We start from the raw sequence: 144179 nt of genomic DNA, 5'->3' as shown, positions 1-144179 counted from the left end.
ACGTGGCATTAGAGTTTAAGTTAAATTGATTTAGCTATTTATTCATTAACAAAATTAACTATATTACCGTATTTATCGGGGTATTGCGTGCTCCGGCGTATAGCGCACACCCCTAATGTGGAACCGCATTCCTGTAAAAAAAAACATTTTAGTACTTACAGTTTTGGTGTCTTGCGCGGCGTCCATCGGCGGCCTCGTCGGGTCCGGCGTCTGTCTGCGGCTTCGGTGGTGTCCTCCACGTCGGGTCCGTCTGCGGCTTTGGTGGTGTCCTCCTCGTCGGGTCCGTCTGCGGCTTCGGTGGTGTTCTCCCGCGCTGTCTCCCCGTCGAATCACCGCTTCCCGCGCTCAGTTTGAACGCCTCCGCCGACGTATACCGAGTGCAGTACCCTCGGCTACATTCGGCCAGGCTCGGCTTCGCTCGTGCTCACGCTCTGTGACGTTTATGCATGAGCACGAGCGAAGCCAAGCCTGGCCGAATGTAGCCGAGTGTACTGCACTCGGTATATGTTGGCGCAGGCATTCAAACTGAGCGTGGGAAGCGGGTATCGGCGTATATCGCGCACCCACGATTTTCCCCTTGTTTTAAGGGAAAAAAGTGCGCGGTATACGCCGATAAATACGGTAATTTAAGTAAACCCAGATAAAACAGAATCTGCCTTTACATGAACCTCTACTACAGCCTCATTCACACTGAGCAGAGCAATGGGCTAAAGCTAGCTATAGACGGATCAAAATTTGTTTGGTTCAGCAGGGACCATACAAATTTCAATCTTTTTCGTTGGCAAATATTTTTTTTTATGTGTTTCAGCTGTACACTTGGCTGTACAACACATGCTTGCAGTCCAGTATCAGGAAACACGTGTACAGAAACACAAATTAAAAAAAGTAGAAAAGGCATTCTAAGGCCCCGTACACACGGTCGGACCGAACCGATGAGAATGAACCAAAGTTCAGTTTCATCGGACCAAACCGACCGTGTGTATAGGCCATCGGTCTGTTTTCCTTCGGTCCAAAATTTTAAAACATGCTTCAAAACCGAACCAATGGACCGCTGCCCGATCGGTCCAAACCGATGGTTAGTACAGAAAGGCATCGGTTCAAAACCCGCGCATGCTCAGAATCAAGTCGACGCATGCTTGGTAGCATTGAACTTCGTTTTATTCAGCACGTCGTGTGTTTGACGTCACCGCGTTCTGACCCGATCGGATTTTGGACTGACGGTGTGTACACATATCAGGCCGTACGGCCACTTCAGAGGTGAACCGATGAAAACGGTCCAACGGACCAGTCACATCGGTTTGGTCCGACCGTGTGTATGGGGCCTTAGGAGCTCTTTAGCTAAGAACACTCCATGTGAACTCATCTAGTCAACTGTGAGCATACAGTTACAAGCATACATGTCTGATAGGACCCTAGGATGCCTTATTTGAATTATTGGGGTTGATTTACTAAAGGCACATATACTGTCCACTTTTCAAGGGAATTTTCCCTTAACTTTGTGAACCTCTGCTGACTTTCATCATCCAATCCAATGCAAGTAAATATATATGTATTTTCCTCACATGTGATTGGGTAGTCTTTCCCAATTGAATTTCAACCACCTTCACTAAGGCCAGCCATACACTGACTGAAGGTGGTTAAAATTCAATTTGCAAAGAATACCCAATCACATGTGAGGTTCAGCAGGGACCGATCGAGATTCCAACCATTAATGAGCAGGCTGAATGTACCAAGTTGACTGATTGATCAACTTTGGTACAACCAGCCTGCCGGATTCTCTTTCGACTATCGCTAGCGGCTGCTATAGCCACTAGCGATAATCACTGTCTTTCCCCACCCCCATGCCGTGAGCAGACAATTGCTCGACAGAAGGGATTCCCCTTTCAGCACTGTCTGTGTTGATGGGGGAATCGCGTGAATTTCTTTTCTGCAACCCGTGATTGCAGGAAAGAAATCCCCGCAGTGTATGGCTGGCCTAAACTAAATGAAAATGTTCTTGCAAACTGAACAGCCCATTTCCCATTTTTAAATCAACCCCCACTTGCAGAAGTCAGAAAGTTCCCGGAAGACAGCAGGAGGGCTTAAAGTAAACAAAAGGAAATTTGAACTGACCTGGATCCAGCTTTTGGATGATAGGAAAATAAAATGAAAAGGTAAAGGATTATATCTGCAAACAGGCTTTTCTGCCTGGATATATTAAAGGAACAAATGTGCTTTAAAAGCCCATTTATCCTGTAAATGGCGGAAACAGAAATCCAACCTTCCAAAAAGGCTTTTATATATATATATATATATATATATATATATATATATATATATATATATAAAAATGTATCTTCACATTCAAATTCTAAAAGTCCCATATCAAAGTAAACATTTTCAAAGATTGACTGGAGGATTTGTCACTTCCGCACTGCTCATATCCCTTTAATAATGTTAAACCTTAAAACGCTTTTGTCACCAGAACGCTGATATCAGCTATTGTGCACATTTCATTCTCTTTTCAATCTCAAATGTTTTCATTACAACCTCATTATTTCATTCCAGACAGGGTGTAATTATAATTAGATCTATTTTGTTTTTCTGAAAGACAATCAGAGGTATATCACTGTAAGAAAACCTACTTAGAGCTGAATTGCTGTCTGACAGCGTTCATTAGAAGAGCTTTGTCGGTTTTATTGCAGGTACGTGTTAAATTGTAACTGTTGCCTAAATATGTACCTGTCAGCCACTGGCAAAAGAACAGGGGTCCTCAGCAGTTACATCTGAACCAGTAGTGATGGCATTAGGAGGCCCATACTAGAATCTTTTTTTTTTTTCCGCTACCTTCCAAGACGCTAAAAGCAACCTACCTGCTTAGTTATAGGAAAACTTTCCTGAGAGAAAGTGGCTGCCACTGCTGATTTCTTATTTTGCACATGCGAATACTTTGACCTTACTCTTGCTTTGCTGATCTACATAAGCATTTGTGTCACTGACTCATATAGTATTAAAGCCAGAGGGTCAGCATAATAACAAGGCAACTAGCACTTGTAGAAAAAGGTCAGCAATAGCAGCCTTTAGGATTCTGACAGAACAGTTTACTTTAAGCTCTGTTGACCACCCCATTACCTTCACCTTTTAAGCATATCTGGCAAAAGTCCATCCATTTTATCTCTTCTCTGCTCTTTTCAAGTTCCTAAATCCTTAGGCCCAGATTCTCAAAGGATATACGACGGCGTATCTCCAGATACGGTGTCGTATCTCTGAGTCTGAGCCGTTGTATCTATGCGCCTGATTCATAGAATCAGTTACGCATAGATTTGTATTAGATCCGACCGGCGTAAGTCTCTTACGCCGTCGGATCTTAACTGCATATTTACGCTGGCCCCTAGGGCGTGTACGCTGATTTACGCCTAGAAATATGTAAATCAGCTAGATACGCGAATTCACAAACGTACGCCCAGCCGACGCAGTACAGATACGCCATTTACGTTAGGCTTTTCCCGGCGTAAAGTTACCCCTGCTATATGAGGCGTACATGCGGCGTACCAATGTAAATTATGGACGTCGTTCCCGCATCGAATTTTGAAAATTTTGCGTTGTTTGCGTAAGTCGTCCGTGAATGGGGCTGGATGTCATTTACGTTCACGTCGAAACCAATACGTCCTTGCGGCGTAATTTGGAGCAATGCACACTGGGATATGTCCACGGACGGTGCATGCGCCGTTCGTAAAAAGCGTCATTTACGTGGGGTCACATAACATTTACATAACACACGCCCACATCTTCCAAATTTGAATTAGGCGGGCTTATGGCAGTCTTTTTACCCTACGCCGCCGCAACTTACGGAGCAAGTGCTTTGAGAATACTGCACTTGCCCGTCTAAGTTGCGGAGGCGTAGCGTAAATAGGATATGTTGCGCCCGCACAAAGATACGCCGATCTACGAGAATCTGGGCCTTAGTGTTCTAAGTTACCTATTGTGAGGGTGGGACTCTGTGCTATGTGGAAAATTGCTGGTTTACGCCAAATTCTGGAGAGAAAGACACATTTATTGCGCAGCTGTGTCTGCGGCTTTTTAAGCCTGACCTGACATAGCTCAGGGCCCCACTCTACAGACAGGAAGTCTGTCCTGGAAATCAGGCGAATTCCCAATCTCTCTGAGAGAAGTCAGGGGCTGTGTGGATGCCTGCAGGAGGCAGATGTCCTTAATGGAAGTAAGCTAGGTTTGTGCTTAACTCTGGTAAACTGTTAGTTCTGAGGAACAGAACTGGGCCTAGGCTAAAGGCCTGAAACAGCCGGATGGCAAGTGTGACAGCCAGGAGGCTAAACTGTTAAGTTGACAAGATACATGAATGGTGGAACCCCCTGCAAGGGCTGCTGTTGTATTTGTAAACTTTTATGCTTTTAAATAAAAGTGGGCTACCAGGCCCTTTAAAAACACAGTTCTGGATTGGCGTACTCACTGGAAAACGCATCTATCACTGGAGTCTAATAACCCCAATCTTACACTATAGATACTGTATATTCCCAAAAATAAAACCTACTCTGAAAATAAGACCTACTGATCTCCTACCAGGAGGGCTGCAATATAAGCCCTGCCCTGAAAATAATTCCCAGTTTAAAGTGGTTGTAAAACCCTATAGTCCACTCTATTACAGTATTATATAATATACAATATGTGTGTTTCTGTAATATAATTGTGCCAAATACCTTCGTTCAGCGCCGCTCGGCTGACCTCCCGCTGCTCTCCTCCTCTTCTCCCAGCTGTCAGCGGGGATCTCGGCCCCTCTCTCTACAGTGCTCAGAGCGGGGAAGAGAGCTCCGGCGGGTCACAAAAGCACCAAGAAGCGCTGTAACAAAGGTATTTGGCATAATTGTACATTATATACTACTGTAATAGAGTGGATTATAGGATTTTACAACCACTTTAACTCGGTTCACCAAGGGAATTCCTGACAGGCAGGGAGGGAGAGGGGGAGAGAAGCCAGCACATTACATGATAAGACCCACCCCAAAAACAAGCCCTACTGTGTCTTTTTTTTTTGCCAAAATTAATATAACACTGGGTCTTATTTGCGGGGAAGCATGGTATATATCAGTTATAACATGAGAAGACAAGACCATGGCTTTGAACACTTGAGGCCTAATGGCATGTTGTGTACAGCCTTGGCAAAGCCAATCTCAGCTTAAAAAAATGAGTGCTTCCACTTGTGGAGGTTTGGCTAGATGAAGGCATCAGCAACACAACACTTTTACAATAAAAAACCCTACTGGTACACAAGTCTGCTCTCTGTTCTCCTTGATCCTCCTGCAACATATGTATTGTTCTGCTTATTTTATCACCACATGAACTTTTAAGCTGAATAATTGTATATGTGGGATAGAATTTTCAAAGGGGTTTATGGGGCAAAGGGCATTTTGGTAGTGTGCAGTGACAGTCAGGGAGGTGTCAAAGTCCTCAGAAGTATTGAATAGACATTTATCATTTGCACATGCTTTGTGATAACATCACCGATTAGAAGGCTGACAAGCTCTGCTGGGAGCAGGGAGCACAATGCCTGCAGCTACATCCGTGGCCAAAAGTTTTGAGAATGACACAAATATTAATTTCCACAAAGTATACTGCCTCAGTTTTTATGATGGCAATTTGCATATACTCCACAATATTATGAAGAAGGATCAGATGAATTAACTTTAAATCTATAAAAAAAAAACATTTCCACTGCATTTGTGAAGTCCAGAAAGCACCAGGACCGTCTCCTACAGTTGATTCAGCTGCAGGATCGGGGCACCACCAGTGCAGGGCTTGCTCAGGAATGGCAGCATACAGGTGTGAGTATATTGGCACACACAGTGAGGAGAAGTCTTTTTGAGGATGGCCTGGAGTCAAGAAGAGCAGCAAAGAAGTAACTTCTCTCTAGGAAAAACATCAGGAACAGACTGATATTCTGCAATGGGTACAAGGATTGGACTGCTGAGGACTGGGGTAAAGTCATTTTCTCTGATGAATCCCATTTCCCATTGTTTGGGGCATCCAGAAAAAAACCTTGTCCGGAGAAGAAAAGGTGAGATCTACCATCATTCCTGTGTCATGCAAACAGTAATGCATCCTGAGACCATTCATGTGTGGGGTTGCTTTTTCAGCCAAGGGAGTGGGGGGCTCACTCACAATTTTACTCACTCACAAAAGAACACAACCATGAATAAATAAAGGTACAAAAACATCCTCCGAGAGCAACTTATTCCAACCATCCAAGAACAGTTTGGTGACGAACAATGCCTTTTCCAGCATGATTGAGCACAATGCCTTAAGGAAAAAGTGATAACTAAGTGGCTTTGGGAACAAAACATCGACATTTTGGGTCCATGGCCAGAAAATTCCCCAGACCTTAATCCCATTGAGAACTTGTGGTCAGTCCTCAAACGGCAGGTGAACAAAAAAAAACACACACATTTTGACAAACTCAAAGCATTGATTATATAAGAATGGGCTGCAATCAGTCAGGATGTGGCCCAGAAGTTGATTGACAGCAAGTAGAGGTTTTGAAAAAGAAGGGTCAACACTGAAGATAGTGGCCCAGATTCACGTAGAGCGGCGTAACTTTGTGCGGGCGTAGCGAATCTTATTTACGCTACACCGCCGCAACTTAGAGAGGCAAGTGCAGTATTCACAAAGCACTTGCGTCCTAAGTTACGGCGACGTTGCGTAAATGGGCCGGCGTAAGCGCGCGTATTTCAAAGTAGGCAGGTCGTGGGCGTGTTGTATTTAAATTAAGCGTGACCCCATGTAGATGCATGGCCAAACGAACGGCGCATGTGCGTGCATGCTCAGTATCACGTCGAATTTATGCCCTAAGATACGCCAGCTCAATGCCTGTGACGTGAACGTAACCTACGCACAGCCCCATTCACGTACGACTTACGTAAACGACGTAAAAAGATACACTTGTTCCGACGTCCATACCTTGCATGGGCTGCGCCACCTAGAGAGCAGCTTTATCTTTACGCCGGCGTATGTCTTGCGTAAACGGCGTAACTAATTGCGACGGGCGTACCTACGTTCGTGAATCGGCGTATCTTGCTCATTTACATATTTGACACGGAAATCAACGGAAGCGGCCAGCATAAATATGCACCCAAGATACGACGGCGTATGAGACTTACGCCGCTCGTATCTTGGCCTGAATTTATGCGTAACTGATTCTATGAATCAGGCGCATAGATACGACGGCGCACATTTGGACTTACGACGGTGTATCTGGAGATACTCCATCGTACAGTAAGTCTTTGAGAATCTGGGCCAGTGACTCTTTGCATAAACTTAATGTAATTGTCAATAAAAGCCTTTGACACTTATAAAATGCTTGTAATTATACTTCAGTATACCATAGTAACATCTAACAAATAGATCTAAAAATACTGAACAGCAGACTTTTGTGAAAATGTATATTTCTGTCATTCCACGGCTGTACATAGATTAGTGAAGGCTTGTTGTAAAGAATATGTAATTATTTCATTGTACATAGGAAGGCCACAACTTTACTTTGCACATTTATTAGCTGACATCTCTCAGAAAGAACAGTTAACCTGTAGCAATACCCATTGGAATAACTAGCACTAATATCTGATGGCTTGTGTGCACATCCAACCATCCTGTGAAAACTATTGGCACCTTAATTATATATGGTTAGGAGTGCCAAGGCAACATGTACATCTTGAGCAGTGACATGGGAGCAGAAGGTCAATGTTTAGGTCCTCTTCTATACTTAGGGTCCGGTCTAATTGCAAAGTCTATGGGCCAGATTCACAAAGAGATACGACGGTGTATCTACAGATACACCATCGTATCTCTGATTTTTACTGGTCCTATCTATGCACCTGATTCATAGAACCAGTTACGCATAGATAGGGCTGAGATCCGACAGTGTCACACTGTGTTACACTGTCGGATCTTTTTTTGGATTTAAAAATGGCGCCGGGGGCGTTCCCGCTGATTTACACTGAATAATATGTAAATCAGCGAGATACGCGAAATTCATGAACGTACGCGGACCCGACGCTGTGTTCTTACGTCGTTTCCGTAGCGCGGTACCCGTCGTATACTTACCCCTGCTAAAAGCAGGGGTAAGTATTGTTAAGTATGGCCGTCGTTCCCGCGTCGATTTTGAAATTTCCTACGTCGTTTGCGTACGCCGATTCACAAACACGCGCGTCGCAAGTCCCGCTCACGTCGCAACCACTGACGTCCTATTGACGTCAGTGGGAGCAATGCACGCCGGGAAATTCCCCGGACGGCGCATGCGTATTTAAATCGGCGCGGGAGTGCGCCTGATTTAAATAGTACACTCCCCCAGCCGCGGAATTAGAATTCCGCCGGGGGAGTTAGGATCCGCCGTCGCAAGTTTGGAGGTAAGTGTGTTGTGAATTTGACACTTTCCTCACAAACTTGCGAGGGCGGATCTTAAAACACATAGGTTACACGGATCTAAAGATCCGCTAACCTTTGTGAATCTGGCCCTACAACTTGTACGTATAACACTCAAACTGAAAATATGGGCCATTCACTGAGCACACAACTTTTTTATTTGATGATAAATTGGAGAGTAGATAAAGCTAGGTCTCTGAATAATTCCAAGCACAAACAGCTTATTTATAAACAATGAAGACAAAAATGTGTGAATAAAATGTCTTCTTACAGTCTCTGAATAAAAAAATGACAATAAGCAATCAAAGAGGAAAAGTACAGTTGGGTTGACTTTCAAAACCCTGCACCGGCTTTGAAAACGAGAGAATATTACTGCAAATCTATTTTCCGGAGAAAAATTATTCAATATACACTTCCAGGTTCTTGGTACAATTCTGCAAATTACAGGTATAAAAAAAAAAACGAGAGAAAACTGACAGCAGAAGTAAAAAGTTGTGGATGACAGGTGCTTCTCAGTTTGGAATGAGCTGTCTGCAAACTTCTAACGAGTTGTAGAGTGAAGTTACCCAAGCACAGAGAATGTTCTCAGAACTTTATCAGCCGTAAAGTTCATAAGGGCAGACCTTGTCTGGCAACTGTGGCATTTGCAAAGAGGGCTGCTTTGTCTGACATTCTAACCTGTCTGAATTTAAAGCTAAACTGCAGGAAAACAGCTAAATATACTGATGTAATGCATTTATAAGAGCTGTTTTACCCTTCAAAGGATTTGTCTTTCCATCCATCCAGTCCTGAGATATACATTCCTGTCACACAAAACAGGCAGGTGGATGACACCACTTATGCCACGTACACACGATCGGTTCATCCGATGAAAACGGACCGATGGGTATCCGATGAAGCTGACTTTCATCAGTCTTGCCTACACACCATCAGTTAAAAATCAGTTTGTGTCAGAACGTGGTGACGTAAAACACAACGACGTGCTGAGAAAAATGAAGTTCAATGCTTCCGAGCATGCGTCGATTTGATTCTGAGCATGCGTGGATTTTTGACCGATGGATTTCCCCTCAGACGATCGTTTTTTTTCTATCGTTTTTTTTAACCATCAGAGAATTTTAAAACAGGTTCTAAGTTTTTTCACCGATGGGGCCCACACACGATCGGTTTGTCCGATGAAAACGGTCCATCGGACCGTTTTCATCAGACGAACCGATCATCTGTACAGGGCATTACAGTAAAGGAGTAGATTAGTATACTCTCTTCACCCCTAGCCTGCTGACATGTAGCTAGGGTTGCCACCTCATCCCTTTAAACCCCAAACACATATGAATTACACAGGTTCTGAGGCTAATTTAATGCAGATAAGGCACCAAGTGAGTTTAGTTACCACCTTAATCAGCCACAGAACATTAATGTAATTAATATGTGTTCAGTTTTAAAGGGATGAGGTGGCAACCCTGCATGCATCATGTTCCTTGTCGGCGCATTTGCATGCAACACACCGGACTGGCTCCCTGTCCCAGTCTTAGTGCTGGTTTATAGTTTCTTGTAAAAGGATGGAAGCAATTACAATTCAGATACATACAGTAGCTGCCATTTAAAAAAATAAATACATTTTACGCTTTACTTCCAGACCATTTCTGGTGATACATTAACCACTTAAGGACCCCTTCATGCTGATATACGTCGGCAGAATGGCATGGCTGGGCACATCCACGTACATGTACGTGGCTCTTTAAGCCCAGCCGCGGGGTCGCGTGCGCGCCGCCGGCGCGCTCCTGCGACCCGGTCCGAAGCCCCGTGACCGTGGGACTCGCGGAAAATGACAATGCTCCCAAAAATGTGTCAAAATTGTCCGAAGTGTCCGCCATAATGTCGCAGTCACGAAGGAAAAAAAATGTTTTTTTATATATTTTTGGGGGATATTTATTATAGCTAAAAGTAAAAAATATTGCATTTTTTTTTCAAAATTGTCACTCTATTTTTGTTTAAAGCGCAAAAAATAAAAACCGCAGAGGTGATCAAATACCACCAAAAGAAAGCTCTATTTGTGGGAAAAAAAGGACGCCAATTTTGTTTGGGAGCCACGTCGCACGACCGCGCAATTGTCTGTTAAAGCGATGCAGTCCCGAATCGCAAAAAGTACTCTGGTCTTTGGGCAGCAATATGGTCCGGGGGGTAAGTGGTTAAATATTGCCAGAGGCATTTTTTTTTTAATTAAACACATACATGTAATATTTTTCTTCTAATTTCCCCTACTATTACTATTTCTCCTTTATAAACCATGTTAACACACCTTTAGTCTCCCTCGTTGATAGTATGGTATCATATATGCCCATCATTAGATAACACTTGAGTTTGTGTATGCCTCTTGTGTAGCATTGCATATCTGACATTTCCTGAATAAATGTACTATATGACCTAAAGGGGGGGGGGGCTCCTACTTCATCTGTATAGATACCCAATCTCCCCCTTAAATGTAAATGACACAAATCCCGTGATAGAGATTACACTTTCACATTCTGACTCTTCTTACTGACAGTGTAGACTGTAGAAGATTGTGTAAAAAAAAACCTCAATAATTAAAATGTTATCTCTTGCTATCGAACAATAAATCGAGATTAATGGTCGGTGTATGGGACTTTTGTAGTTTTAGAAAAGCTGATACAAGGGAAGATAGATGGGAAGATAACAATGACAAACGAATGCCTAGAATGTTGTTGATTTTTATTTCTCTTTATAGCGTCCTTGTATAGCAAACTATATACTGCAAAGTAGTTTTTCTGGTGCTTTTGTGTTGTTTGAAATATTGGTATAAGTCTCAATTTCCCTTTTAAAGCAAACCTTTGTCTTCCTTCAGGAAATTCTAGTTGCCTGTTTGATGTAATGAAATCAATAACTTTTGAGAACCGCTATGCATATTATGAGTTCTGAGTCTGCTTACTGTAGGTCAGGGAGTCAGAAAGTATTGAACGAACGTGTGTAAAGCTGGGGCACTGGATTTGGTGTAAGCGGAGTGCAATGAATCTGATAGGCTGATTACAGAAATGAAGAAGGCCTCCAGGGATATTTCAAAGGGGATACAACCACTCCACACTAATACTTTAACTCTTTTGAGTCCAGTACTCTTCCGACCAAGGTCTTACAGTACACAGAGTCCTGATACAGGGGGGCCCTGAAGCCCCTTGAAATGTGTTGGACTATCTCTTATGCTGAATGTACCTTACTGGAAATGCGGTCAGTTAAGCCCTGTACACACAATCGGAATTTCCGATGGAAAAAGTCAGACAGACTTTTTCCATCAGAAAATCTGACCGTGTGTATGCCCCATTGGAAATTCCTATGAATTCCATCGGAGTTTAGATAGTGAACATGTTCTCTTTTGCTCCGATGGAATTCCAATGTGATTTTGGTCGGACAATAGGCCGATCGTGTGTACGGGGGCTTAATTCAAACTATTTGTGCTTCGTCTGGCACTGCTCTCTTCCCAGTTAGAAAGTAGTAAGTGAAGTAAAAGAACAATCATCGCAGCTTAACAGCTGGCAGTATCAGAAAGATATCAGCAATAGGCCACATATTTCCCTTACAACATATTTCCTTTATTCCTAGATTTTAGTTTTTGTAAAGCAAAGCCATCTACATAATATAATATCAGTGGTGGCTGGTGGTATATTTTTTTTTGGGGGGGGTTGTCACACAAATGGGTGGGCTCGGGGGCCCAGTGTTCTGTTCCCTCTTTTGAAGCCAATTAAAGCCTCAGGCTCTAATCACGTGGTCCTAAAAAAAACAAAAAAACATTGGAATCCAAGCTTCCGGCGCCCCGCATGTAGATTCGGGTGCTGAGTGCTGCCAGCATTGCTGCAGAGGTTGAAGGGGTGGGGGGTCAGCCTGTTGGAATGGCCAAGCATGTCTCCAGACCTAAACCCTATTGATCATCTGTGGGACATCCTCAAATGTAAGGTAGAGGAGCGCAAGGTCTCTAACATCCACCAGTTCCGTGATGTCGTCATGGAGGAGAGGAAGAGGACTCCAATGGCAACCTGTGATGCTCTGGTGAACTCCATACCCAAGAGGGTTAGGGCAGTGCTGGAAAATAATGGTGGCCACACAAAATATTGACACTTTGGGCCCAATTTGTACATTTTCACTTAGGGGTGTACGCACTTTTGTTGCCAGCTGTTTAGACATTAATGGCTGTGTATTTTGAGGGGACAGCAAATTTACACTGTTATACAAGCTGTACACTCACTACTTTACATTGTAGCAAAGTGTCAATTCTTCAGTGTTGTCACATGAAAAGATATAATAAAATATTTACAAAAATGTGAGGGGTGTACTCACTTTTGTGAGATACTGTGTATAGGCTTGGTGTGTTTGTATGGTTAGCGCAACCTGTTGTTTTGTCTATATGTTTAGAGCAACATGTGGTGATATAGTGTTAATTATCATAAGCTCAGCTGGCTAGCACCTCTCCCCCAAATTGTATGAGGCTAAGGCCCCATGCACACGAGACGCTGGTAAACTCGAGTTCAGAGGCATTTGGGCATTTTGTTCAACTGCCCCTGAACACATTTAATGTTATCCTATGTGTCCATGCACACATTCACGTTTTTTTGCGTTTTAAAGCAGTTGGGTTTAGGCTTGTTTTTTCAGACGCAAAATTTTGGGTTCAGACGCAAACGTTTTTGTGTTTCAAAGCTTTGGGAGGATCTGCAATGTCTTTGTTATGAACACTGATAGCCGCAAACGCAGAAAACGCAGATAAACGCGGCATAACGCCGCAAAATTTGCGGCAAAAACGGGCGTTTTAAACGCTGGTTTTTGCCTTTGAAAACTTGAGTTTACATGTGTTTGCATTTGCTTCTCGTGTGCATGGGGCCTAAGATTCCCTGCTATTGAAAGTGCATACGAGTTTATTTAACATGTATAAGTTAGAAATGCATCCTTTATACTGTAATATTGCTTGATTAAGCTATTAATATGGGAAAGAACTTTGCAATAAGTATACAGTATATTGGTATATGTAATATTTGATTCAGATGATAAAGTTATATTGTACTGTGTGTGCAGTTACTTCACCCAGCTTTTCCAGAACATTCCAAATATATTCTAGGAATGGATCCGTTTTCTTGGTAACTGGGCTGAAAAGAGAAGGTGGGGGCTTGAAGCTGCTCATTTGTGAAAACAAAAGATACTGCAGTTTGCCTTAAAACTTGGACATGAGGAGCATTTGGACACCGGAAAATACATATGAATACACATGCACAAATTTTTTATCTCAAGAGCAATAACTGTACTTTTTGATATAGCTTTATATTTAGTATTATAATTTACCGTTATCCTGTAACCACACGCTATTTTGTTGTTAAACCGATTTTTGATTTTTGCACAAGAATGGAAGGACTTTTCAAATTGAGCCTCTTTTACCAATAAAAGATACTTCTGTAAGTTCACAGAATACCAAAAAAAAACACATTTTAACAAGCACAGCATAGGTGGATGTAAAATTAAGTCAGCAAATATTTTGCACCAAGTGATCTAGAAATCACTCAGTGGGTTCTTCGAACATAAAAACCCGCTCAGCATCTCCTTATTACTTAGCAGATTCCGCCATAATAGAAAAACGATTATTTATGACTTGTCGGAATGTAAACACTAGCACAGAAAACAAGGCTGGGAGTGCTAGGAGAGAGTTTGAGGTTCTATGAAATGAAATCAGGAGCAAGCACCGCTGTGGGAATTTTATTAAAACTGAACCTGGGCAGGTCATTGTATTGTGCTATAAAACACCATCTAAGCACAGTGCTGGGAGGTGTAAATTATCGTGACCTGTAATTCAAGAATGCCAAATGCCCCTGTAGGTGAAAAGAGAATAATTCCACCGCGGTGTGAAAACTACAGTGAGCACTAGAACTCTAAAGCGGGCAATTATTGAGGTCAGTTTCGTTCCTTAGCAAGATGCAGCTCCAAAGGGTTGCTTGGATCTTGATTTAATTGTGGAAGAGTAAAGTACAGACTCTTGTGTGTTTCTATAAATAAACCATAGCGTAAAGTATATGTAAACCTTAACAATTAACTTATCTTTTTTTACTCCATTTTGATCTGATATATATATCTTTAAAAGCATTTTGCTATATGTGTTTAATAAGTGCAAAATATTCTTAAAGTAAGTATAGACCCAGTTACTAAAATCTCAAATGATCTTTATCATGGTTATGCAATTATGACATTTTTAGTAAATACAAATACAAATACATTTTCAATCTTTTGAATTTGCAACTTTGATTAAAATAACATTTGAAACACCTGCCATGTGGGTCATTATTCAGGTGGTTTCCTGTCATAGCGGTACCCCATCGGAGCCGCTGAATAGTATAGGTCCTTCTGGTCTTTGCCTCAACTTTCCCAAGAACTTCAGCCCCTCTGACCCACCAGGTGGAGTGTACAAATGTACAATATCACAGGAAATCACCAAGGTTAAAACTTAGTACCAAATAGTAGTGCTATATAAAAAAAAAAACAGGCACCAAACCAGGTGGTAAAGGCAAATTAACATATTGTCACTCATTATGTTGGTTAACAAGGCAAGCATAAAATGGATTAACAACGGTAATAACACAATTTTGCAAACAAAGTGATTAACAGTAGGGACTAGGTATATGGTGACATTTGATGTCCAGAGCAGCATACACAGTAGAAAGGCCATCTCAAGTGCAGAAGTGAGCAGTAGTCTAAGTGCTGGAACTATACTACTAGAGGGAAAGGAGTAAGGGCGCTTCTGTAGGAATAATTCCTCTGGTACCAACAGCAGATTTCCAATCAATGTAGCAGCAACAGATAGTAGTGGGAATGTCATTTGCACAAGCACTTTATAGAGGAGAAGCAACTCTGAGGCCCCGTACACACGACTGAGTTTCTCGGCAGAATTCAGCCAGAAACTCGATCAGAGCTGTATTCTGCCGAGAAACCCGGTCGTGTGTACACTTTTGGCCGAGGAAACCGACGAGGATCTCGTCGGGCCAAATAGAGAACATGTTCTCTATTTCCTCGTTAGTCAATGAGGAAACTTGGCTCGCCGAGATCCTCGGCGGCTTCACAAGGAACACGACGAGCAAAACTATGTGTTTTGCTCGTTGAGTTTCTCGGACGTGTGTACGGGGCCTGATAGAAAACAAGTGCAGCATTCCACAGTGTTTATTATAAGCAATGGTTAAAAACACTTAGGATACATGATAAAATTGGGCATCTCAGTATAATAGCATCCTTGCTCAGTCCTTCGCCTCTAGGCGGAGAAAAGCCAGTCAGCAGCTGTATCAAGGGAGGGGAAGAGAAATGGGATGCACGGGACCAGAAGTGACATCCAGTGGGGCGGTAACACGTTTCAGAACATGCGCAGATTGCTTCTTCATCGGACATCTGACGAAGGTGTAATCTGCACATGCTTCAAAATGCGCTACTGCCGCCTGCCTGACGTTGCTTCTGGTTCCGTGCATTCCAGCATGGTTCAGGAAGCCAGGCGGTTATGTTGCTTCTTCTCTTCCCCTCCCTGGATAAAGCTGCTGGCTTGCTTTTCTCCCTCTAGAGGCTGCAGATCAGACAGAAAAGTCCATGTGCAGCTGAGGTGTTTAAATAGGAAGTCTTTGGCGCCAGTCTCACTGGGGTGCCAGCACACTGCTGCGTGCATTCGCACACCCTTGCACTGGGAAGATCCCTGACACTTGCAGTGACTGTTGTTTATCTGGTGTAGAAAACCACGAGGCTCTGCACATAGTGTGAACGAGCTTTTTAGCTTACATTTCCCCAGGACCGCTGTTAGAAATCATGGGGGCCCCGTACAGCCTATCTGGCAGGACCACCTCTTGGGCACCCAATAGAGGATCATGAGGTGACCAATGGTTGTGACAAAATTGTGTAAACAGTAGTACGAACTTAAAACTTAAGCCTACGTATAGAGTGTGGGTGTCCGGTGCATGTAATGTACATAGTGCAGAAGCATATAATACATAGGGTGCAGGGCTCATGAGTAAGTAACACACATAGTTCAAGGGCAGTGGCGGCCCGTCCATAGGGGGCGCCCGGGCGCCGCCCCCCCTCCCCCAGCCAGTAAAAAAAAAAAAAAAAAAAAACTTTTTTTTTTTTTTTTTTTAAACATGTCCCTTTAAAAAAACGAAAAAAAAAAAAATCCTTATGTGCACTGTGTCCCGGCACCGGGCGCCGGGCATAGTGCGGTTTGGGTAGAGCTACGTCTGTGCAATTGCAGACGTGGCGCTACACTGGCAGCTAAAATATGCCTTTGTGGCGCAAACCGACGCGCCACTATTTCCGGAGCGATGGCCGGGCGGGTGCAGTGAGTGCACACAGTGCATAGAACTATTTCACATCCCCAGTGGGCGGTGCTTTCTTTCACAGTCTCCAAGCACAGGAAGTGACCTCAGCGCTGCAGCTCAATAGAACACGCACGGCCTGAGTGAGAGGATCTGCTGCAAAGAGGTAGGGAACTAACTGAAGCCATGCCTTCCCCCCCAGTCCCCCATGTGAGAAATATATTTTCGGGCAAAATCGCGGCACCCTCCAGCACTAACCCCCCCACTTATTAAAACTTTTTTAATGTACCATCTGGCCGAATAGGCGGCCGTCAGGACCCCCCCCCCCCCTGCTTATTGAAAGTTTCTGGGCGGTTGTCACTGATAATGATTTTTAATGTTCAATGCAATGCATATTATGGGTGAAATGCCAGCTGTCAGCAGCCTGAGCCCAGGAGAAGATGGGGAACTACAAGTCCCAGCAGGTTATAATATAAGGCTCCTAGGTGGATGGGTGTCTTATATTATAACCTGCTGGGACTTGTAGTTCCCCATCTTCTCCTGGGCTCAGGTGCATGCAATCCACCATCTATGAGACTACAAGTCCCAGCAGTGAGAAAAACTAGACAAAGATGATGGATTGCATGCACCTGAGCCCCAGGAGACGATGGAGAACTACAAGTCCCAGCAGGTTATATAAAGCTCCGAGGTGGATGGATGACTGGACAGTGACACAGTGGGGACAATTGGCACAGCGACAATTAAAGGGCACAGTGGTGACAATTGGCACAGTGACCACAATTGATGGCATGGCGCAGTGGCTGCATTTGATGGCATGGTACAGTGGCTGCATTTGATGGCATGGCACAGTGGTGACAATTGATGGCACAGTGACCACAATTGATGGCATGGCACAGTGGTGACAATTGATGGCACAGTGACCACAATTGATGGCATGGCACAGTGGCGACAATTGATGGCATGGTACAGTGGCTGCATTTGATGGCATGGCACAGTGGTGACAATTGATGGCACAGTGACCACAATTGATGGCATGGCACAGTGGTGACAATTGATGGCACAGTGACCACAATTGATGGCATGGCACAGTGGCTGCATTTGATGGCATGGTACAGTGGCTGCATTTGATGGCATGGCACAGTGGTGACAATTGATGGCACAGTGACCACAATTGATGGCATGGCACAGTGGTGACAATTGATGGCACAGTGACCACAATTGATGGCATGGCACAGTGGCTGCATTTGATGGCATGGTACAGTGGCTGCATTTGATGGCATGGCACAGTGGTGACAATTGATGGCACAGTGACCACAATTGATGGCATGGCACAGTGGCTGCATTTGATGGCATGGTACAGTGGCTGCATTTGATGGCATGGTACAGTGGCTGCATTTGATGGCATGGCACAGTGGTGACAATTGATGGCACAGTGACCACAATTGATGGCATGGTACAGTGGCTGCATTTGATGGCATGGCACAGTGGTGACAATTGATGGCACAGTGACCACAATTGATGGCATGGTACAGTGGCTGCATTTGATGGCATGGCACAGTGGTGACAATTGATGGCACAGTGACCACAATTGATGGCATGGCACAGTGGTTGCATTTGATGGCATGGCACAGTGGTGCGAATTGATGGAACAGTGGCTGCATTTGATGGGCACAGTGAGGCTGCGATTTTTTTTTCTTCGTTTGCGCCCCCCCAAAAATTTTGAGCACCAGCCGCCACTGTTCAAGGGTCAGGAATGTGTAATGTACAAAGTGCATGGTCATCTACTGGTCTTTAAAGGGTCAGTTCAGACAGATCATTTTGTGCCCCTTTAAGACCTTTTTTCTCATGAGCAGTCAAGGGGTGGTAAAAACAGGCAGCCTCTTCACCACCCATCCTAAGTCTGGAATACAGCTGGAGTAGGCCATTCACATGTGCCACAGCTGCAATGGCTTGTGTCATGACCAGGTAAAATGTGTCCATTGAGGTCAATGGGGCGGAGGCACAACCGTAAGCCAAACACTTGGTTTTCTGGTTGCAGCCCTATAATAAACTGCTTCTCGGCAAAAAAAATAAAAAAACAGGATTCAGGGAGTGAGGGGGTTCAGGAGGACTATCAATAATTTTATAAATAAAGTCATTGTAATGCTACCCATATTCATGTCCTTTTAACATGGTGACAGTAAACTGATTAAGGTCACTGTCACTTTGTTAAAAAGGGCAGGAATGTGGGTGGCATTCCAATGACTTATTAAAGGGGGCACAATTATTGATAAGGAGCATAGGCCACGTGGGAACAGGCACTTCTATCAGCTCCCCAGTTTTCCATTATTACTACTTGGGCAAAAGGCAGAACCCTCTCTCACGTCATTGCAGGCATCCTAGGAACTCCATCCAGAGCTGCTTCATCCTGCATCTGCACCAAGATAGGAAGACCGTGGGAGGAAGATTAAAGGCATGTGATGGACAGCGCTCCCTGTGCACCCATTGGCTAAGGAAGCAGTGCAGCCTCTAAGCATTAGTGTAGTCTGCTGCTTCATCCTTAGCCAAAGGGTATTTGAGGTCCTCTCAGTAGTCCCCCTCTCATGACATCACCCAGGATCTTCTGAGTCCTGGCCTGCTAGTTCGGTCTGTGGGCCGGCCGGGAGGACATGTAGTAGGACACAGGATGATGTCCTAAGGGGGATAGTGAAAACCCTCACAGACATGCTCCCTACCGGGCCCCTTTGCTGACTCTATGGTACCCAGGCCTGGTACAGGAGTGCTGCCTTTAACCCCTTATCAGCATCCCTGACTTCCAAGGCCTAGAGGCCATTCTCAAACAGAGTAAGCTCAGCTTTATAAGAGAGTAAATATACATCTTCTATACACAAGCCTGGAGAATTTATGATATTTTGAAACCGAATATTAATATATTTAACTTTTTTGTGCAGCCTGTTGTTCTCTCAGCTGTTCTTAAAAGTGTGAAGAATCTACAAAATAACAGTTGGTGGTTTTCTTACATTGGGCTTCTGGCTAGAACTTATGTTTGTTTTTTAAATTATTTATGAACTCCTTCCCAGAATATTTTTTTTTAATGTCTGCTATTGCAGACATTAAAGGAAAGTAAATACAGGACTTGGTGCCTAGGTGTAAAAGGTGCAGGGTAGATAAAAGTAAAATGATCATGTGCAGATTGCACTCACCTACTAGTATTGCTGATTATGACAATGGTAAAACAGGCTGATAATGCTCTAAGTAGATAGCAAAAAGAAAGGCATTGGATTACCGCGGTGAAGCAGTGATCTTTGTTGGAGCATCAAAGTAGGTTCCAACATGTTTTGAGCTAGCTTTATACCGTTAGAGTTATAATGGACGGGACCATACAAAACCGCTTTCAGGATTCTTTTCCAGCCATAGTTGACACAAGGCCAGTTTCACATTATTCCTCAAAGTCTTCATTAGTTTTCTACTGAATTGTAACTTGCCAAGGTGAGCCTGTAGCTATCACCCATAAAATATAATCATCTGTGTCTAGTTATACTACACTAAGAAAATGCCTTCACTTTTTTCTTATTTCTTGTTTCTGTTTCTTATCATAATTATTTAACAATTATGACATTTTGTATGATGATCGTTTCATGTAAAATATTTTAAGGCCAAAATTAAAAAAAAAACAGAATAGATCCTTTTCACTCCATCAATTCTTATAGATGCTCAAGAGAACCACTTGACAAGTGGCACGTGGTAATCGTATTAAAGTAAATTAACAGCAGTACTGTACTGGAACATTGCTGTATGTATAGACCAACCAAGCGTGTGCTGAAATAGGAGGCTTGTGTGACATACTACCATGGTCTATCACAGCTGACATGATATATAAAATAAAAGTCTTTACACGTGTATCTTGTACAAAGAGGCTTTAAACAACTCAGTTCACTGACAAATGAACCCAGGCTTTCCACCAGGCAGGGGCGGACTGACAGCAGTGCCCGAGTGCCCAAATGGTCAGTTCGCCCCTGCCACCAGGACTATATCACCCAAATTATTTGTATAGAAAACCTCCAAACCCTCCCCAAACTTCATCAAAAATCCGTATGGGTGGGAGATTCAGGAAGCTCCAGTCTAACCCAAAATGTTGAGTTGTCACCTGAACATAAGGAGAGAGATTATTTTCCCAAAAGAACACTTGTTATGTTGACATTTGTCAAAAAAGAGATTTCCCTCATTTTGGAACGAATTGTTCTCATTATCTTTTGTGTCTCCAGGACAGGGAGTAAAGGGAAATCTCTCCAATGGAACACAATTAGGAAATCAAATTGACAAATTGATTCCCTGCCTTCTCCAAAAAAAGAAAAAAAATTGGTGGCTCCATTCACACTTGTGTGACTTGTCATGCAACTTTGATGTCCAAAGTTGTTCCCCATGTTTTCCAATGATAACCATTCACATATGCGCAATTTAAAGCCTAAAGCCTTGTACACACAATCAGATTTTTCAATGGGAAAATCCGACCGTTGGTACGCTCCATCGGACAATTGTTGTCGGATTTTCCGCGGACAAAGGTTGGATGGCAGGCTTTAACATTTTCTGCGGACAGCGGTCTGTTTTAGGAGAAGGTGCCCAAAGGGTGGCGCTGAAGAGCTGAAAAAACATGTAGTACGTCTATTACGTCACTACATTCGTGAGTAACTTGTATAGCGCTACAAATGCGAACAAAATCCCCTCAAGGCGCTGTTTGTGCCTGTTGTGTTTGTTGGCCGACAATTGTGTGCCGTTTGAATGCAAGACAAAATCCAGGCACATGCCCTTCGGAGAAAAGTCAGACGCTTTGTCTGCAGAAAATCCGATCATGTGTACGAGGCTTTAGGCTCCATTCACACTTGTACGACTCCAAAGTTCCACTGACTTTGGAGTGCAACTTTGGTTCAGTGCAACTTGGATCAGAATTTTTGGCTTTGAGTAGTGATAATAGACAACTGTTGCACACAAGTTGCATTGTATAACATTCAGGTACGACTTTTATGCAACTTCTGAGGGTTAACATTGACGTTTAAGGCCCTCAAGTTGCATGAAAGTCAGACCAAAGTAGTGCATTAACTACTTTAAAGTTGCTGCAACTTTTAGGCCCCTTTCACAATTGTGCGACTTGTCCTGCGACTTGGGACTGCAAAGTCGCATGACAAGTCAGACGCCATGATTTCCAATGAGTACCATTCATGAGTACCTGCACTACTTTGGTCTGACTTTGATGCAATTTGAGGCCCATACACCTCAAGATTACACAGGCATTGCTTCAAGTTGCATCAAAGTCACTGCAAAATCGTGGAAAAATCAGGTTGCACAAGTATGAAAGGAGCCTAAGTCACGCATATATGAATGGGTATCTTTGGAAAAAGTGTAATTCACAAAGCACTTGCCTCCTAAGTTACGGCGGCGTAGCGTGAATGGGCCGGCGTAAGTGCGCCTAATTCGGGTGAGGGGGCGTGTTTTATGTAAATTACTTGTGACCCGACGTTATTCACGTTTTTTACGAACGGCGCATGCGCCGTCCATGGACATATCCCAGTGTGCATTGCTCCAAAGTACGCCGCAAGGACGTATTGGTTTCGACGTGAACGTAAATTACGTCCAGCCCCATTCACGGACGACTTACGCAAACAACGTAAAATTTTAAAATTTCGACGCGGGAACGACGGCCATACTTAACATTGACTAGGCCAGCTATTTGTTCGACTAACTTTACGCTGGAAAAAGCCATACGTAAACGACGTAAAAAAATGCGCCGGGCGCACGTACGTTTCTGAATCGCCGTATCTAGTTATTTACATATTCTACGTCAAACTCAACGGAAGCGCCACCTAGCGGCCAGTGTAAAAAATTCAAATTTCAACGCGGGAACGACGGCCATACTTAACATGACCAGCTTTAACTATACGCCGGAAAAAGCCGACTAGAGACGACGTAAGAGAATGCGACGGCCGCGCATACGTTCGTGGATCGACGGAAATAGCTAATTTGCATACCCGACGCGGAAAACGATGAGAACTCCACCCAGTGGACGCCGAAGTATTGCATCTATGATCCGAAGGCGTACGAAGCCGTACGCCTGTCGGATCGAACCCAGATGTCGTCGTATCTTGGTTTGAGGATTCAAACTAAAGATACGACGCAGGTAATTTAAAAGTACGCCGGCGTATCAGTAGATAGGCCGGCGTACTCGCTCGGAGGATCTGGCCCATAGACTTTGCAATATTTGCCCACTCTTCTTTGCAAAACTGCCAAGGGCAGCTGGTGGTATATTTTTTTTTTTGGGGGGGGCAAACAATGCACCCACAGACACCTCCACCCCAGTAGGTCGCCAGGTTTACTGGCAAGCAGGGACGGACTGACCACTCATGGGGCCCCTGGGCAATAAATGACTATGGGGCCCCTGGGCTTACAAATGGCCACTACGCCAGGAGGCAGTGCAGAGGTGGGGCAGCTAAAATCTTGGGATTTTCACATCAGAAGCATGTTGGTTTCAGATATATCAGGGACAGATGTAAAAAAAACATAGATTTTTACATACAGTACTGTCCCTGGTTTTACTGAGCCTGGCAACCCTGATGGGGCCCCCTAGTGACATGGGGCCCTTGGGCAGTGCCCGAGTGACTCAATGGTCAGTCCGCCCCTGCTGGCAAGTTAACAAAGACCTGTCTAACTTGGCTTTAGAATACGTGTGTCTCTATGCTATATTTCAGCCAGATGTTGCTTGTGTTACCCGCTCATCAATTTTGCATGCAAGATCCAAGAGCATATATTTCTTCTTCTAGGCATATTTGAAAAGCCAGGTCACCCCAGGGGAAAGGTTTGGGTATTCATTTAAAATGCTTCCTGATCTATTTGTAAAACAAACGAGGCCAAGTGTAATGGGCCCTTCCTCCTGCTAGGGCTGAACCGTTCCTGGGCGTACAATCTCTGCTCCGCTGCTTCTTCCTTCCGATCCCAGAAACTTTATTCTGCAGGCTTTGCATTAACAGAGCTTAGCACAGATCGAGATAACTGAAACCCATCCAAGCGTGTTAATCGCTCAACAAAATCCCTGCTCAGCTCACAGCTATGTTCTAAAGTTTGCTATCTGCAAAAAAAATAAAAAATTCAGACAGGCAGCAGGCAGTTTTACTGTATGTTATTGTATTGTGGAATATTACATTGAGACCAACAGAGGGATAAGACAAGGAATTGTTCTGTCTGGCTATGGACCTTACTTTGCGCACTGGTGTGCAGTCATGTTGGTCCCCAAACTTTTCCCACAAGGTTGGGAGCATGAAATTGTCCAAAATATCTTGGTATGCTGATGCCTTAAGTGTTCTCTTCACTGGAACTAAGGGGCCAACCCAAACCCCTGAAAAACAACCCCACACCATAATCCCCCCTCCATCAAATGATTTGCACCAAAGCAAGGTCCATAAAGACACGGATGAGCAAGTTTGAGGGTAATGGCACACTCATTGAAGCAATGGCACATGCCATTGCTTCAGTGCGCATGTCTCAGTGACATTGGTACATGCAGGGGACAGGGGATATCTCCTAAACCGTGTAGGTTTAGGAGATATCCTGGGTAGCTATAGGTAAGCCTTATTATAGGCCAAGCCCAACCCCTGAAAAACAACCCCACGTCATAATCCCCTCTCCATCAAATGATTTGGACCAGTGCACAAAGCAAGGTCCATAAAGACATGGATGAGTGAGTTTAGGGTGAAGGAACTTGACTGTTCTGCACAGAGTCCTGACCTCAACACGATAGAAAACCTTTGGGATGAATTAGAGCGGAGACTGCGAGCCAGGCCTTTTCATCCAACATCAGTGCCTGACCGTGCAAAAATTATGTTTTTTATTTTCCTTGCATGTCCCTCTTGGATCTACACTTTCAGTGCAATTTGAAGTGCACTTTGCACTTGTATTTTGCACTTGTAGTGCAAAGTGGATTTGCCTTTCATATATAGCCCCCCATAGTGTAGCTTTAAAGCTAAACTTTGGGCACTGCATGGGTTAACTGCTCATTTTGTCAAGGTTCCCCCAGAAAGCTAAATACTCACCCGATCCTTGACTTCAGCGACAAGTGGTGTTCCCCCACAATTCAGCAGTGGACTCTTCCTGATGTCTTCGGATGTGATGACGTCAAGAACAGTCTACCACACAAGACAGCTAGCCTTCAGGGGGGCAGGAGCCACAGGGACTGATCTTTTGCTGGGAAGATTGTGGGATTAGGTAAATACATTTATGCTCTCCAATCCCCTAGACAAGAACAAGCAGTAAACGTGGGCAAATCCCCACTGCATGGGAAAAAAAATAATTGGCAAGAGTTCAGCTTTAAAGCCTAACTTCCACGTTAAAAGTAATTCAAATTCCCCCCCTTCGCTAAGCAATGCTCACTTTACTCCGCGGTCCATCAATTTTTCTACCTGGCTGTGACATCCACTCTGTTGTAGCTGTTTTATAGCTTGCAGAGTAATAACTGAAACTTTGTTAGATTTGCTTTATGTGTATGTTTATAGCAACAAATCGGTCAAAGTTGGTGCTACCCAAGCATATTATGCCCTGTACACACGATCGGATATCCGATGAAGCTGACTTTCATCAGTCTTGCCTACACACCAGTCAAAAATCCGTGCCGAAACGCGGTGACGTAAAACACTACGACGTGCTGAAAAAAATGAATTTCAATGCTTCCGAGCATGCGTCCACTTGATTCCGAGCATGCGTGGATTTTTTACTGATGGACTTCAACACAGACGTTCGTTTTCTTCTATCGTTTTTTTATTCATAGGAAAAATGTAAAACGTTCTATTTTTTTTCACCGATGGAAAACAAACCGATGGGGCCCACACACAATCGGTTTTGTCCGATGAAAACGGTCCATCGGTCTGTTTTTATCGGACAAACCGATCGTGTGTACAGGGCTTTAGTGAAAATAAGAACGTAAAACCTGAAAGTGAATTTTTTTTATCAATAACAGTTTTATTGGTCATTGGTTCAAGTTTACAAGACTTACAGCCGTTCGGTACAGTTGACAGGCATCAAACAAAACAGGAAAAAGTCCAATAACCATAGAGTGGGGAATGTCCAATATCTGTGGATGATATACATCACTATGCCTGGGTCTTTTGCATTCTGTGGCTAACTTGAACAACAGTTCTAATTCTTAAGTATTATAGAAGCCGGAGACACTAGGGGTCTCCAGGGGGAGGAAAGGAGGGAGTGAGAGGAAAGGAAAGAGAGAGTAGAGCAGAGAGAAAGTGTCATCAAGTCGGTCCACGTACCTTCTCAGGGTGGGTCCTCCCGGTGAAAGTGAATTTTTTTGATGCCCCAGTCTGGAAATAATTTATAACTCATGGGGTAAATTTCACATAGTAATAACTGTAACATAAACATGATTATAAAAGTTGCTACCCAACCGATTCAGGAACACTCGGTCGGGAGCAAGATGAAAGCCCAAAAGAGGCTTTCAGTGAACGACCACCAGTTGAAGGCACTGACGTATGTGCACAATAGTCTTTGCAGTGAGGCAAACATTAATGAAAATGTGGCCTCTAATGTAGCAAAACAAGACCGCTTCTCCCATTACGCCTTCTGCCACGACCATCATACATCTTACTTTTAAGAGGACAAGCGTGGCCAACTTCTACAATGTAAAGTCTGAAGCTTCCAGCCTGGGTAAACACATTCCATTCCCTCTGACAACTGAATTTAAAGTTTTAATGAAAAACAATCTCAGTTGAGTAATTACACAATATTACCTTTCTTTAGTTTGCAAACCTTGCAAGCCACTAGAGCACTAAATTAAATGCAGCTTCTGCGGATCGCTCCCAAATGACTTACCCCACAAAATTAAAAATAACACGTTATTGCTCCCTGCTAGTTCCAGAAAACGCAGACTTTTTTTTTTTTCTTGTTCATTACATTGTATTTCTCCGAGGAAAATTAGTTGTATGATAAGATTTGATGAATGCATAGCTAATTCAATCTGCATGCCCTTTTACCTCTCTCATTATGACAGCAGGTAAAGCTGATTTTTTTTTCTTTTTTTAAGCATTTCTGCTGATATTGGCTAAAAACTTTACCAAGCAAGTTGCTTGTATAGATGTCCCTTATATCAATGCAATTTTATGCCTACTGCTTCTGTATTTTAAAATGTAATAATATGTATGTGTGGGGTGGGGGTGGATGCTTCTGAGTATAAATTAAAGCGGAGGTTCACCCAAATAACATTTATATCAGACCAACTTCTTTATACTTCTAACATGTACAGTCCGCAATTTTTTTTTTTTTTAGGCTGTACAGTACATACCTTATAATCTATATTTGCAATCCGGCTTCCGGGTACTTCTCCCCGCGGGAGTAAGCATTTCTATGCTGAGGAGGCATGTCATCTGGGAGGTCACCCAGATGATTGACGTCCTTTCAGAAAAAGTTCTCCCCGGCGGATAAGGCCCCGCCCCCCATATTGCGTAGGCGCGTCACGAGTCACAGCGTTTCCGAAAGAAGCCGAACATGCAGAGCTGTGGGTCGGGTCTATACGGCGCCTGCTCACCAACTAGGAGCCGTGTAGAGCTGACTGTGCAGGCGCCGTATAGAGCTTCTTCATGTTCGGCTTCTTTCGGAAACGCTGTGACTTGTGACGCGCCTACGCAATATGGGGGGCGGGGCCTTATCCCCCGGGGAGAACTTTTTCTGAAAGGATGTCAATCATCTGGGCGACCTCCCAGATGACATGCCTCCTCAGCATAGAAATGCCTACTCCCGCAGGGAGAAGTACCCGGAAGCCGGATTGCAAATATAGGTTAGAAGGTATGTACAGCCTAAAAAAAAAAAAAAAATTTGCAGACTGTACATGTTAGAAGTATAAAGAAGTTGGTCTGATATAAATGTTATTTGGGTGAACCTCCGCTTTAAGTAAGTATTAAGCCTCGTACACACAATCGGATTTCCATCGGACAAATCCGTGGAATTTTGTGTGAAGGGAGTTGGTCGTGAACTTGATTGATTGATTTAATGGATTTATAATGCGCCAAATACTGACCCGTCAGGGCAGTGTCTAAGCTTGGTATGCATACAGACTGCAGAACTTTTTCAGCCAGCTTAAAGCCTCGTACACATGATTGGATTTTCCTACAACAAATGTGTGATGGGGTTTTGTCGCATAATCCGACCGTCTGTATGCTCCATCGGACAATTGTTGTCGGAATTTCCGACAACACATGTTTTATAGCATGCTTCCAAATTTTCCAACAACAAATGTGTTCCGTCGGATTATCCAATCGTGCGTACACAATCCAAAGTACAAACCCCTATTCTCCAACTCAATGCTAACCATAAGACAACATTAGTAGAAGTTGCCCAAAGGGTGGCGCTAAAAAAATGAAAAAACACCTTTTCATGTATGTTGGCTGAAAAGGTTTGTATGCATATCAAGTTCACGGCCAACGCCCTTCGCACAAAATTCCAAGGATTTGTCCGATGGAAATCCGATCCTGTGTACGAGGCTTAAGCCTCGTACACATGATCAGTCCATCCGATGAGAACGGACCGATGGACCGTTTTAATCGGTTAACCGATGAAGCTGACTGATGGTCCGTCGTGCCTACACACCATCGGTTAAAAAACTATTGTGTCAGAACGAGGTGACATAAAACACTACGACGTGTTGAAAAAAACGAAGTTCAATGCTTCCAAGCATGCGTCGACTTGATTCTGAGCATGGTTGTGCCTACTAACGATCGTTTTTTCCCATCGGTTAAATTTAAAGCAAGTTGGCTTTTTTTTAACCAATGGTTAAATAACCTATGGGGCCCACACACGATCGGTTTTGACCGATAAAAACGGTTCATCAGACCGTGGTCCTCTGTTTAACCTATCGTGTGTACGAGGCCTTAAGGCCACTTTCATACTGAGGCGCTTAAAAATAGCGGTGCTTTGCCGCCGAAGCCCCAGTGTAAAAGTGCCCAAAGAAACTGCTTGCAGGACTTTTTTTATCATCCTGCCAGCGCAGCATCCCAGTGTGAAAACACTCAGGCTTTCACACCGGGACTGCAGGGGAGGCATTTTTCAGGCACTTTACAGGCACTATTTTTAGCCCAAAAGCGCCTCAAAAATGCCTCAGTGTGAAAAGGGGTCTTAGTGTAACTGCCCCAAATTGCTGTAACATTTATTTAAGCAGTGTAAAGGCCCATACACACAATAGGACTTTTTGACAACAATTTTCAGACGGACCTGTTTGATCGGACAATCCAATCGTTTGTACACTCTACCGGACAAATGTTTTTGCTTTTTCATCTGACAAATATTTGCTGTGAAAACAAACATTCCGGCAAGAAAATGTCATACGTCGGCTAATCCGATCGTGTGTACACAAGTCCATCAGACTAGTCCAAAGTACAAACACACATGCTCAGAACCAATGCTAAAGATCAGACAACAATAGCAGAACTTGCCCAAAGGGTGGTGGTAAAGAGCTGAAAAACCACGTGTTTTGGGGAAAGTTGGCTGAAAAAGTCCTGCCGTGTGTATGCAGATCAAGTTCACAGCCAACGCCCTTCGAACAAAAATCCACGGAAAAGTCAGATGAAAGTCCAATTGTGTGTATGAGGCTTTAGAACCTGAATGGGACCTGGTATGAGCCTCTTGCTGTCCTTGTATAGCAGGGCTGGGGCGTGAGAGCAAGAAGCAGTAAATGGGAACAATGTTCATGTTCTTATAAGTTAAATGAAGTGCCAAAATATTTAATACTAAACGAAAAAGGGTACCTTCGTCCTATATGAATATAGAATAAATTGGATCTGAGGCTAAGGTGGACTTTAATGGTACCATAATACTTGGGATACACACATTTAGATAAAACAAGATACATACAATTTTAAAACTCTGTCGAATCAGAAAAAAGGGGTACAACTGAGAGAAGTAGTAATATCAGTTCACCCTGTAGCAATCATATTAGCATGCTCGACATGTTTCGCGGACAAAATTCCGCTTCTTCAGGAGCTTTACTTGCATGTACAGTATATGATGTTTATAGGACAGAGGTCATATATAATACTACAAATAGAAAAAAGAGAAACATATTAAACATAATAACAACAAGAAAAACACATTTAAGGCCATTAGAATGGCAAGTCTGTCGTGGAGGAACTTGACTGGCCTACACAAAGTCCTGACCTATACCTGATAGAACACATTTGGGATGAATTAGAGGGGAGACTGCCAGCCAGGCCTTTTCATCCAACATTAGTGCCTGACCGAACAAATGTGCTTCTGGAAGAATGGTCAAACATTCCCATAGACACACTCCTAAACCTTGTGAACAGCCTTCCAAGAAGAGTTGAAGCTGTTATAGCTGCAAAGGGGGGGCCAACTCAATACTGAACCCTACAGACTAAGGCTGGGATGCCATTAAAGTTCATGTGCGTGTAAAGGCAGGCATTCCAATACCTTTGGTAATATAGTGCATGTTAGTTTTGTAAGATTCTACTTTGTATCACTACAAAGTATAAGAAAAGGGTTTAATCATATTACATTTTATACAGTTCCAATTGTCATTATAAAATGCATGTTCAGAGCTTCATACATATAGATAGGATCATAAATCCAGCACAAACACCTTGCAATTTGATTACTAGACATAAAACATAAATTAAAGTGTATCTAAACCCAAGAACAAAAATGTAATATGTTGTAGCTTACCAGTTCTCAGATGGTTGGATGTAGCTGCATTCGTTTTCTTTTGTACTTTGTTTTTAACTGGTGATGGATTGGTAAGCTGCAATATATTACATTTTTGGTTTGGGGTTTAATATCGCTTTGAGCTTATATTGAGATTTTAACAGTTGGGTTTACATATCATTTCTTATCATGTAGGTGACAGGTCCTCTTTAAACCACATACAAATGCAAACAGGGCTGGAAGTAAAGGTATGTTTTCTTTTCCTGTAAAGCCACATTTTACAGATCAAAATATACTCTGTGGACAGTTATTTTTTTTCAGGTGATACAAACTTCAATGTTTGATTACTCGACTGGCCGGCAATCTGCTGGAAATGTCAGAGTATTTCTTTCCTTAGTATAGTTTCCAGGAGACGGCATTCTGTGAGAAGAAACAAAAACCTTCTCACTGTGCATCTGTTCTATTTTGTGCGTTTAATCCGAGAAAGAGTTTAACTGTCTGAGTGCAAGGACTCTCCTTCACCTACTTTTATTCTAGGCTGCATAGGAACCGCATGGAATCAGATTAGATTGGAGACAGTTTAGGTAAATCAAACAACAGCTGATATGGTGCTTAGAATATGGACAAGTTATGGTGATTGAACGACTTATATATTCTTAACAAACTGTAAATAAGTGTTAGTAAACCCAGGATCCTGCATTCACTATATCTGGTCTCCCACAGTACACAGAACATGGAAATGCAATTAAATATTAAATATAAACTGCTAAATACCTTTTCTCATCAGCAGTTTATAGCAGTCTTGTGACTTCTATCAGTGTCCAGACAAGCACCGGTTAAAGCTTGTAGGAGGAGTTTTATGACTGCCGTATGAGACTGCAAGACCCCTGACTCTCTGTCTGGATAGTGCTGATTGGTCCTGTTCTGATCACATGCACTCTCCCAAGAAGAAAAAAAAAAAAACTCTAGCAATACACACCCAACTGAGCATGTGCAGACCGACTCCATAGACTCTGTTATCAGGAAATTATCAGGGCACAGTGGAGTGAGGGAAGGATGAGAGAGGACAGGATCAAACAACCCAATGCAGAGGATTAAACCCTTAGTTACCACCGTGAGTATAACAAGCATGCTTTACTGCATATGCAGACTGATTTTACTGTTGTAGGTTTAGGTTGTGGGACCTGATCACACCAGTGGCTGTGCTACAATGCAGTCACTAGCGAGTGGTGGGATTGCCCTGTTTAAAAGCAAACTTTTATCAAATGTTACAAAATTACATTTCATTAAAATAGAAGTTTAGGAATGCAGAAAAATGTAAAATCATACTCGCCATACTTATTCTAATCCCCACTGCATTTACCCCTCGCCGGCTCTACCCCAAGAGCTGAGCGATCAAAAAATTCTGATTTCTCAGTTTGCCCCCTCCGCTCTGACCAGAGAGTGATGACTGTCAGTCACTGGTTCTCTGCTCTGCCCATCCAGCACTTATTGGAGCACTGAGCTGTGAAGGGGGTGGCAATGGCTGTCAGTGACATGCTGAGAGGCTGAGCCAACTGCCGGTCCAGGCATCTGTGTTGATCCCGACATTAAAGTCTGGATCTTTCCAGAGCCTGGACTAGCCCGCTAACTGTGGAAAATGGGTCACAGTAGTGCAGAACGAATTTAGGGAAAGTATAGGGAAAAATATTTGGCTATAGTTCTCCCTCAACTTCTATTGCTCATAACATGGTGTTGGATTGCTTTGCACTGTGCTTACACTGAAAAAAAGTACTGCAAGCCATACTCTTTCTCAGCACGCACCACTGCAATATGGTGGTATGAACTGGCCTGGTAGGGGACAAAGTATTTTGCCTTGAGACTGCACTGGTATAGCTGCCCAGAGCAGACCCACTGCACCTGGTGTGAACATATCCCAATGCCAGGTAAACATGGTCAGCTGAAATCAGCCGGTAGAGTAGAAACCGGCCAACATTCGGCCCGTGTGTACAGCTCCCTGCATAACAGAAGCCGGTCTCATGCCAGCGCTGACCTGTGAAGGGAACTGAAAATAAATGTTTAAATCATAATGGGTAGCGTGGACAAGAAGGAGAAGGGAAAAAAAGAAAAAGGGGTAGGGGCAAAGGGGAGGAAAGTATGGGAGAATAGTTGGGTAGGGTAGGCTAGTCTCCACCTCACAAGAGCATTGTCCAACCTACTGTTGGGGGCTAGTGGTGTCTGCTCCTTATAAAATATTCATGGTGTCCATTTGTTGAATTTCTGCAATTCTGACAAGCCAATGTGATCTGGTGGGTGGTTGGGGGGGCGCCAGAATGCAGGCTTCAACTGTGGTAAGGAGATGTTTCAGTAAGGACTGTTTATATTTTTTATTGGATAAAGGAAAATCATGAAGTAGAAATCGTTTGTTCTACCACATCCAAAAAGTCACAGAGATTTTGACATTCCCAGAAGATATGCAGGAAGTTGCCTTCAGATTCAGGGCAGCATTTACACTTATTATAGACCTAAGGAAATATGCTGTACAGAAAGGCAGGGGTTTTCTGCCACCTAGTGAGGGGTTTGTAACCCCTTTCTTGATACAAACTTTCTATAGCTTTTTGTGCTAAAAAAATGTTGTCTTTCTGAGGCTGTGAGAAAGTAATGTTTAGATCTTGTTCCCAACACTATGGAAAGGGGAGTTTCTGTGGGGGCCCTCATCGTTATCACTGAGACATACAGCAATACATACTGTATTTATTGGCGTATAACACTCACTTTTTTACCCTGAAAATAAAGGGTAAACTGTGCGTGCGTGTTATACGCAGGGGGCTGTGGAAAGTTTTTTTCCTATAACTTCCCTCTTAAAGTTAGGGTGTGTGTTATACGCCTGTGCGTGTTATACACCGATAAATACGGTATTTGACAGTGCTCCATATGTAGGTAGCTCTGTCCGAAGGATGGGGAAGATCAGTGGGGAAGTTACAAAGAAGATTCAATTATTAGCATGAGTGGCTAGCTTGTGTTCCACCAGGACCCTGATATCCTCATCTAATCACTCTCAGAATAGGTTCCAGGGTGAGTATGAAAGTGATATGCCACCTACACACGATCGGTTTATCCGATGAAAATGGACTTTCATCAGTCTTGCCTACACACCATCAGTTAAAAATCTGTTTGTGTCAGAACGCGGTGACGTAAAACACTACGACGTGCTGAGAAAAATGAAGTTCAATGCTTCCGAGCATGCGTCAACTTGATTCTGAGCATGATGCGTGGATTTTTAACCGATGGACTTGCCCACAGACGATCGTTTTTTTCTATCGTTTTTTTAAGCATCAAATAATTTTAAAACAGGTTCCACATTTTTTCACCGATGGGAAAAAAAAACGATGGGTCACACACACGATCGGTTCATCAGACGAACCAATCGTGTGTACGCGGCAATAGGGGACACCCCTGGCACATCCCATTATCTATTGGAAAGGTCTTGGAGATGGCGTCGTTGGTTTTAACCTTGGCTGGCTTGTTAACATAGAGCACAGAGAGCGCCATGTCATTCTCACTTCAAGACCTATATGGTCCAGCGTGGTCCGTAGGAAGCTCCAATCAACCCTGTCAAAAGCTTATTCCACATCTATGGATAAAACCCCCAGTGGAATATGCTTCATATGTGAGTTGTCTATTGTGTGTCATTGTCTCTACCTTTCCTGTTGGGGGTGAAGCCAGACAGATCTGGATGAATGAGGATTGGGATATGTGGTAGCAGTCTGACAGAAAGGATCTTTGTGAATATTTTCAAATCCACATTAAACAGGCCAATAGGGTGGTAGCTGGGGCATAGGGCAGGATCTTTGCCCTCCTACAGTATGACTGTTATGTGCACCTGTAGTGTGGTTTCCGGGAGTGTGTGATGGTCCTAAAGCGAGTTATACAAGACTGTAAATCTGTGGGCCAGTTTATCATGAAAGGCTTTATAATATGTCAGGGTGTAGCCACCTGGCCTAGGTGCTTTTCCAGACTTCATACATTTAATTGCTCCCAGAAATTCCTCTGAGGTTATCAGAGTATCCACATCAAAGGCGTTTTCTGACAAATGTGTAGGCATGTCTAAAGCTTGAATATATTCTCTAGCTGCTGAATGTTTTGTTTCTTAGGGGAGAGGGAGCTTGCCTGTTAACCCAAATTGTAGAGTTGCGTTTAGCCATAGCTTTCTCCGTGTTTTCATCTGTGCGATGTAATTCCTTGCTCTTGTACATCTGAGAGCATTGGCCAACATTCTGCCTGGCTTGTTGCCAAACTCGTAAAATGCTCTTGGTTAAGCATTACTTTCATTTTATGGATAAGGAGGAAGATTAGCTACCCCCGAAGGTGTTGAAGCTGATCTCCTACCTGTGGGGACGGGGTTGTCTTTATATACTGTTGCTAAGTAAATGCAATTTAGTCTTGTTACTTACTTAGTCAGAATACTGCAGGTGTTTAACTATATTTCTCAGAGTTGTTGACAATGTTATTGTCTAAATGATTGTTTGCATAAGTACGTTTGGTAATCCTCTCTTTTTTTAGGCTATGCTTGGCCTAATAAATTCTTTGAAATATCTTAAGGTGAGTTGGTAAGTGCTGGTTGTGTGTCATCTTCAAGTGTGCAGAGAAATCACAAAACAATTCAGCAGCTCCTCTGGGGGTAGTGCCACATATGATATACATGCAGTGAAAAAAAAAGATCTCCTGTCCTGCCTTACAGGGATTTACTAGGTGGCAGAGTTGTGTAAAGCCTCGTACACACGATCAGTCCATCCGATGAGAACGGTCTGAAGGACCGTTGTCATAGGTTAACCGATGAAGCTGACTGATAGTCCGTCACGCCTACACAACATAGGTTAAATAACCGATCGTGTCAGAACGCGGTGACGTAAAACAAACACAACGACGTGCTGAAAAAAACGAAGTTCAATGCTTCCAAGCATGCGTCGACTTGATTCTGAGCATGCGTGGATTTTTAACCGATGGTTGTGCCTACTAACGATCGGTTTTGACCTATCAGTTAGGAATCCATATGCTAATTTAAAGCAAGTTGGCTTTTTTTTAACCTATGGGGCCCACACACGATCGGTTTTGACCGATGAAAACGGTCCATCAGACCGTTGTCCTCTGGTTAACCTATCGTGTGTACGAGGCCTAAATATCAGAACTGGAAGGACAAAAATACAAATCCTTTGTCATGTAAAACAAATAACCAATTTGTATTTCATCTGTTTGCCAAAAAGTCAGGATTGCCTTTTTTCAGGAAAACTTTTCAGTTTATTGATATCCCACCTCATGTAGAACTGATTGTAAAAAATGACAGTGGCTACACCAGTGGCAAAAAACAAAAGAGTCTATAGGCGCTAAAAACTGGCAATCCTTAAAACAGGTATGTCATTGAAAAATAGAAAAACTGGACCCCAGTAGAGCTGGTTACTTCTGGAGTGGACAACAAATAAACAAAAAAATCTAGCGCTCTAGTGAAAGTAGAACTATTGCAACATTAGTGGTAGCCTGTCCATTAGGGGTGCCCGGGCGGCCCCCAATCTCTCCATGCAGACCCCTATACCCAATGGATAGATTCATGCCATCCCTTTATTAATGCATCCGGCCCCTTTCAGGGCACCGGGCGCATGAATTGCAGTGGCCCGTTTTTTTTTAAAGCCCCAAAGGCTCTAATAGCAGTGGCGGCCCATCCATTAGGCACACCTGGGCTCCACCCCCTCTCTCCACACCACCCCCTATAAGCAATGGGTAGATTTATGGATAGATTCATGCATGTACACGGATGAACACTGTTGAAACACTTATCCTCAATCCAGCCAATCACAAGAGGGTGTGAGACATGTTTTCCGATTGGCTGAAAAGAGAAGACTCCCGACTGGCCGTCGAGAAGGAGGGAGGAAACGGAAGCCGCCGCAGCCATGATGACCCGTGGAGAGCAGGAGAAGGGGAGGCCACCACTGCTGAGCAGGGGAAGCCACCAGTGATGGGGTAAGTGCTACTGGCGGGGGGGTGGTGGGGTTGGCATACTGTTTGCCACCCTCCACAAAAAAATTCCACCGACAGCCACTGGGCTGCACACTTCACATTCGTCAATACCAGTTTGTTCAATATTGTTTTTTGACTCCAGATTACTCATTGCAGACAATTAGCAAAACAAAATTTTAAATTTGTTTAATAATTATTCATATTACTATAGAAACAGGACCCAAAACAAATAAATTACCTGTAATTTCCCCTATCAAAAATACTCTACCAGCCAGTATTATTATGTTGCCAGAGAAAAATATATAGCAATTATTTGACAGGTTATGTTTTTTTTCTTTTTTTTTTTCTTTTATAATTGCCTATAAACTATGCATCTGCAATCAAATAACTATATTTACTTTGTAACTGAACAAAACATCACCACGAACAATGGCCAGAACTGTGGCGTAATTGCTGCTATTTGATAACACAAAGCTGAGTTTTATATGTATTTAATGCCACTTCAAGAAAGTAGCACCGTCTGAGCACTTGTTAAATAGCACCTTATTTCCAGAACAAGAGAACTAGGTTTTTATGAATGAAATGCAGCATAAAAAAAAAATAAAAAATGGATGGCTGCTTAAATCTAAACTGAAAAATCCCATGGAATTGTAGAGTGGGATAGTAACTATGGAAACCATTACTGCGGAGTATTGATAAGCTTTGGACGATGACGGAAAAAAAAGAAGTCACAATGCAGTTGCCAGGTTTGAAAATAGCTATACCTGGGGGCTGGTGTATACTTAAAGTTCATACTGCCTTGGAAAGCAATGATATCTTTTCATAAAACTCCACCCTTCATTACAAAAAATAAAAAATAAAACCAGAATGTGTGCTCAAAGGTAGTGAGTTATCTGCTTTGTAGTTGTCAAGAACCTGCAGAGAAAGGAGATGAGTTCTAGTGCTGAGCTCCAGGCTAACAGCCAAATACACAGTGAAAATACAAGGGCCCGGATTCACATACAGCGGCGCATAGTTATGCCGGCGTAGCGTATCGAATATACGCTACGCCGAGGTAGCGCAGAGCGGCGAGCACAGTATTCACAAAGCACTTGCTCCCAAATCTACGCTGGGTTCCCTCGGCGTAACTCGTCGTAAGTGGCAATGGGCGTGAGCCATGCTAATGAGGCTTGACCCCATGTAAATGATGGACTGAGCGTCATAAAGATACCATTAACGTACGGCGCATGTGCCGTCCCGTGGACGCATCCAAGTGCGCATGCTCAGAATCACGTCGAAACAACTGCCTAAGTTACGTCGAATCACTGCCTTCGACTTGAACGTAACCTACGCCCAGCCCTATTCACGTACTACTACGTAAACTACGTAAAATTCGATGGCTGTTCCCTGGTCCATACCTTTGCATGAGTTGTGCCTCATAGATGGGGAATAACTTTACGCCGGACGAACGAGTTACGTAAACCGTGTATATTATTGCGCCTGGCGCAAGTACGTTCGTGAATCGGCGTATCTCACTCATTTGCATATTCGAATCGTAAATCAATCGGATGAAGCCTTTTTTCAGGCATATCTTGCTTTCAGAGTCAGGCGCATAGATACGACGGTGCATATGTGCACTTACGCCGATCCTGTCTTTGTCGGCTGTCTCAGAGCGCCGCCGACAAAGACCGGCAAAGACCGAGCCCAGCCGAGTGTACTGGGCACTCGGCTAGGCTCGGCCACGCTTGGCTCCGCCCACAGCCACGCGAGAGGAGCCGAGAGAAGCCGAACACACTGGAAATCCGGCTCGACCGAGGCGCCAAACTCAAACAGACGTACACCGGACAAGGCCGCCGATGGACGCCAGGCAAGACAGCAGACGGACACCGACAAGGCTGGACGGACCCCGCGCAAGGCTGCAGACGGACGCCGGACAAGGCCGCCGATGGACGCCGGGCAAGACAGCAGACGGACACCGACAATGCTGGACTGACCCCACGCAAGGCCGCAGATGGGCGCCAGACAAGGTCGCTGATGGACGCCGGGCAAGACATCCAAAATGTAAGTTTTTTCCTTAAACTTCCCTTCTAAACTTAGGGTGCGCGTTATACGCCGGCGTGCGGTATACCCCGATAAATACGGTACTTTTATAGGCAGTGCAAATGTGTCCCACCCCCCCCCCTTCCACTGCAATTTTATCAGGCTCTACCATATGATCAAGGAGCCTGTTGAGGATGCGACCAGCAGCATCCGGGTCCAAGGTCACAATGAGAGGAACCAATGTTGTTCCGCCCATCAGAAACCGTAAGCAAGGAACATTTAATCACTTCTGGTTTTGGTCTCATGTCAACAAGCTGTTACTAGCTTGAACAAGCATCTAATCAAATCAATCTTGGTTTGAGCAGATGCTTTGGAGGGAAGAGGAGTGATCTGGGGTCTAATAGACCCCATATCTCTCCATAAAGAGAACCTGTCACAGCCCATGCTATCACAAGGGATGTTGTTCAGCCCTTCTTATAGCAATAAAGTGTACATTTTCTTTAAATAGTATAAATGATAATAAAAATATCAAAGTTCTCTGTGCTTGCATGCAGAGGCGAACACATACATTAGTTCCCACACGCTTATGTAAATGGTGTTCGCACCACATATGTGAGGTATCACCGCAAACGTTATAGCAAGAGCAATAATTCTTGCACCAGACCTCCTGTGTAACTATAAACTGGTAACCTGTAACGGCTTGCATCGCCTATGAACATTTTACCATAGTTTGGTGTCGTTCCACGAGCATGCACAGTTTTAAAGTTTGACATGTTAGGTTTCTATTCTGTTTTTATTTTCTTATTTTGTATATCGTGATCATTTGAAGAACATTATCCACAAAAAAAATCTGCTCCCAGTCTACACCGGCGCCGCAGGATTGATGGACTTGTCTTCCTTCCCTTTTATTCTGTGCCTCTAGTAAATAAATCTGATCGATTAGGTGTTAATTGATATTTGCTACATTGCATTTCACAGCAGGACTTTGGGCTCAGATGCGAGAAGCCATTACATAGATCTTAAGCTGGAAGATAATTGGCCACAGTGGTGCAGCGTGGGTTAGTTAAACATACCGCCACCTACATTTTTTTTTCCGTAGTCTAGTACACAAAGCTTGTTTAATCTTTGCTATAAAAACTCTGCAGAGATTTCCACTCATGTTCTACTATTCTTCTACTGACAGTGGGGGGTGGGAGGGTAGTGTGGGGTGTGCAGAGGTAGGCAGAGAAGGAATTACAGTTTGGGTGCACAGGTGAGCAAGGAGGGGATGTATAGAGGTAAGGAAGGTGGTGCAAAGATGAGCAGAGAAGGCAGGTCGAGTTAAAGGTGTGGAGGGTTGGCGTGGGGACGATGAGAGAGGTTTTGAGGTGCAGAGGTTAGCAGGGATTTTAGGATGCAAAGGTGTACTGACATGGATAAAGATGTAGGTCGTGTGTGGGGCTGCTCTATGTGCTAGAAATGCGGATGAAAGTCCCTAACGCTTTTTCAAAATAGCACAGTTGCACAGCACATGGCAGCAGATGTGTGAGGGTGTCATTTACAATTAGAGGCACTGCTGTGTATCTGCTAAAGTGCAGCACATTCCTGTGGTGTCAAGAAAGCGATTTTGGATGTGTTCCCGACACACAAATGTGAACACGGGCTAAATGTCTGTTACATTGGTTGTCAGTGTAAATCGTCTCATTACATTGGGGCTTGGTGTAGAATCTTTTCATCCACAGTAGTGGCCAGCGTGAAGGTCCCCCTTACATTAGTGGTCAATGTAAACCCCTCCTTACATTGGTGGTTACTGTGAATGCTCTATTTACATTGGTGGTCATTGTAAGTCCCCATTACATTGGGCCTTGGTGTAGAATCATTTTACTCACACTAGTGACAGAAACCCTAGTTTAAACAAATATAATTCACATGACTTTTAGAGTAACCAAGACAATAAAAGATGGTTGCTGATTGGCTCTTGTTGGATACTATACTTTTTACAACACTTCACTGCAACATGCCAAGGTATAGATAAACCTACATAGAATAAAACAGGGTAAGCTAACACTGCATGTTACAAGCTTAACTGTTATTCACACTTTACACTTACTTAGCTATGGAATGCTGAAGAGGACTACACACAGGAGTGAGCACTTAAATTATTCTTGAGTAGATTCCAGCTTGCTACAGGCATGGAGATACCACTTAAAATCTTAAAACTCTTCTTTGCACACTCCATATAAACCATTCTCATCTTGGTGTCTGATTTTGCTGACTCCAGGACAACGTTTTGCCAACTACAATCCTTCGGTACAATAAAAAACCCATTGTTGGACCCCAAGAAAATCTCACAAAACAAAGAATGAGTGTGCATGGATTGTCCAATGATGCATTCTTATCAGACAGGGGATGGAAGATGATGCAACTCAGCTTGAACTTAGAAGTCAGTATAATAACAGAAGTGAATATGGGTATTTGAGAACTCCAAACAAAAAATGATTTCCTCCTTTTTTTTTTACATTTTTACACTGATGTTTAATGAAAGGCCCTAACGGAAGACACACTTCAACTGAACAGGTCATATGCAATCTTATCCTAGACCTGCTCATTACTGTGTGTCCTTTTGCTTACTCCTCTCTACAGCTTCTTATACATTTCTCAACCACTTATAACCTATCCTTGAACCTGTGATGTTAGATGGGCCAAAAAAAGTGACCTAGGTACAGGTAAATATATAAAGCTAAAAATATATTTATTTATTTTTTATTTCCTGACTATGTCGCCTTTAAATGAGTGAGTGAGGGAGTGAAAAACGAACTGAATCGCCTCTGGGCGCTTAGTATCCTTTCCCTACTGTACTTTTTCCCTCAGAAAAGATGGGTTTTGAGTTTTCTTCTGAAGGCCGGATGCTGGTTGGTAGAGCGTTCCATAGTCTAGGTCCTTGGATTCCAAATCTTCGTTCTCCTTTGGACTTGTATCTGGCTTTGGGTATCTGGAGTAGATTTTAGTTGGTGGATCGCAGAACGCGATTGGGATTGTGACATTTAAATTTTTCGCATAGATATTGGGGGGCATTTCCTTGAACACACTTATGTGTCAGACAGAGTGCCTTAAAAGTGATTCTGTCTTTTACTGGCAACCAATGAAGGGATCTCAGTGAAGGTGAGATTGATTCCCATGTTTTTTTCCCAGTCACGAATCGAGTGGTGGTATTTTAAACGACTTGCAGACAAGTGATTTGGTATTTTGGGAGTCCGAGGTAGAGGGCATTTGCATAGTCTAGTCTGGAGTTGATAATTGTACACACCACGACTGCTATGTCTTCTTTCGGGATAAAGGGAATCAGTCTACGTAGAAGGCGCAGCAGATGGTGGGATCCGCTGACTACTGACCCTATTTGTGCATCCATTGTCTATTAAAGTAAGGCATTTCTCTAGTCCGAGAAAATTATCCTGATTGTTGCAGATGCGAAAATATAGTTGCGTGTCATCCGCGTAGGAGTGGTAGAGTAACTACTGGTTACTGATGATTTCAAAAAGAGGGCAGAGATAGATATTGAATAGTACGGGCGACAAGGGGGATCCCTGAGGGGCTCTGCATTAAGAAGATTTACCCTCTCTGTTGGTTCTGGTGGCCATTTTTGCAGAGGCTGAAAGTGATGGAAAATTAAATGGGTGCGCTTGGCCCAGTGGCAACTGTCTAAGATGGCATTTGCCTCACTTTGGAAATGTTTCCTCTTACTTCCTATTGTATCTACACTGTAAAGGAAGCAAAGGGAAATCTCCCCAATTGAAGGCTAAAGGTATTCAAAAAAGACCTAACATGAATTTTTACCATTTGCTACTCTACCCAAATAAAAAATAAAAAAGTTTAAGATTTGTAAATGTATCTAGTCTTCACAGAAAAAAAGATAGGCTCTATTGGGTAGATATTTTCGCACTGCTTGAAAAATCTTTATTATGCATTCTCGCCTAATTAATGCAAACATTAAGGTTGTGTGATAAGTGATTAGCACATTTGGATACCTGGCTGGGTACTAATAAGTGAAACATGCATCCCTGACAATAACATTAACCTTGTAATATTTCCTGTAAGTGTCTTTTATTTTTCTTCTCTACAACCTTTTTACATGCCTGGTTGAATGCTACAATATGGCAATGTAGAATATAGAGGCCAGCTCTGGGTTATTTTTTTTTTCTGTGCCCTGACTCCTTCATTCTTGGCTTGTCCGCATTTTGTGACTTTCTCGGAGACCTGGCCTTTAAACAGGACCAGCTTAATGGCTGACAGTCAAGCAAAAACATTCTGTCACAGAAGCACAGTTCAGACCCATGTCTCCGAGTAAGAACTGGCTGCGCTCATTAATTTGTTCTCTTCCAGAGCCGGCTCAATTCACAGTTCACCGTTTTTTTTTTTCTCTCTTACAGTCCAATTCAAAGCCGCCAGTCGGAGGAAAAAAAAGGTTTCCCTTTGAAATCTTTTTCATCTTAGGATGCAGAGAGCAACACTTTTGCTGACACCCACACCATGGTGTTAGTCAGTAGTTTCCTCATGTGATCTCCAGATCCTGCCGAGACGCCTTTATTCGACTTGAATGTCCATCTGGTAACGAGGCAGATAAAGGCGCTGCTTCTTTTGTACCACCAGAAAAAAAAAAAAAAAAAAAAAATATATATATATATATATATATATATATATATATATAGAGAGATATATATATGTATAGATATATATGTATAGATATACATGTATAGATATATATATATAGATATATATATAGATTTATTTCTCCCCAGTTGAAAATAATGTGCAGGTATTTAAATTGATTTGGTCATCTTCATCTACTATAGGCTGCCATTCTTGAAATGACAAAAAGCAATATAGTTACGTTCAAGTTGTAGTACCACCAAGCAGAAAGTTTAGCATGTACAGTATCTGTAATAAGCAAACATGGCTGTTCCCATGTACATGTAGTATAACTACAAGCTATATAGATGTATTTAGAGAATATATATATATATATATATATATATATATATATATATATATATATATATTTTTTTTTTTTTTTAATTGTCCTTGTTCAGGGACTTCCTTTAATAGGCTGATAACGCTCTGTCCCTGTTTTCCATTGTCCTTACATTGTCATCCTATCACCCAGACCTTCAATGGAGACTACAAGATTTGCACTAGCATGACCCACTGTTGTCAACATCTGGAAGCCAACCCTGAGATATGCCACAAAGCCATCAATGGAGTACATGATTACTTGTAGTGACTGCAAAGATGTAACAAAGGGTGGGAAAAAAATGTGACAATTGTTGTATTATAATAAAAAAATATATATTGTTCGGTTAGGGTCTACATCCACTATATATACTGTTTTAATTTTCAAGGGATCTCTAATTCTATATAGCCAGTCTTATCATCTAGGTTGCCCTGCCATCCTTCCTATTCTGCCAGAAAAGAAAATCAGGATTTATTTTCCTGCCCCTCCAACTATCACACCTTTCTCCTTCCGAATCTCTCTAAACTGACACACTAACTTAGTCATGTGTCCTGCAGGCTCCTCCCTCACTGTTTTTCCAGTTTGGATTTGGTGATTTTTGGCTGTAGAGCAGCAGCCACAATCGTGCAGACCACGAAGAAAAGAAGAACCCATGGCAATTTATTGCATTTTTTTTTATCCACAAGGTATTAAAGCTTATAAAACTCCAAATATTATCTGTTAAGCCTTGATCTGGTTTTCACCTTTATCAGGGGAAACTGATCCATAATTAAGAGAAAAAGTAAATTTTCTTCTTAAAGTGATTGTAAACCTTTGTTGTTTTATTATATTTAAAATAACAAACATGTCATACTTACCTCCACTGTGCAGCTCGTCTTGCACAGAGTGGCCTTGATCAACCTCTACTGGGGTCCCTCGGCGGCTCTCACGGCTCCTCCTCACTTAAAGCGGGAGTTCACCCATTTATTTATTTTTTGACCTTTTCCCCTTAGATTCCTGCTCGTTTTGTCTAGGGGAATAGGCTAGTTGTTTTAAAATATGAGCAGTACTTACCCGTTTTCGAGATGCATCTTCTCCGTCGCTTCCGGGTATGGGTCTTCGGGAGCGGGCGTTCCTTCTTGATTGACAGTCTTCTGAGAGGCTTCCGACGGTCGCATCCATCGCGTCACTAGTAGCCGAAAGAAGCCGAACGTCGGTGCGGCTCTATACTGCGCCTGCGCACCGACGTTCGGCTTCTTTCGGAAAATCGTGACGCGATGGATGCGACCGTCGGAAGCCTCTCGGAAGACTGTCAATCAAAATGGGAATGCCCAGTCCCGCAGCCCATACCCGGAAGCGACGGAGAAGATGCATCTCGTAAACCGTAAGTACGGCTCATATTTTAAAACAACTAGCCGATTCCCCTAGACAAAACGAGCAGGAATCTAAGGGGAAAAAGTCATATATACGGGTGAACCTCCGCTTTAAGATAACGCCCTAGGAGAAGCGCTCTCCCGGGAGGTTACCTTGTGGGCCCGCTCCTGAGTCCAAAATTCAGCGTCCATAGACACAAATGCCGGACTCGGCCCCGCCCCCGGATCATTGGATTTGATCAACAGCACCGGGAGCCAATGACTGCGCTGCTATCAATCTATCAATTCAAGAGCCAGGACCCCATGCAGAGAGGGACAGCGTGTCTCCGCCGAGGGAAATACGGGGCTCAGGTAAGTAAAAAAGGGGGGGGGTTGGAGGGCCGGTGACTGACAGAAGTTTTTTCACGCATAGCATGTATTAAGGTGAAAAAACACAAGGGTTTACAACCCCTTTAACTGTCCTTCGTTTCTGAGGTGCCCTCAAACTCACTGTGCTCATTATGCACTTCCAGCTCCAGAATCAGGTTAAGCTGAAGGTTGCACATTGTGAGAGAGTTGTGGTACAGTAGCTGCAAGCCAGGTTTTGCATTTTGAGCACCCCATACAGCCAACAGAACTGAGTTGGACAGCAGTCTGCACATTACAATACTGATGTCTTACAATTAAATATATGTGCTTCTACAATTTGAAATGCGTGTGTGTCTAGAGTTGTCTTTCATCTGCAAATTATTTTGTATTCTAAGCAAGAAATATGCCATTTTTTTTACATGGTCCTTTTATTCCGAGCATAGCTGGTTGAAAACTGCTTTTTTATGACCACCTTAAATGCTAGATTGCAAAAGTATGCTTTGACACATGACCCGTGTAGGCACAAGCTTCAGGCAAACGGAACACCTCCATTTCTTATGAGAAGTCATTACTTTTGTGCTGCTGTTAGGCAAAGAGCGTGTGAATAAAGTTACTCACAAACACATGAATAATGTAAGACTCCCCACAGTTCTGTGGATCGCCCCATACATCAATTCCTTGTTATTGAAGAATTCCAGAACTTTAAGTTCTCTTTTGTTTATCCGCTTGAATGTTTCATACGAGGGACTTATCTCCCCGTTCTTGCCCATAGCAAGGTTTGCTTGTACTCGTTTGATGTTAAACTATAATAGGCTTCAGAGCCAAAACCCAGAATACCTCTGAGGTGCCGTGAAATCATGTTACCATGTAATCACAACTCTTTAGCTTCCTTAGGGAGTCGAAGGGTAAAAGGTCGCCGTAGGGTCGTATTAGAAAGTTATATTGATTATTCCAAAAGTACCATGTTCAAATATTAAAACCAGAGATAAAACATAACAATGAGATAAATACTGGAAGTGTGTACTTATTTAAAGAGCACATATATTTTAGTAATAAATCTGCTGAGTAGAGGAATCGGAGGAGAGGGACTGTAGCTGGGTATTTCAAAAAATACATTTTTCAATCCTCCAAAATTTATCAAATGGAAAATAATCAATATTTGCTAGGTTCAGTCAGCGCAATGAAAAGAGTAGAAGTTTTAAGTAAACAACTATTCGGAAAAGAGTTCTTTAGAAAAGTGAATGTGCAGGCCAAGGTATTGGCTCTTTGCTGTCTTTATGACTGACAGACGAGAAGGAGGCTATAAGAAACAGCCCAGCGCACAGTTTAAAGCGGAGGTTCACCCTCAAAATTAACTTTTTACCTAACCTATCTCCAGGCTTAATAAAGGCTTGTAGCGTTGTAATTTTTTTTTAAATGTGTACACTTACCTGTCTTCAGCCTCACTTCCGGGTCTTCTTCCTTGCAGGGAGTGGGCGTGTCGCTCCTTTTCCCCAACGGGGAGCTCTGCGCAATGTCTCCTGAGAGTGAGTGTTGATCCTCCCAGGAGACGATTGACGTGCGGGTAAAGCGCGTCATCGCCTTCCGAAAATATCCGACGGGGACTCGGCTCTTTACGGCACTATACGGCACCTGCAAAATAGGGGATAGATTTATGGCATTTCTATTAAAAAATGTTTTGCTAGTATTGGGATTTTTAGCGGGACTGCAACATTGTGGAGGACAGATCGGACACCTAACTGACATTTTTGTTACACTTTTTTGGGAACCAGTGGCATTAATACAGTGATCAGTGCTAAAGATATGCATTATTATTGCACTAATGACAAATTAAAATTATTGTACTAATTCCCTGTTGGTGTTTTCTAACTGTATGGGGGACTGTGTGACTGGGGAAACACACAGATCCATCTTCCTGCTTAGCAGAAAGACAGGATCTGTGTGATCTCCTCTGTCAGAACGGAAATCTGATTCCTGTTCTGTCACTGCTGTGAACGATCGTGGGTGGCCGACGGACATCGAGTACACTGGACCCGCTGATTGGCTCCCCCACTGGCCAATGGGAGCGTGCACGCGCCCACAAAGCAAGTTCCCGAGCTGACGTACAGCTACGGCGATTTGCTGGATCTTGGCACCTTGCCGCAGTATAATGACGGCGGCTGGTCGGAAAGTGGTTAAAGCCAACTGGCTGACTTTAGGAAAATTGGTTTGCTTCCTGGTCAGCATCAGCAGTTCAGTGCTTAACTTGCTGTCTGGAGGTCTGCTTTACAAAGTAAAAATACAGATGAAAGCTCTTATTTTTTTTTCCTAAATAGCTTCCTTTACCTTAGTGCAGTCCTCCTTCACTTACCTCATCCTTTGATTTTGCTTTTAAATGTCCTTATTTCTTCTGAGAAACCCTAACTTCCTGTTCTTCTGTCTGTAACTACACACAGTAATGAAAGGTTTTCTCCCTGGTGTGGAGAGAGCCTCTTGAGGGGGCAGGGGCCGAGCAGGAGTGTCAGGACGCCCACTAACACACAGCTCCTTTCTCTATCTGCAAAGTAGAGAGCGTCCTGACACTCCTGCTCGCCCCCTCAAGAAGCTTTCTCCACACCAGGGAGAAAGCCTCACATTACTGTGTGTAGTTACAGACAGAAGAACAGGAAGTGAGGATTTCTCAGAAGAAATAAGGACATTTAAAAGCAAAATGGAAGTATGAGGTAAGTGAAGGAGGACTGCACTAAGGTAAAGGAAGCTACAGTATTTAGGGGGGAAAAAAATCCTTTACAACCCCTTTAAAGTCAAACTATATTAAAGGGAAATACTGTACATATTCTCATTTGTGTTTACTTTGTGGTACAAATCCAAAAATGATGTGTGCGTGTGTGTTTTTTAAACTAACTCTTAAAATCTTTTTTATTCTTATTTTACTATTTTACAAATAAACAAATGTAGATTGCATGCATAACACAGCACTTCATAGACTTTATAAGGAGAAAGCACAGCAAAAGTTGTTTGCTTTCAGAATCTCTATACTAGAATCTTTATGCTGCCCCATTTGATCACAGCAGGTTGGGAGGTGAAGCAGAGACAGATTTTTCCTCTGACTTATTCAGTTTTGTAGGCAAAAGTTGAGCCTGTAAACAAAAGGTTATTTTTTTCAACATAGCCGTTTAATAAACCTGGTAGACTCATGAAAAGAAGCTTAGAGCTTCACCAGTTGGCTGGAAATAGATAAAGAAAAAAATATTCAGAGAAATGTGGAAAAAATGCATAACTGGAGAAGCTGCACACTCCAAATGGTAGATCATGGAAAAGTTGTCCCATGATTTTTTTTAACAGCAAATAAAGTATTTGACAAAAATGAAATATATGAAAAAAATCTTTGATTTTACAAATATAAAAAAAATTACAAAATGTTTAAATATGAGCTCTGGTTTCCAAATTACCCATCAGAAATGACAACATGGTAAGTGGACAGATATATTTCAATATTGCAGTGATACTGGCCAAAAAAAATGTCCCTATGCGTATTGACCAAAAAATGGTGGTCTTCAGGGAGACTACCGAGAATCTCGTCGTAAAAGAAACGTTGTCAGGCTTGACGAGAATCTTGTCAAGCTTTCTTTGCATACACACTGTCAAGACAAAATCTCATTGTTCTCAAACGCGGTGACGTACAACACGTACAACGGTACTATAAAGGGGAAGTTTGATTCCACTGGCACCACCCTTGGGGCTGCTTTTGCTAATCTCATGTTACTGCGTGTTAAGTAAAAGTTTGGTGAGAGCCGATTCGCGCTTTTCAGTCTGTTACAGCGTGACGAATGTGCTATCTCCATTACGAACGCTACTTTTACCGAAGGTGCGCTCCCGTCTTATCCTTTATTCTGAGCATGCGTGGGTTTCTAAGCATAAACACTAATGTGTTTCTCGTCGTAAACCAGCTCGACGAGAAACACAACTAGGAAAGTGAGACTCCCGATGAGAAAAAGGAGAACATATACACACAACCGTTTTTCTCTGCAAAAATGCTCTGCCAGCATTTTTCTTGATGGATTTTGCAGAGGAAAACGGTAGTTTGTACGAGGCCTAAGTTGTCTCTATTGGATGGGACACATTCATATCATATACTCTCCTGGGCATCACCTTGCAGATGTGTATTGGGTGCATTTTGGCAATCAATTTGAGTGCCAACATGGTCTCTTTTGGATCCACCAATCCTCCTATTTTTTTGTCACTCTCAAGATATCCAACTCCTTACAATTGATCTGCCTACTCACTGCACATCATAGGTAGCCACAAGTGATTCAACCTTTAAAGGTTTTTGTCCCTTTCTTCATTTGGGCACCCAAGTATGGCTTCTTGTAAGCCAGTCATCTCAAGCCTTGCCGGAAGGGTGGTGAAGATGTCCAAGAGAATGACCTGGATCTTTACATTTCTGGTTCCACGAATGTGTCCCATCCAACAGAGACAACTTAGTCCCCCTGAAGAAGACCACGACTCTTTTCGGTGGAAAGACATTGGGGCATGTGTTTGGGGCAGTATCACTGCATTATTGAAATATATCTGCCCACATTACCAGGTTGTCATGTCCAATGGGTCATTTGTAAACTAGAGCTTATATTTGAACATTTTGTGATTTTTTATAATATTTGTAAACTAAAATATTTTTTCAAATTTCATTTTCATCAAATACTTTATTTGCTGCTAAAAAAAACCTTGGGAGAACCTTTCCATAGTCTCAAGCCCTGTACACACGATCAGTCCATCCAATGAGAACGGTCCTTTGGACCGTTCTCATCAGTTAACCGATGAAGCTGACTGATGGTCTGATGTGCCTACACACCATAGGTTAAATAACCGAACGCAGTGACGTAAAACACAACGACGTGCTTAAAAAAAACGAAGTTCAATGCTTCCAAGCATGCGTCGACTTGATTCTGAGCATGCGTGGATTTTTAACCAATGCTTTTGCATACTAACCGTCGGTTTTGACCTATCGGTTAGGCGTCCATCGGTTCAATTTTAAAGCAAGTTCTACATTTTTTGACTGAAGAAAAACTGACCGATGGGGCCCACACATGGTCAGTTTGGTCCAATGAAAAGGTCCTTCAGTCCGTTTTCATCGGTTTTGACTGACCGTGTGTACGCGGCCTAAGATAAAAAATATAATTTTGTTCTTTTTAAGATGTCCTACAGGTGGTTACTAGACAAGCAAGGTCCTCTTCTTTTTTTAACAATAGAAAGGTCCTTTTCTTTGCCTTTTCCTCTGGTGAGTCCATGACACCCTGGGCTCCCAGGAAGTGATTTGAATGACTCTGGGTGTCATTCAACCTGAAACAGGACTGGTAGCGTACCACTGAGCCGTGAGCCTTCCAGGGACAGTGTTGGGGGGGGAAGAAAGTATTGTAGCAAAAGCTGTATTCTTTCTTTTACAAATGCTAAGCTACTTAAACTTTCTGATAAAAGTAAAACTGAAATGAGACTTTAACTACTTTTGTGGCATGTAGGCGAAGTTATGCATTTTCTCTCTCTCCCTCTCTCAAATATATACAGTATATATGATGTTTACATTCTAAACTTGCATTTACATGTCAGCACAGGTATAAAACCAGAGACCCTTGTTTAATAAAAGAGAGCACGTACTGGGCACATGCTGGTATTCAGATAATAATGGGCATAGAGCATGTAAAATTGCCTCTCTCCTTGCAGCGGTTTCAGCTTACAGCAGCAGATTCGGGATTGATCTGTTCAGGGTTATTTTTGATACTTGGCAGTTTAATTGCTCAGCGTGTAAAGTTGCCGGCAATGCTGAAATCATTAAAAAAACAGCTGTTTATTAAACTGCCAGTTCGAGTGATTGATGCCTGCAGTTCAGATGGCATCTGTTAATGACATCATTGTGCATACTGAAGCTGTAGTGTGTCCTTAGGAAAGAAGGGGGGCGCCATGCTCACAAAACAGCATGTCTGTGGCAGGGATAGGGGAAGACATCAGCTAAGCCATTGGCTGTCACTAGACACAAACTGGCAACACTTCAGGAAGACGTTAAGAGCTCCTGATTCTTGTCAATAGCTGGGTCTCCGGAGTACAGCTGCTGGCTGAAGGTTGGGAGTGCTGATTGATTTATGATATCTCCACTTGCATCTGTACAGAGAAAAGATGGACTGTGAAGTGCTCAGAGACAACATCTGTCATGGTGTGAGTCATTGGAAACTAGTTTGTAAGCGCTCTGGCAGACCCGCTCAACAAACTGGCATGTGAACCATGTAGTAGGACATTATTTGTTTCCTGTATTTTATAGCTTCAGTATATTACAGAGTGCTTTTAAGGAGTACATAGAATCATTCACATCGGCCCCTGCCCATGGGGCAGTCTAACATCCTTGTGGCGCTTATACAAGTACAAACAAACATAAGGCCTATTTAGTCAGATGACAATTATGCCACGATCGGTCAAACCGATGAGAGCGGTCTGATGGACCCTTTTCATCAAACCAAACCGATCGTGTGTAGGCCCCATCGGTTATTTATCCATCGGTTAAAAAAATTCAATCTTGTTTTAAATTTAACCGATGGATACCTAACCGATAGAAAAAAAAACGATCATTTGTAGGCACGTCCATCGGTTAAAAATCCAGGCATGCTCAGAATCAAGTCGACGCATGCTTGGAAGCATTGAACTTCATTTTTTTCAGCACGTCGTTGTGTTTTACGTCACCGCGTTCTGACACGATCGTTTTTTTAACTGATGGTGTGTAGGCACGACTGACCATCAGTCCAGCTTCATCGGTTAACCGATGGAAAAATCCATCAGACCGTTTCCATCGGATGGACCGATCGTGTGTACGCGGCATTACCCTACCAGTATTTTTTTTTCTTTGAATTACAGGAGGAAAGTATAGTGTCTGAAGAAACCCACATATACAAATCTGATGAAAGTATTGCCACTGCTGACATTCAAACTCAGAATTCAGAGATCACAGAATTTGGCATTGTTAGCAATTGATGGGAGAATTGCAAAGATCAAATTATTCACAGTCACAAAATAAAGATACTCAAATCCCAACTGTTAAAAAAAAGATATCCAAATACATGCATGGACTATCCTCATTTTCCTAAATGATTGCTTTTCACTAAGATATCATTAAAGCACATGATACATTACTTCATTTCTTTTACAGCATTTGTAATTAAATTTCTCTTTTGGTAATTTGATTATACAAATTATGTATTCAATAAAGTTTTGGCCATATAAGTCCATTCCTAAAACTGGTGGAGACTTGGCCACCCAATATCAAATTGTAGTCGGATAAGGTAGCCAAATCTTTCTGAATATGACCAGTATAGGTCCAGTTTTACAAGTGTTGCCACTAGTTACTTACATCCATTCATATTCACCCTGCTGCCAGACATCCATACGTCACACTTGTAGACAATGAAAAGTCTTTTGCTTTGTTTTGTTGTTTTATTTGGGGGGATTGAACTTGGTTGGGGGAAAGGGATATGGGATGCCCATAGAACAATTGGTATTTGCAATGCTGAAGCTGATCTGGCCCCACTTTGGCAAATAGTTACTCATTATCTTCACAGAACAAAATGGTGGACTCTAATCTTGACAGTCTTTTTTCACCTCAGAACTTCTCCCGCCTCTGCACTCTCCCTGCAGACTTCTACCTCCAGGACTCATCACCTGCTGCACAACACTTCCCTGTCACAGCATTAAACATTCTGTCCCACCATCTTGAATAGGCTAGGCGTCACTCTGAATAATTCCTAGCTGAAACTTCTCTTGATAAATAATAGGCCAGGGGCCTGCAGTAACCCTTCTTGATGGCCCTGAACAGTTGTTTAATAAAGCATAATTGACAGTGGATATTGATCCCAGCAAGCCCGACTTGCAAATCCTGCATCCTCAGCCTCTAGCGATGTGACACAAACCCCACAGTCTCTCCTCTGGCTCTGCACCCAGTTCCCCTGGCATGCCTCTTCCAGATCTCCACTGTGTCTCACTCACTGATTCCTGTCCTGCTCCTCCAGCTACTGTTCCAGGATACCTCTCCATGGGGATGTTTCTCCAGCACGCAGTCAAGCACTCCGTCTTTCAATTCACCCAGCCGACAACTCCTCCCCAGCAGCCTGACTGTGAGTATATGTAGTAGGCCTGCCCCTGCCAATCCTACATGGGGATTGGTCAGGGCTCCTCATATGTACTCCATGCTACTCCAACTCTCAGCCCTGCCCCTCTTCCAGAACATTCTCACTGAAAGCAGGGGAGGCACCCAAGAGCTACACTAACCACTCCCTTCCCCCAGATCAAAAAACAAACCGGCCTAGCTCGCAGCAATAGGCCTGTTTAAATTTAACTGCGCTGACAGAACCTTAAACGCTACACATCTAGCACCTAACTATGGTAGAGGGTGCTACACAAGATTCAATTATCCCTAGCTTATTCCAATTCTTTATTTTATAACATGGAGAATTCAGCAAAAATAATTGATGCTCTCTTGGCTTTGTAGATACTTGTAAAAAAGAAGTGGGTACAAAAGACTTTGCCATTGAGATCTCCACTTTATATAACCACCTAATGCATAAACGAGTTGACCAGAGTTCACCATTTGCATACATATAAGTCTTTGGTGCACTAAGCCTATAATTACAGTCTGATGTGACTAAAGTTTGCTGTGTTGCTCACAGAGGTGTTCAAGCATGGTTAAAATTGTGTTTCCATACATTACTTTCACTGCACAGTGCACATAGTGCAAAATAAAATAATATACAATTCAGATATTAAAGATACATTACATTTATGTCTGATCCCATGGTTATCATACCTCGGATCTCCAACTGAAAAAAATATGGCTTCCAATGAAACCTGGCAGACGAAGTATAATATCTAATTATCTGGAGTCCCTCAAAACTTGCTTCTCCCAGTACTAGATACATTCAACTAAAGCCTTTCACACACGATCAGTCCATCCAATGAGAACGGTCTGATGGACCGTTGTCATCGGTTAACCGATGAAGCTGACTGATGTGACGTAAAGTAACGTAAAACGCGACGTGCTGAAAAAGTTCAATGCTTCCAAGCATGGGTCTACTTGATTCTGAGCATGCGTGGATTTTTAACCGATGGTAGTGCCTACTAACGATTGTTTTTTTAACTATCGGTTAGGTATCCATCGGTTAAATTTAAAACAAGATTGCTTTTTTTTAACCTATGGATAAATAACCTATGGGGCCCACACACGATCGATTTTGACCAATGAAAACGGTCCATCAGACCATGGTTCTCTGTTTAACCTATCGTGTGTACGAGGCCTAAAATTTAGGACCAGCCAGTCCAGTGTAGTTGCCGGAAGCCCAATAATCCAATGTATAAACGAGTTGACCAGAGTTTATCATTTGCATACATATAAGTCTTTGGCGCACTAAGCCTATAATTACAGTCTGATGTGACTAAACTCTGAGGTTTTGCTCACAGAGGTGTTCAAGCATAGATAATATTGTGTTTCCATACATTACTTTCACTGCACAGTGCACATACTGCAAAATAAAATAAAATACAATTCAGATATTAAAGATACATTACATTATGTTTAATCCCATGGTTATCATACCTCTGATCTCCAACGGAAAAGAAAGATATGGCTTCCAGTGTAACCTGACAGAAGAAAAATACTATCTAATAATTTGGAGTCCCTCAAAACTTGCTTATCCCAGTACCAGATACATTCAACTAGAATTTAGGACCAGCCAGTCCAGTGTAGTAGCCAGGAGCCCAATACATGCTTGCCTTGACAACACATGTAATAGTCACTCTTGTCACCTGCTCATTTTTAGGTTATAATCCCATTTGGGCCCACTAACCAAAAGTTTCACAATTTTAATTTAGAAGACAGTGGAGATACTGTATCTTTCTGTGAAAATGATAACTGATCCTTTCGCAGTACAATCATTTTCATTTTGTGTGCGGCCAAGTTCCAGTGGACCTACTGAGGTCTACCTGGGTCAAGGCTACAGGGCCTATAGGAAATAAGAGTTTTTTTTAGGTTCATCCTGTATTTGGAAATTCTTTCCATGATCTTTTGATCTGGTGGCCTGATTTCTACAACTGAGTCAATATTGGAGTATTGCACGAAATGCAGCAAAAAGAGTAAACCCTTGCCTGTGTATATGCTGTTGCAGGTAATGCAATGAAGATAGGTCCTGAAAACCTGGCCACTGAAATCTCCATGAGAAATGTCTCTGCTGACATTGTTTTTGTGAAGGAAGTCGGCTGCGCCTGCCACCGATTGGCTGTGTTGCTTGCTGCCGTGCTGCATTCCAGAAGTTGTAGTCCGGACCGCACTTAAGTTCCTGGTGGCGGTGGATGGAGGGAACTGATCAGCAGTGCGCAACAGGAAACTACAACTCCTGGAGACTGAGTCTTCAGAGGCTGGCAGAGGCAGGCACGAGATGCGTGGTGATGGGTCACGCACATAATGTGACTGGATCGGGCTGGGCGCTGGATGGATGAAAGCCTGCAACAGTGCCACCTGAAGTTTTTAGAGACTCAGGGAGAACTAACTGACTGAGAGAAGCTTCATTTTCCATTACAACTCCTGGAGTCTTTGGACTGGTGACAGGCAGAGGCAGGGTGTGCCAGCCTGCTAGGGGATGCAGAGGACTGGCTTGGGCTGGGTGCTGGCTGCAACTTGAAGTTAAAGCACATGAGGCAGTGCAAGGACCTGCTGAGCTGCCATTGGCATCACTGAGATAAGAGACCCTGACACCCCCTGCTGAACCCCACACCCAATCCCCCATTTACGCTGCCCCAGTGCCCTTTCCACACAGTAACCTCAAAATAGGAAATAACCCTCAACACTGTCTGGCTGTCCTATGCTGGCAATGGCCTGTGGGTCCTGCTGGTCATGGCCTGTTGGTCCTGCTGGCCATGGCCTGAGGGTCCTACTGGCCATGGCCTGTTGATCCTGCTGGTAGCTGACCATGGCCCATGGGTCCTGTTCAGGCCCGGATTTACTCCCTTTGCCGCCCCAAGGCTGGGTCCTTTAATGCCGTATACACCTGCGCAGTACAGGGGGGACATTATCCACCGCCAAAATGGACAAAATGACATTGAGAACCGGGGGGGGGGGGGGGGGGGGTTGCTGCTGCCGAAAATTAAAAAATTGAGAGCCATCTCACCTCCTCTTTCCTCCGTTTTCTCTCCTCTCACCATCCGTGACATGACAGGGGGGAACTACAGAAATGAACGTGAAAGTGTCCTCTCCTCTCAGCCTCAGTGCCGCCCCTGCACCCACTGCCACCCGAGGCCTGGCCTTGTTGGCCTTGTCTGGAATCCGGCCCTGGTCCTGTTGGCCTGTGGGTCTTGATGGCCTCTGCTGGCCTGTGGGTCTTGCTGGGAGCTGGCCACGGCATGGCATGTAGGTCCTGCTGGGAGCTGGCCATGGCATGTAGGTCCTGCTGGAAACTGGCCATGGCCCGGGGTCCTACTGGGAGCTGGCCACAGACCTGTGGGAATGGATGGTAAGCTGAATCAGTGTTTCAATGGGCCACTTGACTGGACTTGCCCCCGAGGCCTAAGGCTGCAAGCCCTCCCCTGGCAGCAACATCGTGAGTCACCTGCTGTTAATGCTCCCGAGCCTGTAAAAATTATCAATCTTCTGTGATTAAATTTAAGCATAATGGGACACATTGCAGTTAAATTGAAGGGGTCAATTTAGTGCAGGTGATCAAGACACTGCAGACGTATGCATGTTTTCCGAACAAAGGCAAAAACAAGAATTTTAAAAGTTTCCAACTTCTGTGAAAGTTAACTTCTAAATTACTCTTTAGATTCTTAGAAATATTTCACCCCATTTTCCCAGGACTGCAGGCAAACTGTGCCATGTTCTTCAAAATTAACCTTCTGCTTATCTCAAATGTCTGCAGTATATTTAATTTGGATTTCCGGTAAATGTATTATCTTCAGGGTTATACAGACTGTGGGAACACATTGTGCACACAAAAAAAAAGTAACAGAGAAAAAAAAATGACTTGTCACTAAATGAAATATTTGTCGGTCATTCTGTTCTTGTCGGAGTATTAGAGTTCATTGTGACTGTGGTAAAAAGTCTACAAAACTCACATGTCTCTACTTTCATTTATTAAATGCAGTGGATGTTTGAGATGGACAGTGTGTGCGTAATCTTGCAAAATGAAGATGTCCTGGAGAATGGGGAAAAATAAATACAAGTTAGTCTATGAATGCAATTAATATGCAGGCACTTTACTTCTTCCAAAGAGCCACATGAGCTTGGACCTCAAAGCTAAGATTTGTGTTACATTGAGCTTTTTGGGTATCTGGAAGAACGAAAGGAACATGCAAGTACGTCTAGTGTCTTCCCTCACTTTACCATGTTTAAGTTTACTACAGACTCTCTAACTTTTTTTAGACTACCTGTAGTTGGTAGTGGCAAGTTCAGTTCACATTCAAGACAAAGTTATGAAATCGCTCCTTCACTTTTTAAAGTAGAAGGCTCCTCTCCTATCCACCATGTGTGAGTTTAAAACATCTCTAAAGCTTAAGATACGTTTGATAAAAGCAATAAACAAGATCGAACGTGGGGTTTATATACTAAAACTGGAGCGTGCAAAATCTGGTGCAGCTGTACATGGTAAGCCAATCAGCTTCTAACTTCAGCTTGTTCAATTAAGCTTTGACAATAAAACCTGGAAGCTAATTCTGGTTTCTGTGCATAACTGCACCAGATTTTTCACTCTCCAGTTTTAGTAAATCAACCCCCATGTGTCAAGACATCCCAAGGGAGCTCTAGAGGGCCATTCACACAAAATGTAGGTAGGGTGGAAGGTAAGATGCACTCCTACTGTCATGTAGACCTGGAAACTGTTCACTTATAAGGCAGGTGAGAAGCGGGAGGCATTCTTAATAAACACTAACTGTAGCCTCTATTTGAATGAGGGAGGAGCCAAATGAGCTTGCCCCTTGCTGTCTATGTCTGCTGAGGAAGGAATCCACATGTCCGAAAGGCATTGTTACGGCAACTGTGTGACACCCACATCCTTTTCCCCCCTGTATACTGCCCATGTGGGTTTGTGTGTCCTTGGAGAGCAGCACCGACTGGACCAGGTGCATGTGCATTAGGATCTGCATGTCAAGCGTGCTGATGAATAGCCTCAGATGTTCTGCCAGGATCTGGGCAGCTAGGTTGAACATCCATGGCTCCCCCCTCCCCTGCTCTTGAGGTGGTTTTAGAAGTGTGGCCCCAGTGGAATCCTTATCCTGTATCTATCTTCACACAATGTGAGTTTGACTATTGTAGTGTTTTTAACTTTACCATATTAAAGCCAAGTTACACTGGGGCGGCTTTGCTTGCTCTACTCTTCACACACAACAACCAAAAATGCGGTACTAAAAATCTCTGGTTTTACTGCTATCCAGGCTCTGTTAGAGAGGCTTTCCTGACATACTCCACGGCAGAATATGTATGGGTAGCCGCACCCTCACTCCTACCCCATAGGACCCCACTCCTATACATTTTTAGGCTGAGCTAGATGCTGCGTTCCTTTTTTGTCTTCCTCTCTCATAGGATCAAATATGTATAAAGTTTTCCCACCCTTCGAAAGTATCGGTGCCTGGGTCTCGTGCGGGACAGCTGTGTGGATGTCTGGAGCATCCTGTGGTATCCAGTAGTCTTCCAGGATAGCTGAAGTGGTCACTGAGTCCCCAGCAGGGTGGTGTTATGGCATATATAAGCAGAGGATCAATGCCTGGAGAGTGGCCCATGCCATCAGAGGCCGTTTGCATTGGCTGGGAGCCCTGCTATTAGCGGGTGGCTGTTAAATGTGCCCAGTGCGTATACAGCTGCTGCTTTCCTACCTCAATCTTGGTCACCCTGCGGTTGCATCGATTGCCCTGTGGAAGAGGTGTAGGATACATGAATATGTTAACAAAATAGGGGATAATTTTATGGCATTTTTATTAATAATTTTTTTTTTACTACTAATGGTGGCGATCAGCAATTTTTTTCGTGACTGCGACATTATGGCGGACACATCGGACACCTTTGACACATTTTTGGGACCATTGTCATTTTCACAGCGAAAAGTGCTATAAAAATGCACTGATAACTGTGAAAATGGAAGTGAAGGGGTTAACCACTAGGGGGCGATGTAGGGGTTAAGTGTGACCTCATGTGTGTTTTTTCCAAAAGGGGGCGGGGCTAGGCGTGTGACATCAGTGATCGTAGTTCCCTATATCAAGGAACAGACGATCACTGACACTGCCACAGAGAAGAACGGGGAAGGTTTGTTTACGCACACACATCTCCCCGTTCTTCAGGTCCTGTGACCCGATCCTGGGACACCCGCGGCAATCGGGTCTTCGGGTCCCGCGGGCGTGGTCACGGAGCGCTGGGCTCTTAAAGAGGACGTGTATATATACGTCCATGTGCCCAGCCGTGCCATTCTGTCGACGTATATAGTCGTGCGGTGGTCCTTAAGTTGTTAAGAAAGGCTTGCTTTCTGTTTCATTAATCACCTGCTGGAGCCTGTGCTCTGATTTAAGTATTCCTTTAGCAGTAGTTAATCCCTTAACTACGTCCATACCAGGCACTTACGCACCTTCCTGCCCAAGCCAATTTTCAGCTTTCAGCACTGTTGCACTTTGAATGACAAGTGCGCGGTCATGCTACACTGTATATAGTGAAACAGTGCAGCGCAAACAATAATAATTAAACTAAGAAAAGTCCATAAGTGAATGTGTATGAGAAATCTAGATAAATTTCATTAAATGGTGCAGGTTCACGAAACTCCTCCCCCTCGTACGCGTTACGTCCCGTGGGTGGGACTTCCTCAGCGTATCTCCATCATTGCTGACACCTTATGGGCCCTTCGCTTGCCATCCGGAGTTGCCATTTGATCTGCTGACTGATACTACCAGGACCTGTGATTGCATATTGTCATGGACCTTGCCTTGCAGTGCTGGAATGTTTCTACTTGAAATCCTAATTCATGTATATCAGAAGATGGGACATTACTGACAGTTGCAGGAGATACTGGACACATTACAAGTGGTTTAGTTGTCCTGACTAGGTCAATAGACAATGACCCTTCAATGCTTAGCTCAGACTATTGAAATGCTAAGTGGACCCAGCTTGTGAAATACCTTTTATTGTGTTCTGCAGGTTAAGAGCGGGTGTCAGAGACGACCCGTCTGACTTTTAGAATGTGTGTTTAAAGATGTATGTGTTTACGCTAAAAGACTTTGTATTGTTCTAAAGGTTAGAAGCCTGTCAGCTGTATTGAATTAGCATTCTATTGTCTAAAAGGAATGTAACCTCTCAGAGGTAGTAATTAAGTAGACCGGGTTATTGTGTACATTGATTACCCCCTGGGGCTTCTGTCTCAATACACAAGTCTTTCTATCCAAGCTATTGGACCAATCCCTGTTGACTATTTCAAGTCCTCATTTGCATGGTCAAGGAGGACTTGAGTGAAGACTGCATACTTTACAATTGACCAATAGGAAAGCGGTTGTTGGGAGTGGGATGTTCCAAATTCTGTATAAAAGTGTGCTGTGTATTTGAAAATAAAGAGTCCTGTTGGAACTTACATACAGTCTGCCTGGTGTTTGTTCTTAATGGGTCCGAATGGCACATAGCTGTAATTCGGATCCCAGAACCTTGGATGACTGGACCATCAGACGTTGAAATCTGCAAGCTGACTCACTGGTAGCAGAGGAGTGTCGGGAGAGCAGGACCTGGGCGAGAAAGGATCTCGTCACACATATCATGCTTTGTGACCTTTTTAGGTCGAATGAATGAGGTAAAAGGCCATCTTTTACTTCTTGGTGGAGGATCTCTTTCTGGTCACCTGCTCAATTAATGAAATTCATCCGGATTTCTCATACACATTCACTTATGGACTTTTCTTTGTTTAATTATTATTATTTGCGCTGCACTGTTTCACTATATATGTCTTTTTGGGAAGTTTATCTGAATTTATCCTAAGTGCTGACTAGCATTATATTTTTTACTGTATAATTTTTATGTTTCAGCGCTGAATACTTCCTTTTATCATGCTACACTGTACCCAAACAATTTTTTTTATCATTTTGTTCCCACAAATTGAGCTTTCTTTTGGTGGTATTCGATAACCTCTGCAATTTTTATTTTTTGCGCAACAACTAAAAAAAGACTGAAAATATTGAAAAAAAAAATACGTTTTTATTTTTTTCTGTTATTTTTTTTGTAAATACGTAAGTTTTCTTCTTTGATTTCGGGCACTGATATGGCGGCACTGGTGGGAACCGGTGAGGTGGCACTGATATACGGCACTGATTGACACTGATAGGCGGCGCTGGTATGCGGCACTGATGGGCACTCATGCGGCACTGATGGGCACTCATAGGCGGCACTGGGCACTCATAGGCGACACTGATGGGCACTCATGGGTGGCACTCATGGGCACTCATGGGTGGCACAGATGGGCACTGATAGGTGGGCACTGGGCATGCATGGGCTCTACTTGAATATATAGGTTCTCCCAGCAGGCCAAGGGATTCAATAAAACCCCTGCCTTTTTGCTGAGACACCCAACATACCCATACATTTACCTTGGGTTACCCTTCTCATATCTAGTAACACCAGGTACCCAACCACCTACTGTAGCGGTAGAAACCAAACTTAGGGAGAAATCAATAGATCTCTATCAATCAACCAGGATAACTACTCTTGGCAAGTAAATTTGTGAGGAGCTCCCTGCCTAAACTACAGGGTGCTACACTTTCAAAAAGTTCAATAAGGAAATAAGCTTATACAGTGTGTGGCTTTCATTGCTCTATGTCCAGGTGAAATATTGGGTAAACATTATGCAGACAGCACCCAAAACCGCTTTAGTGGCTATTTGGCTTACTTATGTATAGGCCATGTGTAATTATGTGACATAGAGCAATATGAAAAGCAATTTGACAAAGATCTGGTGCCATATATTCTGTTCTAAGCAACAAATAACAGAGTAAACAAAACAATCCACAAACCCTGGAACTACAAACAAGCTTAAAACTAAAAGATTCTTTACCTGCACAGGCAACTAATTATTAAAAGCAAATAAAGACCCTGATTGAAGCTGTTGATTGTACCTGAGTCTTTTTTTTATAGAACAAATAAAAAACCTTTTTCTGTGTGAATTGAAAGACTGGCCTGAATCTTTTATTACAAGAGGGAGAAAATAATGCATTGTGAGGACAACGGCTTTAAACAATTCAGCTCGTCATTCCTCTTAGGTTATATTTACCAGTTCATGGCCATCTGAAAACAATGAGTCCATTAGCATCCATTAATAGGGGAAAAAACAGATAGCATGCGGCAGTACTCACTGTGCACTTATAGACAAAAGGGAGAGACAAAGGGACACCCTATTTCAAGAGGAGGAAGCAGGCCTTGGATAATGAACGGCGAGTTTGTTTTCTTTAGCAGTGGTTTCCATTTTAGCTAAACAGAATAATTACCACTTTGCAACTGAGATGTCAGAGAAAGAAAAGTAATTATCGAACAAGCTGTAGAATCTCGGAGCATCCTTTAGGAGCCACTTTCCACCATAGCATTTAACAAATGAAATGGCTGATGATGGACAATAATGTGAGTGTAAGCAGCCATTTTGGGTGCGTGATAGCCAGATTTAATAACAGTATATGGCTTAACCTGGATGTAAATACCTAATAATTTATCTAAGAGGAGGAAAAGATGAAGTTTCAGTTTTCATACAGGTGTAGGATGGATTGCAAAAAAAGGATATTGCCTGTTGTAGCCAAGCTGAAGTTAGGTTATCTATGGGCAGTTTCAAGAAAAGCATACCAATAATTTCAGTCATTCCTTCAGAAATATTGTCAAGAATATGAATGAAAAGAAGAAATGGAAGAAAGTCAGGAAGAAAGGAGTGAAGAAGAGACTAGAAGACTGTAAGCGGAGTTCCACCCAAAAACGGAACTTACGCTTTTCCGGTTCTTCCCCCCCTCTGGGGGGGAACTCATAGCTAAAAGGTTAGCTTTTAGCTATGAGTAAGCATCGGTTATCGATGTGAAACGCGTCAGCTCTGTTACCCCACTGTTTGGAGTTTTTTTTGCTGTTGTAGTTTTCGTTTTACTGGAATAAAAGGCACCATTTTTTACACTTTATTGGAGTGCGGCTGTCCATCATCTCCTCCCTCTTATTTATGCTTTGTGCATTGCCTGCACCCATCGGGTTTTGAACCATACTCACCGCTGAAGTGCATTTGTCTGGAGCGGCGGTTTTCTTTCTCTATGATAACCATTAATAACCCCGGTGCCTGTGTTAAATGCAATACCAGCTTTCATGCAAATCCTACAATGAATGATATGAATGTTTGAACTGCTGAATTTACAAGTTCTGGAATGTTGCAGATAAATGCGCTTTGCATCCAATAGAGATGGTTGCATTGGGACTTTGAGTAACAACCAATATATGGGAATTTCTCTTTCCTTTCCAGCCCATATATAGGACAATCATCTTATCGCAATCCTCGTTTCCATTACAGTTCTGAAACTCACTTGGACTGTGCTATTTCTCCATATCTGCTCCAGCAATCATCCTGTTAATGAAATATCCCATAATAGTTTACTCTGCTCATTGCCCAATAATTAGTACATCATCTAATCTACCGTGGGGACGCCCTGCTGATAATTCCCTTATCTTACAACATATTTAACTTAATACATGGTAATTTCAACAGGTGTGCTCCATAAGGCGTCTGGACCGCCACAGCTAAATGTTGTTTATGTTTGTCTCAGTCTTTTTTCGTGTGTTGTTTGTTTGCACCCAGTAATGATCTAGGTTCATTGGTGCAGCACTGGCCGGCCATAGTAAGTTGGTATTTTAATTAGCATTGGTTAGCATACTACTTCTGTAATCTTTTGATACTATTTATCCCACTAATTTGTATATTTACATATATTTATAATAAACTATTTGTAACATATAGTATTGTCCGTCACTGCCTTAGTAGCCCCTTACATCCCCAGGGATACCCTGTCTTGGTTTTTCTGTGGGATCTAGTTTTCTTTTTATGCAGATTTTTTGGCTACGGTGGTGACCTCCATACTGGAGGAGAGACTATTTATATGTACACAGGATTAGTACCTAATATGCCAATGGGGATGTGTTCACCTTTTTGTGGTGTTCATATGCAGTCCTCCTTCACTTACCTCATCCTTCGATTTTGCTTTTAAATGTCCTTATTTCTTCTGAGAAATCCTCACTTTCTGTTCTTCTGTCTGTAACTCCACACAGTAATGTGAGGCTTTCTCCCTGGTGTGGAGAAAGCCTCTTGAGGGGGGAGTGGGCGAGCAGGAGTGTCAGGACGCCCACTAACACACAGCTCCTTTCTTTATCTGCAAAGTAGAGAGTGTCCTGACTTGCCTGCTCGTTCCCTCCCCCCTCAAGAGGCTTTCTCCACACCAGGGAGAAAGCCTTGCATTACGGTGTTGAGTTACAGACAGAAGAACAGGAAGTGAGGATTTCTCAGAAGAAATAAGGACATTTTAAAGCAAAATCGAAGGATGAGGTAAGTGAAGGAGGACTGCACTAAGGTAAAGGCAGCTATTTAGGGGGAAAAAATTACCTCTACAACCCCTTTAAAGCATGCAATTCCCTTGTTTGTTGTTTTTTGTTTAGATTGTCCACAATTAGATTTGTTTTGAATAGATTGTCCACAATCCTTGTTTTAACAATTCAATAGAGGGCTTCAAAGACCTGATATAGTGAAGGCTGCAATACTGGTTCAGGACTTTTTTGGCTGGTCACACCTAAGCACGAGAGTGGAATTATTGGTGTGCTTGAGTAAAAAAAAAAATTTGGGTGATTAAACAGTGGGAATTGGTCGGACATAAAATGATGATCCATTTCATTGTGGACCGCAGTTACCAAATCACTTAAGTGGCCTGTGCTGTGAAAAAGTTTGAGCACCCCTGGACTAGAAAAATGATAATTATTATTAGTATTAACAACATAATACTCGAAAAAAGACATTGGAAGACAACATATCCATAAATTTCTGTTATATATTTTAGGAGCACGCCATCTCTAGTCCTAAAGGTGTTCCATTCATGTCAGTGTACACTGAGTTTGCAATCATCCCTGCCTACATAAACCATATTTAACAGCCTTTTCCTGGTGGACGATGCTGGTCCCTGGGCTTTTAATTGCCCTTAATCCTGAGCCTGTAGCAGTATCGGTCAATCTGATGTTGTGTACCAGCAGATGTGGCATTCGATCTTACTTTGCATTAGAACCATTTCCCTCAGGTTGTCAGATCAGTCAGCAAAGACATGTCAGCCACTTGCAGTGAAATGATTGACACTCCCCAGGGGCAGAACATTCATACAGCGCTGGCAGGAAAACCGGGCCACGTTCAGCTTCACTGGACAAACTTATTTCTCTTCTGTTTTCCTTATGTGTAGCTAGGTGAACACGGCTTTTCATATAATTGTCTCCTCCTTTTTGGGTTTTCTTGAACTTCATAACCCAGTTAACCCATCACTAACTCTACTCATGCCTTTCTGCGCTTGCAGCACTTAGATTTCATAAAAAAAAGCAATGGTAGGCAACAAGTAAAAGTGATGGGTGAATAGATCAGTCTATCCAGGAAACAACACAACTGTGTTTAATTCAAAATGCTATATAAGCTACTGTAGCCAGATTCAGCAAGCTCTTAACAATTCCTCATACATACTTCATCCTTTTGTCATAGTGGTGCCTTCTCATAAAACTAACAAGCAGTCTTCTGAACCTAGCAGCACGACGGTGTTATTCAATAAATAAAGATAAAGCAATGCGTAAATTGTCAGTGCTATATACTGCACACATCTGTAATAATTAAATTAATATAAAAGTGCTGATACTGTAAGAATAGAATAAAGTCTGATATAATGTGGAGTATCAATGGAGTGGTATTGACCTAAACAGTATGAAGAGTGTTAACCCTGAGTTCAGGGTTTTCTTGTGCTCTGTGGGATTCTTCGAAAAGAATGTTTGTGGTCTTTTTCAGTTATTATTTTATTGTAATAACTGGCTTGCATCATGCTTGGCGTCTTTACAAGGAAAAAAAATAACAATCTTAATGTTATTTAAGCTAGATATTTCCCTCTGCTTAGATATGATTTATGCTGAAGATGATGTACGAGGCTACATTCACACTTGAGCGTTGGCATCTTTAGCCTTTTTATTTTTGGCCATTTGTATGTACTTTTAAGCATTTTCAGGCTTGAGTATTTTAGATTTAGCCAATAGAAATATATTAATTATATAATACTAGGAGGAGGAGACAGTTGTTGGGTGCAAAAAATACACTTTACAAGTGGTTTTAAGGCATTTACATTAAAGTCTAAACAAATGTGATCATGTGCTACGGAGGCCCCTATACTGTACTTTTTCTGAGCATTGAGAAATGGGTACAATAAAATAACATGGAACTCTGAGTGTCAATTGCTGAATCACTTCTGGATAATCACTTCAAAATGCTCAGGTGTAAATAGGAGCTAACCCCCCCAGGTCTTTTTTGTAATCATCACACTTGTAGGTGGGATGCAACGTGGTGTGGCGGCAATAATACACTCAGTCCCAGTGCAATGAAATAACTTGTATTGAAATAATGCAGAGATAAATTACAAATAACCTGGTAGGAAACCAGCCCAGCTGGGAACGCTCACAGGTCCAACAGCGTGTAGAGAGTAGGATTCAGCCAAACTGACAGTGCTTGCTTGTAGAGAAGAGTAAAATTCAGCCTGGCTATCTTGTACCCTAGTAGACAGATGTCCAGAGAAGTTGCGAGCTCTATACTTTCCTCATCAGGAACCTTTTCCTGCTGCTAGTTTTGTCCCTATCAGCCAAGGTCCCTACTCTAACAACTCGCAAAGTGGGTGCCAAACTAGGGAGCCAGGGCCTTAAAAAGACTCTGCCACATTGAGTGGCAGCATCCAATGGGATTGCTTTCCCAGTGCCCAGGAAACTACAGGGGAACCCTGTTCCTGTCGACTTCCTCCTGAACTGCTGTGCCGCTGCAGAAGAGTGCCATCTGCAGTGGATAAAGTAGACTGCACCTGCCTACACTCTGCTGTTATTCTGCTTTCCCATCTGCTGCATTGCTATCAATTAGTAAACCCTACATGAGATGACTGAAGTACAACCCTGGTTGATGTTCTTATTTCAGGACTACTTCACACCAGAATTTGTTTTAGTTTGAAGCTGAGCTTTAGCCTTACTTCCAGTCTTTCACATTGGCACAGGCTCCCCTTCTGTAATTGAACTGAAATTCCTTATTCTGATTTCACTGCATCCTGTGAGTTTCTTATAGTTAGCAGTATAAGCTATGAAGAATCGGATAGAGTTGTCTAATTTCCTGGCTGAAGCTCATTTAGCATAATTTTGCACTTTCCTCACCATCCTTACTGTCCCTAGCCTGCCCCTTTCATTCATTGTATTTCAGTTGTGATATTCATAAAAGCTCAGCATCACATGTGGGCATAAGTGTGCACAGCCTATTGCATTAGGGTGTGCACCCTAAAGCTCAAACGTGTGTGTGTGTCTACATACAGCGGGTAAAATAATTATTGAACATGTCACCATTTTTCTAGGAAAATATATTTCTAAAGTGTTATTGACATGAAATTTTGACCACACGTTGTTAACAACCTATACAATCCATACATCCAAAGAAACAAAGAACTAATAAGTTCAGAAATTAAGTTATGTGCAAGAAAATGGAATAACACAGGAAAAAAGTATTGAACATGCTAACTGAAATTTATTTAATACTTTATACAACAAAATCCTTTGTTGAAAATGACAGCTTCAGGACGCCTCCTGTATGGAGAAACTAGTCGCATGCATTGCTCAGGTGTGATTTTGGCCCATTCCTCCACACAAGCAATCTTCAAATCTTGAAGGTTCCGTGGTCCTCTTCTATGAACTCTGATCTTTAGTTCTTTCCGTAGATTTTTTATTGGATTCAGGTCAGGTGATTGGCTGGGCCATTCTAGCAGCTTTATTTTCTGTCTTTGAAACCTATTGAGAGTTTCCAAGGCTTTGTGTTCGGTATCATTGTCTTGCTGAAATGTTCACCCTCCATTCATGTTCATCATCCTGGTAGATGGCAGCAGATTTTTATGAAGAATGTTTTGGTAAATGTTTTCATTCATCCTTCCTTCAATGACATAAAGTTTGCCAGTACTGTATGCTGAAAACAGCCCCACACCATGATGTTCCCACCTCTAAACCTCACTGTTAGTATGGGGGTGTTTTTTGGGGTGATGTGCAGTGCCATTTTACCTCCAAACATGGTGTGTATTATGGCATCCAAAAAGTTCAATGTTGGTCTCATCTGACCAGACTATAGTCTCCCAGTAGTTCACAGGCTTGTCTAAATGTTGTGTAGCAATCTTTAAACAAGTTTCAACATGCCTTTTCTTCAACAATGGAGTCTTGCAAGGTGAGCGTGCATACAGTCCATGGTGGTTGAGTGCATTACTTATTGTTTTCTTTGAAACAATTGTACCTGCTAATTCCAGGTCTTTCTGAAGCTCTTTACTTGTGGTTCTTGGCTCTTGGACAACTCTTCTAATAACTTATTTCACTCCTCTGTCAGAAATCTTGTGAGGAGCACCTGGTTGTGGCTGGTTTATAGTGAATTGATGTTCTTTCCACTTCCGGATTATGGCCCCAACAGTGCCCACTGGAGCAGTCAGAAGTTTAGAAATCCTTCTGTAACCAATGCCATTAGTATGTTTTGCAACAACAAGGAGAGCACTTTGCTTTTACCTATCATGAGGTGTTTCTTGTGTAACACCTTGGTAATGAGACACCTTTTTATAGGCAATTGGTTGACACTTAACTAGCTGATTTTAATTTGCTCTGACAAGGGGCGGATTGCTTTCTAATTACTGATAGATTTCAGCTGGTGTCTTGGCTTTCCATGCTTTTTTTTTCACCTCCCTTTCCTTATGTGTTCAATACTTTTTCCCTGTGTCGTTCCATTTTATTATACATACCTTCATTTCTACTACTACTTATTTGTTGTGGTTTCTTTGTATGGATTGCATGGGTTGTTACTGGCATGTGGTGAAAATTTCATATCAATAACACCTTTAATTAATGAATGAATGAATGAGTGACTTATATAGCGCTACACATGCCAACTGAATCGCCTCTAGGCGCTTTTTGCAGCCAGTGTCTTCCTGGCTGGTGCGGTCACTTACCCCATAGGATCTTGACACGCTTGGGACACACAGTCATACACAAATATATTTGCCTGAAAAATAGGGACATGTTCAATACCTATTTTGCCCGCAATATATATGACCCTGGCAAATTGATCTCCCTGCTGACACAGTGAAAGAGAAGTACCTAACACTTCTCTTTTGGCAGAGTCGGTAAGAGGGAGTTCTTTCCCACCTTCCCACTTCCACAGTTAAAGTATGGCCGCCGTTCCCGCCGCGAGGTTCGAATTTTTTACAATGCTAATGAGCATGGGGGGATTAGGGTGTGCCCAGGTACATCCGACGCAAGCCTATGCATGTGAGTATTACCTTATGCAATCTGCATGTAGTCAGTCTAAGAAACACCCATTTGTCCAAACTGACACCTGCCCATGAAGGCATTTTGATATTTGCATAACTACTCCCAAACTAGCCCAATGCTTGCTCTTGGGAGGGATACTGAGGGAAGAAGATGTGATGTATTCAGGAAGCTATGTACAGCTATGTACAGGATCATAGCCCCTCCCACCAGCTATGATCAGTCTGCAGTGCATAGAAAAGCACATAAATAGCACTGGGTCTAAAATAAGGTATGTAATGAAAATGGAAGAGCTTTATATTAAAATGTTATTGGGGTGCTGATGAGGATTAGGGGAACCAGGAACATCAACATGTAAGAAAATAAAACTTCAGCTTTTGGGCCTGTAAACATTAATTTCATTGCTACAAATGGGTTTTGCATACCCTTATGCCTCCTCCAATATCTACAGCCCAGGCAGTGCCAGCTAATGCCGGGCTGTCCACGCTTGCACACTAAGGCCTTGTAAACACGGTCGGACAAAACCGATGAGAATGGTCCAACGGACCGTTTTCATCGGTTCACCGTTGAAGTGGCCTGATGGTCTGATGTGCGTACACACCATCGTTCCAAAAACCGATCGGGTAAGAACGCGGTGACATCAAACACACGACGTTCTGAATTAAACGAAGTTCAATGCTTCCAAGCATGCGTCGACTTGATTCTGAGCATGCGCGGGTTTTGAACCAATGCTTTTCTGTACTAACCCTCGGTTTGGACCGATCGGGCAGCGGTCCATCGGTTCGGTTTTGAAGCATGTTTTAAAATTTTGGACCGAAGGAAAACAGACCGATGGGCTATACACACCGTCGGTTTGGACCGATGAAACTGAACCTCGATCCATTCTCATCGGTTTTGTGCGACCGTGTGTACGGGGCCTAATGCCTCATACACATGAATGGGATGTTGGTCCTTCAGTACGGACACCTGGTATTATAAACCATCAAGGGTCAGGCACCACCTATAACTAAAATGATGCCTGTAATGGGTGTCTGAACGTTTTTCCTACGAATAAACAGAGATCTTTAGTCATAAAGCATGTTTTTCTAAATAATCAATTTCCATAGCAGCCCTGGGTGTGCATTAAATAGCTCCTCATGCTTTATTAAAACCTCTCTTCCGCTTGTTAACTAAAATGATATATTATTGTGTAAAAACAATGCGCGGAGCTGTTTCTAGGAGACAGAAGCGTAGGGGAAAAAAATATATTTCTCCTAAATCTGCCAGTTGGATGTTGGAAGTTTACTCTTTACACCTCTAAACCCATTTTGCAAATCTGCTTTGAACGTAGCAAAGAACCTCCATTAACACAGGAAAATAATTTTCACAAAGAATCATTTGGGGAAGACCGTTGCAGTGTTTTAGGCTAATTAAACGTTACAGGAATCTCTCTATTACCTGTATGGTGATTATGCTAAATATTTAATGCCATAAAAGATTATCCAGCACATCTTGCATGAACCACGCAATCTGTTCCCTCTCCGGAGCTTGCTAGCTGTATCTCTTTTTGTAAGCATGTTTCTTATTATGCAAAGAACATGCATTTAGTCGATCCCTTTGATAATCGCTTGTACTTCCATTATTAACTGTTGTTCTGCAGCAGCTGGAAGACATGGTTACATTAAAGGATATGTAATGAGATAAAAAAAGGGAGCTGCTGTTGCTCACTTTTCTTGGGATACCAGTTGTCTGGCTGTCGGTGCTTCAATGTTTTCTAAATCATTGATCTGGGACCCGCATACAGATTACAAAGCCAGAATAAAATCTGAAGTCCTACTCTGCATAGGTATTCCAGGTTATTGCTTCAGAAAGCATTGAAGCCATTGGATCAGCATGACAGCCAGGCAGCTAGCATTCTCAGAAGAAAAAGGGGCCACACATTGCCAAACAATGGGTTTGTGATGCATCTATCCCTGTGCCATAAGGCTACAATAATCATGGTGACCATACTTTTCAGAGCCAGTTCTGCCCAGATTTTTACCTGTTGTCTGAAGTACACATAACATTGATATGCCTTTATGCCCTTTGTATGTATGCCAACATGTCACACCTCTCCTGATCAGTAGAAAGTCCCCCTGCAAGCCTGTTTTAAATTGTACATAGTATTTGCAAAATTACCATTGTTAAAGTAGATCTGGATAACATTTACTTTACTAAAGCACTGTGTATAAACTGATGTAGCACCCTCCAACTGTAGAGCAGGCTGCTAGGTAAATTTAGTTTGGCTCCAAGGAGAAAGGATTGATTGTTTAGGCATGCTCAGTGTCTCACAGCCTGTTGATGTGTTACTTCCCCCAGTCTAGAGGATTATAGAATGTGGGAGGAAGAACAGAGTGGGCAGTCTGAATATTTATGGGACTCCAGCCAATCCCTGGGGAAGTGTACTCAGATGGTGGTAGAAGAGCCCATAAATAGTGTGAGGCCTGAGGCACAGGATTAGAATTCCTGGATCCAATTCTGCTGGAGGAGACCCATGTGCAGGGGCTCTGCCTCTGGAGCAGGCATCTAGAAGAATCCATCAGGAAGACATCAAAGTCCCAGTTGGGCTTAGTTGGGGAGGCTATTAGCAAGCTTAATCCCGGGATTAGGTTGGGTCTGAAAAAGCTCACTGGAAAGAGCCAGGAGGAAAATGGTGGCAAAGAGTCCAGCTGTCCTATGGTGGCGAGAGTCTACATCTCCCTCACTAGGAAGAGCCTGGTGAATATTGGCAGGAGGCAACTGATGATCCTGAGGCTAAGTGAGTAAGCAACCCCATTGCTAAGGATATAGTGACTGTGTGTAGCTGTTAAACTCTGTAAGGAGTACTAGTCGCCATCAGTGTAGATTACCCATGGGGCTTCCATTTTTTGTACTGTGCAGCCAAAAAGTCAGGCATTATTTAGTTCTACAATTTTCCGGGGTATCCCATGCTCCCCCTCCCGATCCCAGTTCATCGTTCTTAAAGCGGAGTTTCCGCTTTAAGCACTCCTCGCTCTCTGACATGCCACATTTGGCATGTCATTTTTTTTTGGGGGGGGGGGTCCTCTTTTTAGTGGGACTTCCTGTCCCACTTCCTCCTTCCGGGTCCTAGGCTGCCTAGGTGACTCCTTCTGTCCCCTAAGGCAGCCCCTCCCTGCCAGGTTGCCTAGGTGACTCCTCCTGTCACCTTAGGCAGCCCCTCTCTGCCAGTGATCTTCTGGGACACAACACAGGTCCCAGAAGATTGCTGGCCAATGACAGAGCGCAGCTTGAGTTGTGCATGCGCAGTGCGCCCCCCGGCCGTCATGGCTGAGTGCCCACAGTAGAAATGACGGTGCCGAGAAGAGGAGGGGGAGAGGAGCGGTGCTCCGTGTGCCCGCATCGCTGGACCGTGGGACAGATGAGTGTCGGTTTATTAAAAGTCAGCAGCTATGCTTTCTGTAGATGCTGACTTTTAATAAACTAAAAAATGGATGAAGCTCCACTTAACTAAAAACCCTAAAAAAAAAAACTTTTTTATTATTGGAGCAAGTGGAATAGTTGGGTAAATGTTGTGTGCCTGGCTGTGTTGGCTCTAAGGGGCAATAGGACTTCATTCACCAGTGGCTCCTACAGGGCTGCACTGCACTGTTTTTATCTCAGTGTGACTGATCTTTTCCAGCCTCTTTAAGCCACTTTCTGCCTTTATGGACTCAATAATGCTTCACATATGATTTAATATGACTATATTACTAACATTTTTGGACCAGGGTGGTGCTGTGGAGGTAGCCTGTCTTGATTTGAGCAAGGCATTTTATACAGTTCCACATAATCTAATAGAAAAGTTGTACAAGGTAGGACTTAACTCTTGTGTGGCTCTGTGGATATGCAGTTGGCTAAAGAATAGAAACCAGAGTGCGGTTGTAAATGGGGTGCTTTCAGAACTGAGACCAGTCACTATTAGTATACCAAAATTGTGAAAGGTCTGAAAAGTACAGTAACTGAATATGTACAGTGTGGAGGAAAGAAGGGAATGGGGACTTGATTAAAGCCTTTACATACATCAAGGGGGTGAATAGGGTTCAAGAGGGCAGTATTTGCAAAATGAAGCCTAGATCAAGAACACAGGGACATGACTTTAAACTAGCAGGAGGAAAGTTGAAAACAAATCTTTGAAATATTATGAGAGTAGTTGATGTTTTTGGAATAGACTTTCAGCAAAGATAGTGAGACAGTCAACAGTAAAAGAGTACGTTTCTCCAACAATGCTTGAATCGATCATAGATCTATACTCAGACACAAAAGTGAACAAAAAAAGCAAAAAAAAAAAACACAAAAACATGTATAAATAAAAAAAAATGGGACAGACTTGATGGCCCACTTGGTCTTTTCATCCCATAGCATTACATTTTTTAACAAATCTCTTCAAATGGGGTCTCATATTATTTTAATGAAATCTGCAAATTCAAAACACCTTTTGAAATTACATTAACACGTCAAAGCTTATTTTGGATTTTAGTGTTCTGGTTCAGATGTATTTTAAATATATTTTAAACTAGAACAAAGTCTGTTCATAAATTCACATTATTTTCAATCACTGTAGAGGACAACATAACATGTGGGGCCAGATCCACGAAGCAGTTACGCTGGCGTATCTATTGATACGTCGCGTAACTTCTAGTTTGCTCCGGCGTATCTTTGTTTTGTATCCACAAAACAAGATACGCCTGAAGCTGGGCTAGATCCAACTGGCGTATGTCTTAGTACGCCGTCGGATCTAAGGTGCATATTTACGCTGGCCGCTAGGTGGCGCTTCTGTCGTTTTCCGTGTCAAGTATGCAAATTAGCTAGATACGCCAATCCACAAACGTACGTCTGGCCGGTGCATTTTGTTTACGTCTTTTCCGTAAGGCTTTTTCCGGCGTAAAGTTACCCCTGCTATATGAGGCGTAGCCAATGTTAAGTATGGACGTCGGGCCAGCATCCAATTTTCCGTTGTTTGCATAAAATGTTCGCGAATAGGGCTTTGCGTAGAATTACGTTCACATCGAAAGCATTGGCTTGTTGCGGGTTAATTTGGAGCATGCGCACTGGGATGCCCCCACGGACGGCGCATGCACCGTTCAGAAAAAACGTAATTTACGTTGGTTCAAGACGTATTAACATAAAACTCGCCCACAACTTAGTGATTTGAATTGCGCGCCCTTACGCCGACACATTTACACTACGCCGCCGTAACTTACGGTGCAAATTCTTTGTGGATACGGAAAATACGCTGTAAGTTACGGCAGCGTAGTGTATCTGAGATACGATACGCCGGACGTAAAAATACGTGCAGCGCTACGTGGATCTGGCCCGTGGTCCTCACACTGTAATTAGCAAATTAGAGAGCAGAATAGTTATGAGCTGGCATAACACTTATTCCGGCATTGATCTACAAGTTAGAGAAGGACAAATTCGGGAAGTGGTTGGGGCTGTTTGATGACTAATAATTCACCGGCTAAAACAAATGCTTTTCTTTTGGCGTTCTTTGTGACAAGTTACTTCTCAAAGATTGCAGAGCAATGACATGCTTATGAAACATCACAAATGGGTAGAAATTTGCTTCTCACTCATTTTTATATAGACTCTAAAGTTTATTCTAGCTTCTAGCAATATTGTTTCTTTTGAGCACACCCAAGGCTTGTTTATAAAGTTCCTGCTTTTGGCCCATACATCAGTGTTATCCCTGCACAGAGGGTGCTAGAAGGAATCACGTAGTATAAGATCTGCAGAATCAGCTCAATATACTCTGTGTGCCTCAGGTATCAGGAAGCATCCTGCAGGTGGGAAAATTCGATGCCAACTGTCCAATTTTTACAAAGCCTTCATGTACAAACCTTACACAAAAAAATAATAGTCGTTTTTTGTGTAGTTGCTGGAGAGTAACGACATTATGGGTCACAAGAAATAAATAATGTAAGCCTTTCAACAGTATACATGGTAAAACCTTATGTGTCAATTTGCGCATGTCTAAAGCCAGACGATAATTGTTTTCCCAAGAGGCTGTCAGCTGTGTAATAGAAAAATGTATTTGTGTTTCAATCCTTTCCCTTCTCCTCTAATGTATGAATTCATTTTTTACGCTCCTTTAGTTTACAGACCAAGTCCAGTCAACATATACCAATACGTTTTTAGGCTGGAAATCATTTTGCTATCTTTTAACTTGCACATACCAAGCTAGCCAAAACAGACTTAAAGGGACACTAAGGTCAAATTAAAAAAAAAAATACCATTGGAAAACACACAGGCTAAAGAGTATATACTGCCCATTCTAGACTTTTGTTTTTCAATCACTTACTAAAATGTCCGTTGATCCCAGAAACAGAAGTGGCAGCCGCATGCGGTTTCACCCAACGTGTTTCGTGCACATGAACGTCTTCAGGGAATACTAGATTGCTAATCTGTCCTTTCCTATCTTTTAAATGGCCTGCTAAATACGCAAACAATTGTGTCTGTATGCCCCATATTGGCCTGGTGTCCACAGTAGCATTTACAGTGGCAGAGCAGTGTAGGACTGTCTGTGAGAGGGATTACTTTAACGCAGTTGGCCAGTTTAAACATGTACTGCAGTATGTGTAAACTAAAAATCCCTGTTATTCATTGCATAGTTTGCTGAAAAGGGTATAGCAGTGAGCAGAGGGTTCTTTCAGAATTTGTAGTGTTAACATGTGGTCACACTGCTTTAGCACCTGATAGTTTAAATGCATGTATACGCTTTTGGGATTTGAGCACAAGTATATCTTGTCTCAGTTGTGTTGTGTGTGTGTGTGTCAACGCCATTTTGTAGGAGTCCAAAATGGAAGCCAAACTGTGGCGGCCATATTTCATTGGTCTTAATGCCATGTCACTATACCTAGACCTATGTTAAACAGGAAGTTCATCGGGCCATTTTGCTAGAGTCCATATAGAAGACAAAATGTAGCAGCCATGTTTCCTTAGTCTAAAGGTCATATAGAACCATAGCTAAACATATACTCAGCACTGGTTATTGATGCCATCCTTTTGAAGCCTTTCTCTTTACCCTAGCCTTATGGAAGGATCGTCAGCCATTGTTCTATAGTGCAAAACATCATAATGATACTATTTACAATAGTAGGGTGACAAGAAGTCTCATTTTTACAGCACCTGTTATTCCTAGGCAGGTTCCCATCCAAATACGAATTAGGCCTAAACCTGCTAATCTTCCAAAATAAAATGGGATTGGGCACATTCAGGGAGATGTGACCAGAGGCCAAACCCATGTTATGATTAAACAATTTATAATGGAAACGCACACTTGCTAAAGAGTATATAGTACCCATCCTAGGCTTTTGTTTTTTATTGTAATAGCGTTTGAGTAGAAGGTTGATGGTAATATTCTGTCCTGGGAGAGCCAATTTCTGAGATTATGTCACAACGTCATAGCTCCCAACTGTCCCTAATTTCAAGGGACTGTCCCTGATTTGTCCCTCTGTCCCTCATTCCTCCTCATTTGTCCCTCATTTTGGTCTGATCTATATAGAGTATAAAAAAGGGACTATTTATCTATCAAAAGGTGTTTCCCAGTGCTAAACCTTTCATATGATTTATAAATGGCTGCATTTGTAAAATTCAAAAGCCAATATAAAGGAATAGTAGTGGTAAAAAAAGCACTTCTGGGTTTAACCAATCTTTGTTTTTTTTAGTACAATTCTCATTTAAGGGGGCGTGGCAAGGGGTGTGTCCTATGCCTACATACTTTTGCTGATAGGTGTCCCTCATTCCCATCTCTAAAAGTTTCTGAGGTATGCAACTTAGTTATGGTTAACCTTCTCTTTCAGTGAGAAATTATGCACACCTCAAATCCATTCCCACTGCAGGCTGCAAGAGGCATTCTACCAAAAAGGTATATATTATCACAGAGGACGTTTTTTACAACAAACAATAGCCAGAAAGTCCAGCTGTATTCCTTTTTTAGGAGCACTGTGAAAATATCTGCTAGACAAGGCTGCAAACAATCATGAGAAATATCTAATGCTGATGTTTCTATAAGTTGGGGGCTCCCTGTCCTAAGTGGGTGAGCTTCAGAAGGAAGTTAGGAATGAGTACATGCCACTTTCAGACCACATAAACAAATACAATACTCCTCAGTCTTCACAAACCACACCTATCCTACTGGGCAGGGAACAAGGAAACAATAAGATGACATTTACAACATCCAAGTGTTGTGACTTCCTCCATCACCACAAAAATAAGCCATATTGTTTTCTGTTTAAAAAAAACAAAAAAAAACATGACATCTGGAGGGTAAGTTAACCACTTAAGGACCCCTTTGCGCCGATATACGTCGGCAGAATGGCACGGCTGGGCACATCCACGTACATGTACGTGGCTCTTTAAGCCCATCCGTGGGGTCAGCGCGCTCCTGCGACCCGGTTCGAAGCTCCGTGACCATGGCCGCGGGACTCGCGGACTCGATCACCGCTGGAGTCCCGCTATCGGTCCCCGGAGCTGAAGAGCGGGGAGAGCTGTATGTAAACACAGCTTCCCCGTTCTTCACTGTGGCGCCGTCATCGATCGTGTGATCCCTTTTATAGGGATACACAATCGATGATGTCACACCTACAGCCACACCCCCCTACAGTTAGAAACACATATTAGGTCATACATAACCCCATCAGCTTCCCAAACTGCAATTGTCATTTTCAATTGCCCCGTACACACCAGCGGATCTGTCCGATGAAAATGGTCCGCGGACCGTTTTCATCGGACATGTCCGCTGCCGGATTTTGGTCTGATGGCTGTACACACCATCAGACCAAAATCCCAGCGGAAAACAAACGCGGTGACATGTCGCGGCGTGGCCGCGCCGTCGCCGCGACGATGTGGGGGGTCAATGCTTCCACGCATGCGTCGAATCACTTCGATGCATGCGAGGGATGGCGGCCGATCGGACGTGTCCGGTGAGTCTGTACAGACGACCGAACACGTCCGACGGACAGGCTTCCAGCGGACATGTTTCTTAGCATGCTAAGAAACATTTGTCCGCTGAAAAAAGTCAGCTCGGCCGGGAATCCGGTCCGGTCAGCTGTACACACGACTAAACATGTCTGCTGAAACTGGTCAGCGGACCAGTTTCAGCAGACATGTTCGGTCGTGTGTACGAGGCCTTAGTTGTGTCAGTGGGAGAAATGGTGCTCCATTGTCGGTGTCAGATGGGAGAATAGTGTCTCGTATCAGTGGGAGGGATAGTGCCCCAAGGGCCGGATAAAGGCAAGCAAAGGGCCGCATCCGGCCCTCGGGCCGCAGTTTGGAGACCACTGTTCTAGATCAACGTGCAGTTGCAGGACATGGGCCATGGTTAGGTAGCAAAGCTTCACACTCCAATGAGGATATGTTACACTAGAACTCTAAATTCAACAGAATTATTTCAGTGGGCATGGCCTTTAAGCTTTTCACAATCTCATCTATAGTTTAAAAGTTCAGTGGGCTATGGCTATATTTAAATAGTTCATATGGGGAAAAAAAAACACACTGCTTGTATAAGTCACTGTGTCCTGCATTTACAGATCATTTGGTAAATAAAAGTGGCAGGAAATCATAAGAGACCTTAATGAGGAGAAAAAGACTTCTAGTGCTCTGGAGCCTGCACAGTCAACCTTTCGCTGCACCCTCCATTAGTTAATTGCTTAATTAATATCCAAGACGACACGAAAGGACGAAAAGCTTGTTTCCGTAATTACTCATCCAGTCTGCAAAGGCTTTTTTCTCTGTGGAATCCCACCGCTGCTGCCCTTTTTTCAAGAATGTTGCATCATCATTCAATAGCCAACAGAGATGGTAGACGTCATCCTATAAAAACATAGACCATCAACAGCACAGAATGTCTACTTTGCCCATCAAGTTTGTAAGGGCTTAGGGAGACTCTGCGGTTGATTTACTAAAACCGGAGAGTGCAAAATCTGATGCAGCTCTGCATGATAGCCAATCAGCTTCTAAATTCAGCTTGTTCAATGAAGCTTTGACAAATAAAACTGGAAGTTCATTTTTTTTTTTATGCAGAGCTTCCCCAGATTTTGCACTCTCCAGTTTTAGTAAATAAACTCCTCTGTCACAAAAAAAAACTACTCAAGGAGGGCCAGCACATACCTGCAACAGCCTCAAAAATACAGCAGTGATGGCCCAAAAATGCACTGCTCTCATAGTCAAAGCTATACAAGGGGAGAAGCAGAGACTGTGCTTATCAGCTGCAGGCCTTGTAAAACCTTTTAGCAGGCCACATGTGGACTGCTGGCCATAGTTTGGAGATCCTTGCTCTAGGTTATTGAATGTTGCTTGCAAACAAAGCTGATTGCCATATCATAGCATATTTTTGGCTCTGGGATTGCATAGTGGCATGGCAGGTCAGTCACCCTTAGTTGAGGAAATTGGGCCACGGTTACAGGTTGTGTAGAAATGTGGGTAGTAGGGTTTCTGGGGAGCACAAAAGAGGATTTGAGGTTTAAATGAATTACTTGCAGACAGTCCAAGGTTTAGCAGGGCTGTTATTAAAAACTTTATATACCCTGACAGGTGCAAAATCCAGAGCATACGTTTACTAAAATTTCCTGTGGTCTAATATCTATTGATTTAAAATTGCGAGACAATTAGGGCTGCTGGTGATTGTGGTCCGTTTCCCACCATGCACAGCCAGGCACGTGAATTTACAGACACACTTTAGTCAAGAATCAGTCCTTGTACTTTGTTTTTGTGTTTTTTATTGAGGGGGATATAACTTGGATGGGGACAGGGTACATATGGGATGTCCACTTGATTGAAGATAGGAAATTAGGGGCTGAAAACGATATACACCACCGGTATATACAACCTCTTCTTTTCTATACTTGCTTGCAGACTATCACTCCCAGGACCAGCTAGCACTGAATTTAAAGCCTGACACTGGCTCAGCCAGGCCTAAAGCAAATGCCCTTTGCAGGCAGGGACCGCGGGCCCCTATAGTGTAGCAAAATAGGTAGTTCCTAGTGCTACCTGTCCCATATGAGGCTACTGCGCCCAGTACCACCTCTTCAGGCCCTGCCAGCCCTCCTTGCTGCAGTTCCATCTTTCCACTGCCTGTACCACCACAGTCCTCCTGACTGGCTCTGCACCCATCCCAGCCTGCTCAATCCCAGTCCTCTCAGGCGTGCCTCCATGTCCTCCTGACTGTGTGTCACTAACCACCCATCTTTTCTGTTCCTTGTTCCTCCTGGAGACTTGCCTGGCAGTGTTCTCCCGCTGTCCTATTTGCTCCTAGTTCCTCCTGGCTAGGACACCTCTGTGGTTTTATGAAGTCCCGTCTCCACACGAGCCCAGGCCCAAGGTGCCCCCCCCCCCCAGACTGGGGAGCTCCCTCAAAAGTTATCACAGCCTAACACTCCATCTCCAGCTTCCACCCAGACAACTCCTCCCCAGCTGGGCTGACCCTGAGTATTTGAGGGGGCATGCCCCCTGCCATTCCAAATTGGGGATTTGTCAGGGCCCTCAGAACACTCCAGGCAGCTTTACCTTACCTCCCCTCCCTTTTTCCAGAAGGTTCAAGTACAGAAATAGGGGGGGTCTCAGTGATGCTACCTGTGAGTCATCCAGCTCTCCCTGGATTTCTGTTAACCCAGAACAAAACAGACAGCCAAGCCTGCATCAATTTACCTACACTAATGAAAAATTATCTACATTTCTAGGATTAGAGGATGTTATAATGATATTTTCTCCATCTAGGTCCAATGAGGCAGCTTCAATAATGTGGATATTAATAGTGATGGTGAATACAATTTCATGACAGCTGTCCCCTTAAAGATGCAAGCTGCAGGTCTGGTAAGCATTCTGTTCACTCCAGTAGTGTCTATAAATTGGAGGCTAAATATACCACTATAATAATAGTATAAACACTTTATTTGCACAATGTAGCCTCGTGGCCTGTTCAGTAAATGTAATCTTATTTCAACAATGAAAGACTTGTCAGTTTGGACTGTGTGTACCATGTATTATATTTTTTCTTTCTACCTTTTTAACATGATTTTGTAAGTAATGACTCACAGAACTGAACAAAATACGCCAATACACTGTTTTGACCCAGTTATTCTTAGTTCTATGATCTCTAAATGGTCATTAGGTCATAACTGGTTGGGAACAACTGAAAGAGCAGAGTGAAAACTTCACAGGCCCCCCGCAGAATAGCAAGGTAAAAGGCAATTAAGCGTAGAAGGCAACTGTGTCCTTTATTGAACAACCACATCCATTGCCTTTGTGACCAACTATTTTATGTTTTCTATCATTGCTCATTCATGCCACATTTTGTCTTTTCTATAATACCATCTGATAAAAGAAAGGCTTGTTTTTATTTCAAGGAGAAAACTATGACCGGCAGGTGAAAGCTTTCCTTTTTTTGTGCAGCCAGTTCTTAGTCCTTTGTAACTTACCAATGCCATTCTGTACCTTTTTTTTAATATATAATTTGATTACTACAAAAAGCCTGTTCCTTGGACTTAGCTTTAACTTTGTTTATGGGGCAAATGACTACTATGGGAATGGAACATGCAGGCAGTTGATGGTGAAAGGAGTGATTTTGTGCTTGGAGAGGGGCAGAATAGGTTGGTCAAATTATAAAAGGAGGGTGTAATGCCGTGTACACACGATCGGTTTGTCTGATGGAAACGGTGGACCGTTTTCATCAGACTAAACCGATTGTGTGTGGGCCCCATCGGTTAAAAAATTAGAAACTTGTTTTAAAATGATCTGATGGATAAAAAACCTATAGAAAAAAAACAATTGTCTGTAGGCACGTCCATCAGTTAAAAATCCATGCATGCTCAGATGCGGCGTTGCACCGATTAGGACAGTGCCATTGCCGACAATTTGCCGTTTTGACATGCGATTTGACATGCCGAATTGCATGTCAAAACGCACCAGTGTGAACCAGCCCTCAATCTCATTTAGAAGATTATTAAAACAGGGCCCAGCATTCCAATAATCATATACGTGGTATACCTGAATCTGTCACTGATTTGCAAGCTACTATGCTATCCCTATTTCAAGAACTACAGCTTTCCATACCAGTCGAATAAATGGAGATAAACAGGATTCATAGAGCCCCTACACCTCAGAAAGCTGATGGACTTCCACGTGATATTATAGTACCAAGGAACAACTTCTAGCTGCAGCTAGAGCAAAGGATTCACTGATTCTCCAGGGACATACCTATCAACTGTTTGCCAATCTATCTCAACTCACCATCTCTAAGCGTCGGGCTTTGAAGCCACTACTTCAAGTTTTACAGCGACATCAAATCACCTATCAATGAGGCTTTCCATTTTTAATTCGCTTCACTTACCAAGGATCTAAATATGTCTGCCGTTCTGCTGAAGAACTCCAATCTTCTTTACAAAACATCCAGCTTCTAGAATGCCCTCTCAACCAAAGCAATGCATGAAATCGAATAGTTAACCGTCCCCTCAAAAATCAGCGGGTATTAAAGGAGATAAAAGTCATCAGGTATTTTTTATATATTTAATTTCCAACTGACTAGGTGTTTGGTAAACCTTGTTTATTTATTTTTTGTCTTACCAGTTTAGAACTCAATCGATGCAAACTCCTTACTTTTCTGCTGGTCTATTTTTTTTTGCTGACAGCAGCAAGTTGTTTGCTATATTTCGGAACATTTTGTACGTTTTCTGTGATGTTTTTGTTACTTGTCCCCATATGCTTTCTCATGACACATTGATGGGTATGGGACTTTTTGGGACAATGGTATAATTTCTATTTATGTATTACTTTTCATTGTTGACAGTGTTGCCTTTGGTGGTGGTTTTTGCGCTTCCAGTTTGTACCCTCAGATCCCCATTATTATGTGGGCTTCTGATGGTAGCTCTTTGGCCTTGTGGTGTACCGATTGTCGCTCCCCCAGTATGCCATTATGTTGAGCTATTAGCTTTCTTTTTATTTATTTTACAAGTCTTATGCCTTGTACACATGACCAGTTTTCACGACGAGAAAACTGCCATTTTTTTATATTGGTCGTGAAAACCGGTCGTGTGTATGCTCCCTAGCAGTTTTCTCGACAAAAAAACTGCCTGCAAAAAAATTAAAACCAGCTCTCTCTTTTCTCGTCATGTTTCCCATCAGTCTTTTTCTTGTTGCGAAAAACGGTTGTGTATATGCTTTTCCGAGGGGAAAAAAAACGCACATGCTCATAATCAAGTATGCAGCCCAAAAGCAGCCCAAAGGGTGGCACCATTTGAAAGGAACTTCCCCTTTATAGTCCTGTCGTACTTGTTGTACGTCACTGCGCTTTGGTTGGACGTTTTTTTACATGAACGTGTGATTTACTCCTGCGACCAGCTTCAGTATCTCGCAGTTTCCAGCAGAGTCTCCTTCGCCATTGCGGTCTCCATCTTGGACACCAACGGAACTTGACCACCAGCTTGAGGCAGAGGGCTGTCACATACCCTCCTTCCACCGGGCTTCCACTGTTACCTCACATGGTTTATTACCCTCTTTTCCATGCCTAACCAGCAAGCCAACTGGATGATGTTAACCCTTCCCTACCCGAATGCCATTGGGGTACCATTTATTTTAATACTAGTAACTATACTGGCTATATGTTTTTATGATTTCCACATTTTGCAGTTGTTGTTTACCTTTCTCAAGTGCAATAAACACATTTTTACTTAGCCAATGGTTTACAAGTATTTATTTACCCATAGAGCACTGCTCTGTTATCTTCTGTTTCTTGTTATCCATTTTCCAGTGGTTGGGCAGCTGCACTGGGTTTTAGTTCATTCCACATTCCACATCTTCTCGAGCATCTACATTATATATATGACTGACAGCTCCTAGCGCTTAAGGAACTTGGTGTTTGTTTACCTCATTTACCATGCCTTTCTTTTGTTAAAAATCCCACTTTTTACCCTGCCTGGATTGCTCCTAATTTCTTTAAAGCATGGAATAAAGCTAATTTATCCAGTTTATATAATTTGGCATCTACCTCCTCCATACATTATTTTCCTACTTTGTGTGATAAATTTGGACTCCCTCGATCGAAACTCTTCCTGATATTTGCAAATCAGTTTTATTTCCAACCTTAACTCAATTCCAACTCCCAACTATCCCAGATGTCACGTTTTGAACGCATATGTATTTCTGACCCTCATGTCAGAGGAATTGTTTCCATTCTCTATAAGCACATTTTAGCTAGTACTAACAATGGTCCCCCCTTATGTCTCCAAATAGGAACTAGACCTTAATCGCTCATTTAATGCTACTGAATTGTCTAGCATATGGTCCCCCACTAAGTCTGCTTCTTCTAATGTTGTTGCTGTGGAAACTAACTTTAAGGTGCTAACCAGTTGGTATTTGGTTCCCGCTAGAATATCAAAATATGCTTCTGATTACCCTGGGGCTTGTTTTGCGACTGTTCAGAATCTGGCACTCAACTTTATATATATATATTTTTTAATATTTATTTATTTTATTTTTAACAGATAGGCAGTTCCATGTCAAACCAACAATAATAATAAGGCAATAGTATACCAAATAAAACAAAAAAAAAACAAAGTATAACATTAAGTACTTAAACCATACCTATAAGAACTAAGCAACCCCCCCTTATCCTCCCACAGTTGGGAGTTATCGTGGCACTAGGTATACTAGAAAAACAAGGACCGCCTACCTAAAGTGATTAATTTCCTGTATTCCCCCTTTCCCCTAAACCCCCCCCCCCCCCAAAAAAAAAACACCTCCCCACCTTTTTGTGTGCACTTATACGCACGTACATATGTAAACATACGCACACGTGTACAGATCTACTTGTGTCCGCCGGATGGGAGGTCGACCCTTCCTGTACTCCTACTTTGAGCCCTTGGTCTAGTCATGTCTCCTGCATGTTTATTTCATTGTTGAGAAGAGTTTCTCCCTCATCAGAGGCCAGAAAGGCACTCCAGGGAGCCCATGTCCCGGAGTATCTTTCCTGCTGATGGCGTGAGGAGAGAACCAAATCTTCCAACCTACTAATGTCCTTCACTTTGCGAGCCCACATTTGTATTGTTGGAGGTGATGTTGATTTCCACTTCAGGGGTATGCAGGTTTTGCGGCATTAAGGAGATGACAAACAAGTAATTCCTTATATACCTTCTCCGACATGTCGTTTACATGTAAGAGACAAAATGCTGGGTCTTCCGGTATAATTAAATCTGTAGCGTTGTAGAATTCGTAGGATCTCTACCCAGAAACCTTTTAGCCTGGGACAGTCCCAGAAGATGTGTAACATAGTACCTTTCTCTCTCTGACATCTCCAGCACCGGTCTGGGACGTCTGGAAAGATTTTATTTAGTTTCTCTGGTGTTTTATACCACCTAGAGAAAATCTTAAAGTTAGTCTCTTGTGTTTTGAGACATCTTGATGTTTTGTGTATAATCTTGCACATCTTCTGTTGCTGTTCCCGGCCAAAAGTGGTGGCCAATATTTGGTGGGATTGTCCAAAAATTCTGGAAGGCAGTTTTTGGTTTAGCCTCCAATCTTTGATATACCTATACAGCCCAATCCTGTTACAGCCCTATTAAACCTGAAACCTGATGGGATCACACATTTAAAATTTGTCTTCTTTTACAACTCCAAATAGTCGCAAAACAAACCATTGCTAAGGCATGGAAAACAAAATATTTAATTCTAGCTCAAACCATACACAGAACTAATAAAACTCTTCTTATTCTTGCTAAAATGGAAGCAATCGAAAGAGAAAGAATTGGTCATTTTGAGAAACTCTGACTTCCTTGGGTTAACCTCTTCCCACCCTGCGGTCGACTATATAAGGCCGCAAGGTGGCTCTGTCCTGCCGGGAGGCCGTCTATATACGCCACTGGGGGTCACACAGGTGCCCAATGCGCGTGCCTGGTGGCCTCTATGTCTGCCAGGCACCCGCGATCGTCAGTCACAGAGCCAGGGACGTGGAGCTCTGTGTGTAAACACAGAGCCTCACGTCCTGTCAGGGAGAGGAGACCAATGGTGTGTCTCTTGTACATAGGGACAACCATCGGTCACCTCCCCCAGTCAGTCCCCCTCCCCCACAATAAGAATCACTCCCAGGGTACATATTTAACCCCTTGATGCCCCCTAGTGTTAACCTCCTACCTGCCAGTCACATTTATACAGTAATCAATGCGTTTTTATAGCAGTGTTCGCTGTATAAATGTGAATGGTCCCAAAAATGTGTCAAAAGTGTCCGATGTGTCCGTTGTAATATTGCAGTCGTGACAAAAATCGCAGATCGCCGCCATTACTAGTAAAAAAATAAAAAAGTAAGAATTCTATCCCCTATTTTGTAGGTGTTATAACGTTTGCGCAAACCAATAACTATACACTTATTGCGATTTTTTTTTTTACCAAAAATATGTAGAAGAATACGTATCGGACTAAACTGAAAAAAAAAATAGTTATTTTTTTAAAATGGGATATTTATTATAGTAAAAACGAAAAAATATTGTGTTTTTTTCAAAATTGTCGCTCTATTTTTGTTTATAGCGCAAAAAATAAAAACCGCACAGGCGATCAAATACCACCAAAAGAAAGCTCTATTTGGGGGGGGAAAATGAAGCCAATTTTGTTTGAAAGCCACGTCGCACGACCGCGCAATTGTCATTCAAAGCGTGACCGTGCCAAAAGCTGAAATTTCGCCTGGGCAGGAAGGGGGTATATGTGCCCAGTAAGCAAGTGGTTAAGCATTATTTACCTCCAGACTATGATGACAAACTATTATTGCCTTGGTAATTTTATTCTATTTACCTTGACTATAATTTCTATTTGGGGTCGTATCACCACTCTAAATCCCCACCCCATTCCCTTCCCCTCTTTTTTTCTACCCGCTTCTCTCTATCTATTGCTATTTTTTGTTTTCTACATTTATTTTACTATTGTGTGCTACTTGTGCTACTTCTATACACATTATCTCTTCTGTTTTTAATATATACTTATGAGATTGAGCTCCTTATTATTCTTTTGTCTCATTTTGGTGAGCCTCGGTTTCCTGTTCTTAGCTGACAGGAGTGGCACCCGATGAGGTCTTCTGCTGCTGTAGACTTTCTTCTTCAAGGTTCGATGTGTTGTGTGTTCCAAGATGGTTTTCTGCATACCTTGGTTGTAACAAGTGGTTATTACTGTTGCCTTTCTAGCATCTTGAACCAGTCTGCCCATTCTCCGCTGACATCAACAAGGCATTTCCTCCACACAACTGCTGCTCACTTGATATTTTCTCTTTTTTGGACCATTCTCTGTAAACCCTAGAGGTGGTTGTGTGTGAAAATCCCAGTAGATCAGCAGTTTTTAAAATACTCAGATCATCTCGTCTGGCACCAACAACCATGCCACGTTCTAAGTCACTTAAATCCCCCTTCTTCCCCATTCTGATGCTCGGTTTGAACTTCAGCAAGTCGTCTTCGCCACATATAGACGCCTGAATGCCATGTGATTGGCTGATTATCAATTTGTGTTACCAAGCAATTGAACAGGTGTACTAATAAAGTTGCCAGTGAGTTATATTGTCATGGGATGTATGGAATTAGTACTGCTACTCCCCAACCTCTGTGTTCCATTTGCATTGTAATGCATAGATATCTTTTTTTCAATAAAACGTGGGCAGGCCAGATGGACATAAAGAAAACAGTTGTGAAATGGGGATATAAAGGAAATAATATGATATAAATGAACCAGACGCAAATAATTTACAGACCGAAAGAGGAGTAATCACAGATATTGGGTAAATTGTGGACACTGAGAACTAGTAAGGACTCGTCATAGCTACTGGTGGCCTCTAAAGCGTGCATTATTGTGAGTTAACACTAAATCCTATGGAGCCTTATAGAGCATTGCAATTGAACTATTGCAGCACAGCACAATGATCTCCCTCTATATACAGTACATTAATGATTTTTTTATTGTCCTTGCATTTACCTACTGTTAGTATGTGTGCAACACTGCAGGCAAATGCACAGCTGTGAATGGGCCCTAAAGGGATACACATTCTGTCCGGCTTACCTATCACAAAACCATTCTTTAGAATAAACTGGAAAATACTTCTTCTAATAGGTATTACAGTATAACAGCGAATCCCATCTCTGAGCAAGAGAAGATACTGAATGGCTGGTAGCCAGCTTTGTCTCTCTCTCTCTCCGCACACAGTTTATCACCAGAGTACAGAAAGAAGTTTGTGTTCTGTTCTTATCACCCGATAGAGCTGAATGAGAATATCTATGTCTCTCACACAGCCACAAATGATAGGTTTGGGAGAAGCCTCGTGGAGTCTCATTACCTGGAATGTCCAGTGGAGCAAACAGCAGCTTTCTCTTTAGGGCTGGGGATTAATGGGAGCGCTCCAGCCTCCTGCAAGGACTCTACTATTACTTTCATTCCGTTAAACAGACACTCAGAAAACAGGCAATGCTGTTCACTCTCCCAATGTCCTTTCCTTCACCCAATCCAGATAAATGAAATTGACCAACTGCCTTTCTTCTTGCTGCAATTTTAAGCTTACCAGCTTTATTAATGATCTGAGCAATTGGAGCATCACTAGCAGAGATGAAGGAACCAACTGACAATCTGCCAACTTGCCGACAAACGTGAGCAGGTAGCAGTGCAGGTGACCTGTGATTCATTGATCTACTTGAATAGGTGCCAGTTTATCCCATCCACTGAATACGGTATAAATCGTGACTCATGGTTTCTGGAGTTTGTGATTTGTGAAATCGGCCAAAAGCAACATTTGAGTGGAATGGAAAATTTTGATTGGTCTGTGCCAGGGCTTTTTTTCTCAGAAAATAGGTGCAGGAACTCAACCATGACCCCTGAAAACCCCCTTGATCCCCGCACACACCCTTCAAACAGCTTTAAATACTGGGTGTGCATTATGTACATGGGAGGGTCTTAAAGGAGCATTAAATACCAGGAGTGCATTATGTACAGAGTACAGAGTTCAGGTGTGCACTACACACAGAGTAGAGTGCAGAGTTCCGCCTTCTTCCACTGCTGTTTACCTCTGCATCCCCCATCCACATCTCACTTTCATCCCTCTTCCCAGCCGGCTCTAGGAACTCCCTGTAAACTGTAAATGGCTCTGCCTCTCTCATTTGCAGGGAGATCATCCAGTGGGGGTGTCGGTATCTGCACTGCACCCCACGCACCCACATCTCCTTGTCCCCATTCTGCACTCAGTGGGAGCCAATCAGGAGACCATATTTGTTGGAGCTGCTGAGAGACAAGCTGTCACTTTTAAACACAGAAGTTGGACTTCTGTGCTAACAAGTGATAGTGCTGAGCAGGGAGCAGAGGGTCTGAGCCAGAGGTGGTGTAACAGAGTTTCCACCAAGTTCCAGCTGAAAAAAAGCCCTGGTCTGTGCAGTGTAAAGCCTCGTACACACAATCGGATTTTAGGGAACCGGGCAGTGAAGCCACAATGCCTCACTTCCTGGTTCCCTCACCGAGGATGGCGGTGGGGGCAGCAGTGTGACGAGCGATCGCTCGTCCTCTGCTGCCGACGCCGCTGGACTCCTGGACTCCAGGACAGGTAAGTGTCCTAATATTAAAAGTCAGCAGCTGCAGTATTTGTAGCTGCTGGCTTTTAATATTTTTTTTTGGCGGAGATCCGCTTTAAGCTAACTGATGCATATTGACATTAGTAAATTGGGTCAGAGCATCAAAGCCTTAAAAAAAATTACAAATATTGCCAAGAGAGGGTTAATAATAAGCAAACATGCAAGAAGAATGAAGATAGTCTCTGGCTGCAATGGCTGCTGATATAAGAGAACAAACAAAGAGTAGGGATGAGTGACATGAAATATTATCTGCAGATTCTGACAGGCTGACTCTAAACATTGAGAGTATCGTGAGTTGCTGTTGAAATGCTTAAACTGTGTTTACTATGCTTCCGTTTGTGAATGAAGAGGAAGCCGCTCAGCAAAGAGCACATCCCAATCGCTCATTGTCCAGTGCAGCTGAGGTTGCAGAGAAAGCTCTGTTATCAGTCCATTTCTCTCTGTTTAGACTCTTGATATTTCAAAATAATAATGTAAAAAAATACTTACAAAAATAGAATTGTAAAAAATAGTAAAAATATTGGCTACTGACACCATCCACTGCTCTACTGACACCACCCACTGCTCTTCTGATAGACACAAATGCATAGCTCCCAACTTTCACTGATTTGGAGCAATGTCCCTCTGTCCCCCATTCCTTTTCATTTGTCCCTCATTTTGGTCCGATCTATATAGATGTAGATAAAATACACATCAAAAAGTGTTTTACAGCACTAAACCTTTCATATGATTTCTAAATTCCTGCATCCATAAATTCCAAAAAACAATATAAAGGAATAGTAGTGGTAAAAAAAGCACTTGCGGGTTTAACCAATCTTGTTTTTTTGTACAATTCTCCTTTAAGGGGGCGAGGCCAGGGGTGTGTCCTATGCCTGCATACGTTTGCTGATAGGTGTCCCTCATTCCCATCTCAAAAAGTTGGGAGGTATGCACATGTGTGTTTTTGCTCTGGGGTGCATACCCTAATGCAATAAGATGAGCACACCAATGAGTAGGACCCAGAAGTCACTACTATGAAATGTGACGGCTGTTATCAGGGCCAGAAGTAGTTTGATGGTGTTTCTTTATTTCGGGCCACTGAATGAATATATTAATTAAATAAATAAGTGCATGTTTTACATTTATTTATTTTTCATTTTGGAAGTGAAAATGGTCATTTATACTATAGGCATTTAGTCTCATATACAGTATGTTCTTTCTACTCCCGTCCACCCTTGCAAAATTGGTTCTTATAACTTCACGACTGATTGTACAGATTTGCACTGTTAATGAGATCTCCACACTGACTTTGCACATGAGGCTCTTGAGGGATAAGCAGAAGCAAGGTTAGACTGCTTCTATCCAGGAGGACAGCTATTAATGTAAGCACCGGTGGCTAATATACCCATTTAGGTGACATGATTTATGAGCTGGCCGCCAGAAGGGCACAATCTCGGCTGGAAATTCTTTGCCACTTGAAGATTCCAGCTGTTCCTCATGACATCCAACAAGCGACCCTTCTGAGGGACCAGCAGCCCAGCCTCTCCACGGGAAGTTAGCGAATTTGCTGTTTTATCAGAGCAAAAACAAAGTGCTGAAAAAAGCTGCAAGATCTGCAGAACAGACACGTAGTTCTCCCGTGGGGGCCCCAAACTATAAAACAATACAAGAAAGAATACAGGGGGAAAAAAACAATTACAGCGCTTCAGACCCACTTACATCATTTATAAGATTTTTTTGCATCTTTGTAACTAATTTAAAGTGCCCTTGTTTTAGAGAAAACATTATGCTGTGTTAGAGGAAGGTAGGAAAGTTCATTATGTTTGGTTTTTGCTTTCTAATTTATTTATTATACATGACATGTATTACTTATCAACCCTTAATTTCGACATACTGCTTAACCCAACACCTCACCCTAACTAAAGCACTGCGCAAACTGTTGGCGCTATATAAATCCTGTATAATAATAACTAACCCTAAACCTCAGACAAAACACATCAATGAATACAGTATCTTCAATGTGATGGATACTATTATGGCAATTTTAGTTTACATAATGCTATTAAAATAAATTTAAACCCAATTAATAAAATCTAATATAAGCTTTATCTTGCCACTCATATAACAAATTTTCATATTTTTTTAGGAGCTAAGCTTGTAGAGTAGTCTTTAGCATATGACAACGTGTTGGATGCCTGGTTCTCCATGGTGTTCTTCCACTGGGCCAGTGGAGGAACACAGGACACCTGGCCCCTACATCACTACACAACACAATAGTAACAACGGGGCCCATTGTGCAAAAACCAGTACACCACCCATAAGTGGCTTAGGAACCCTTCCTTCCCCTTCTTTTACTATAGTGTTAAATTGTACAGGTGGATAAGGAAATATCAGCCATGACCCCCCTTTAGGGCTGTGTGGTCTCGTCTACATTTTTGCAAGGCCAAAGAGGCTAAGAAAAGGGGTCAGCCTTAAAGAGGGGGTTCACCCTATAATTTTTTTTTTCTAGCATTAAATTAAGCATAGTAGCGCGAGCTACAGTATGCCTTTATTTTTATTTTTTGCCCCGTACTCACTGTGCAATCCTATAGTGAAGATTCCGACTCCCCGCGGGGATGGGCATTCCTATCCAGAGGGAAGATGATTGATGGCCGGCTCTGGCGCGTCACGCTTCTCCGGAAATAGCCGAAATAGGACTTGGCTCTTCACGGCGCCTGCGCATAGTCTGTGCGCAGGCGCCGTATAGCGCCGTGAAGAGCCGAGACCTACTCCGGCCATCTTCGGGGAGCGTGACGTGCCATAGCCGGCCGTCAATCATCTTCCCTCTGGATAGGAACGCCCATTCCCTGCGGGGAGTCGGAATCTTCACTATAGGATTGCACAGTGAGTACGGGGCAAAAAAAATATATACAGGCATACTGTAGCTCGCGCTACTATGCTTAATTTAATGCTAAAATGTTGTTATTGTGGGTGAACCACCGCTTTAAGTACTAGCTCTAGATATTTTCCAAGTTAATGCATAAAACATTCTAGGCTTAAAATGTGGAGCACTGCACCAGAGTAGTCAGCAAAACATTAACCTTCACCGCCAGTGGTTTAATTTTGTCCTGTGAAACCTCCCTCACAATAAGCTGCTGTTACAGTACCCCCTGGTAAGTGACGTGGGCTCATCTGAAGCATGGAATCTAAGTGACAGTTGGTCTTCACCAGAGATCCTGCTGGTGGAGATGGGTTCGATACACTAATAGACCATGTTCATGATTGACCCTCCCAGGGGGTGGCTGGAACTGAGAGGCTATGGTGCACAGACTGTTCACAGGGCTGCAGACAAGAGGTTATTTAGGTCTAGGTAGGGCTAGAAGCAGATGGCGGGTAATAGAGTATTTAGGTCCAGATAGAGGTCTAGGCAAGCAGCAATGGAGAGTGTAGTCATGTCAACAAGCAGACTAGCAATATAGTTTTATAGCTCTCTGGTAGCTGGCAATTCAACACAGCACCAACCACTACACCTAAATACCCCTCTGGTTTGGTGTTGTTACTGAGAACTCTGGAAGTCCTGGCAGGAAGTTTGCAAATACCATTGAAAGATCTGGGAGGGATTCTGTGAATACCATTGGAAGTCCTAGCAGGGTTTATTAAGTACCATTGGAAGTCTCCGTTCCAATGGTTCTGAAGGTCCTAGTAGGGATTCTAAAAGTAGGAGCTCTGGAAGTCCTGACTGGGATTCAGAGAGTCGCGTAACAAAAGCCAGGGCTTAGGCACAGAGAATGATAGGCCCAGATTTTCAGCCCACACACACAAGGCTGCTCTGCAAGTGCCACCTTCGCTGGTTGGGTCCCTGACTTGATCGCCGACTGAAGTTTCCCATTTCTCCAACGTGCCCGTTCAGTGGAAATGTTGATCCGGTACTTGCTTCAGTTACTCGCTGTGGTCCCTGGTAAAGGTGGTTGGTCCCTTAGTGGCGACAGCTTCCCCTCTACCTCCGACCACGACAGGTTCTCTGGCTGGCAATACCATCACTTTTGGTTGGATTGTAAGCCGCGACCCACCTTCTTCTGTATAGGCCCTCACACAACTTGGCAGCCAGACGCCACATGTCCACCCAGACAGCAGTCCGGGTGGCACAGAACATAGATCTCCTGACTCCACCCAAATATATAGGTTCTCCCAGCAGGCCAAGGGATCCAAGAAAACCCCTGCCCATTGGCTAAGACACCCCATATACCCATAACTTGACCTTGAGTTGTCCTTCTCATACCTAGTGCCACCAATAGCCCGGCCACCTAGTGGCAGAAGAGAAAAGCACAACAAGGCCAAATGTAGGGAGAAAATCAATGGATCTCTAACAACTAACTGCAGTAGCTACTCCTGACAAGGAATTTGATGAGCAGCTCCCTGACCAAACCCCAGGCGCTACACACCTAACTGTGAGATTTATATTTTTAGCCCCTGCAACCTTTCAAACACCTTATGTTACAAAAACCTTTCTATGTTACAAACATTCATTATGTTCATTTTGCATCTTGTGCTTTTTTAATAGGAGATCTAAAGAGTGGGAGGTTGGGAGATAGAGATGTAGTTTATATTCCCCATACTATAATATGCAGTAAAATAAAGAATTTAAATTAAATCAAATCACATTAAAGTACCACTATTGTGAAAAAATATTGTATCGCCTGTCACGTATGATGGACAGCTTGACTGACAAATGTAGAGAAAAATATAAATAAATGCATGTGAAATAAAAAAAGAAATGAATACACGGAATACTATCATTACAACTATTAATCACATACATTTATCATCAGTGGCGGCTGGTGCTCAAAATTTTTGGGGGGGCGCAAACGAAAAGAAAAAAAAAAAATTTGCAGCCTCACTGTGCCCATCAAATGCAGCCACTGTGCCATCAATTGTCACCACTTTGCCATGCCATCAAACGCAGCCACTGTGCCATCAATTGTCACCACTTTGCCATGCCATCAAACGCAGCCACTGTGCCATCAATTATCACCACTGTGCCATGCCATCAAACGCAGCCACTGTGCCATCAATTGTCACCACTGTCCCATGCCATCAAATGCAGTCACTGTGCCATACCATCAAACGCAGCCACTGTGGCATCAATTGTCACCACTGTGCCATGCCATCAAACGCAGCCACTGTGCCATCAATTATCACCACTGTGCCATGCCATCAAATGCAGTCACTATGTCATCAATTCGCACTACTGTGCCATGCCATCAAACGCAGTCACTGTGCCATGCCATCAAACACAGCCACTGTGCCATCAATTGTCACCACTGTGCCCTTTAATTGTCGCCACTGTGCCCATTGTTGCCACTGTGCATGTCACTGTGCCCTTTAATTGTTGCCTCTGTGCCCATTGTCACCACTGTGCCCATTGATGCCACAGTGCCCTTTGTCGCCACTGTGCCCATTGATGCAGTGTGCCCTTTGTCGCCTCTGTGCCCATTGATGCCACTGTGCCCTTTGTCGCATCTGTGCCCATTGATGCCACTGTGCCCTTTGTCGCCACTGTGCCCTTTGTTGCCACTGTGCCCATTGATGCCACTGTGTCCTTTGTCGCCGCTGTGCCTTGTAAAATGCACTTACCTTTCTCCTTCAACGTCCCTCGATGTCTTCTCCCGCCTTGGTGCCGCTTCAGCCAATCAGGTTACCGATATCCAGAATCTGTAAACCTGATTGTCTGAGACGGCCGTCAGTCTTATCCAAGGAACGCACCCCCCCCCCGTACGTTCCGAGGATAAGCATCCGGGAGACGAGGGCTGTACTCTGATAGGCACTTCCGCACAGCCAACCAGCTGCCGTTATTCAGGTAGTCGGCGCTCAAGGTCCGGCTACCTGAATAGACCAGCGGCAGCTGGCAACAATAACATACATTCATGCAATGCATGAATGTATGTTATTTCAGTGGCGGTGCGGAGCCAGAGGGGGCGACGCTCCAGCGCCCTCTATAGACGGACCGCCACTGTTTATCAGACTACAATATGTTTTTCAAAAACTTTAACTAGAATTTTAAATTTGCTTATGGCAAAATACCCCACCACCCCCCAGCTTCTCTTACCCGATGGTCCACTTGTCCTCTATTCCCAAAAGTACAAGGGAGTGAAGAGGCATTTTTTACTTTTGGTGAGATACTTTCTAAGGCTGGCCATACATAAATCAAACTTCAGCCAATAACTGTTGATTCTGCCAACTGCCAACTGCCAACTGCCAATAACTGTTGATTCTGGGTTTTAAGTCAAAGTCATGGTTTTTATCATACATTTTTTGTTGGAATTTGTTTTACCTGTGACTCCTCCACATTTTTGTTTATAATCATTCTGTTGAGGCTTTGAGGTTTTTATATATTTTTCTTTTTTGCCATTCTATACCTAGGCAAAAGAGCATAGATCTCGCTCAGTGGATCATCACTCTGTTAGGATTCCTTTGTAACTGTGTTTGCTTTATGTTACCAAGCTATTGAGCCATAGCCTAGAGCATGGGTGCTCAGCCTGTGGCCCTCCAGCTGTTAAGGAACTTCAACTCCCATCATGCCTCTGCCTTTTGGGAGTCATGCTTGTAACTATCAGCCTTGCAATGCCTCATGGGACTTGTAGTTCCACAACAGCTGGAGGGCCACAGGTTGAACACCCATGACCTAGAGAGTGGCTGAATGTACTGGACTACTTAGGGGGTGCGCTACATGTTTCTAAAATTACAATGGAACCTTGGATTGCAAGTAACATGGTTTACAATTAGCTGAGTTTCCATTATTTCCTATGGGGAAACTCACTTTGATATACGAGTGCTTTGGATTACAAGCATTCTTCTCTAACTAATTTTGGCCATTATCCAAGGTATTACTGTAACATAGGCTTATAATACAGCAATTGTAATAATGATGCCTAGCAAGTTCTGTTCTAAAAGACATATAGCTGGATTCACGTAGAGCATCTCATATACGTTAGAGAGGCAAGTACAGTATTCACAAAGAAGTTGCGTCCTAACTTACGGTGGCGTAGTGTAAATGGGCCGGCGTAAGCCCGCCTAATTCAAAATAGGCTGGTTGGGGGCGTGTTCTATGCTAAATACTCGTGACCCCACGTCTTTGACGTTTCTAACGAACGGCGCATGCGCCGTCCATGAAAGTATCCCAGTGCGCATGCTCAAAATTACGCCGCAAATAATCCATGCTATCGACGTGAAAGTAAATTATGTCCAGCCCCATTCACGGACGACTTACACAAACAACGTAAAACGTGAAAAATTTTACACGGTTTCCGAAGTCCATACTTAACATTGGCTGCGCCATTTTTTGGTGGTTTATCTTTATGCCTGAAAACGCCTTACGTAAACGGCGTATCTTTACTGCAACGGGCGTGCGTACATTCGTGAATAGGCGTATCTCGCTGATTTACGCATTCTAGGTGTAAATCAGCGTACATGCCCCTAGCGGCCGGCGGAACTAGACAGCTAAGATACAACGGCGCAGGCAGTCGTATCTTAGCTACATTTAAGTGTATCTCAATTTGAGAATACACTTAAATGTACGACGGCTTAGATTCAGAGTTACGACGGCGTATCTACTGATACGCTGGCGTAACACTACCTGAATCTGGCTAATAGTTGTGTAATGAAATACTTTTTGTTTTTTAGGTATCACAGATCTAATTTGCCTGATCAAATGCATAATAAGTGGAGCAAGGAGTTAAAATCCTGCTTGATCAGGCTTGCTACAAGATAAATGTAAAACATATATAAAGGTTGAACTCCAGAGTAATTGGCCTAGTAGTAGGTTTTCTTGAATCCCCAGATAGCAGCACACTAAATAATAACAAGCCAATTAGCATTTGTTTTTCACTGATCTGACGACAGCAAAGTGAGATCTGCCTTTGGCCACTATGAACTGACGACTGTCATTTACAGCACTTCGCACATCAGACCTCTCTCCACACTGCCTAAGCCCTGTGTTACTTGTTCTATGGAAGAGCGCAGTCACACATTCAGCAGCGGTTTGAGGCCCTCTAGTGAATCAGGCCAGTGTACTGCATATGTGTCTACGCTACCTCTCTCACTGCTGTTTAGTATGCATAGCCCTGCTCCGTTATGCGAAGGATTGCTGGAGCTGATGTATAGAACTCAGCGGAGATGAATGTGTCAATTGTCCACAAAGTGGCCAGTCTAGGTTAAAAAAAACTACAGGTGCAAGCTGATTAGTTACTTTTAGCAACAGACACTTTTTTGTATCATCTATTGAATGATATAGGGATGAAGTAATGGTATATACCACTGCTTTCAGGAACTTGACACTGGTACCATAACACCACCCCTAAGGCTTCATTTCCATGGACGTTTTTACAGACACTTTTCTGAGCCATGTTAGTCTATGGCAGAGGTCCTCAAACTACAGCCCTCCAGCTGTTGCAGAACTACACATCCCATGAGGCATTGTAAAACTCTGACATTCACAGACATGACTAGGCATGATGGGAATTGTAGTTCCTGAACAACTGGAGGGCCGTAGTTTGAAGACCCCTGGTCTATGGCCTCATGCCCACCATGACGTTTTTGAGCTGTAGATGGCTGAGCCGCTTTTAAGCTGCAAAAAAAAACGCAGGACCAGTGCGTTCTGAAGCTCCAGAGTAGAGCTGTAAAAATGCCAGGCGGTAAACGCACAAAAACATGCGAAAGCGCTCAAAAACTCTACCGCTGCGTTTTTGAGCTCCAGCTCAAAAATTAAAAAATAAATAAATAAATAAATAAACATGGACAGGCGTTTTTAAGCTGTAAAAAAGGCTAAAGAAAGTGGCTGTAAAAACGTCCATGGAAATGAAGCCTAATTGTTATGCCTCCGTTTTTTTGCTAGTGTCCTAGGAGGTTGGACACTTTTCCCTCAGCTCGACTGGGAAGAACCCTCTTTTTTTTAACCACTTAAGCACAGAAGGTGTTTTTCAGATTTGGTGTTTACAAGACCAAAACTGTTTTTTTTTTAAAGAAAATTACTTAAAACCCCCAAACATTATATATATTTTTTTCTAACACCCTAGAGCAGTGATGGTGAACCTTGGCACCCCAGATGTTTTGGAACTACATTTCCCATGATGCTCAGTTACACTACAGAGTGCATGAGCATCATGGGAAATGTAGTTCCAAAACATCTGGGGTGCCAAGGTTCGCCATCACTGCCCTAGAGAATAAAATGGCGGTCATTGCAATAATTTTTGTCACACCGTATTTGCGCAGCGGGCTTACAAGCGCACTTTTTTTTGGAAAAAGACAACAATAAATTTGGCCCAATTTTTTTCATATGTTATGAAAGATAGTCTTACGCCGAGTAAAATGATACCCAACATGTCACGCTTAAAAATTGCGCCCGCTCGTGGCATGGCGTCAAACTTTTACCCTTAAAAATCTCCTTAGGCGACGTTTAAAAAATTCTATAGGTTTAATTTTTTGAGATAAAGAGGAGGTTTAGGGCTAGAATTATTGCTCTCACTCTAATGATCGCGACAATACCTCACTTGTGTGGTTTGAACACCGTTTTCATATGCGGGCGCTACTCGCATATGCGTTTGCTCCTGCACGCAAGCTCGTCGGGACGGGGCGATTTAAAAAAAAAAAAAATTGTTTTCTTATTTATTTTTATTTATTTTATAATTTTTTACACTGAAATAAAAAAAAAATATCACTTTTATTCCTATTACAAGGAATGTAAACAGCATGACATGTCCTCTTAAATATGAGATCTGGGGTCAAAAAGACCTCAGATCTCATATTCAGACTTAAATGCAAAAAAAAAAAAAAAAACAATGGAAATTTTGTCATTTGAAAAAATGACAACAAAAAAATGTCTCTTTAAGACTCTATGGGGACAGGTGGGGGCCATCTTGCCCTCACTCGCATCCCCACACAGCAGCTGAAAGGACCCGATCGCCTCCGCTGCTAAGGACGGCTCCGGTAAGCGGCGGAGGGCGCGGGAGAGCGGCAGGAGCCCCTCTCCCGCCACCGATAACGGCGATTTTGCAGCGAATCCGCCGCGGAGACCGCCATTATCGTTGACAGGACCGCTCACTGAAGAGATGGATATCTCGGTTGTGGCAGCAGCTGCTGCCGTTACCGAGATATCCTTCTTTAAAAACAGGACGTATATATACAGTGGACTGTCGTTAAGTGGTTTTAAATGTATTTTTGTCTTCTATCAAGATTCTCAGCACTTTGTGAATGTTTTATCTTTTCAATCAAGACTTTGATAAGCTGCTTGAGCCAGTCTCCACACAGCAGCTATCTGGACAAGGTGATTCTCAAGGCAGACTTGAAGGCTGTACCCAGACCCTGCAGGAACAAAGATTGCAGGCTTGCCTGTAATGTGACCTTCAGGCACTGGGGCCTGATTGTGGTACTCCCCAGACACCCAGTGTACTGGTTTATTAGTCGAAGAGTGCTTTACAGGTCTAGGACCATGTCACAAAAAATAAAATATATACAAATGTACATACATTCACCGCACTACCGAATAACAGCATATTAATGGCAGCCAACACCACAAAATTAGATCAATTTTGTAAACAAGCTAAACAAAGAAAATAAGTGCAGCGCTAAAAATACAAGTGTAAAAATTGAGAAAGACTTCAAGGATGAGTCTTATAAAGTAGTGAAAACACCACAAGTGCCCAAAATAGTCCACAATTACAATGGAAAAAAAATAAATAAAAAATTGGTAGAAAGTCAATAAAGAAAATCAAAACGTTCCAACTAGAAGTGACTATGTGGGGCCCAGATGACGTTCATGAGAATGAAACGCGTCGGGACGACACATTGACCCTACTGCTCGATTGTTTTTATACGCTTGTCATGTTCAACTGAAATGTGAGTGTAAACTTTTAACTTTTTACTTCAAAGTAAACTTTTTATATGGATTTACGCTATGTGTACCCTTGTTTCTCTTTTTTGCTCCACACACTCTGAGACATTTGGAACACTTACCATTGGAAGTGCCTATTGATATCATCTGGCTGGTTCCCTATCGATTGGTCCCATATTGAATGTATATTAGAGCACCTAGGGATTCCATCAACCTGTCCATTATTCAAGTCGTTTTGGAGTCTGGACATCGTTGCCCTATAAGCCTGATTGACCTGATAAGTATATACTTACTTGGGTCCGATCCCTCTGGTAAGCCTCTCATCATTACTAACTGGTGTTGGATCTACTATCAAATGTTCAACACATAGTCACTTCTAGTTGGAACGTTTTGATTTTCTTTATGGACTTTCTAACAATTTTTTATTTTTTTTCCATTGTAATTGTGGACTATTTTATGGTGTTCTCACTACTTTATAAGACTCATCCTTGAAGTCTTTCTCAATTTTTACACTTGTATTTTTAGCGCTGCACTTATTTTCTTTGTTTAGGACCATGTCACAGCCTCTAGAGTAGGGTTTCTCAACCAGGGTTCCATGAAACGCAAGGGTTCCTCCAGAAGTTGCTAGGGGTTCCTTGAGCAATGAGCAATTTCTGCCTCTCAGATAAGTTCCCACTGACACTGTTGATCTTTTTAGCTATCTGTAAGGAGGTAATTCTTCCCAATGGCCACAAGTGTAAGGACAATTCTTCCCACTGACCATTACACTAATGTATTATGAGCTGTAGATATAGTAATTTTTAGCAGGGATTCCCTGAGACTGGAAAGTAAAGCATTCATCTGTGTTGAAAAGGTTGGGAAAGGCTGCACTAGAGTGTTCCACTTCTTGGAGGCTCTCTTGGGAGTAATGTCCACATGATGGTCAAGAGATACTGAAATGTGACCTTCGGGCACTGGACTCTGCTTGTGACCCTTTCTGGACTATGTCCAAGACCAGTTAGTCACAGTGGAGGTTATTAACTAAAACTGGAGGGTGCAAAATCTGGTGCAGTTGTGCAAAGAAACCAATCAGCTTCCAGGTTTTATTGCCAAAAACTGACGTTAGAAGCTGATTTGCTACCACGCACAGCTGCACCAGATTCTGAGTGCATTAATTTTAGAAAATCTCCCTCAGAGTGCTTTCTAGTTTCAGAGAAGTGGTACAACTATGAGTGTCTGTTACTTGTACCTGTCATATTTGAGTACTAGGCTCTGCATTTGTCGCTTACCAGGCCTGCATGTACTGTGTCAGTTAGCCACAGAGTACACTTCGGTCAGAGCAGTGGTACCATCTTCAATGTAACCCAGGTTCTAGTCTGTAGTAACAAATACCTTGTTACCTGGTATTTCTGTTAGCTCCATGAACCATCCATGAAAGCAATGTTTCAGTTAACTGCAGAATGTTCTCCAGTTAGCAATGGTTTTAGTGAATCTAGGATGGAAAAGGACCTGGGGATCCGAGTAGATGATAGGCTCAGTAATGACATGCAATGCCAAGCTGCTGCTAACAAAGCAAACAGAATATTGGCATGCATTACAAATGGGGTCAACTCCAGAGATAAAACGATAATTCTCCTGCTCTACAAGACTCTGGTCCGGCCGCACCTGGAGTATGCTGTTCATTTCTGGGCACCAGTCCTCAGGAAGGATGTACTGGAAATGGAGCGAGTACAAAGGGCAACAAAGCTAATAAAGGGTCTGGAGGATGTTAGTTAGGAGGAAAGGTTGTGAGCACTGAACTTATTCTCTCTGGAGAAGAGATGCTTGAGAGGGGATATGATTTAAATTTCCAAAATTGAAAAAAAAAATTCGGAAGGAAGATTAACTAGACACGTGGAAGGGCAATAGGCAAAGAGAGACATGACACAAGATGGTTGGTCGGAGAGAAGAGGGCGGGTTGGGTGGGGGGGTTCGGGTTGGGTTTGGGTCGGGGCTTTCTTAAAACCGAAAACAAAGTATTTTTGTATTTATGTTTTTGGGGCCGTAACAGGATATATATATATATATATATATATATATATATATATATATATATATATATATATACGAAAGAATAAAGTCATGAAGAAATTTCACTATGATGTGAACTATGACTGAGACAGCGTATGAACACAAAACTGATTAAGTCTCCTGACAAGTTTCCTGAGGTGAAAAGAAAAAAAAATAGACACGTGGACACTCATTAAAATGAAAGGAAAAGAGGTTTAACCTTAAACTACGTAGAGAGTTCTTTACTGTAAGAGTGGCAAGGATGTGGAATTCCCTTCCACAGGCGGTGTTCTCAGCCAGGAGCATCGGTAATTTAAAAAAACTATTAGATAAGCATCTGAACGACCGCAACATACAGGGATATACAATGTAATACTGACCTATAATCACACACATAAGTTGGACTTGATGGGCTTGTGTCTTTTTTCAATCTCACCTACTATGTAACTATGATTGTCACCCAGTCTCTAGCTTACATCTTACGCAGATACCCTGGGCAAGTGATATCTCACTATTAGCTCTGCATAGACTCTTTATTCACAGGGCTCTACCCAGTATCAGAGAAGGGGTACTGCCTTTGGTGTATGTCAATCTCTGATATTTTTTCTGAACTATTTACCTCAGAAAATAACAGACAGGCTTGTACAATATTTTTTCTATACTGCACTCCACATTATGATTAATCTGTTAGCAATATGAGCGCTCTCATTTTTAGGATCGGAGGTATTACTTCGATATACCCAGTCTCTGCTCTTTTTCCTGTAATATGTTACTTCATGAAATAACGACAGCATATTAGTACATTACCTTTAATCACTGTGCTTTACATTGTGCTGAGTCCTATTAGCATCGGAGGCATTACTTCAGAATACTCAGTCTCTGGTATTTTTCTGTAAAACCTTACCTCAGGAAATAATGAAGCCATCTTAGTATGTTCCCTTCAAACACCGTGCTCTACTTTGTGCTGGGTTCATTAGCAATATGAGCACTCTCATTATTAGGAGCAGAAGTATTCCTTTAGTATAACCAGTCGCCAATATTTTTAAGTTTAATTCTCCTCAGGAAATACTGAAGGCATCTTCGTATGTTACCTTCAACCATTGCACTCCACAAGAGAGTACTATATTGTTAGAATCAGAAGTATTACCTCAGTATATCCCACCTCTGTTGACCACTTGCCTGGTCATTCATTCCTGCCACTGTATCCCCCAGTCACTGTACTGTGCCCTAGTGGCAGAACACTGTTTTCATACTCAAAATAATGCTATAGCCTGAAAATAATGCCTGAAATTCTGAACACTGACACATAAGGCCTGTTTCATACAGGCTTCAGCTTGTATAAGAACAGTAAGCTTTAATAAAGTATTTGCAGAGCTTTCAGCAAGCTTTGTTGAAGCTTTTAAAGTTTCGTCCAGCTCCAGTTTGTAAGTGTTGAACACAGATCCCAATGGGAGTGTTGCCACTTTAAACAAGCTGCTAGCAGGCTTCAATATTTCTCAGTCCGATCTTACGCCGCATGGACATAAACCGCAAAGCGCAACGCACTCATTGCTACCTTGCATCGTGTAATTTCCTGTTTGGGAATAACACAATACTACCAGTGGAGGATGCTCATTGACTCCTGGGATTGATGAAACTAATATCCCAGGAGCCAATGGATGTCCGGAAATGACGTACCTCACTGGCAAGGTACACCGGAAGAGGAACATTCACCTGTGCAAATAAGAAAAAAAAATCCAATGCAGGTTTGTAAAGCAATAACACTCCTCTTTAACACTATCCAGTCGTGCCCTACGTAAATGTGGGATTTACAGGAATATTGTTCACATACCTCTTTTAGTACTGTAATTTAGCACTTGCACTTTTCCTATATGAATTGCTCACTGTGAACTTTGGGACTACTATACTCTATGTTACTGTTGCTGAACCTTGCTCATTGGCTACAATGCTGCACCTAGCCCAGACACTGTGTAAAATCTACTAAAAAACAGAATGTAATGTTTTGCAAATCTGATAAGCCCATATTTTATTCACAATAGAAAACATATGAAAATAAATGTTTTAATTGAGAAAATGTACCATTTAAAAAAAAAAGGTAATTTATAAATTATTGGCAGCATCACGCCTCAAACAAGTTGGGAAAGAGCAGCGTCGCACGATTGTCAGTTAAAATAACGGAGTGCCGTATTGCAAAAAATGGCCTGATCATGAAAGGGGTTAAATCTTCCGAGGTCAGGTGGTTAAGGGAAAAAAGCTATCCAAACCTTCCGCCTAAACCGAATAACTGGTTGTGCCACCCTTGGCGGCACCAAGTGCAATCAAGCATTTGCAATACTTTATGCGACAATGCACCCAAATAAAAATATATGTCCTTTTTCTCCCCACACAGAGTTTTTATTTGGTGGTATTTGATCACCTCTGTTTTTTTGTTTTTTTTGTGCTATAAACAAAAAAAGACTGTCAATTTAAAAAAAAAAAAAAAAGAAAAAAGTTTACTTTCTGCTATAAAACTTATCAAATAAAAAATGTAAAACATCTTATTCCATCATCAATTTAGGCCAATATGTATTTTTGATAAAAAAAAAAAAAAAAATCCATTAAGCGTATATTGATTGCTTTGCGCAAAAGGTATAGCGTTTACAAAATAGGGGATAGAATTATGGCATTTTTATTTATTTGATTTTTACTAGTAATGGCAGGGATCAGCGACTTATAGCGGGACTGCGATATTATGTCAATCGGACACTGACACTTTTTTGGGGACCAATGACACTAATACAGTGATCAGTGGTAAACATATGCACTATCACTGTACTTATGACTGGCTGGGAAGGGATTAACATCAGGGGTGATCAAAGGCTTTTGGCTTAACTGTGTGCCTAGCCAGTGCCGTCTGAGGGCCAGAAGATCATGGGCATTCAATATTGTGTTTCAGCCTTGTCCTTTACCTTCAAGCTTAACCCCTGCTGACCGGCTTGGTCCCTAGCTTGACACACAAGGCTGCTCTGCAAGCGTCACCTCCGCTGGTTGGGTCCCTTACTTGATCACCACCTGAAGTTTCCCGATTCTCCACCGTGCCCCTTCGGTGAGAATATTGCTCTGGTTCTTGCTTCAGTTACTCGCTGTGGTGCCTGGTAAAGGTGGTTGGTCTCTTAGAGGCAACAGCTTCCCTTCTACCTCTGACCACGACAGGTTCTCCAGCCAGCAGAACCATCACTTTTGGTTGGACTGCAAGCCACAGTCCCAACCCTGTGCTGCCCTCTTACTCCTGCATAGGTCCTCACACAGCCTGGCAGCCAGATGTCCCAGGATAGGCCCAATCTCAGGCCTAGCAGCCTGGGGCAGATGACACACGTCCACCCAGACGGGGTGGCACAGAACAAAGATCACCTGACTCTACCTGAATATATAGGCTATCCCAGCAAGCCAAGGGATTCAAGAAAACCCCTGCCCATTGAACGAGATACTCCATATACCCTTATACTGCCCTTGAGTTGTCCTTCTCATATCTAGTACCACAAAGTGCTGGCCACCTAGTGGTAGAAGTGAAAAGTACAAGGCCAATCTTAGGGAGAAATCAATGGATCTCTAACAAATTAAGTTAGCTACCCCTGACAAGGAATTTGGTGAGGATCTCCCTGACTAAACCCTAGGGTGCTACACCACCAAAAGAAAGCTCTATTTGTGGAAAAAAAGGACAACAATTTTATTATGGGCTCCTACTGTGTGTGATCACAGCGGGAGCGAGTCACAGCATGCGCTCCTCAGACCTGGAAGTGTCAGAGCGGACACCCTGCCACAGTATATGTACTGTGGGCGTTCTGCTGCATTTGTATTTACTCCGGTTATCTTTGTGTAATATTAAAATGTGTCTGATGATCTATATCGTTTACTGTAGGTGTGACACATATGCAAAAAAAAATCAAAATCAGGAAGGGCAAGGGCAAATACTTTTTCACAGCACGGTATATATCTAAAAAATTATTCATTCTCTTCTAGCGTTTTTAAGGAAACTGAACTGAAGTCTAGCAGTCTTTTGCAGGGTAGGCAATAAAGGTGCAATCAGGCCCGGTTTTACTCCCTTTACTGCCCCAAGGCTGGGTCCTTCAATGCCGCCCCCGCCTGCGCAGTACAGGGGGGACATTAGACACTGAGAAGCAGGGGGGGTGCTGCTGCCGAATATGACATTGAGAGGCGGGGGGGGGGGGGTGCTGCTGCCGAAAATGACATTGAGAACCATCTCACCTCCTCTTCCCCCTGTTTACTCTCCTCTCACCATCTGTGACATGACAGGGGGGGACTCCCGAAATAAAAGTGCCGCCCCGAGGCCTGGCCTTGTTGGCCTTGTCTGGAATCCGGCCCTGGGTGCAATATAATATAAACAAATCCTAACTAGTAACTGAATAACCAGAAATTTCAAGCATTTTTGTTGGGTGCTATAGGCAAGAGATCACATTTTGAAATGTCTCCAATTTTAAGAAATGCTCCCCAATCGTAAAGTTTGTATAGAAAGATCTTCCCAAATCTCAGTGTTTTACAAAAGCAGGAAGAAGGCTTCTAATTGCAGCCTGCCTTAAGTCCTCCATTTCATGTTTCCTGCTAGTTCTCTAAATTATTTCAGTACAGTGAGCTGTAAATAAAACTAAAATGTGAGGGTTGGCAGCTGAGAGAAAGGACTAATTCTTTCCTTGTTGTTAGAGACATCTGATGAAACGTACTGTATTTCTCAGTCTCATTGTTCTCCTTTCTTTGTTGCCTTTTTTTTTACACGCTTCATCCTTCTAAATTCCTGCCAGTTGCCTTTGCCACTGTTCCGTTGCATGGCATTGTCCTGTGCCGGGTAATTTCCACCTCTCTCATTCGAACGTTCTCCTCTCTCCGCTCAGTGTACTTATTGCCGTCTGCCTGGTATTACCCTGGGGAAAGAACTGATTCTTCACTGAAGACTTTCCATTTATCCTCTCTGTCCTTCTCTATTTTATTCTGAGAGCCAACCTGCTCTTTGCTCACCCAGGGCCAAGCTGTAAGTGGAACATTTAATGAGTGTCCCGCTGTATGGACGCCAAGGTTTCTTTTTTTTTCTTAACCACTACCTAGTATATTTTTTTCTTCCTTTAATAAAATTAAAGAGATACTCCAGTCACAAAAGTAAAAAAAATGAAAAGGATTCCATTTGGTTTATTAGGCATAGTCTTGTTGTACAATTTTCTTCTTTTTTTCTCAGCCTGTGTTTTTTTCAGTGTCCTTTAAATGATATGGCTAGTTTACCCTAGCTGAAAATATGTTAATATTTTAAAGTGGAGGTTCACCCAAAAAGTTAATTTTTAACATTAGATTGAGGCTCGTTTTGTCAAGGGCAATCAGGTGTTTTTTTTTAAATCAAAGCAGTACTTACCGTTTTAGAGAGAGATCTTCAACGCCGCTTCCGGGTATGGGCTGCGGGACTGGGCGTTCCTATTTGATTGACAGGCTTCCGACAGGCTTCCGACGGTCGCATACATCACGTCACGAAAGTAGCCGAACGTCGGTGCGCAGGCACCGTATAGAGCCGCACCGACGTTTGGCTTCTTTCGGCTACTCGTGACGCGATGTATGCGACCGTCGGAAGCCTGTCGGAAGCCTGTCAATCAAATAGGAACGCCCAGTCCCGCAGCCCATACCCGGAAGCGGCGGAGAAGATCTCTCTCCAAAACAGTAAGTACTGCTTTGATTTAAAAAAAAACACCCGATTCCCCTTGACAAAATGAGCATCAACCTAATGTTAAAAAAACAATTCGGGTGAACTCCCGCTTTCAAGCAGACCATGCACCTAGGTAGCATCATCTGCTTATTTAGGCCCCTTTGCCCCTTCCTACAACTCTGGATGAAAAAAGTTAGCTAATATCCTCACCTTTCCCCTTATCTTCCACCTAGGCAAGATATTGGAGAACGTTGAGTAGTCCAAATCTTGTCAGAAGATGGCCATGCTCTGTGCTACATCATATTCTCATAGGATTTCTGCTGCTCAGACTTCCCTGGGATTTTGTCAGCCTGAGCATTTCACAGGCTCAAGCATCTTTACACTCATGTTAATTTTTTAAAGCAAATCTTGCACCTAGGTAGCATGTTCTGCTTATTTAGGGTGCCCTCCCCCCCCATCCTACAACTCTGGATGAAAATAGTTAGCTAATATCCTCACCTTTCTCCCTGTCTTCCACCTAGGCATGGGAGTAGCATAAGGGGTTGCAAGGGTCACAATCGCAACCCCACCCCTAGCTCCAGGGGGCCCCTGCAGCCACCCTGTCATATTATCACATCCTCCACAAAGTCCAGCTCCAATATGCCCAATGGCCCCACAGCCACGCTCCAGTACTGGGCTTCCACTTTGCCTTCCACGGTCCACACCCATCTGTTCTCATTGGCTGGGGACAAGCTGTGAGCCATTTCCTGAATGGAGAAAAGCACAGGGTGAGAACAGCCCAGGGGCCAGGTCAACTTTTGCATTGGGGTCCACAACCTTCAAGCTACGCCTCTGCCCCTAGGCAAGATCTTGGAGAACATTGAGTAGTCCAAATCTTGTCAGAAGATGATAATGCTCAGTGCTACATCATCTTCTCATAAGATTCCAGCTGCTCAGAGTTCCCTGGGATTTCTTCAGCCTGAGCATTTCACAGGGTCAAGCATCTTTCCTCTCTGCAATGGTAGGAGGGTCATGTCAAACTATATTAATGGCACTATCCCCAATTATGAACGAAAGAGAATTACCCAAATGTCCCAAAATGAAGGGACCTTGGGAATAGGAATTTTGATGTGCCTAGACAACAGTCAAATAAAAAAATATGTATTTTCCCAATCAAAATGAACATTTCTTAAAAACATTTGTCATTAGCTACATTTCCATCACAGAGGATAAACTGTGTGCATAGAAACACGAAGCAGGTGGATTAACCCATTTCGCCTGAGCTTCCTCAGGATCCACTTCGTTCTTCAATCTTTAAAACATTGCAGCTGACAATTAATGCAATAGATTATTACATGGATCATACATACACTGCAACAATAATCATTACATCACATATGTATCTCGACTAAATTTAAAAAAAAAAAAAAATTAAAAACAGCCTTTGGTGGAAAAAAAAAGGAAAAACTGCAATCCCCAGTTAGATCACACAGGAGTCAACACTCCTCCATTGCAAATAGCAGTAAGAAGCACACTGCCAAAGAGGAAAAGTAGTCCAGAATATGCCTGCCCCACACCCTAGCAGCACAGTATGCAAATAATAATATCACTGCATGCTGAGAAATGTGGACGGGTTTCTAAAAGCTGGGTGTCCTGGGTCAGCAGAGGGATTTGGAGGCAGGGGAACATGGGTCAGAAAGGTAGTGCTCACCGAGAAGAATCCCAGGGAACAGCCCCTGACTCTTTGTGGGAAGGGCTTTGGATTTATACCCTTCTACATATGTATGCCCGAGTGGTGAGGAGGGCGCATTTTGCCATACAATATTTACTGTCTATTCCCGGGAGTTGCAGCACCAGACAGCACACTTCTACTTAGAAGCTCTGAAGAAGAAGAAGAAGAAGAAGAAGAAGAAGAAGGATGCATGTCATCACCCTAAGCATGCTGGCTATCTGCTTTAAATTAAGACAAATTAAAAGTAAACTCAACTGGATTATGATTAATGATAAACTCTCCCATATCCTTTGTAACAACACAAAGAAATTTAACAAAATATGGGACCCGTGGATCGATTATATCTCGACTCAGTAGGGATCTCCAGGATGACCCTCCCCTCTCCCTTTTTATTTTTTTTTCCTTCTCTCCTCTTCTCTTTTCCCCTCTTCCCATTACTTCTTTCTCTCTCTAGAATTTTCCAATGCGATACAGATGATTGCACTTGAGGCCTTATTCAGTGGTGAGTTCTGAGATTATCTCGGAATTCCCTGTGACTCCGGACCTCTGCCACTCTTTGTGCATGATGGTTCTCTCGGATCATGGTTGGGAGACTATTGTTCTCTGCCATTAACATTTGAACACATATTACATACCTTATGTTTTGTTGTTGTGATAGATGATGGATATGTGTTATGACCATGCTTTCTATATCTCTGTATTGCTACGTTGATAGCCTGAAAAATATACTCGGCCAATGTGTCTGTCTACTCTGGAATTTGTTTTTTAATAAATAAAATACATTGAAATATAAATAAAGACAAATTTTATTAAACCTGACCATCCTACTGATTCATTCATTTTGCTTTCCGCTGTACTTCAAATTCTCATTCCAGGCCTATCCCACCTTTGGCGGACAATTATGGCTCAAGATCCTGCCTAATAGCCACACTTACATTACAAGTCTACAACTCAAAACATGTTGAAAAGTTCCCTAGTGCAAAATGTTCAGTGATTTCTTCACACAAAGATATGTCCGCATACGACCATTCACTTATATGGGCCGCTGTACAAGACACCTCCTGGGCTTGGGAAAGGTGTGAGTTAATTATTCATGTGCCTGAGGCCTTAAACTCTAATTATGGTGGGGGGGGTTCGGGTGATGCAAACAGTGCCAATGTATTTGGGGATGAAAGCACCTATACAGAATGGCAACCCATGACTAAGTCACGTGTTGAGTGACGTAACGCGTGGGAGAGGAGCCTAAGTGACAGGATCGATGGATTCGTATGAGGAGATCATCACACTGAGTGGCATTAGAAGGTTTTTTTTGTCCGTGGATTTGTGAGTGCTTATACAGATGGATTAGTCCCTGTCTCCCCTCCTTATCATACAATATTGCACCATGAGTTTTTTCTCCTTTCTTCCTCTTTTCTCCTTATGAGCTGTGCCGTTTTGGAGTTTTCTCAAGTGTTTGCCTGAGACAGTGAGAGGAAGCGCTGGGGATCATTCAGTCCACCATAGGATTTCCTATCTCAAGCCATTACTGTGAACTGGTTTTGTCTTTGAGGGGGGAGTTTTGTGTTTTTTGTTTGCATCATTTTCACTGGCACTTATTGTTTGGCACATAATATCTGTGTGTATATCTGGTATTGGCTATTTATGCACACGCTGTACATTGCTAGCAACAAGAGTTGATATTAGCACATTATATATATATTTTACACTTTTTTATTGGTCTAGTTCACCGTTCATATATGCAGCAATATCATTCAGTTATTTTTGTTGATTTTTTCTTATATATTTATATGTAGTAGCGCTGTAGTACACGTTTTCACCTATACAGAATGGACAATGGAAAAAATAAAAATATTGTTGGGAGTGGCCTCCATTGCTTGAAACAGTTTTTTTTTTTTGTTTATGTCAGTGTCTCTTAATTTTTGGGCCAGATCCTCATAGCGAGTACGCCGGCGTATCTACTGATACGCCGGCGTACTTTCAAATTACCCTTGTCGCATCTTTAGTTTGAATCCTCAAACCAAGATACAACGGCATCTGGGTTCGATCCGACAGGCGTACGGCTTCGTACGCCTTCGGATTGTAGATGCAATACTTCGGTGTCCGCTGGGTGGAGTTCGCGTCGTTTTTCGCGTCGGGTATGCAAATTAGCTTTTTCCGACGATCCACGAACGTACGCGCGGCCGTCGCATTCTCTTACGTCGTCTCTAGTCGGCTTTTTCCGGCGTATAGTTAAAGCTGCTATTTTGCGGCGTATAGATAGACTTGCCATGTTAAGTATGGCCGTCGTTCCCGCGTCGAAATTAGAATTTTCTTTGCGTAAGTCGTCCGTGAATAGGGATGGACGTAAGTCACGTCTAAGTTCAAAAAATTACGTCGTTGCGACGTCATTTCACGCACAGCACGGCGGGAAATTTCGAAACAGAGCATGCGCAGTTCAATCGGCGCGGGACGCGCTTCATTTAAATTAATCACGCCCCCTACCCGCCGATTTGAATTACGCGCTGAGAGATACACTACGCCGCCGTAACTTACGGCGCAAAATCTTCCTGGATTCGACTTAAAGCCAGGTAAGAGACGGCGGCGTAGCGTATCTCTGATACGCTGTACCTGTCTAAATGTATGTGAATCTGCCCCCTTATTTTTAGATTAATCAACATGCTATTCCCTCAACACGTTTTGTATTGTACAATGGAATGCTGGGATTATTTTGTTATATCTTCCTTCTTTATACGAAACTTTAATAAAAACTATTGACATATAAAATTTATATTTTTCTTAGTTATTAGACTTTTACTTTCATAGCAGTTTTCTAAATTCCATGGAGGTTTACTCCCATATAATCTTTCCGCTCTGTATTGTCAGCAGCATTCAAGTGATCAGTAATATGCTGTCAGTGTGCGTCAAGCAGACCTGCAATTGTCGATCACAATGGTTTTGTGACTACTTCCGTGTTCAGCCCCTGACAGGTTTGGGGGCTCAGGAGAGATGTCACTGTTTTTCTCTATACCTCCATGCCGTCCTTTGAAAATATCCCCGCAGGATTCTGTGCAATCCCCACCGGCTGTTGTTAAAGCAAAGTATTGCTGCTATATTTCATGAGTGACAATCTTCCCGCTAATGCTCAAGAAAAAAAAAAAAAAAAGTCAGGACACAGCTTGCTAAATGGCATTTGGAAATCAGCAAGTTTGCAGTGAGTTATAGCGCATACAATTCTCCTCTGCTGAGAAGGCAGGCCTGGGAATAGGAGGCGCAGGGCTGCAGAACACATTACGACGTGAAAAGTTGGTCTCCGCTGAAACGACCAGCACACAAGCACAAAGTGTGCCGGCGTCCGGGGGGTGGGGGATGGTGAATAGAGTACTCTTTACTTTTCAGACTCAATTCCTAGATGAAAATGATGCAAATTAAACTATCTTTTTTTTTTTTGTAACAGTTTACAAGAACAATTTTAGTATGAAAAAAATATATATTATACTTAAATAAGAGTTGTTAAAATCACTGGGCCAGATCCACGAAGCAGTTACGCTGGCGTATCTATTGATATGCCGCGTAACTTCTAGGTTGCTCCGGCGTATCTTTGTTTTGTATCCACAAAACAAGATACGCCTGAAGCTGGGCTAGATCCGACTGGCGTACGTCTAAGTACGCCGTCGGACCTAAGGTGCATATTTACGCTGGCCGCTAGGTGGTGCTTCCGTCGATTTCCGCGTCGAGTATGCAAATTAGCTAGATACGCCAATCCTCAAACGTACGTCCGGCCGGCGCATTTTTTTACGTAGTTTCCGTAAGGCTTTTTTTGGCGTAACGTTACCCCTGGGTCCATGAGGCGTACGCAATGTTAAGTATTGACGTCGGGCCAGCGTCGAATTTTCCGTCGTTTGTGTAAAACGTTCGTGAATAGGGTTTTGCGTACAATTACGTTCACGTCGAAAGCATTGGCTTGTTGCGGGTTAATTTGGAGCATGCGCACTGGGATACCCCCACGGACAAAAACATTTCATTTACGTGAGGTCAAGACGTATTAACATAAAACACGCCCACAACTTAGTGATTTGAATTGCGCGCCCTTACGCCGATTTACACTACGCCGCTGTAACTTCCGGCGCAAATTCTTTGTGGGGACGGGAAATACGCTGTAAGTTACGGCGGCGTAGTGTATCTGCGATACGCTACGCCGGACTTAAAAAAGCGCCGCGCTACATGGATCTGGCCCACTGTGTATATTCATTTAATAGATGTACCTTCTTGCCACAGAGAAACAGATTTAATCCCAACCCAATGCCAGTACAAATTTGGGGTTTATAACCATCCCTTATCTGCGGACAGACAGAGAAAGTTCATTCTGAACTCCGGGCAAAAAGGTACAAAGTTAAAGGAGAAGTTCATTATGTTTTTCTTTTCAAAATCATACTTACCCAGGTGGGCCAGTGCTACCATTGGCGAAACAGGCAGCCGTCTAGAGTGCACTGCTGCCCAGGATGCCGCCACAGCCACTGGTTTACAAAGAGCTGGGGGGGGGGGGGAAGCACCTCTAAGTGCAGACTGTATAAATCTTTTATTTAAAAAAAATGCTAAATGGCAATTCACATAACAAGGCAGATAAAAGGCTCATCAAAAAGGTATAAGTCTGGGATGCTGTGCAGGATTACCCACCGAGGAGCCACACTGCAGAGTGTTTAGGAAAGCCGATCAGACCCTTTCAAGATCGCTGGAGTGCACGTGTGGCCCACAGTCAGAACGGCGCTGTGCAGTCTATGGGCAGGCGCACTCTGTGATCAGGCTGAAGATACAGAGAAGAAGAGCTTCTATAAATTGGGACCGGCCCACTGATGCTGAAATTTTTTTAGTAGTTGGACTGGAAATCATATGCTTTTTTAATGTAATGGTATCAGCATGGTAACATTCTTGATGGTTTATTTTTTTATGGGGGGGAGGGGCAAGTAGCTGACCTTGCCTAAGGTGCAAAATAGTCTAGCCCTGGGTGGATGCAGCATCGGACCGATGTCCCCCGCCGTCTCTGAGACCAAACTGATCAAAGACCGCTGTTTGCTCAGTTCTCAGAAGACTGTGAGCAAAGAGCTGGTAACTGTCAGTCACCGCCTTTCTGTTCTGCCCCTCCCACGCCCTGCACTGGGCTGTGGAGGGGGTGGGAGAGGCTAGCTCAGGCTCTCTGAGAGGCTGAGTCAGCTGCCAGTCCAGGGTTGTGGGCTGATCCTGACTTTGTCACGATCTTGTCCCAGCCTGCACCGGCTCTGTGGCATCAGCCGACAGTAGGCTTTAAGACAAGTAAAGGCGCAAGGAACTGGATCATGTTATCCCACAGGGTTAATCTATGCAATACATGACCGTCTAAAGCAGTGGTCCCCGACCTTTTTGGCACCGGGGACCGGCATTGTGAAGTGAAAAACAAGCATGTAGTGAAGTCCCAGCAAGGGGGCAGGTCATCAGTACACAATCCAATCCTGTGTAGGGAAGCAATATAAAGAGCCAGCCGTGGTGGAGAGGGACTCAAACAAAGCTTGGAGCGCAGGTAGTTGACAGACGAGGATGGATGACCTCACTGGTGTGCAGCGCGTTTCGTGAGCATGCGCGCTGCAAAGGGGACAGCAGCCACACTCTTTTGTCAAGCTCTGTATAAAATGTATACAAACCAGCTGGTGGATGAAGCCTGCCTTTTACCTGTAATTACACAAAGCCACAGGTTTTTATTGTGCACCATTACAACCTTCCAGCCACCATCGACATCATTGCGTGATAAGGAGGACATTGGGTGCCTGTACAGCATCCTTGTTTGCTCCTCCCCTGCCCCTCTCCATCAGCACTGGGGTCACATAAGCTGAATGAAGAAGGGAAACATAAGAATACCAGTGTACAAAGGTGTATTTGCTTTGGAAGAATGAATCACTTCTAATGTATCCTATGTCTGGGGATGTTGCTGTGTTTTTAGTTTTTTACATTCTAGAATGGGGGGCCTTGAGGTTGTGTATAATTAATCTTAAAGGGTGCCTTGACTGAAAAAAAGGTTGAGACTGAGTTAGGCAATACCACTTGGTCACCTCACCTCCCTGTCCCCAGCCTGCGAATGTACAGTAAAGGAGCATCAGCAGGCAGATGACATATCACTCTGCTCTCTCCTTTGTCAGCATGTTCCTTTTCAGCACACGATTAGGTCATAATGCTGCCCATCGTTCTTTCAGCTTTGAACCAGAGAAAAAACCTCAGCTACCATAGTATATAATAGGAGCTTCTTATTATGTCTGCAAAAGCTTTGCCGTGCATAAGCAAAGGTGGGCACAGACACTAAAGTATCAGTGATTAGCTGCATAAAAAAGAGGTGAATATTGGTTACATTTGGTGATTTCAGCAGCTCTTAAAGTGGAGTTCCACCCATAAATATAACATTACATCAGTAGTTTTAAAAAAATGTCATTAGTCCTTTACGAAATTTTTTTTTTTTTTAGATGCCTTCAAAGTGTTGTTGCTAGGCAGAATAGTTAATCTTCCCACTTCCTGCACCTAGGTGCTTAATGCTTCCTAACCTACACCGCACAGACTCCTGGGAATGAAGTGGGTGTAACTTTCCAGGAGTCTGTGCACTCCCCAGTCTCAAAGAATCATGTGACTTGGACAGCACAGGTGCTGAAACCTGATCCGACACTGCTTGTGCAGCACTGAGCATGTGCGAGATCTGCAAGGCTGAAATCCAGGAAGTCATACAGTCTGGCTTCATGATGCCCACACTTAAGATGGCCCCAGTCAATTTCCATTTTATAAAGTGTCTAAATGCTGTAACAACCTAACAAAACGGACCTTAGTTTACAGACTAACTTTACTAGAATACATTAAGCTTGTGTATTACAGGGGTATTTATATTTAAAAAGTGAAATTGTGGCCGGAACTCCGCTTTAATTTTAAAACAATATTGTTTATTCTACTGCAATCTCATATAAGCTTTAGGGCAAATTCACACTTTTTTCTTTTAGTAAGCTTCAGTGCTTACATGCATTATGTTATGCTTTAAAAGAGAAGCTTTCTTGTTTTGTAAATCATACTTACCTAGGTCAAAACAAACCAAAGGAAAATGTTCTGCACTATGGGGAAAATTGTGAGAATGGTTATTCAGCTGCTGCCCCCACTGAGACTACCACAGAGGAAGAGTCAGCAAATTATTCTTTAACTACTTGCCAACCCCTGCGAGAGCCCGCAGCTCTACGTCGGCTTTTGAAGCGTGCCGCAGGAGGCACTCGCGCCCCCCGCTCGTCCTGGACCACCGTGAGCAGTCGCCGCCGGGCACCCGCGATTGCTCGTTACAGAGCGAGGACCGGGTGCCGTGTGTGTAAACACACAGCTCCCGGTCCTGTCAGGGGAGAAATGCCTGACCGTCTGTTCATACGATGTATGAACAGCGATCAGTCATTTCCCCTAGTGAGGCCACCCCCCCTACAGTTAGAACACACCCAGGGAACATACTTAACCCCCTTCCCCGCCCCCTAGTGTTAACCCCTTCCCTTGCCAGTGGCATTTTTATAATAATCCAATGCATTTTTATAGCACTGATCGCTATAAAAATGCCAATGGTCCCAAAAATGTGTCAAAAGTGTCCGAAGTGTCCGCCATAATGTCGCAGTACTGAAAAAAAATCGCAGCCATTACTAGTAAAAAATAAATATTAATAAAAATGCCATAAAACTACCCCCTATTTTGTAAACGTTATAACTTTTGCGCAAACCAATCAATAAACGCTTATTGCGATTTTTTTTAAGAAAAATATGTAGAAGAATACGTATCGGCCTAAACTGAGGAAATTTTTTTTTATATATATATATATATATATATATATATATATATATTTTTGGGGGATATTTATTATAGCAAAAAGTAAAAAATATAATTTTTTTTTAAATTGTCGCTCTATTTTGGTTTATAGCGCAAAAACTAAAATCCGCAGAGGTGATCAAATACCACCAAAAGAAAGCTCTATTTGTGGTAAAAAAAGGACGCCAATTTTGTTTGGGAGCCACAACGCACGACCGCGCAATTGTCAGTTAAAGCGACGCATTGCCGAATCGCAAAAAGTGCTCTGGTCTTTGACCAGCAATATGGTCCGAGGGTTAAGTGGTTAAGAGGAGTGGGTATGGCGCTGCTTGTGGTGTGTATCCCTTTAAGTGTACCTGCAGTTACTGTGATGGGTGAAGTGTTTTGGTGTGCAATTTGGCAATTAAAATGTGATGGCACATAAATATGTCAATGTCTTAATAAGTGTAAATGTATGATTGCAGTACCTTATTGGTGAACAAATGCACAAATCACTAAGATTATCAAACTATGCATCACACACAATATACAATAAAGTGACTGTGCTGTGCTTACAATATTCCTTAGCACCTGTGAAAAATGACATGATACAATAAAAAGCCCATAAAGTGACATGTGCTAAAAAAACTAAAAATAATCCATAATGCAATATTGATTGAATTTCATAAATCTTGTGGTGTGCTGGTGGTTTTTACACATGCTCCCCCTCCATCTCACTCACCAGAATTTCTTCCATGTAAAGGGGTAAATGTGCATTCACAGCACTTTGTGGCTATACACAATTTCCAAATACAGTACCGCCTCGGCTTCTACTACGATCTCCTATCCCTCCAGACTCCTCACAGAGACAACAAACAGGCTGCTCCATAGTGTAAATCCTTTTTACCATTAATTTCAATATTGGTTGAGAAATTAAGTTACATTGTGTAAAATAATATTACAGCGTTTAAAATGAGGATGCATATGTCCTCCACAGACTGAAACCAGGAGTTATGCACTGATGCTGGACACTCCGCCCTACGTGTTTCGTCACAGCACCATCATCAGGAGCGGATGGTGTTTGAAATGTAATTTTCGGTCAGCTGGAGCGCAGGTTTTGCACTAACCGGCGATTTCATATACAATGCAGTGCCTTGTAAAAATATTCATACCCCCTTGAAATTTCCACATTTTGTCATGTTACAAACAAAAATGTAACATTAGATTCATGCTCATTTTGTCAAGGGGAATCGAGTAGTTTTTTTTTAAAACGAAGCAGTACTTACCGTTTTAGAGAGCGATCTTCTCCGCCGCTTCCGGGTATGATCTTCGGGACTGGGCGTTCCTATTTGATTGACAGTCTTCCGACAGGCTTCCGACGGTCGCATACATCGCGTCACGAGTAGCCGAAAGAAGTCGAACGTCGGTGCGGCTCTATATGGCGCCTGCGCACCCACGTTCGGCTACTTTCGGAAAATCGTGATGCGATAGATGCGACCGTCGGAAGCCTGTCAGAAGACTGTCAATCAAATAGGAACGCCCAGTCCCGAAGATCATACCCGGAAGCGGCGGAGAAGATCGCTCTCTAAAACGGTAAGTACAGCTTCGTTTTTAAAAAAACTACCCGATTCCCCTTGACAAAATGAGCATCAATCTAATGTTAAAAATTAACATTTCCGGGTGAACCTCCACTTTAATAATATTTCTTGAAATTGGCTTTTAACATTGAAAAAAAATGCAGCAATTTAGAATTTGGATGAAAGGTTTAGCACTTGGAAACACTTTTTGAAAGACAAAAAGTGCATTTTATATATAACTATATGGATCAGACCAAAATTAGGGACAAATGAGGAGAAAAGAGGCACAGAGGGACATTGCTCCAAATCAGGGACAAGTGGGAGCTATGCTTCTAATGGAGACTACAAGTGGCTATTTCCACACACACTATGCAGGCATGAAGTAAAGCAGGAAACCCACCATTAAAAAATGCCGCTCATTCATTACTGAAGTGTATGTAGACAGGATTTCACTGAAAAGGGGCTTCAGAGAATCAGCTGGGAGATAAAAAATATGGGTATTGTTTATGATACACCGTGCTTTATCAAACTACAAATGAATAACTTGGGGTATACATATACTGGTATAGGTGTCAGCGTAAAGGCAGTAGCAGTTAGAATAAGCAAACCTGTCAGCTGTAAGTCAGATCTTAAGTCGTATGACCTGAGAGGTTGATGTCAATAGAGTCTTCAAAGTGAATGCAGCCTATCCTGACACTGGTGCTTACAATGCAGAGCTTCTTCTCTGGGTGATGTGACCGAACATGCTGAATTCGAGTCACATAATCTGTAAACTTGAGCAGCTTTTAAAGCTCACAGATCCGTTTTTTTGCTGACTTAAAGGGTTAGTAAAGTAATTTTTTTTCCCTTTAAAATAACAAACATGTTATACAGTTATGCAGTTCGTTTTGCACAGAGTGGCCCCGATCCACGTCTTCTGGGGTCCCTCAGCGGCTGTCTCTGATCCTCCCCGCAAGTACTGACCACAGTCATGCGAGAGCTCGCATGGTGGTGAGCAGTTGCGGGCGCGCTCCCGTGATACAGCGATCGGCCATAGCGGCTCACTGTATCACTCGGCCCCCGCCCCTCGACGAGCTGCGTCACTGGATGTGTTTGACAGCAGTGCCAGCCAATGGCTGCGCTGCTCTCAATCCATCCGCTCTAGCCAATCAGCGGCCAGGCTGAGCAGCGAAGAGGATCTCAGGACCGCGCGCGGGACTTTTGAGGGGTCAGGTAAGTATAACGGGGGCTCGGGGGGGGGGGGGGCGGCAGCATCAGATGTTTTTTCACCTTAATGCATAGATTGCATTAAGGTGAATTTTTTTTTTCTTTACAACTCCTTTAACTAAGCAACATAACCAAATGTTTTGTTGTGCCTGGAGTCCTCCTTTAACACATCGCCCTGCACCTTGGATGTGCTCTTGCTGATGCCCTTAGAAATCCAACTAACAGTTTCCATTTTTAAACCTGTACATCATCAAGGAGTCCTTCCTTATGATAAATCCCCATAGTCATTCTGTCACCTATAGAATCTCATTTACATTGGTGTTTCCTATAGCATGTCCTTTTCTACAGGATGGGAAGTTAATAGCCCATCTGCAGTGATATTGCCGTGGGAATAAAGAAGGACATGAGTTTCGGTAAGGACAGAGCCGTCGGAGATGAATTGCATTTACTTATGTTATGCTGCCGAACTAGAGGCCAGTAAATCATACGAATTTACCTCTCACCTATTGCCAGATTCGGGAGACCCACGCACTATTTGTTTCCATTAAAAGATCCATTCTGGAGTGCTGATGTGAAAACAAGACAAGTTGGTTTTCATGAAAAGCAAAACACCTCCGGAATATGGACCATTCATTACACTGACAGAGCGAGCGCCAAGCAAACAGCCAGAGGAGAGATCATTTTATAATCTTACTGTTCAAGCTGTAGATTTCCTTTGCTGTACCCATCGCTAAAAAAGTAGCTGGCACTCCCAAAGGGTTTTAAAATGTTAGCAGTTCAAATCATAAGATGAACACGAGCACCTGTCATACAACATTGAAAATCACATATTGAGGTAGAGATGAACCATTAAGAAAAAATATGCTTAGAATAAAGCTTTTGTTTATGAATACATCACTAGATATAATAATTTATTTTAGTTTAGTGTTCTTGTAGATCACCAAATATATTTATTTAGCTTTTCTGTAGGGACATCTTATACAGAGGACTTCAATTTTCTCTGTTTCTCAACAAAAAGGCCTCTGTACTAGAATTCTCAACTCTACTTTTCTACTAAGTTTATAACAAAGTGGTTTGAACCACGCTAGATGTTCTAGCTCCAACTTGTGGATGATCTGGTCTCCAGTCTCTTCCACTACCCATGTGTTGTCACAACCCAGGAAAATCTCTGGGTGTTAGTTGGAAGGAGACCTTTTCTCCCTATTGTTTTTACATACCAGTCTGAATTATGGTATACTCCTGCCTAACCTTTTATGTTGGTGTTGATAATTACCGTATACCCAGGGTAGTACCTTTCATTTTTTTTTTGCGGCTTTAGGGTCTTCCCTTCTGTTCATTTGAATTTTATGCTGCTAGGGCTCTCATACACTTACCTATCTTGTTTTGAGATTGGTTGTCTAATCGAGTAACATAACATTCTTATAGTGGAATTCCCTTTCCTTAAAGTCAACAGTTAGTGAAAATTAAGCCTTCTGTTGTTGACAAGCGTGGGGCAGATCCTCAAAGAAATTACGCCGGCGTAATTTCAAATTTTACGCAGCGTAATTTCAAATTTTGCGCGTCGTATCTTTGTTTTGGTATCCACCAAACAAGATACGACGGCATCTGTGTTAGATCCGACAAGCGTATGCCTTAGTACGCCGTCGGATCTAAGATGGAATTTTCCGGCAGCCGCTGGGTGGCGTTCACGTCGTAATCCGCGTTGAGTATGCAAATTAGCTTTTTCCGACGATCCACGAACGTACGAGCGGCCGTCGCATTCTTTTACGTCGTTTCCGTTCGGCTTTTTCCAGCGTATAGTTAAAGCTGCTATCTAGTGGCGTACTCAATGTAAAGTATGGCTGTCGTTCCCACGTCTAATTTTGAAAATTTTACGTTGTTTGCGCAAGTCGTCCGTGAATGGGGCTGGACGCCATTTACGTTCACGACGAAAACAATGACATCCTTGCGACGTCATTTGGAGCAATGCACCCTGGGAGTATTGACGGACAGGGCATGCGCAGTTCGTTCGGCGCGGGGACCCGATTCATTTAAATGAAACACGCCCCCTACTCGCCGAATTTGAATTCCGCGCCCTTACGGCGCGAGAGATGCACTACGCCGTGGTAACTTACGGCGCAAATTCTTTCTGGATCCAAACCAAAGCCAGGTAAGTTATGGCGCGTAGCGGATCTCAGATACTCTGTGCCGGTGCAGATCTTTGAGGATCTGCCCCCTAGTCTTTTCTGTGGACATGCTCAACCTTCCTTTCCCTGAAGTCAAGGGTTTGGTATACTAGGTTAACGTTTTTTCTGCAGTTGATCACATGGTCTTTCCATTGAACATGCCCTATCTCTCTTAGGGAGCTATTTTCACTCACATACTTGGCACATACATTTCTTATTGATATTTTGATGAGGTTTTTTTTAACCTGTTTTTTTTTGGTGGGTGGTTGGTTGGCCCTCCACTTTAACTGTTTGAGGCCCATCACTCCTTCAAGTAGCAGTTTTCCCTAATGGTGGTTATCTCCCCTGGTCTGGAGAACCAGATTGATCTTCAGGGCCCTCTCTTTGGTTGTGGCAATTTCCATATTTTGCTCAGCCCTGTCTTCATCTAGCCTTGACTCAGGCATTGATTCTTTCGGATGCTTTATTGTAGAAAGATCTCCACATCTGCCGGACCTCTCAGTCTTTGATGCCCTTACCTTAGATGGACTGCTTTTCGATGTTCTGACTGTTTAGGAATTCCTGAATCTCAATGTACGATCAAGAAGTCTGTTAGTAGTCCAATGTATGATCAATAAGTCTAAGCAAGTCTCGCCTTTGTGTGTTATTGCCATTATATGCTGCTTGCTCACAAAACTGAGGTATGATGGTTAGAGGTAGAGTAATATGGGGGCTGTCTTCAATATTTTTAGTTTGCCAGTGTCCCAACCTTCTGTAGGTGGAAGTGTAACGTAACTGTTTAAGGCCTCGTACACACGAGGGGACATGTCAGATGAAAGCGGTCCTCGGATCGTTTTCATCGGACATGTCCGCTCGGAGATTTCGGTCTGATGGTTGTACACACCATCAAACCGAAATCCGCACGGTCGCCGCGACGATGATGCGGTGATGTGCGTGACCCTGGAAGGTCAATGCTTCCACGCATGCGCAGAATCACTTCGACGCATGGGAGGGCTTTTGGCCGAGCGGACATGTCCGGTAAGTCGTACAGACGACCGAACATGTCCGACGGACAGGCTTCCAGCGGACATGTTTCTTAGCATGCTAAGAAACATTCGTCCGCTGGAAACCTGTCCGATCCGCCGGAAAATTGTCCGGTCGGCCGTACACACGACCGAACATGTCTGCTGAAACTGGTCCGCAGACCAGTTTCAGCAGACATGTTTGGTCGTGTGTACGAGGCCTAAGAGTTCCTGAATCCTTTTGTCCCTCAAATGGATTTGAACTGACACTAAACTTGAAAATGTATTTTTTATAGAAAAAAATAGTTATTTTTCTATCCCTCTATCCTAAAGCAACGTTTTTTGGCAGTTGCTTTTGTCCCTCGCTGCGCTCTGTGGCTCAATGACCTTTACATCAGCACAGGACACAGTAGAGATGTAGGTGCTAGTGGTTCAAACCACAGCACCCAATGGGGGGACCCGGCATCTGACATATCCAGAAGTGTAAGGAGTGCTGAATTTTCTGCAGTCACTGTAGCGTTTTAAGGTCATAAACATCTGCGGCATTCGCTGGGGAGCAGGAAGGTATTAAACATATTATTTTAGTGTTGGTTTTAACTAGGGTTGTCCCGATACCGATACTAGTATCGGTATCGGGACAGATTCCGAGTATTTGCAGGAGTACTTGTACTCCCGCAAATACCCCCGATACCAAAATAGAATACTTGCATGCCCCGCCGCCGCTACGCCGCATCCCCGATGCCGCCGCCGCTTGGGTAATACGGGCGGGGAACATTACAGCTTTAATTTGAATAGCTGTAGTGTTTCCCACCGCGCAGCGTATAGACACTCCCCCTTGCTTGGGTGAACTGTCCAATCCCGAGCAAGGGGGAGTGTCTATACGCAGCGTGGCGCGAAAGACTACAGCTATTCAAATGAAAGCTGTAATGTTCCCCGCCCGTATTAACCAAGCGGTGGCGCGGCAGCATGTATGGTAAGGGGGACATGGCTGCATATATGGGGGGGACATGGCTGCATATATGGGGGGGACATGGCTGCATATGGGGGGACATGGCTGCATATGGGGGGGGGACATGGCTGGATATGGGGGGGGACATGGCTGGATATGGGGGGGACATGGCTGGATATGGGGGGGACATGGCTGGATATGGGGGGACATAGATGCATCTGTGGGGGGACCTGGCTGCATCTGTGGGGGGACATGGCTGCATTTGTGGGGGGACATGGCTGCATTTGGGGACACATTTAAAAAAAAGTATCGGTATTCGGTATCGGCGAGTACTTGAAAAAAAGTATCGGTACTCGTACTCAGTCCTAAAAAAGTGGTATCGGGACAACCCTAGTTTTAACCATAGTTCAACTTTTGTTTAAAAAAATGTATTTAACATATATAACCGTTTGTGTAAGTGTTATTCTGCAACCACCTATGATTTTCTAGCACTGGCAAAAAATAATCAGATAGGGCTTTGTTGTATGGAAGCTTATAACAGCAATGCTGGTGTATAGAACTCCCTCAGAAATGTAATTTCCTTCGTTTGATTGGCTCACTGCTGTTCTCAAGAATATCCTTCTTAATAAAACATTGACACTGATCATGGCCATAGCAGGAGGACAAATTCTACATTTGTAATGCAAATAACAATGAGTGGCATTGTGCTAATGCTTGAAAACCGCATAATACAGGTGGATGTTCCCCTTTCATTTTCATCCTTCCATTTTTTTCTTTAGTGAATGAGGAGAGATCTGCCACCCACTGAGACTTCATCACGCTAGGGTTGCCTTTCCATGGGTTTGGTCTTGGCTGTGAACAGTCAGGTGGTCTGTGTGGTTGCAGGCTAAGGCAGCATATTTCATAAACTTACATATCAGTTACATAGTTACATAGTTAGTCAGGTTGAAAAAAGACACAAGTCCATCCAGTTCAACCACAAAAAACAAAATAAAAAAACACAGTAAAATCCTATACACCCAACTCCATACCCACAGTTGATCCAGAGGAAGGCAAAAAACCCCAGCGGAGCATGATCCAATTTGCTACAGCAGGGGAAAAAATTCCTTCCTGATCCCCCGAGAGGCAATCGGATTTACCCTGGATCAACTATACCTACAAATCTTAGTACTCAGTTATATTCTGTACATTTAGGAAAGAATCCAGACCTTTCTTAAAGCAATCTACTGAGCTGGCCAGAACCACCTCTGGAGGGAGTCTGTTCCACATTTTCACAGCTCTTACTGTGAAAAAACCTTTCCGTATTTCCTTTCCGTATTTCAGTGAAAAGAAAGAGATAAAGAAGTAATGTATTCTGGCCCTGACTAAACAAATCTTAAAAGAAATCATATTGTTTCCGCTAGCACTATGTGCAAAATGAAACCTAACTGATGTGTGATATGTCAGTAATGATATTTGCAACGCAGGGTTGGCTAACATACATATTTCTGATCATTTAAGAACAATTACAGATTTCATGCCCTCTAGCATGGAAACGCATCAATCGATAATTGGAAATCAGTAGAGGATTATGGGAGGATCATTAAGTATCATGCCTGTTAAGTAAATAATGGAACTAGAAATTCAATATACTGTCTTCTCCTTCAATAATAAACCTTTGCTGCATGTAAAATAATCGTCATTTGTCGGTTTGCCTATTCTGTCAGCGGAGCATGAATCATTTTCATGTCAACAGGAATGTCCTATACCGACCTACAAACTCAGTGGTGCAGGGACCGCAGGCACAGCAGTCTCAAGGGGGGCTGGGTCTCTGCTCCAAACCAGGCCCTATTCAACATTCTCGCTAAAAAAATTCCTTCCTGATCCCCCGAGAGGCAATCGGATATTCCCTGGATCAACTTTACCTATAAATGTCAGTACCCAGTTATATTATGTACATTTAGGAAAGAATCCAGGACTTTCTTAAAGCAATCTACTGAGCTGGCCAGAACCACCTCTGGAAGTCTATTCCACATTTTTGCAGCTCTTATGCCCCGTACACACGATCGGTTTTCCTGTTGGAAAAAGTCAGATGAGAGCTGACCGTGTGTATGCTCTATCTGGAAAAAGATAGAGGGCCATATTCTCAGTAGAGTTACGATGGAGTATCTCAGGAAACTCCGTCGTATTTCTCTTTTTTGACCCGCGTATCTATGCGAGTGATTCCTAGAATCATTTTCGCATAGATACGCTGAAGATCCTACATGTGTAAGTCACTAACGCTGTCGGATCTTAAATGTAATTCGCCACCGGCCGCTAGGTGGCGTTTACGTTCAGGTCTCATTTGTTTATGCAAATGAGCCTGATACGCCGATTCCCGAACGAAATTGCGTCGCGTAACCGTCGCTTACGTCTTTTGCGTAAGCGTAAGGTTACCTCTGCTATATGAGGGATAACCTTACGCCAGTCCCACGTATGCCATGTTAAGTATGGCGTCGGGTCCGCGTCGTCTTTTCCCGTCGGGTACGTCGTTTTCCTAAGTCGTTCGTGAATACGACTTTACGTCAATGACGCACACGTCGGCGTCATTGACGTTTTCCGCCGAGAACTGGAGCATGCGCACTGGGCTATTTTTAGCCCGGCGCATGCACAGTTCGATCGAAACGGGGGCGCGCTTAATTTAAATATAAGCCGCCCCTTTGAAATACGCGGGGATACGCCGGGCCTTTTACACTACGCCTCCGCAAACTACGGAGCAAGTGCTTGAGGAATACGGCACTTGCTCCAGTAAGTTGCGGCGGCGTAGTGTAAATAGCTTACGCGAGGCCGCCGCAGAATATTGGAGAATCTGGCCCAGAGAGCAGGTTCTCTATTTTACCGTCAGGAAAAAATCTGATCGGAATTTCCTATCGTGTGTACAATTTCCGACGTGCAAAATTCCGACGCATGCTCGGAAACAAATCAACGCATGCTCAGAATCATAGAACTTCATTTTCTCAGCTCGTCATAGTCTTTTACGTCACCGCGCTCTTGGCAGTCAAAAGTTCACCGAACTTTTGTGCGACCGTGTGTATGCAAGGCAGGCTTGAGTGAAATTTCGTCGTAAAAACCATCCAACTTTTTTCAGACGGGAAATCCGCTCGTGTGTACAGGGCATAACTGTGAAGAAACCTTTTCCGTATTTGGAGATGAAATCTTTATTCCTCTAGAGGTAAAGAGTGCCCCGTGTCCTCTGTGATGACCTTTAAAGTGAATAACTCAACACCAAGTTCACTATATGGACCACTTATAAAATTGTACATGTTGATCATATCTCCTCTTCTCAAGAGTGAATAAATTCAGTTCCTCTAATCTTTCCTCATGGCTGAGCTCCTCCATACCTCTTATCAGTTTGGTTGCCCTTCTCTGCACTTTCTCCAGTTCCCTGATATCCTTTTTGTGAACTGGTGCCAAAAACTGAACTGCATATTCCAGATGAGGTCTTACTAATGATTTGTACAGGGGGACAAAATGATATCTCTCTCTCTGGAGTGCATACCTCTCTTAATACAAGAAAGGACTTTGCTCGCTTTGGAAACCGTAGCTTGGCATTGCATGTTATTATTGAGCTTATAATCTACCAATACCCCCAGATCCTTCTCCACTATGGATCCCCCCAGTTCTACTCCCCCTAGTATGTACGATGCATGCATATTCTTAGCCCCCAAGTGCATAACTTTACATTTATCAACATTTAACCTCATCTGCCACATATTCGCCCAATTAGATGTTATTCCACTGCATAGCTTGGTGTCATCTGCAAAGACAGAAATGTTACTTTTAATCCCAAACCCAATATCATTTATAAAGATATTCAACTCCTTTTTATTCCGAAGGATGTTTGACAGTTACAGCAGAAGCTAAAGCAAAACGAACCCCTCTTATTCTTTACAGACAAGGAAGCTGCCATCTTAGCCTCTGTTTGATCTGCAGTTGCCATGGTGCTGCACATGTGATCAGTTATGACACCAGCTATATGATGCTTTGACAGTTCAATTGAGAGCACAAGCTTTGCCCTCACAAGTATCATTCACGGCTTGCCTTAAGTGTAACGGTTTTAAGAAACTGTTAAATAAATGGGTTTTGTTCTAGCCAAGATAAACCCTCATGTCCTTTACAGGGCTGGTGCAAGGATTTTTGACACCCTAGGAAAAACCTAATTTTGCAGACCCCTTGGCTACACCCCCCTTGACCTGCCCATGTATACCCCACCTTTATAATGAAGAGCCCATCAAATGCAGCCCACCAGCACCCATCAAATGCAGCCTCACCAGCGCCCATCAAATGCAGCCTCACCAGCGCCCATCAAATGCAGCCTCACCAGCGCCAATCAAATACAGCCTCACCAGTGCCCATCAAATGCAGCCTCACCAGTGCCCATCAAATGCAGCCTCACCAGTGCCCATCAAATGCAGCCCACCAGTGCCCATCAAATGCAGCCTCACTGGATGTTTGCTTGCTTCCATTCATTCTGGAGTCGGGACACAGTCCCTTGCCGCCGCTGCACCTCTGACACTATGTGCGAACGAAGTGGCAGCTGCCTGCTGATACTGAGACTTGGGGCTAGATTCATGTAGAATCGCGTAACTTTGTGCGGGCATAACGTATCCTATTTACGTTACGCCTCCGCAACTTTTACAGGCAAGTGCCGTATTCTCAAAAAAAAGTTGCGGCGGCGTAGCGTAAATAGGCCGGCGTAAGCCCGCCTAATTCAAATTGTGAAGAGGTGAGCGTGTGTTATGTAAAACAGGCTTGACCCGACGTGATTGACGTTTTCCCGAACGGTGCATGCGCCGTCCGTGGAATTTCCCAGAGTGCATTGCTCCAAAGTACGTCGCAAGGACATCATTGGTTTCGACGTGAACGTAAATGACGTCCAGCCCCATTCACGGACGACTTACGCAAACAACGTAACTTTTTCAAATTTCGATGCGGGAACAACGGCCATACTTAACATTGTTACGCCGCACTTACGCCACCATATAGCAGAGGTAACTATACGCCCGGGAAAAGCCTAACGTAAACGGCGTAACTGTACTGCGTCGGTCGGGCGTACGTTCGTGAATTCGCGTATCTAGCTGATTTACATATTTTAACGCGTAAATCAGCGTACACACCCCTAGCGGCCAGCGTAAATATGCAGTTACGATCCGACGGCCTAAGAGACTTACGCCTGTCGGATCTAATAGATATCTATGCGTAACTGATTCTAAGAATCAGGTGCATAGATACGACCGGCCTGACGCAGAGATACGACGGCGTATCTGGAGATACGCCGTCGTATCTCCTCTAAGAATCTGGCCCTTAGTTGCTTGCAGCAGAGAGAAGAGAGTAGGAACACCAGTGGCCGGGCGCCCTAGGCAGCAGTGCACCCTAGGCAGCTGCCCTAGTTTGCCTCATGGTAGCACCGGCACTGATCCTTTACAGGCACCCTGCACTGCACATCAACAATAATTCTAGATTTTCCTAGTAGGTGACGGAAAATATTGATTATATGAAGACAGGAGGCGAGTATCTTGCATTAATCTTTCCACTTTAATGCTCATAGCAGAAACATTTTTACATTAAACAAACTTGAAAAAACTACGTTTCCCATCAGTCCCAGCGTCTGTATAACCCCCGCCCTCTAAGGGACTGAGCCTATAACTAGGGCTGTGCTACTGTAAATCCTCCTCTTTCTGAAAGCGAATGCCCAACACCGGACAACTTCAAGGAAGAACTTCACCACGACTCTTCGACCAGCCGGTCAAACCTGCGTCGGCGTCAGCGTAGGCAAACTGGAGGTACTCATGTAGTCAACAGGACTCCAACCAGGGAAAACATGACCACGATTTCGTCCCAACGGGGAAACTCCGGAATCGCTTCAACAAGCGCCCACAAAATCTGGGATGATATTCAGTATCCTGAAAAGAGAAGATAAAAGAAACCGTAATAGGGTGGGTAGGGAGGGAAGATACTCGCCTCCTGTCTTCATATAATCAATATTTTCCGTCACCTACTAGGAAAATCTAGAATTATATATCAGACAGGAGGCTCATATCTTGCAAGTTCAAAGCTATACATATGCGAACCTCCTGCAATATCAACATATATATTATACATGCTAAATTCTCCCAAATCTCCTAAACATGGTGAAAGGAGCTCCACAAGTTAAGCAGTGAGAACAGATAGAGACATGATCTTCTGGTCTGAAATAGAATTGACGAAAGGTCGCCTCAGAAGACCAATCTGCCGCCAATAAGAGATCTGACAAAGATCCCCCTGACGTAACCACCTTAGTGGCCATAGCACCCCTGGTGGAGTGAGCGCCAAAAAGAGAAGTATCTATACCCGCTACTTCCATAACTGACCTTACCCACCTGGCTAGGGTTGCTGAAGATACCGGTCTGTGTGGATGCACAAAGGATATTAGCAACTGAGATGAATCTGGAGAACGAAGCGCTGAAGTGAAAGACTCGTACGTCTGAAGACAACGGACCACACAAAGTCGTGGGTACGTAGGAAAGAAAGGATAAAAAACTGTTTGTAGATTGGTTTTTGTCCTGCGGACCACTGAGAACCTGACCCCTTCTGGCGAAAATTGTCGCCTAGAAATGTCTAAAGCCCTGACGTCGGAAATACGTTTGATAGAAATCAAACATAATAGGGTGGTGAGCTTTAGGGATAGGTTCTTCAAGGTTAACAGATCATTGTCGTCCCATGAAGAAAACAATTGAAGTACTTTGGATACATCCCAAGTAGAATGGTATCGTGGACGAGGAGGGCGTTTGTATTTAACGCCGCGCAGTAAACGACACACAAGAGGGTGTTTGCCTATAGGGACCGCATCTACCAGACAATGGTAAGCCGATATAGCTGACCTATAGACGTTCAAGGAACTGTAAGACCTCCCCAGCTCGTAAAATTCCGCGAGGAAATTTACGACCGAGGACACAGGGGCATGAATGGGATCAACCTGTCGTTGATCACACCAACGGACCCATAACCCCCAGGCAGATCGATATGCCGATCTAGTCCCTGGGGCCCAGGCCAAGGCGAGAAGATCTCTAGCCGATTGAGAAAGGTCTGTATTTGCCTCTGGCAACCCGAGACCAACCAGGCAAGAAGTGGTAGTCTGTTCTCTGATAGCAAGGGGTGTGGACCTTTGGACGGGTTCGTCAAAAGATGAGTTGAGTGCGGGAGGAGTCTGGGGTAGTCGATCGACATGCCCAGGATCAGTGGGAACCACGGTTGCGTCGGCCACCAGGGGGTGATCAATGCCACCGTCGCGGATTGATTCATGATGTGTAGGAGAAGTCTGGTAATCAACGAGAAGGGGGGAAACGCGTAGTGTACCCCTGTCGGCCATATCTGGAGGAAAGCGTCCACCGCTGTTGCCTCCGGATCCGGCCTCCAACTGAAAAAGTGAATCAGTTGTCGGTTGAGCCTGGAAGCGAAAAGGTCTGTGTGAAACGGACCCCAGAGTTCCTGTATTGTCAGGAAAACCGATCTGTCTAACGTCCAATCGCTGGCGTCTGACAGATAACGGGAGTTCCAATCCGCCACATAATTGGATACCCCTGGGATATATTCCGCCACTGGCAGAATGTCCTTGGAGAGACAGAAATTCCAGAAGTCGGATGCAATGTCCGCTAGTATCTTGGATTTTGCGCCTCCCAGGTGGTTGATGTACTGCACCGCCGCCACGTTGTCCATGCGTAAGAGAACGCAACATCTGGACCTCCGGGAGAGAAAACTCCTGACGGCAAAGAATGCCGCCAAGAGCTCCAGTGCATTGATGTGAAGAGATGACTCGTCTTCGGACCAAGACCCTCCTGTGGAGGCCTGTCCGCAACGGGCACCCCAGCCCTGTCGGCTCGCATCGGATTCCAGTATGACATCCGGTCGAGAGCTGAAAATGGTTTTGCCATTCCATTCTATGGCGTGCTGGAGCCACCATCGTAACTCCTTTTCTGATTCCGCACAAAGAGAGACTTTGTCCGAATAACCCAGACCCTGTCTCAAATGTAGTGTTTTGAGGCGTTGAAGAGCCCGGTAATGTAGGGGAGCCGGAAAAATAGCCTGGATAGAGGCTGATAACAGTCCGACTATGCGTGCAAGGGTTCTCAATGAAATCTGTCCCTTGCGCAAAACTGTCCTGATTTCTTTCCGAATCAGGGACAGTTTTGATTGTGGTAATCGTAAGACTGCCTGTCTGGTGTCTATTGTGAAACCTAAGAACTCCATCTCCTGAGCTGGAGCTAGTACGGACTTTTTGAGGTTGATAAGGAAACCTAGATTCTCTAACAGCGACACTGCCCACTGTTTGTGTAGCTCGGCCTGCGATTTCGAGTGGGCCATGATTAAGAGGTCGTCTAGATATATTATCAGACGCACCCCTCTGCATCGAAGAGCCGCCACCACGGGCTTCATCATTTTGGTGAAGCACCATGGGGCTGAGGAAAGGCCGAAGGGCAAACAGGTGAACTGCCACATACGGCCCCACCATAGGAACCTTAGAAAAATCTGGGAAGTCTGATGCATGGGAATCGTCAGGTAAGCGTCTTTCAGGTCTATTTTGACCAGCCAATCTCCTTGAGAGAGAAGGTCTCTTAGTAAATGAATGCCTTCCATCTTGAAGTGACGGTACGTCACGAATTGGTTCAACCCTTTTAAATTTATAATCGGCCGATACCCTCCGCCTTTCTTCTTTACTAAGAAAAGGCTGCTGACAAACCCGGGGGTTAAGGGGTCTACTTCCATCACGGCTTGTTTTGCCACCAGATCCTGAATCTCCTCGTCTATGAGACGAGTACTTTGTTCTGAAAACTGAATGGGGTGTGGAAGCGCCGACATGGTTGGGTGAGAAATGAAATCTATGTTGAAACCTATTACCGTCGATAATATCCAGGCGTCTGCCGTAATCGTGTGCCAGACGTGGATAAAATGCCTCAGTCTGCCCCCTATCGGAATGTGAGAGGAAAAATTCTGTGGAACACTTACCAGTGGATGGGCGTGATCTGGGGAAACCTCTGCCCCCGCGTCCTCTCCATGGGCGTCCTCTGGGAGGAAAGAATGGCGCTGGTTGTGCCAGTGGTAGAGCGTATTGCTGCTGCATGGGCGGATAAGGTTGAGCTGCTGCTCTAGGGTAGGCCCTGAAATAATTGTTTCGACCGGCAGATCGGCCTCTTCCTCTGCCGGCCCTGCCAAAAACCTTGGACCCCGAGCCTGATTTTTTCAAAGAAGTCTGAGCCTTGTCTAGACTGTTAAACAGGCCCACAAACCTGTTAATATTTTTCATCAGGTCTTCTCCAAAGAGGAGACCTTCTGCAGAAGGGCCTGGTTCCGATTCTGCCAAATGAGAAAGTTGTGGATCCAATTTCATAAGGATCGACCTGCGACGTTCTACGGCGCAGGCCGTATTGGCTGAGCCTAGTAGGCAAATAGCCCTTTGTGCCCAACCTCGAAGTTGGCCTAAGTCTACTGGGCCCTCAGTGGAAGCTGCCTGCTCCGAAAGGTTTAGGATCTTAGTTAAGGGGCCTAAAAGATCTAGGATGCGATCCTGTATTGATTTAAATGACCGTTCAATGCCTTTTTTGGCTTGTTTGCCAGATTTGGTCAAATATTTTAGCAGCACCGGGTCGATTTCAGGTGTGACTGCTACTTTCCTTGGGATAACGGGTCGTGGGCATTCTGCCCTTAGCTTGTTCCTATTGACCCTATCCAGACTTTTACGTGTCCAATGTTCTATGTACTGGGATACCTGTGGGAGAGGTGTCCAGTCTCCGGATCTAGGGTGAGAAATGCCCTCCGGGTTGAAAAAGGGTTCGCCTAGCGAGTCCAAAATTGTCTCAGCAGGTAAAGCCGAGTTAGCCCCAAGTTCTGTGAACTCCTGTCCAGACTCTCCCAAGTCGGAGTCATAATCCTCTGATTCTGCGATCAGAGAGCTCTCAGAAGCGTTATCTTCTGAGTCCTCATTAAAGGAGTCCGGTTTAGATCTGTGTGAAGATTTAAACTTTTTCTTGGAAAACTCCTTGATAGTCAAGGGTCGTGCACTCTCAGGGTGACTGGGGTGGCAGGCCGTGGGGGGTCCTGCGTCAGGCATAAATTGTACTTCCCCTGCCGGGGAGTCAGGACAAGCGATCAAGTGTTTGCGCTTGTAGAGGGACTTGCCCTTCTTTACTGTCTCAGAATGAGTAGCAATAGTGGTAGAATGGGAGGCTAGGGCTGCTTGGATGGAGCTGCTAATGAGCTCCTGTATTTGGGCAGCCGTTAAAAGCTGTGGGCCCTCAGGGGTTAAACCTGCAGCAGCATTCATGGGCACATTAGGTTCATCTGCCATGATGAATAGTAAAATATATATAGCAATAACAGTTGTAGATACAATAGTATTATTCCAGACTATGGACAGAGAGTCAAATAAGGGTTAATATATTCTAAAGAACCTAGGCAGAAGTGACAAGCAGACCACTCCTAACGAGTGCTCCGCTCAGATTGTAAGGAAGTAATAATAAAAATAATACAAATAATTTGTACAGTAAACTGTACAGCACTACCGCTCTCCTCACCGCCCAGCCGCAGACTAACGTGCGGTGAGGAGAACGATGAATTCAGGCTGCCGCGCAGCCCGAGATCTCGCGAGATCTCGGGTGCGCGGTTGTGATTGGCTGGACGGCGCTGAGGAGAGAGCGCGCGTGAGGTATCGCCCCCCTTCCTCTGCCCACAGCCCGGGAAACTCCGGCTAGTGACAGGGAGGAGGGGGAGCGAGGGGGACAATGGAGGAGACAGCTTTGTCTCTGGGGACAAACAGACACCGCAGCGGTGACGAGTGTCAAACAGCCTCTGAGGAACCAAGGCACAGATAAAAACGCAATAAATAGCGAAATTTAAAGAGACAAAGGTAATTTAAATAAAATAATAGTAAATTAGATTAAATTAAATTAAATTAAATTAAATTAAATTAATGATAAATATAGACATATACAATAAAAGAAGATATTAATAGAGGAAAAACAGATAGGAACACAAGGAAAAAATTGTGACCTATCTACAAATGCTAATAATAGAAAGAAATATGAAGTAATACTTATCTCTGCCATGAGCAGAAAGAAAGAGGATGATTTACAGTAGCACAGCCCTAGTTATAGGCTCAGTCCCTTAGAGGGCGGGGGTTATACAGACGCTGGGACTGATGGGAAACGTAGTTTTTTCAAGTTTGTTTAATGTAAAAATGTTTCTGCTATGAGCATTAAAGTGGAAAGATTAATGCAAGATATGAGCCTCCTGTCTGATATATAATCAACATCAGCAAAAACTCAGTTGCTATTCTATTTTTCAGCACTGTGGCAAAAATGTAGAGGCCAATCTGTTGACAGCCTAAAGATTTACTCCTGATCAGATGTAACTTGATGACGTTTAGTTTGCTAAAGCATTGTCAGTTGATGGAATGCAAAAGGAAATTAAAGGATGAGAATTCAACTGCAACTGACAGTTTGCTCTCCAGTCTGTGAAATGCTTCTACAAATACAATAATCTTTCTTCATGTGTACATCGAGTTTAAAATACCACAACTGTATGTAAACTATACACAGCGGGCCAGATTCAGGTACCGATGCGCACTTCTTACGGAGGCGCAGCGTACCGTTTTTGCCCTGCGCCCCCGCAAATTATCTGCGCTACGCTTCATTCACGAAGCAGTAGCCACGTAATTTGCGTGGGCGCTCCTCAAAAATGCCCGGCGTAAGGGCGCGTAATTTAAATGATCCCGTAGGGGGGCGTGGATCATTTAAATTAGGCGCGTTCCCGCGCCGAACGTAGTGCGCATGCTCCGTCGGGAAACTTTCCCGACGTGCATTGCGGCAAATGACGTCGCAAGGACGTCATTTGCTTCAAAGTGAACGTAAATGGCGTCCAGCGCCATTCACGATTCACTTACGTAAAATGTAAACTTCGCGACGCGGGAACGACGGGTATACGTAGCATTGGCTGCCCCTGCTAATAGCAGGAGCAGCCTTACGCGAAACCCGACGAACGGAAACGACGTAAACTGCGTAAGCAGGGCTCGCGTAGGGTAGTGAATCGGCGTTAGTATGCAATTTGCATACTATACGCTGACCACTACGGGAACGCCCCCTAGCGGCCATCGTAAGAATGCAGCCTACGATATGACTGGCGTAAGAGCCTTATGCCAGTCATATCTTAGGCTGCAGTCGGCGTATCGAGGTTCCTAAATCAGGAGCATTCGAAACGCCGGCGCATGTAAGCAATTGCGCTGCGTAACTATGGTTACGCAGACGCAATTGCTACCTGAATCTGGGCCAGCATTCCTACAGGTAGTGATTTCATTACATAACCTTTTACATCTGAATATGGCAATTAGATATAGTTTCAATTTACATATATACATTGGACCACCTGTGTAAAGAACACTTGAATCTAGTTACACCTCTGTGTGGGATAAATATTGTATTGTTACGAGTCCCCACTCATGTCTACTTGTTTCTGATGCAAATAGCATGAATGTAGACTGCTGAAATTTTTTTTTCTTCTGCTTAAAAGAAAAGAAATGCAGAGGTGGTTCTAATTAATCTTAGCAGAGTTATACAATATGTAATCTTACTCTCAAGTTGTATTGACATATAAAGAAAAGGTAAGATTGAGTATATGTGTAGGAATAAGAGACACCACAGTAAAAGGTTTGATTTCCCTTTATACAACTTTATCCAAACCATGGAGCACATCTAAACTCAAAAACAAAAATGTATTATGTTGCAGCTTAGCTGATCCTTAGCTGAGATACCTTTTATTAGGTATCTTTTTTCAGCTTTAGTTTTCAGCTGGTAATTCTGCAAATAACACACCTCATGTTCCCAAGTAGCTATGCTCATTTCTCCACTGTATCTATGAATGGCACAGTGGTTGTCTGCCAGTCTGAACTTCATATATAAAAGAGGGGTAGAGAAAGGAAGCGCCACCTAAGTGCAGTATTAACCTCCCTGGCGGTATGATTATTTCAGAAAAAAGGTACTGAAAGCGGTACCATTATTTGCAAGGAAATTTGGCGTTTTATACTGTAGGCCTGCAATTCTTAGAAATAACTCACTTAAATCTGACCAAACAAGAGACTAGTAGGCATCCCGGTTATGACATTTTTTTAAAAACAAAATTATAAATTATAATATAATAAATAATTATAAATAATTATAACAAATAATATTATAATTATAATAAAAATTATTCAATAATGTAATCAACTCAAAAATCACTGAAATTTGCTCAGTCGCAGAATTGTCGCTGTCATTACTTTTATTTTTTTATGACGAATTTCCCCGCAAATCGCTATCGCTCAATTCTGCAAGTGATTATAATTTATTATCGCTGTTTTCTAGCTGCTCTAAAATCATTTTTGACATAAAGGGACACTTTTGGTTGCTATGGACAATCTACAGTTTGCAGGCAGAAAGAACCGTTTTTATTATATAAAAGTACATGTAGGGCACTGGGCAGACCACTAGGGACAAGGGGGGTGTGTATTTTTTACATACAGTACTGTAATCTATAAGATTACAGTATACTGTATGTAATGTGTTTGTTTACGTTTTTGAATTTGGCGCCGTTCTCCGCTCCCGTGCGTCGTAACGTCGCAGGGAACGGAGATCGGCGGCACAGGAGGATACTGTGTGAATCGAGCCAGGTCCCGCTCGCTCACACAGCGCGGTGACATCGCTGGATCCAGGGACAAGGTAAGTAACTTTGTCTGCTGCTGCAGCGAGGCAAGCCCGAGTCTGACTCGGGGTTACCGCTTTTGGTATAAAAATCTCATCCCGAGTCAGACTCGGGAATACCGCTAGAAGGGTTAAAGAGGTTCTTTTAATGACACATTGTACAAAACACACTTACAAGAAGGTAAGGAAAGAAGGCTCATCTGTAACATCCTGTAGTCCTCGTCCCGGATCCATGGGCTGTTTAGAAGTGAAGATAGCAGAATGTGTGGAGTCTTCGCGCTTGTCCTGTGGCCATCAGGATGAGGCCAGTTCCAGCCTCACGGGTCACGTGACAGGTCACCTGATTGCTTCCGAGGAACACTCCCGGGAGGAGGGTCAGACAGGGAGAACAAAGGCTGATTGGGCTACGCGCTCGGAGCCACTGCTCCTTCTATTGGCCTGATCATATATGTCTGCCATTGTTCATCTTCATATAGTTGGTGGATTGATGGGATTAGTAGTTTTCACAAGGTGCAAAGTGAGGGGAAAAAAATCTTCAGATGTGCACGGATTGAATGAATGAGGTCTCAGGTAAGTAAAGGGGGGCTAAGGGGGTGGTGCTGACACCTAAACTTTATTTTTTTTTTACCTTAAAGAGCCAGCAGGCTTTCACCAGAGCCTATAAAGGTGAGGATGGACTTTGCTGCAGCTTACGTCAGGTCGCAGCCCCCGGGGTCACCCAGCACACGCTCAACGGCTGGCTCTGGTGGAAGCAGCAATCCAGGGCAACAAGGAAAGCAATTTTTCATGTGTTCCTGACACACACAAATGTGAACGCGGGCTAAATGTCTCAGTTACATTGGTGGCCAGTGTAAATCTTCTCATTACATTGGGGCTTTCATTCACATTAGTAGCCATTGTGAAGGTCCCCCTTACATTGGTGGTCAGTGTAAATCTCTCCTTACATTGGTAGTTGCTGTGAGTGCTTGGTGGTCAGTGTAAATCCCCATTATATTGGTGGTCAGTGTAAATCCCCATTATATTGGTGGTCAGTGTAAATCCCCATTATATTGGTGGTCAGTGTAAATCCCCATTACATGGGTGGTCAGTGTAGAAACTCCACTTTATATTGGTAATCACAAGTAGAAAAATCCAAACTTGCATTTGGGGTCAGTTTCAAATCCTACTTTACATTGGTGGTCTATGTAGAAGCCCCTTTACATTGGTGGTGATTGTAGGAGTCAGAGCAGGTGGAGAGCAAAATTGCATGGAGGGGAGGGGGGGGGGGGGTTCAAGGAAATGTTTGCCCAGGGTCCAATTAATATTAAAGATGGCCCTGTATATAGTATTCATTTTTGAACATCTCATCTAAAAAAACGTTTTTCATTATAGAGGCAGTCCAAGAAAGGCTGGAGTTTAGAGTTTCCTACAAAACTTTGAGTAAGCAATATAGTAGACTCTAAGGGCCAGATTCACATAGAATTGCCCTGATGCAGCGTACAGCGTAAGATACGCTACACCGCTGTATCTTACCTGGCTCTAAGTCGAATCCAGGAAGATTTTGCGCCGTAAGTTACGGCGGCGTAGTGTATTTCTCGGCGCGTATTTCAAATTGGGCGGGTAGGGGGCGTGATTCATTTAAATGTAGCACGTCCGCGCGCTGATTGAAATGCGCATGCTCCGTTTTAAAATTTCCCGCCGTGCTTTGCGCGAGTAGACGTGAGTTGCGTCCTTTCCTATTCACGGACGACTTACGCAAAAAAAATGAAAAATTTAAATTTGACGCGGGAACGACGGCCATACTTTAACATGGCACGTCTAGCTATACGCCACGAAATAGCAGCTTTAACTATACGCCGGGAAAAGCCGACTAGCGACGACGTAAGAGAATGCGACGGCCGTGCGTACCTTCGTGAATCGCCGGAAAAAGCTAATTAGCATACCCGACACGGAAAACGACGCAAACTCCACCCAGCGGGCGCCAAAGTATTACACCTACGATCCGAAGGCGTACGAAGCCGTACGCCTGTCGGATCGAAGCCAAAAACCGTCGTATCTTGGTTTGAGGATTCAAACTAAAGATACGACGTGGCAAATTTGAAAGTACGCCGGAGTATCAGTAGATACTCGGGCGTACTTCTTCTGTGAATCTGGCCCTTAGGTTCCACGTTGAGTATAACAAGCATGCTTTACTTCATACACAGACTGATTTTACTGCTGTGGGTTTAGTAACACTTTAAAAACATTATCAAATTTAAACATGCCATCTATGATTATGATAATTATCTCTAGAAAAAAGAACAAATAGGTAAAATAAAACAGACTCAATGGATCACTTGGGCTTTGCTTGTCTGGAGTATTTTCTGACACAAGAATAAGGGCAGTTGCAGTACAGAAGATGTATTTAGTACACTGAAAGAATAATACATCTGACTCGTGGCAGGAGACGGAGAAGTTTGGCTTGCGGCGGCTGCAAAGAAGGGAACATTAGCTGATTAGACAGTTAATATTTCCAAGTGCAGATATTTGCAAAATGAAATAAGGAGCATTTGGGGCAGAATTTTTTTTTCTCAAAAAAGTAAGAGAAAAACAAACAACAACGACGATGCTGTGGAGCTATTGATTTGATAAAGTCAAACAATATAAACATCAGGCTGACAGTTATTAAATCAAACAGAGCAGGGAGAAAGTTCTCTGATAGAATATTAGCATTCATTCAGTAAATTTGCCATTTATATGAAAAGGGACAGTCTGGTGCCTGGGATCCCTAGTCAAAATGAATTGCTTTCCATAAGAATAAGAACATTTTATATAAACACATACATCAATACAAGCAGTCACCTCTATGGGATAATAACAGACCTATTATACTAAATAGATCTTACAGCCTATCCCTGCTTTTATAGGAGAATGATGACTCTTGCCCTTTATCAGCATAAGCAATCAGGCTAATGTTCTGGCCATAACAACATACACAATGGGCGATGAGTCCCTTATAGTCTGGGCAAGGCCCAAAGAAATGAATTACCTGCATCAGCTATGGTTTCTATCCAGTCCATGGTTGTGCCATCATCAGACTCCTGGGACCAATACTAGTTCTAGGACCGTACAAAACTGTTCTGCCTCACTCTTTCACTCAGGTTAGTACTTAACCCAGAGCTAGCACTATTCCTAAGGATCAGATGCTGCTTAACTGAAGACAGTACCTACCCCAGGGCTAGTACCACGCCTTAAGGTCAGATCTTGCTCAAATCAAGACTGTACCTACCCCAGGACCAGCACCACCCCTAAGGATCATAGGAATAGACCCTAAAAGGGCATAAGTACCCTCCCCCCCGGTACAGCCGGATTTTAAGGGTGAACAGTAAAAACGAAAAATTTATATAGCTACTGTTCGCCCCTAAAAATCCCGGGGGGTACTTATGCCCTTTTAGGGTTTATTCCTATGATTCTGGGATGGTGGCAACATTCAAAGGAAAACAATTCTTTGTTTCCTTTCTCTTGTGGTTCATTACTTATACCCCTAAGGATCAGATCCTGTTTAACTTAGGACAGTACCTACCCCAGTGCTAGTACCACCCCTCAAGGTCAGATCTTGCTCAAATCAAGACTGTGCCTACCCCAGGGCCAGCACCACCCCTAAGGGTCCAATCCTGCTTAACTCTGGACAGTCCCTGCCACAGAGATAGCCCCACTCCTCTGGATCAGATCCTGCTTCACTCAAGACAGTACCTGCCCCAGAGATAGCATCACTCTTAAGAGTCAGATGTTGCTTCATTCAGGGCAGTACTTGACTTATAACCAGTAGGGCTGAGCTTCGAGTCCGAGTCAAATTCATGTTCGACTCGAACATTGCCTGTTCGGCGAACAGCGAACTATTTTGGGTGTTCGCGGCAAATTCGAAAAGCCGCGGAACACCCTGTAAAAGTCTATGGGAGAAATCTAAAGTGTTAATTTTAAAGGCTTATATGCAAGTTATTGTCATAAAAAGTGTTTGGGGAACTGGGTCCTGCTCCATCGGACATGTATCAGTGCAATTTTTTTTTTTTAAAACTTCGTTTTTTTTCGGAAGCAGTGAGTGATTTTAATAATGCTTAAAGTGAAACAATAAAAGTGAAATATTCCTTTAAATTTCGAACCTAGGGGGTGTGTATAGTATGCATGTAAAGCAGCGCTTGTTTTCCGTGCCGTACCAGGCCACATGCCCTCAACATGGGGAGGGTGCTTTGGGGGTCTGTGACCCCTCAAAGCACCATGTCCCCATGTTGATGGGGACAAGGGCATCATCCCCACAACCCTTGCCCGGTGGTTGTGGGGGTCTGCAGGCAGGGGCTTATCGGAATCTGGAAGACCCCTTTAACAAAGGAGACCCCCAGATCCCGCCCCCCCCCCCCCCCCCTATGTGAATTGTACCCCTACCATTTCACAAAGAAAGTGTAACGAATTGTAAAAAAAACACAGACACCGTTGGGAAAGTCCTTTTTTAAAAAACAAAATTCTAGCGGTGGTAAGCCACTCTCGGTCTCCGCTCCAACGCTGTCGGTATCCTGCGATGGGTGATCTCCTCTCCGGGGTACAGCGATGAGAAGATCTCCTCTTCATCCAGGTCCATGATCCAGCGATGAGATGTCTGCAGCGCAGCGCATCATCTGGGAATGATGCGGCGGAAGCAAGTGACAGCTCTTATGTAGGTGAGGACGGGGCCACCCGTCACGTGACCCCATCCCCCTCTGACACAAGGGAAAACCCAGGCTTTCCTAGTGACTTGCAGGTGACACTTTGTGCAGGGACAGTTCTAAGCACGGTAAAACAAGCGCTACTTCACAGGCATACTATACACCCCCCCCCCAGGTACGAATATTTCACTTTTATTGTTTCACTTTAACGATTAATAAAAACACTGCTCCCGAAAAAACTGCATTGATACATGTCCCCTGGGGCAGGACCCAGGTCCCCAAACACTTTTTAGGACAATAACTTGCATATTAGCCTTTAAAATTGTCACTTTAGATTTCAAACGTTGCAGTCCCATAGACTTCAATGGGGTTCTAAAGTTCACACAAACTTTTGGTTTGTTCGCAGGTTCTGGTGCGAACCGAACGGGGGGTGTTCGGCTCATCCCTAATAACCAGTACTGCTAGGGGTTGTATACTGCTTCACGGTATCTGCCCCTTTTCCCAATGACTGATGAAATATCCTACTGAACGTTATATCAACTCAAGAAAAAAGTTTTGTGAGCGGATTCTCTTTTTTGTA

This window comes from Rana temporaria, chromosome 12 (assembly GCF_905171775.1).
Source record: "Rana temporaria chromosome 12, aRanTem1.1, whole genome shotgun sequence".
NCBI lineage: Eukaryota > Metazoa > Chordata > Amphibia > Anura > Ranidae > Rana > Rana temporaria.
Note: the sequence above shows the minus strand (reverse complement) of the source record.